At 49.8% G+C, this 111,733-nt stretch overlaps 8 protein-coding genes and 2 non-coding genes across 15 annotated transcripts; 3 read left to right on the forward strand and 7 right to left on the reverse strand.

Moving 5' to 3' along the window:
- Positions 1 to 874: 874 nt before the first annotated feature.
- LPCAT3 (lysophosphatidylcholine acyltransferase 3) lies at positions 875 to 38,950 on the forward strand. The gene is made up of 13 exons (XM_070410747.1): positions 875 to 1,101; positions 32,215 to 32,322; positions 32,804 to 32,910; positions 33,468 to 33,561; positions 33,726 to 33,763; positions 34,280 to 34,458; positions 35,339 to 35,447; positions 36,133 to 36,219; positions 36,307 to 36,473; positions 37,102 to 37,249; positions 37,328 to 37,486; positions 38,211 to 38,339; positions 38,546 to 38,950. The coding sequence occupies exons 1-12, from the start codon at positions 951 to 953 to the stop codon at positions 38,325 to 38,327; spliced, it is 1,464 nt and encodes a 487-aa protein (XP_070266848.1). The 5' UTR covers positions 875 to 950; the 3' UTR covers positions 38,328 to 38,339; positions 38,546 to 38,950.
- A 238-nt stretch (positions 38,951 to 39,188) lies between these two features.
- EMG1 (EMG1 N1-specific pseudouridine methyltransferase) lies at positions 39,189 to 43,720 on the reverse strand. The gene is made up of 6 exons (XM_070410748.1): positions 43,427 to 43,720; positions 40,627 to 40,728; positions 40,373 to 40,514; positions 40,008 to 40,066; positions 39,782 to 39,931; positions 39,189 to 39,462 (listed from the first exon to the last, which is right to left on the reverse strand). Exons 1-6 carry the CDS (start codon positions 43,592 to 43,594, stop codon positions 39,349 to 39,351), a joined length of 735 nt encoding a protein of 244 aa, XP_070266849.1. The 5' UTR covers positions 43,595 to 43,720; the 3' UTR covers positions 39,189 to 39,348.
- A 108-nt stretch (positions 43,721 to 43,828) lies between these two features.
- On the forward strand, positions 43,829 to 48,918 carry PHB2 (prohibitin 2). Its single transcript, XM_070410749.1, has 8 exons — positions 43,829 to 44,104; positions 44,225 to 44,309; positions 44,600 to 44,679; positions 45,716 to 45,900; positions 46,221 to 46,350; positions 46,455 to 46,558; positions 46,980 to 47,057; positions 47,608 to 48,918. The coding sequence occupies exons 1-8, from the start codon at positions 43,978 to 43,980 to the stop codon at positions 47,686 to 47,688; spliced, it is 870 nt and encodes a 289-aa protein (XP_070266850.1). The 5' UTR covers positions 43,829 to 43,977; the 3' UTR covers positions 47,689 to 48,918.
- On the forward strand, positions 46,637 to 46,887 carry LOC139007946 (small nucleolar RNA U89). Its single transcript, XR_011471069.1, has one exon. It is a non-coding gene; the product is annotated as a small nucleolar RNA U89 (small nucleolar RNA).
- Positions 48,919 to 53,740: 4,822 nt separating the features above from the next.
- PTPN6 (protein tyrosine phosphatase non-receptor type 6) lies at positions 53,741 to 69,227 on the reverse strand. 3 transcript variants are annotated; one of them, XM_070410750.1, is made up of 16 exons: positions 68,943 to 69,227; positions 63,864 to 63,986; positions 63,441 to 63,635; positions 60,805 to 60,994; positions 60,551 to 60,667; positions 60,331 to 60,444; positions 60,081 to 60,177; positions 59,526 to 59,605; positions 59,181 to 59,330; positions 57,437 to 57,568; positions 57,175 to 57,329; positions 55,483 to 55,550; positions 55,236 to 55,387; positions 55,029 to 55,120; positions 54,511 to 54,621; positions 53,741 to 53,935 (listed from the first exon to the last, which is right to left on the reverse strand). In XM_070410750.1, exons 1-16 carry the CDS (start codon positions 68,954 to 68,956, stop codon positions 53,854 to 53,856), a joined length of 1,872 nt encoding a protein of 623 aa, XP_070266851.1. In that variant the 5' UTR covers positions 68,957 to 69,227; the 3' UTR covers positions 53,741 to 53,853. The 3 variants fall into 3 exon arrangements, with proteins under 3 accessions (XP_070266851.1, XP_070266852.1, XP_070266853.1); XM_070410751.1 differs by lacking the exon at positions 68,943 to 69,227 and adding an exon at positions 64,075 to 64,213; XM_070410752.1 differs by having other exon boundaries at positions 53,847 to 53,935; positions 54,480 to 54,621; positions 68,943 to 69,226.
- Positions 69,228 to 69,655: 428 nt separating this feature from the next.
- Positions 69,656 to 71,471, reverse strand: CUNH12orf57 (chromosome unknown C12orf57 homolog). Its single transcript, XM_070407919.1, has 3 exons — positions 71,088 to 71,471; positions 70,646 to 70,822; positions 69,656 to 69,887 (listed from the first exon to the last, which is right to left on the reverse strand). The coding sequence occupies exons 1-3, from the start codon at positions 71,137 to 71,139 to the stop codon at positions 69,736 to 69,738; spliced, it is 381 nt and encodes a 126-aa protein (XP_070264020.1). The 5' UTR covers positions 71,140 to 71,471; the 3' UTR covers positions 69,656 to 69,735.
- Positions 71,397 to 71,459, reverse strand: LOC139007833 (U7 small nuclear RNA). The gene has a single exon (XR_011470981.1). It is a non-coding gene; the product is annotated as a U7 small nuclear RNA (small nuclear RNA).
- Positions 71,472 to 72,454: 983 nt separating the features above from the next.
- Positions 72,455 to 84,662, reverse strand: ATN1 (atrophin 1). Its single transcript, XM_070410753.1, is given in 12 exon segments — positions 72,455 to 73,003; positions 73,177 to 73,357; positions 73,728 to 73,871; positions 75,187 to 75,883; positions 76,403 to 76,625; positions 76,772 to 77,415; positions 77,417 to 77,867; positions 77,869 to 78,782; positions 79,361 to 79,474; positions 79,625 to 79,762; positions 79,909 to 80,102; positions 84,499 to 84,662. Coding segments are annotated over 11 exon segments (3,567 nt in total). The 5' UTR covers positions 79,936 to 80,102; positions 84,499 to 84,662; the 3' UTR covers positions 72,455 to 72,969.
- A 3,890-nt stretch (positions 84,663 to 88,552) lies between these two features.
- Positions 88,553 to 97,201, reverse strand: ENO2 (enolase 2). Its single transcript, XM_070410754.1, has 12 exons — positions 97,095 to 97,201; positions 95,604 to 95,703; positions 94,152 to 94,247; positions 93,946 to 94,004; positions 93,559 to 93,628; positions 92,943 to 93,076; positions 92,496 to 92,718; positions 91,235 to 91,432; positions 90,320 to 90,521; positions 89,936 to 90,044; positions 89,714 to 89,772; positions 88,553 to 89,462 (listed from the first exon to the last, which is right to left on the reverse strand). The coding sequence occupies exons 2-12, from the start codon at positions 95,686 to 95,688 to the stop codon at positions 89,393 to 89,395; spliced, it is 1,305 nt and encodes a 434-aa protein (XP_070266855.1). The 5' UTR covers positions 95,689 to 95,703; positions 97,095 to 97,201; the 3' UTR covers positions 88,553 to 89,392.
- Positions 97,202 to 97,576: 375 nt separating this feature from the next.
- Positions 97,577 to 104,049, reverse strand: LRRC23 (leucine rich repeat containing 23). 4 transcript variants are annotated; one of them, XM_070410755.1, is made up of 8 exons: positions 103,940 to 104,049; positions 103,320 to 103,493; positions 103,126 to 103,235; positions 102,419 to 102,672; positions 101,697 to 101,827; positions 100,903 to 101,039; positions 98,401 to 98,716; positions 97,577 to 97,802 (listed from the first exon to the last, which is right to left on the reverse strand). In XM_070410755.1, the coding sequence occupies exons 2-7, from the start codon at positions 103,443 to 103,445 to the stop codon at positions 98,443 to 98,445; spliced, it is 1,032 nt and encodes a 343-aa protein (XP_070266856.1). In that variant the 5' UTR covers positions 103,446 to 103,493; positions 103,940 to 104,049; the 3' UTR covers positions 97,577 to 97,802; positions 98,401 to 98,442. The 4 variants fall into 4 exon arrangements, with proteins under 4 accessions (XP_070266856.1, XP_070266859.1, XP_070266858.1 ...); XM_070410758.1 differs by lacking the exon at positions 103,940 to 104,049 and having other exon boundaries at positions 103,181 to 103,235; positions 103,320 to 103,410; XM_070410757.1 differs by lacking the exon at positions 103,126 to 103,235 and having other exon boundaries at positions 103,320 to 104,049.
- Between the last annotated feature and the right edge of the window lie 7,684 nt (positions 104,050 to 111,733).

Genomic DNA, 111,733 nt, shown 5'->3' on the forward strand with positions numbered 1-111,733 from the left:
GCACCGATCTGCATTCCCACCAACAGCGCACATCCTCGCCAACACTTTGTGTAATCTGAACAATGGTTACCTTTAGGAAATAAGGATGAAAAGCAGGGTGAGAGAGGGGAAATACTTTTATTTTCTGTTTTACAAATTCCTCTACTGCTTGAACTTTTATCATAAACCTTAAATAGTGACAAAGCCGTTTAATTTTCATGAAAATAATGATAAGATCGGCCTAGCTTCATCTCACCGCCTCTCCGGGGAAGGTAGCGTTTTCATATAGAAAATTACATGACAGGGGCTGCAGGAAATAAAAGGAGCAGGCAAATAGTGTTCGGGGGCGCTGGGCTCTCCCAAGACCCTCTGGCGGGTCTAACGGCTTAAGAATGGCCCGGAAATTCCGTTAGGAGGCGCTCGCGAGGCGGTAGCAGAATTTCCCGCCCTCTCCGTTACATGCCCCAGTAACCCCGGCGCGCCTGCGACCGCGAGTAACCCTGCGGGCGGAGGACAGGCCCCCCCCGCCCCGACTCTCGCCTGCTCCGTCCCAGCCAATGGGAAGGCAGCGCACGAGCCGGCCGGACATTCGCCCTCACCGACTCCTCCCCTGAACAGTTAGAACCGAGTTGTGCCACCACCTCGCCTTCGGCTTCTGACCTTTCCAATCACTCCTCTAGTTTCCGATTCCAAGCCCCGCCCCCCGGGGAGCGCCCAGCTCATTCTGGGCCGGAGTCACCTTTGCATTGCAAACGTTCCGCCCCGCCCTCTGCCTACCTTGCTGCGTTAGGCCCCGCCCCCCGGTGGGACCGACCAATAGCCGGGAGCGCCTGGAGCCACTGGGCGGGTCTGCAGCCAATGCGCACGCCGGGGGCGGGCTCCGGGCCGGAATTGGGGGTGAAGCTACAGGGCTGTGCCCACATTCGGGGCGCACGGAGCTGAGGGGTCCCTTGGGGGCGCCCGGAGCTAAGATGGCGTCTGCTGCTGAGGGGGACGTGGGAACCGCGACCGAGCCGACCAGGGTGCTGCAGTGGGGTTTCCAGGAGCTGAGCCTTAACAACTTGGCGACGTCCCTGGGCGCGTCGGAACAGGCGCTGCGGCTCATCATCTCCATCTTCCTGGGTAAGGACCCTCGTGCCTCCTTCCGCCCTCTCGCGGTGTCCGCGGGGAATGGGGACGGAACCTCCCCGTCTTCCCGGAGCCAGCGGGAGGGCTTTGTAGGGTGCATGTGTGAATGCGAAAACACACCAACCGGCTATTTATTGAAAGGCAGATCTTGTCTGGAGTCCGGGGCTGCTGTGCCCTCTGAACCTCTTCACCTTTCTCGTCGACCCCAGCTGTACCCTTCATTTGGCGCCACCACCCTCCCGGTGTCCCCACGACCTGCCCTTATTTGTCGCTCTGGAGTTCTACTCTTTGGCCATGTGCACTGCTGTCTGTTATTAATGCTCTATCAGCCCTCACAGGCGCGCTCCTTATCGGCAGCGTAGGCCCCCTAACTTAAGGATTTTATTTTAGCTCTGTGGGCCTCCGCAGCCCCCTGTTTTGAGTATCTGTTTTGTGCTTGGCCCGCTTATGTTACGCTTTCATCGCTTTTCTGTCCCATTTCTAATATTTGATTCTTATGCCATATGACTTTTCTTCTCCCTAACCACCCACCTGTCATTTACCCTGGAATATCGTCCTAACACTAGGCTTGGGAAACAGGACTGACAACCCCCTTATAAACTATCCGTGCTACCCCAAGCGTTCATTACCAGTATGATTCAAAGGATGTGGTGTATCTGAATTTGTGTCACAACGAGCTGTGTTATCACTGGTTTATAGGCTTCTTTACTGCTTCCTTCCTCCATGGCTTTTTTAATATGTGGAAGCAGCATGCTGCTTAGAAACTGGGACCCTGGGCAAGCCACTTAACCTGTCTGGGCCTCAATTTTCTTACCTGTGAAATGGAAACTATGGTGCCTCCTTGATAGGATTGCTGTAAAATCCTGTAGAAATTCAAAGGTCAAGATTTGATGTATAAATATTTGAGTAGTTGGAAGGTTGTATGAAGGTTATGGGACTTTAGCTAGAAGAGTAGGGGTGGGGAAGAATTATGAATTAAGACTTAAGCAAACATGACTGAGCCGAGGGTTCGAGAGGGTTAGAGAACTGAACAGTAAGAAGTTTGAGATGAAGTTGGGCAGTTGTGGAACGTCTTAAATGCCAGAAAGAAGTTTGGAATTTATCCAATAGTAGTCAGTAGAGACATTGACATATAATATCACCTAAGAGTGTTAACCCGATCTAGATAATGGAAGAGGCATTAATTCATATTTAAACAACCTTGGCTAATATCATTTTCTTTTGCCTATTATATATCAAACCAAGATGATCTTTATTTCTTCCAAATAAAGGTCGCCTTTTCCCTCCCTTGTAGAATTATAAAATTTTAGAGGTGGAAGGGGCTTTAGGTTGTGTGACCTCAGTATTGCCCAACCCAAATTTATCAGCACCCCCATCTAGGGTTCTCTGTGCCACGCTAGCTTTTTTAACTTCCCACTCCTTCAACCTTGTTTCTGACCCAGTTGTTTGTTGGGATTGGGATTGGCAATTAGGAGTATTTACATTAGTTAGGAAGTTCACTGTTGATTTCTCAACTATAAATACAAGCAGCAACAAATTATAAGGGGCAGCCTATTAAATGAAGCCAGAGCTGGAATTAAGACTTGGAATTCATCCTTCTTGTGCTGGTGGACTATTGCTATGTACTATCATAGGGCATACAACTGACTGGGAAATTGTTTTCTCTACACCATACCCCTTCTGACCCATGGTAAGAAATATGTTTTACCTCATGACCCAATACACACATATGTGTAAACATGTATTTTATGTATTAAATCCTTATCCCAGGATGTGTTTTTTTTGTTTTGGGGCGGGGCGGGGGGAAGGGGGGGGAGAAAAATATCAATCAGTTGCCTCCTATATACCCCTTGACGGGATTGAACTGGCAGCTTGACCCTTTGGTGCATGGGACTATACTCAAATGAGTCACATCAGCCAGGGCTAAACATGTACTTTAAACAAAAGTTCCAGGAAACACTACTTATCCTTATTGGAGGCAGTGTGTTTAGCTATTTTCTCTTTTATTTTTAGTATTGTTTATGACTTACTAATTTATTTCATGACCCATTAATGGAATATAACAAGTAGCTTGAAAATCCCAAGTTAGAGACTGCAATTTTTAATATTCAGTATTCCAAGGAAAGGGCAAGCTCCTGAAGATTGCCACTTCGGAATACTGTGAACAACCAGAAGAATCTATCAAAGGGGTGTGTGTATGTCTTGTGTATGATTGCAGGGAATTTGGTGGAAGATGAATTTTGCTATGAGCCCTGGTGCTGGCAAATGCTACTGGGAAACATCTTCTTTTCAACAACTGGGATCTCATCACTTTTAAGCATAAGAACATGAATTGTTTCAAATAAATTCAATAAAATATACCTACAGTGAGTGAAGCACTATGCTTGGGCAAGGGCAGTGGTATAGTATGAGTAATAGACCTATGCACTCAAAGGCATTATATGCAGTCTGTTAGTGGGTAGGGAATGGGCATGAGGTTAGTATTCTAATAACCACAATAAAAGGCAGGTATCCGAGGGTCATAAGATAATTACCAGGCTTTATGAGATTTAAAAATTGGACCTGTAATGAACTTTGAGAGTTGAATAAGGTTTCAACAGATTGAGATGATAAGACTGAAGGAACAGCATGAGCGAAAGCACTGAGGTAATAATGTGTCATGACACTTTCAAGGAGCAGCAACCAGTCCGGTTTGACTAAAGCAGAACTTAAGTAGAGAAGTGGTGGAAAATAAGACTGGAAAGGTAAGGAGTTTGTACTTAATTAAGTAGAAAATAGGGAACCATTGGAAATATTTGAAAGGTGAATAGAAGATAATACAGTGAAGGGTAATTTGAAGTGGACATAGACAAGAGGTAGGGAAACTAATGAGAAGAAACACGATCTAAATAGTTATAATGATTTGGAAGCAAGGCAGTTGCACTATGAGGGAAAAGAAGGGTATTTTCGGAATATAGAATCTTTTGAGAGGTAGACTCTAAACCAGTGATTCCCAAAGTGGGCGCTACCGCCCCCTGGTGGGCGCTGCAGCGATCCAGAGGGGGGCGGTGATGGCCACAGGTGCATTTGTTTTAACTTTTTTTGTATTACCTTTCTATTCTGAGTTCAATAAATAGTTTCATAATTATAAACTTCAATGTTTCTAATTTACACCTTTCTTTACTATATTTTACGAAAAAAGTAGAAACATTAATACATATATCTTTCTGTTTAATTGCTATTAAAATTTTTAAAAAATTAATTTCCAGGGGGCGCTGAGTAATATTTTTTCTGGAAAGGGGTTGGTAGGCCAAATAAGTTTGGGAACCACTGCTCTAAACAATTCCACCTATAAAGCTGTTCATGGCAGAAACGCAAGAATCAGCTTTGTCATCTCCCCACATCCCAATCACTAAGTCCAATCAATGTTACCTCCAACTTGTGTCTCAGAGACATCCACTTTTCTCCCATCACCACAGCCACTGACCATAAGTCACCAGAACCACCCAAATAGTCTCCTGACTGGTCTCTAATTCTGTACTTGCCCCCTCCAGTCCATTCTCCAAAAGCAGCCAGGGTGGTCTGATCCTATGCCTATCCTACTCAGAACCCTTGAGGCTTTCATATGTGGCTGGTAAGCCCCTGCCTGCTGCTCCAGCCTCATCTCAAGCAAGTTCACAACCTTTTAACCACTTGGCCTCCTTTCAGTTTCTTAGAAAAGACATTAAGCCCTTTCCTACCTCAGAGCCTTTGCACCTGCTCATCTCACTGCCTAGAAAGTTCTTCACTTATTACTCACCTGATAGAGTCCTTTTCATCTTTCAAATTGTCTGTTCAAATTGTCACTTCCTCTGAAAGTTCTTTCCTGACACTCTTTAAAGTATGTCCCTTGTTGCACTTCCTCATACTGACTGAAATCTTCCAAGTATACATTCTAATTTGTAATTATATATTTGAAATTAAGGATAGAAACCATGTAAGTTCTGTTTAACACCATATACTCAGAGTTTAACACAGTACCTGGCTTATAGAAAAGGTACTTATTTGTTAGAAATAAATATTTGTTGAGTAAGTCAATGTGTGAATGAATGATTTAGCAACTGATTAAATGAAGAATAAAGAAGTTGTTAAAAAAAAAAACACGTCTGCCTGGGTAGCTAGAAAAATGACAGTATCTTTCACATATGCAGGGAGGTCAAGAGGAAAGTCAGACATTGTTCAGTGCCAGGTAATGATCTAATTTTAGATTTGCTTTAGGTTTTAAGGGCACCTCTGGGTGTGTTGAGAATTGTGAAGCCTAATCTTAAGCTCAGGAAAGAAGTTGGGTTAGCCCTAGCAGGTTTGGCTCAGTGGATAGAGCGTCAGCCTGCGGACCAAAGGGTCCCAGGTTAGATTCCAGTCAAAGGCACATACCTCAGTTGCAGGCTCCTCCCTGGCCCAGGCCCTGGTCGGGGCACGTGCAGGAGGCAAGCAAACGATGTGTTTCTCTCACTTCGATGTTTCTCTCTATCTCTCCCTCTTTAAAAATCAGTGGAAAAATGTCCTCGGGTGAGGATTAAAAAAAAAAGTAGTTGAGCTAAAGATACAGTTTTGGGAGATCATGGTGATATAATTGAATCAGGGAGGGAATAAAATGCTATGGAAAAGCTTTTAGGAGATAATAGAACCTAATTCATGTTGATGGAGTATATTGCTACCTCCTTTGTTGATAACGATAGCTGACATTTATTAAGGGTTTGCTACCTACCAGTTTCAGACATTGTTAGAAATGCTCAACAGTGCCCCACCTAAACCAGCCAGTTACCCATAAGATGATTACAGTACTGTTATCTCCTTTGTGCAAATAGGAAACATCTTTAGAGGTTAAGTGACTTGCCTAAGGTCACACCCATTTCTACCCAATTCTGGAGTCCTTGCTTTTTACCTAATGAAAATTGGGAGGAGCATGTGGGAGTGGAAAAGATAAATGCCCTGATATCTTTTCTCTCTTCACTCTGTGTGGTTAAACCAAGATGTAATCAGCATATGAGCTATCTCGGCTTCCAAAGCTGGAGGTGGCCAAATAGAGCAGATGGCCACCCTGCTTAGTATGAGTGTTCTCTAGCCTTGGCCATGACTGTGGCTGGGCTGTTCGACTGATCAAAAATTGCACTTGGGGGTAAGGATTCATTCCTCAGAGGTTTAAAATTAGCATCACTGGGGTTAGCAACATTTAAAATCAAAGGAGGTTTTACAGTTTAGTTCCCTTTGGACCAAAGTCAGGTCTGGCCCTTCAGAACCAAGTCCAGTTTTCAATGCAAAAGGCTTTCTTCCAGTAGCATTGCAATGACAATGTAAAGACACCAAAGATAAGCTAGATGGACATTAAACAGCATAAACAAATGGGACTTCTGACCATAATAAAAAGAAGGGTCCAAGAATTCTACTATGAAATAAGGGGGTGATTAAGCCCTGGCCAGGTACCTCAGTTGGTTAGAGCATCGTCCAGATACACCAAGGTTGTGGGAGTCAGGGCACATACAGCAAGCAACCAATGAATGCATAAATAAAGTGGAACAACAAATCAATGTTCTCCCTATCTCTAAAATCAATCAATAAATAATTTTTTTAAAGGTGGAAAAAAATTAGGGGGTGATTTTTAAATGACTTTCAAGTCCCCTTTTTCAATTCCAAAAGTCTAGATATACTCCACCTTTTTAGACTATCTTTATTTTAATCCATAGCCACAAATTTCACCATAAGCTAAATCTTCCTGTTTGGGGATTTCTTTTAGATATATTTTTCCAATTACTTATCTACACTCCAGTATCTTACATTGCACAAAACTTCATGTTTTGAATGCCAGTATAACTTTAATGTCAAATAGAATCATTTCTTTGCAGAGGCATGTCTAAATTAAGGCCTATGAGATTATATGCACAAGCTAATTTAACAAAAATAATTACATACCCACTGATATTAAATCTGTCTGGACAGCCATGAGAACTCACTGGAGGTGTTCAGTCCAACAGCCTTTTATTGATTGACTGATTGATTGATTTTAGAGAGAGGACAAAATATTGCTGTGAAAGAGAAACATGGATTGGTTACTCCTCACACTTCTCACATGCACCCCGACCGGGGGATGGAACCTGCAGCCTGTATATGTGCCCTGACCGAGAATTGAATCCACCAACCTTTGGGTATATGAGGCAATGCTCCCGCCAATTGAGCCACGCTGGCCAAGGCAGTCCAACAGCCTTTTAAAACATAGGATTTGGTCTTTAAAAAGGAAATAGCAGCCGAAACCGGTTTGGCTCAGTGGATAGAGCGTTGGCCTGCGGACTGAAGGGTCCCGGGTTCGATTCCGGTCAGGGGCATGTGCTTGGGTTGCGGGCACATCCCCAGTGGGAGATGTGCAGGAGGCAGCTGGTTGATGTTTCTCTCTCATCGATGTTTCTAACTCTCTATCTCTCTCCCTTCCTCTCTGTAAAAAAATCAATAAAACATATTTTTTTAGAAAAAGGAAATAGCATTTCAACTGGACCTTAAAGGGTATGGAAGATTCTGGTCAAGTTGAGATAAAAGGGGGAGCTTTCCAGCTGCAGAGAATAATGAGTATATATGTGAAGATGAGGAAGAGTGAGACACATCTGCGGAACAGCAGTACTCAATTTTGGCCAGAACAATAAAGGATTCATAAAGGAACAGTAGAGAAAAACTCAGTAGACCTTTCAGGTGGAAGGAGAGGGGTGCGGTGGGAAAACAGGATAAGGTGGTAGAATGTGCATTGTTTTTAGAGACCTGCAGGCCTAAGTGCAAATTCTGGATTAAATATGAACTACCTGTTTCACAATAGATAATTACTAAACTTAAGCCATTCATTTCCTCATGTTCCCAAAGGCCAATCTTACTAAAGAATTGAGGTCAAGAGTTAGGCAGTTTATCTGATAAATACTTTTTAATTATATTTCATTCATAACAAGCAGCAATATTTTGAAACAAGATGCAAAATTTACATGATTTTTTAAAAATAATATAAATTTCTTATTTCTAGAGAACTGTAGCCTTTGTACAGATTTTTTAATTCTCCTCTTGCCTGGAAAAGCATTTTCTACATTCCAGAATCTTACATTGCACAAAACTTCATGTTTGAGATGCATCTCATTGCTCATTGAGATGCTTTGAGGACTAAATGAGATAAATTGACCAAACCTACCCCAGGGTAGTTTTAAATAATTGTTCTTTCTCTTCCCTCAATAAGTATTCATCTCCTTCCTTTCCAAGGAGACTCAAAGTGTGGTCTTGGGACCAGCAGCATCAGCATCTCCTAGGAACTGGTTAAAAATGCAAATCTCAAGTCTACCCCTGACCTACTGAATGAGAAACCCTGAGGATGGGCCCGGTGGTCTGTTTTACAGCCCTCCAGGTTATACAATTACCCTGAAGCTTTGAGAATCACTGATTTAGTGAACAGTCATGCTCCACATGACAACGTTTCGTTCAAGATGGACCACATATACAGTGGTGGTCCGGTACGGTTATGATGGAACTGAAAAATTCCTAATGATGTAGCTATCGTAACATTACTCACGTTTGTGGGGATGCTGGTGTAAACAAGCCTATTGTGCTGTCAGTCATATAAAAAAAGTACAACACATATAGTTAGTACAGTAGATACTACTGGATAATACACAACTATGTTACTGGTTTATGAATTTATTATACTATACTTTTTATTATTTTAGAGAGTACTTCTCTACTTATGAAAAAAAAGTTTTCTGTAAAACACTATGTTGTGTAATGCCAGCAGCAGCCTAATACGTTGTGTTTACTGTGTCTCTTGATTGTGTCATTTTCTCTTGATTTAATCAGGTATTGTTTTGTGCACTAATATGCTATACAGGGCTGTAGCCTAGGTATGTAATAGGCTATACCATCTAGATTTGTTTAGAGCCACACACAGATGGCTCTTTGTAAGTAATGTTTGTCCAGTGATGAAATCACATAGTGATGTATTTTTCAGAATGTATCCCCATTGTTAAGGCAGCACATAACTCTATTTCTTCAAGTATCTGTTTTGTAAAACTTGATGTCCTGATAGTACCTTAAACTTTTTGAAATGTCATTGTAACTTGTGATCTTTGGAATAAACAAAATGCTCTCAGATTCTTTATGGCTTAGTTTTTCCATTTGCAAACATCTCTTATTATTCTTCAAACATTATTTTTATTACTGAATCACATTATTATCATCATTTTTATTATCATAATTGTTATCATTACCTACACCATTTTGTTTCACACTTTTGATGAGAAGGTTAAATATAGAGGCATTTTTTTCATAAGGTTGTTGGAACTATTTAGTTCCATATTTCCTTTTCTGTTTCGCATCAGCCACCTTGAGCAATACAGCATTCTCCTAATTGATCACTTCACATTTCTTAATACAATTCATAAATTGTGACTAGTAGCTTCAACAAAAATACGTGTCCTACTTAGGACTGCCAGGATAATTGTTCTAAGCAAACTGTCTTTGTAGAGTTTTTAAGGTGGGTGGGTGTGTGTGTGTGTGTGTGTGTGTTGACATTTTCCTAGCAGTTGCTGAAGTCAAGGAGATTTAGGACCCACTTGGAGTTCTCTTGGTGAAGCAATAATAGCTTCCTAGAGAACACCAAAGCCTTTCTATAACTTGTATAGCCCAAAAGATGTTGTATAAATATTTATTTCTCCCTATTTTCAAAATGAGAAGGTGGGGGGCAAATAAGACACTAAAAATAAGGATAATTTCTGGATAAGAATCTCCCTTTGGCCTAAAATGGCCTGGTTTCAAATCTAAGTTCTTCCCTATTCCCTATGAAGGTAATTGAGATTTATGAAACAATGGACACCTTGAATGAAAGAGTCTGTTTAAGTACAATGCACCATAATTGTTAGCAAGAGAAGCTTCTGATAGAAATGTCATTGCATTGTAACATAGGGACAGTTTGTCAGAAAGTGGGTAGAAAATTGGGCCAAAAATGGTCAGACCCAGGTTTTGTTCTTGAATCACATAAAGTCATCGTGTAGATTATTTAAATGCCCCACTCTAACCATAGGCTGTTTAAAAATAAAAAAATTTTTGTCCATTAAAGATGCTTTCGTACATGTATTCATGTTGCTATGGCATTTTCATAAGAAAAGTATACATGATCTATCTGCTACATAAAATATTAATGTAAGATAGTAATTTTGCAGATAATTCATTATAACAGGAGAGAACCCCAGAGGCAAGGTGACCTTCCCCTCTGCTTGACAAACTCCACCTGGACTAGACCTACTCCTGGAAGCCTAACAGTGTAGTCAGATCTGCTGTGGTGCCACACCAGGCTTTCCAAGGGCTTAGAGCACATGGATGGCTCTTTGTACTAATTCATGAAGCATAATCTTCAAAAGTTTTTCATGAAAGACCTTAACTTCATAGGGGTCTGCACTGGGTTGAATAATGTTCCTCAAAATTCAAGTCTACCAGAACTTCAGAATGTGACCTTATTTGGAGATGGGGTCTTTGCAGATGTAATTAGTTAAGATGAGATCATATGGGACCAAGGTGGGTCCTAAATTCAATATCTAAGAAGGCCTTATAAGAGGAGAGACAGAGGCATAGACATACATGGATCAGGCCATATGACAAAAGAGCCAGAAATAAAGCAAGCCAAGGAATGCCAAGGATCACTAGCTGTCACCAGAAGCTAGGAAAAAGGCATGGAACACTTTTCCCTCAAAGCCACCAGTAGGAACCAACCTTGCCAACACCTTGATTTCCTCTACTAGCCTCCAGACTCGTGAAAGAATAAATTTAAGTTTTTTAAGTCACACACACAAATTCACTATTTAAAAAACTGAGGATTCATATGTATATATTATATATAGATCTGAGGTCCCAGGATGTTAAAGTTTTAATAGCTGTATATTTGTATATGCCCTAATGAGAAGTGGCATCCATGTAGACATGGTAAATGGCTATGGCTTATATAGCGCTTGAGGTTTTCAGTTTCTGCTATGATAGCAATTCTAAACTCCGATAAACTTGGACACCACTCTGGATTACTATCCATAAATATAAAACTTCCCTTTGCGAGCCAGCAAGAAAAGGCCAACTGGAATAGTACGTTTTAAGGCTCCTATGGCATATAATTCAGACAAAGTGGACAAAATTGATTATAGTTTGAGTACAAATATACTGGGGCCCTAGCCAAAAATATTGAACCATAAGGGCTACTAGAAATCCTCATTCTTTAGCTAAAGGGTAATCTGACTCTACTTCCTAAGTCTTCATTGGCCCTTCTGAAAGAGTTGGAAACAAAAGCTAAACATGGGAGCTCCTAGATAGCGTGCATTTATATTATTTATATCAAGAGCCTAACAGTAATTATTGGAATCCAGGTCATCATCTCATTAGAAGCTCCAAATTTCTCCAAGTCTTACCCTCTTGTTTTATATTTTTAAAGTATTCAGCCCTGGCCGGTGGGGCCCATCTGATTGGAGGATCATCCTGTATACCAAAAGGCTGCAGGTTTGATTCCCGGTCAGGGCACATACTTAGGTTGCGGCTTGATCCCCTATAGAGGCATGTATGGAAGGCAACTGATGAGTGTTCTCTCCCTCTCTCTCTCCTCCTCTCCTTTTCTCCCTCCCTCCCTTCTTCCCCTCTCTCTAAAAACCAATATCCTCCAGTGAGGATTAAAAAATAATAATAATAAAGTATTCATATTTTTATCTTATTCTAAATTTTTTTTTATTTTATTTTTTTACTTTTTGAAGATTCTTCCTAAATCTTAGAGTAATATTGAGATGCTAATACAGAAAGGAGTTGATTGTTTCCAGCTTAAATGATCAAGAATAAATTGGACTTCATCGAAATTAAAAACTTTTGTGCATCAAAGGACACAAGAAAGTGAAAAGACAACCCACAGAATGAAAAAAATATTTGCAAATCATATATCTGATTAGAATCTAGTACCTAGAATATATCAAGAATTCTCATAGCTCAACAATAAAAAGACAAATGGCCCAATTTAAAAATGGACAAAGGATATGAATAGACATTTGTCTGAAGAAAACATACAAATGCCAATAAGCACTTGGAAAGTTGCAAATAAACAAGCATTGGTAAGGAGGTAGAGAAATTGGAACCCTCATGCTGTGCTGGTGGGAATGTAAAATGTGTGGCCACTGTGGAAACAGTTTGGCAGTTTCTCAAAATTAAACAATTTATAGTATGACCCAGCAATTCCACTCCTAGTTATACAGTATACTTCAACGAATTGAAAGCATATGCTCACTTGTATACAGATGTTCCTAGCATTATTATATTAACTAAAAGGTGAAAACAACCCAATTGTACCCCAACTGGTGAATGAATAAACAAAATGTTATATTCATACAGTGGAATATTATTCAGCCATAAAAAGGAATGAAGTACTGATTCATGCTACAACATGAATGAACTTTGAAAACATTATGCTAAGTGAAAGAAGCCAGACACAAATGGCCACAGATTGTATGATTCCGTTTATATGAAACTAGAGGCCGGGTGCACTGATTCATGCACTAGTGGAGTCCCTCAGCCTGGCTTGCGGGGATCGGGCAGAAACCAGCTCTCCCACATCCCCTGAGGGGTCCCAGATTGTGAGAGGGTGGTTCTCAGGTGACACACTCCAGAATCGGGCTCCCTCCTCTCTGGGTCCGGGGTGCGGGTGAAGCAGATTCAGGGCCGACAGTGCCCCAGCAGCCTCCTAACCCACGGCTGATTCCACGAGGAATCAGGCTCCCTCTTCCACTGGTTGGAGCGTCTGCCCCCTGGTCGTCATTGCGCATCACAGCTACCAGGGGAATGGTCAGACAGTCACTTAGGCTTTTATATACTAGTATATAGATGCCCAGAATAAGCAAATCTATAAAAACAGAAAGTAGGCTGCTGGTTGCCAGGAGATGAGAGGAGGGTTGAATTTGGAGTGGACTGCTAAGAGGTACGGATGGAGTTTCTTATTAGGGCAATGGAAATGTTCTGGTATTAGATAGTAGAGATGTTTGCACAGCACTGTGAATATACTAAATCCACAGAATTGTACACTTTTTAAAAAAAAGAATAAAAAGGAACTATGTAGCCCTAGCCAGTTTGGCTCAGTAGATAGAGCATCGGCCTGTGGACCTAAGGGTCCCAGGTTTGATTCTGGTCAACGGCACACGCCTGGGTTGTGGACTCGGTCCAATGGGCAAGAAGCAGCCAGTCAATGATTCCCTCTCATCATTGATGTTTCTATCTCTCTTTCTTCCTCTCCCTTCCTCTCTGAAATCAGTAAAAAAAAAAAAAAAAAAAAAAAAAATTAATTTTTTAAAAAAAGGAACTATGTATATCACAGAGGAAGAGAGGACCCAACCGACAACTAGACAGTGTGATGCTATTATCTTTTTTTCCTATTAAATTTTAGCTGGGTAACAGTTTATTGTTTTATTTGCTGAAATACCTGCTGAGAAAAGTCTCACCTACTTTGTTTGTATTTACAAAGATTAGACTTAGCAACTCTTAAACACAAGAAGTTATCAGGACAAGTATTTGGGAGCATTGGAGAAAGAGCAGCTAATTAGCCACTTGGCAGTGTGACAGGGCAACCCGTGGACAATCCTAGGCCAGATCAAGTCACAACTGGATTAAAGGACCAAAGAACCCTTTCTCCACTGGGAATTCTGAGAGTAACAGAAATTTCTGGCATATGCCTACTTTTGTTGTGATGGTAGATTATTTTTTTAAATAACCAGGATTTGTATGACCTGAAGTTTATATAATCTTGGGGGCCTTCTTTAAGAAAAAAAAAATACAAAAATACCTTACAACTTTTACAAAAATATGTCAGTATAAACATATTGCTCCCTCCCACATCCACCTACATCTCCACCTCACACCCCACCCCTGTGGCCTTAAAGGGCCTTGAAACTGAAGCTTTAGTAGCTTCAGTTTTGGGAAATCAGCTTTTCCCTGAGAGTACTGGATACAACTCACAGACCTTTATTTTTGAAAGTTGCTATAGGCTTACTTTAGCTAAATTTTGGGCCAAAATTTCCCTTCCCCAGATTAGAGGCTTGAGCCTGGGATTTTATAGTTTAAAACCAGGTGAAAGAATATTCAGTCCGGCCCTAGCCCATTTGGCTCAGTTTGGCTCAGTGGATAAAGCGTTAGCCTGGGGACCAAAGAGTCCCCAGTTCGATTCCGGTCAAGGGTATGTACCTTTGTTGCAGGCTCCTCCCTGGCCCAAGCCCTGGTCGGAGCTCATGCAGGAGGCAACCAATCAATGTGTTTATCTCATAGCGATATTTCTGTCTTTCCCTCTCTCTTCCACTCTCTCTAAAAATCAATGGAAAATATCCTCTGGTGAGGATTAAAAAAAGAAGAATATTCAGAACTGTCCGGGTAGCATAATAATCTCCAGGTCCACCCATGCTATCACAAAGATTAAGAGCTCCTTTTTTACAACCGCATAGTATCCCATTGTGTAAATGTACCATGGCTTTTTTATCCACTCATCTACTGGGCTGTTTCCAGATCTTAGCTATTATAAATAATGCTGTTATGAACATAGGGGTGCATATATTCCTTTTGATTGGTGTTTCAGGATTCTTAGGTTATATTCCCAGTAGTGGGATTCCTGGGTCAAATGGCAGTTCCATTTTTAATTTTTTGAGGAAACTCCATACTGTTTTCCACAGTGGCTGCACCAGTCTGCATTCTCACCAGCAGTGTACTAGGGTTCCCTTTTCTTCACATCCTCAACAGCACTTGGTATTTGTTGATTTACTGATGGTAGCCATTTTGGCAGGTATGAGGTGATAACTTATTATGGTTTTAATTTGCATCTCTTTGGTCATTAGTGACATTGAGTATTTTTTCATATATCTATCTATGTCCTCTTTGGAGAAGTGCCTATTCAAGTCCTTTGCCCATTTTTTTAATTAGATTGTTTGTCTTTCTGGTATTAAGTTGTATGAGTTCTTTGTATATTTTGGAAATTAACCACTTATCAGATGTATCATTGGCAAATATGTTCTCCCATACAGTGGGTTCCCTTTTCATTTTGTTGGTTTCTTTTGCTGTGCAAAAGCTTTTTAGTTTGATATAGTCCCATTTGTTTATTTTTTCCTTTGTTTCTCTTGCCCTAGATGTATCGGTGAAAATACTGCTACGTGAGATATTTGAGATTTTACTGCCAATGTTTTCTAGGATTTTTATGGTTTTGTGACATACAGTTAAGTCTTTTGTCCATTTTAAGTTTATTCTTGTGTGTGGTGTAGGTTGGTATTCTAGTTTCATTTTTTGCATGTACCAATCCAATTTTCCCAAATGCATTTATTGAAGAGATTATCTTTACTTCACTGTATGCTCTTGCCTCCTTTGTCAAATATTAATTGAGCACAGTGGTTTGGGTCAATTTCTGAGTTCTCTGTTATGTTCCATTGATCTATCTACCTGTTCTTGTACCAGTACTAGCAGTGGCTTTGTAGTATAGCTTGATATCTGGTATTGTGATCCCTCCAACCTTGTTCTTCTTTCTCAAGATCACTGTGGTATTTGGTATCTTTTTTGGTTCCATATAAATTTCTAGAATATTTGGTATAGATCTGTGAAATATGCCATTGGTATTTTAATAGGAATTGCACTGAATCTATAGATTGCTCTGAGTAGTATGGACATTTTAATTATGTTAATTCTTCCAGTTCATGAACATGGTACATGCTTCCACTTGTTTGTATCTTCCTCTATTTTCTTTTTCAGTGCCCTATAGTTTTCCAAGTACAGGTCTTTTACTTCCTTGGTTGAGTTTATTTCCAGGTATCTTATTTTTTGTTGTTGTTGCAATAGTAAATGGGATTACTTTTTTTTAGTTTCTCTGAGAGTTTATTGTTGTATAAAAATACCATCAATTTCTGGATGTCAATTTTGTATCCTGCTACTTTGCTGAATTCATTTATTAAATCTAGCAGTTTTTTGGTAGTCTTTAGAATTTTCTATGTACAATATGATGTCATCTGTGAATAATGACAGTTTTACCTTCCTCCCTTCTAATTTGGATGACTTTTATTTTTTCTTCTTGTCTGATCGCTGTGGCTAGGACTTCTAGTAATATGTTGAATAAGACATCCTGTCTTGTTCCTGATCTTAAGGGAAACCCTTTTAGTTTTGCCCATTGAGTATGGTATTGGCTGTAGGTTGTCACATATAGCCTTTATTATGTTGAAGTATGACCCCTCTATTCCCACTCTGCTGAGAGTTTTTATCATAAATACTGGATTTTGTCAAAAGTTTTTTCTGCATCCATTGATATGATCATGTGATTTTTATCCTTCATTTTAGAACTGAATTTCTAAACTAGATTACTCTTGATCCAAATAAAGGGATATCCCTACATATCTGGGAGATATTGCAGGTTCAGTTCCAGACCACTGCAATAAAGCAAGTATTGCAATAAGTAAGTTGTAATATTTTTTCTGGTGGAGGGTCTTGCCTTTAGTTTGTAAAAAACACACCTGTGAAGTGCAATAAAATGAGGTGACCTGAATCTATCAGATAATCTGGGTAGAAGTAAACCATGTGGTTTACTACCTTAAAAAGAATTAAAATGTGATAAAATGCACTGAATACAGACAACAAGGGTGTCATTCTATGCCTAAAATTGCCTGGTAAGGCATTTCAATGCCTTAAAGCACCTCAACATCAGCCTGGACATCTGTTGTCTCTGTTCCATGAAAATGAAGGCATACTAGTCATTAGCCTCTTTTAGCTTTAACATTCTTTAAATCTTTAAGTTTTTGTAGAACTTTTAGGGGGGAAAATATATAACGTAAAATAACTATATGACCATTTAAACAAACTCTAGTAATATAGACAAATACTATAATCCAGGTGTTCAAACATAATAACATTGACATCCCTTTTGCCATCACATCAGATTTAAAAGACTCCTGTGGGCTTGACACTGATGGATGACTAACTTTTCCTGGGCTAAGAGACTGGGGATAACCTATGAGCGTCTAGTTCCTGTGGCATGACAATAAAGGGGATTGGTGACATCAAAGTCAAGTCTTTTGTTGTGTCATAACTTTTCAGCTTTTGTAGCAGGTTTCACCAGTCAGTCAGTAGGTGTATATATCAGTCACTAACACTAAGCTTACAAAGGTGTTGCTTATTACTAAGATCACTTGACTGAAATAGAGCAAATAAAGAATTACTTTTGTTTTGTGGGGGTATTTAAATTTTATTTATTGATTTGAGAGAGAGAGAAGTTTGTTGTTAAAATGAAATCTAAATGCTTTTAGATAGAAAGATAAGCAAATAAACATGGGTGTGTATGTGTCTATGCACAGGTGCTGGAGTATAGATGGTTATTGAGTAATCAAAGAATAATACAGTTGTACTTTTAAAAGCACACAGCTAGTTGTTACTGGTTTACTCATAGGTACCTGCCAAGCACTTAGGCATGTGGCAAGAATATCAGAGTGGAAATCAAGTAATGTGGATTCTAATTTAAGCTGTGATCTACTAACCTTGGGTATGCCAGTTATCCCCTTTGGGCCTTAGTTTCTTATCTGTCTAATGAAGAGTTTAGAGTCGGTGATTTCTAAGGCTTCTTCATGTCTAAATAACTGTATATCCAATAACCGTTCAGCATATGATTCAGCTCTAACTAGAGAGGATTGTCAGAATGTGGAAAGTGTAATAGCATCTTGCCCTTATTATCAAGAGGCTTAATCTGGTAAACAGAAACAAAGGACCAGTTCTGAACAAATTCCAAAGGTAGCTTCATCCCCACCTAAATGTCCATAATCTACAGCAATCAGTAAGTTCTATGCTTTAAGTGCCTAACCAGTTACTTATCACTTAACCCTCCTTTTTAACCCTCCAGGACTTAACCCTCCGTCCTATTGGTATTTGTCTTCCTTTTCACTTTGGTGAAAGAATAGAAAAAAAATTGAGTGGCAGCCCAACTATTGTGGCTCAGTGGTTGAGTGTTGACCTATGAACCTAGAGGTCACAGTTTGATTCCCAGTTAGGGCACATGTCTGGGTTGTGGGCTCTATCCCCAGTGTGGGGTGTGTAGGAGGAAGCCAATAAATGATTCTCTCTTATCATTGATGTTTCTGTCACTCTCCCTCTACCTTCCTCTCTGAAATCAACAAAAATATGTATTTTTTAAAAATGGAGTGACAGGTCTTCAAAGAAGAAATAATAAAGTTAGAATTATGTGAAAATATTTGATAAAAATAAACTAAATAATCCATATTCAAAAGCAGTCCTATTTTATATTCTAGTCTGTGATTCTTGGGGAAATTTAACTGAAGTTTAATTAAAAGAGCAGACAGATCCTGAATGTGGCCTTCCAATATTGCCCAAAGCAAAATACCCATTACCTATGGTAATACATTCCATAGTATAGAAAAATTACAACCTCCAGATAATACTCTCTTTTTTTATTCTAATATTTTTTTATTGTTTAAAGTATTACATATGTCTCTTTTTTCCCCAATTCTCTCTCACACACACACACACACCCATCCACTCCCACCCGCAAGGACAAGCCCTCACTACCCCAGTGTCTGTATCCATTGGTTTTGCTAATATGCATGCATACATGTCCTTTGGTTGATCTCTAACCACCCCCTTCCCTGCCCCTTGTCTCTGGCTCTATTTTTGTTCATCAGTTTATGTTGATCGTTATGTCACACATATGAGTGAGAGCATGTGATATTTATCTTTCTCCGACTGGCTTATTTCGCTTAGCATAATGCTCTCCAGTTCCATCCATGCTGTTGCAAATGGTAAAAGTTCCTTCTTTTTTTATAGCAGCATAGTATTACATTGTGTAGATGTACCACAGTTTTTTAATACACTCATCTGCTGATGGGCACTTACGCTGTTTCCAAATCTTAGCTATTGTAAATTGTGCTGCTATGAACATAGGGGTGCATATATCCTTTTTGATTGATATTTCTGGTTTCTAGAAGTGGGATTAAGACTGTCTCTTTTAACTAGAAATTCCATAGTGGCTTTAAACTTATCAGCAAATAATTCCTAAGAGCAGTGACAGGCATAACCTCCTTTTGAGATTCCCTGTCCCAAATCCACCTTATCTATCCATCTTAAAAGTGGAATTCAGAAATAAGACGGTGTGGCTTAGTGGCTGAGCATCGACTTATGAACCAGGAGGTCACCGTTCGATTCCTGGTCGGGGCACGTGCCCCATGCAGGAGGCAGCCAATCAATGATTCTCTCTCACCATTATAGTTTCTGTCCCTCTCACCCTCTCCCTTCCTCTCTCTGAAATAAATAAAAACATTTTTTTAAAAAAAGAAATAAGGCCCAACCGGCATGGCTCAATGGTTGAGCACATGCCCAGGTTGCGGGCTCGATCCCAGTGTGGGGCATGCAGGAGGCAGCCAATCAATGAATCTTTTCCATCTTGATGATACTATCTCTCTCTCCCTCTCCCTTCCTATCTAAAATCAATAATAATATATTTTTAATAAAAGGAAACAAGATGGTTGTCATAAGAAATATTAACATATACATTTAAATTAAAAATGAAGTTAGACCTCTTTCGACAAAACTAAATCTGATCAGGCTGACTAGTTTACCATTTGGATTACATGGCAGGCATTTTCCATATGTACTTAAAGCAAATCTTCAATATACTTAACAAAAGCACACATCATTTGCTGTTGTTTATACTTACAAATGTTTGATGGCATATTAATGTGAAAGGAGATATGGTTTTTCAGAATTCTTTTAGGGGCTATTCCAGCAAAAATAGTTTGGAAACCATTGCAGCAGCTTAACTATCTTTAATTCGACCTTTTCCATCATCTCCCACATCTAGTCAACCGTACTGATTTAATTCTATTATATCAATTTCAGGCTCTGCCCATTTTCATCTTTGCTACTGTTTCACCCCTAGGGGGGAAAGAGTCTTGAGGTGACGATTCCATGTTCTTTCCTGTCCCTGTGTCCTTTACTACATTATTCCCCTCCCTTGGAATGCCCTTTCCTTCTCTCTTCTCTCTTCATCTTAAATGTTCTGATCAGTATTGATCTCTCTCTTCTGTAACCACTACAACCTTGGCTATTCCATGCAGTTAGCACTTACAGAACATCATTCTTTGATATTTCTTCTCTACCTAGAAAGTTCCTTAAGAGTTAAAAAGCACTTCTTAAAATTTGTACCATATCCCCCTTTTTGCCCAATGCAGTGTGACCACATAATAGATGCTTAATATTTTACTGACCGCCTAGAATACAAAGTATTTGTTTATTCATTCTTTCATCCATTCAGCAAATAGTCTCAAGACCTTTCTTTGTATCAGGAACTGTACTAGGCACTGAGGTACGGTAGTGGAAAAATTTGACAAAAATCCCTGTTTTCAAATACTGCTAAATAAGTAAAATATATAGTATTTGAAAGAGTAATAAGTGCTAAGAGGAGAGTACAGCAAAAAAAAACCAGGAAGTGTGGTTGGTGGCGGGTGAGGGGAACATATGCAATCTCACTGATAGCGTGACTTTTTAGAAAAGATCTAAAGTGAGAAGGAATATAAGGAAGGACTTGAGCTTCTTTGTGAAAGATCATTCCAGGCAAGGGACCTATTATATCAGTAGTTCTCAACCTTCCTAATGCCGCGACCCTTTAATACAGTTCCTCATGTTGTGGTGACCCCCAACCATAAAATTATTTTCGTTGCTACTTCATAACTGTAATTTTGCTACTGTTATGAATTGTAAATATCTGATATGCAGGATGTATTTTCATTGTTACAAGTTGAACATAATTAAAGCATAGTGATTAATCACAAAAATAATATGTAATTATATATGTGTTTTCCGATGGTCTTAGGCGACCCCTGTGAAAGGGTCGTTCGACCCCCAAAGGGGTCTCGACCCACAGTTTGAGAACCGCTGTATTATATGAAGGCCACAAGGCTGGACTTGCTTGATGTTCCAAGGAGAGCTTTGTGGAGGCAGAGATGAGTCAAAGAAAGGTGGAGTGGGGAAGGGGTGAGCAGATCTATAGGTTCTGGTCGGACTTTGGCTTTTGTTGAGTGAGACTGGAGGCCTTATGAGGGTTTTGAGCAGAGGAATGAGCAGATTGGACTTATGCTATAATAAAATCACTCTGGATACTGTGTTAAGGATAGAATGAAGGGAGAGGCAAGAGCAGAGGCAGGGAGATAAGTCAGGAGGCGACTATAATAACAAGCCAGACATGGTGTTGACTTGGACACATGAGAAGAAGTGGTCAGATTCTGGGTTTATTTTGAAGGTAGAACAGGAATTACTTATTGATTGGGTTGAAAGGAAGGGAGGTCAAGAATGATGGCAAGGTTGCAAGGTTTCAGCCTGAGTGAACAAAAGGGTAAGTTGCTGTTTGCTGAAATGGGGAAGGCTAGCCCAGAGGGTCGGAGGGAGACCGCATGGCAGACAGCCGCGTCTCTTGGGACAGACACAGACCCTGACCGGGGAAAGGAGTTCCGCGGGTTTGCTGGCGCCGGGAGATTTGAGATTAGGATTTTGTGATTGCGGAGAACTGAGACTAAAAGGGGGCATCCTGAGGAACTGACCAGACCATGCAGTGCCCATAAAAGAGGAGCGTTTCCCAGATCATGCAGTGCTGCAGATCCAAGCAACAGCAGCCCCCTGATCACCGCAGCCTCCTGATCACCACACCCTCTGTCTGAGGAACAGCAGCTGTACGTGAAGCCTCCCCCCACCAGCCAGAAGAGCCAACACAGCTGTGAACAGCACCCACCAGAGGAGCTGCTGCCAACTGGAAAGCAGCTGCTACCGCAACCGTCTGAGCAGCAACCACAACCCAAGGAGCCCCTGCTACCCAGGGAGCAGCCACTGAACGTCTCAACATCTACATATGTCAGCACGATCAAACATGGGTAGGCAAAGAAACCCCCAAAGGGAAGAAAAGGAGGACTCACCAGAAAAGCAGCTAAGTGAGACAGAGGCATGCAACATGACAGAAAAAGAATTCAGAATAAGGGTCCTAGAGTGCATACACCGGACGGAGGAAAAAGTCAACAACTGAAATGGGGAAGGCTAAAGGAGGAATAGGTTTAGTGAGGGATGTATGTCAGCAGTTCATTTTGTTAAGCTGAGATATCCATTAGGCATGTACTAATGGAGTCAAGTAGGCTATACAACCTCAGGGAAGAGATTCAGGCTAGAGATAATCATGTGGAAGACATCAGCAAACAGATGGTATGTATTTAAAGCTGTGTGACTGGATGAGAGAGCTGAGTGCTTCACTGTTAAAGCAGAAGTAAGCAATCTCACATTCATTAAGCATCTAATATGTACCAGGCTTAATTAATATATGAATCCTAAGCTAGATTTTCATTTTACTCATGAAGTTGAGACCCAAAAAGGTTAACTAATCAACCAACCTGAGGTAACAGCTAATAAGTAGCAGAACTGGATATTCAAACTGAAATCTGTCATAACTCCAAAGTTCATGTTCTTTTAACCGTCCAGTGCCTTAATTTAATAGTACATTGCATTTTGCTCTTGACAAATCAGTGCCCTTATTTTATATATATTATTGATTTCAGAGAGGAAGGGAGAGGGGGAGAGAGATAGAAACATCAATGATAAGAAAGAATCGTTGATTGGCTGCCTCCTGCACACCCCCTACTGGGGAATCGAGCCCACAACCCAGGCATGTTCCCTTGACCAGAATTGAACCCAGAACTCTTTGGTCCACAGGCTAACGCTCTAGCCACTGAGCCAAATCAGCTAGGGCTTGAATTGTTTTTTGTTTTTTTGTTTTTTTAAAAAATATATTTTATTGATTTTTCACAGAGAGGAAAGGAGAGAGATAGAGAGTTAGAAACATCGATGAGAGAGAAACATCGATCAGCTGCCTCCTGCACATCTTCCACTGGAGATGTGCCCGCAACCCAGGTACATGCCCCTGACCGGAATCGAACCTGGGACCTTTCAGTCCGCAGGCCGACGCTCTATCCACTGAGCCAAACCGGTTTCGGCTGAATTGTTTTTTTAAGAATGGGTAGCATTTCATTTGATAGAGGGGTGGTTTGAGAAAATATTCCACTCAAAGGGACTGGTGTGAGCTAAAGTCTAGGTACTAAAGACAAAAGACGTTTTTGGGCAAAAACAAGATCAGTTTTAGCTGGAGAAATGGAAACTGTAACTAGAAATGTAGTTTAGAAGACAGACCTCGAATCTTAGGCTTAGGAATTGGTACTCTGTTGAGTAGTCACTTGGTGATTTCTAAGCAGGAATTGAAAAGAGTACTCTGGTGTACTATTACTGGGAGTGTGAGGCTGCAGGCAGAGATCAAGTAAGAGGCCATTGCAAGAGTTTACATCTGAGTGCCTGATGGCCTTAACTGTAAATGTAGCACAGAAAAAAAAAAAAGAGTAAGGGTGGTGAGATACTGCAAAGGAGTAATCAACAGAATTTGATGACTGGATATAGGGAACCAAAGAAAGGGAAGAGGCAAAACAATGTGGTTGTATGACTTGGAGAAAGCTAACACCATTAATAAACAAAAAAAGAAGCCAAGAGAAGGCTGATTTAAGGGAATAAGTCATGTTTTATAGAGTACAAGATGGTATGAGATAGCAAACTAAAAATGTCCAGCCAGGAAATGTGGAACTAAAACTTGAGTAGGATTAAAAATGTAGATTTGCCCTAACCAGTTTGGCTCAGTGGATAGAGCGTCGGCCTGCGGCCTGAAGGGTCCCAAGTTCAATTCCAGTCAAGGGCATGTACCTTGGTTGCAGGCACATCCCCAGTAGGGGGTGTCCAGGAGGCAGCTGATTGATGTTTCTCTCCCATCAGTGTTTCTAACTCTATCACTCTCCCTTCCTCTTTGTAAAATATCAATAAAATATATTTTTTTTAAATGTAGATTTGTTTTTGGCATAAAGATTGTATTAAGTTACATGACAGTAGATGTAGTTTCCAATCCTATATAATCCTATATAATAAAAGAGAAACATGTAAATTGACTGTCCCTTCGCTATGCTCACCGGCCAATCAGGATGAATATGCAAAATAACCTGACAAAGATGGTGGGTTAATTTGCATATGCAGGTGCCGGGCAGAGAGCAGAAGTGGGAGAGTCGGCAGCTTGGGGGGACATGGCTCCCTCGGTCGCTCCCTTGGGCGGATGTGGCTCCCTCGGTCGCCAGGCAGAGAGCAGAGCATGAGAGCCGGAGGTTTGGGGGAGGTTTAGGGGCCGTGGCTTCTTCAGTTGCTCCCAGCGCCGGGAGTACCAGGAATTCTGGGAATAGTAGTTCTTATGGCAGGCCCAGGACTGGAAGCGGAAGGCCAGAGTGCAGGGAGCACCAGGAATGCTGGGAATCGTAGTTCTGGTGGCAGGCGGATCTCCTAGACACTAGAGCAGCGGTTCTCAACCTGTGGGTCGCGACCCCTTTGGGGGTCAAACGACCCTTTCACAGGGGTCGCCTAAGACTATCGGAAAACACATATAATTACATATTGTTTTTGTGATTAATCACTATGCTTTAATTATGTTCAATTTGTAACAATGAAATTGGGGGTCACCACAACATGAGGAACTGTATTAAAGGGTCGTGGCATTAGGAAGGTTGAGAACCACTGCACTAGAGCAAAGTGAGCCTGGAGCAAGTTACTATTGCAGTGGGGGATGGAGGGAAAGCAAAGATGGGAGACATAAGTAAAATCAGAGTGTCTAGGAAAAATTAAAGGGAAGATATCCTAAAACTTCCAGGAAATCTCCACGAATGAAGCAAAGAAAAAAAAATGCCTCTATTATTCTGTAAGCAACAAACCAAACTGGGTTGGGGGTCTCAGACAATTCGTTCAAGTGATTGCAAAGACAGACAGAAATCCCGGATTGGAGAGGGCTCCCCTGAAGGCTCCCAGATTGGAGAGGGTGCAGGTCAGGCTGAGGGACCCTCCCCCCACCCCGCCGCATGAATCTTTGTGCATCGGGTCCGTGTAGTAAGAATAATAAAGGTCAAGACGAAATCCTGGAGGGCAGCAGTATTTAGGAACCAGAAGAAAAGCCTTAATTGAAGGAGACAAAGAAAGGTAGATTGGTGTAATCTGTTCAGATTATAGTTGGCCACCATTTTGCCAGTGAAAGTAAATACAGAAAGTGAGACTAAATGTTTAGGAACCTTTCACAGCAATTTGACAGTGTCATATCATCCAAGCCATGACTTTGTATTTTACAAAATGTTGGTCCACCCTAGTTGGTTAGAGCATCATCCTGATACACCAGGGTTGCGTGTTCGATCCCCAGTCAGGGCACCTAGGAGAATCAGCCAATAAATGCATAAATGTGTGGAACAACAAAATCAGTATTTCTCACTTTCCCTTCATCTCTCTCTAAAATCAATAAATAAGTATTGGTCCACAACAGATGGGAAATTTTAAAAACTGTCTACACCACTAACTGAGAAGTGCTGGGTTAGAGGATAAAATAATTAAGGAGTGGTATATACCCAAGAGAACTCAAGATATATATTCACACAAAAACTTGTACACAAATGTTCATAGCAGCCTTATTCGTAATGCCCAAAAAGTAGAAATCACCCAAGTGTCCCATCAACTATTGATGTGGTATGTCCACTTTGTAATATTATTCAGTCATTAAAAAAGAATGATATATGCTGTAACAAAATTAACCTTGAAAACAATATGCTAACGGAAAGACCCAGACATAAAAGGCCCATATATTGTAGAACTCCACGTACATGAAATACCCATAATTGGTAAATCCATAGAGACAGAAAGTAGATTGATAGTTGCCAAGGGCTAGGAGAATATGGAGAGTGATTGCTAACAGGTATGGAGTTACTTTGGGAGAGATGAAAACATTCTGGAATTAAATAGTGGGGATGGTTGTGCAACCTTGTAAATATACCAAAAACCACTGAATTCTACATTTTGAAATGGTGTATTTTATGTTATGTGAATTACCTCAATAGAAAAAGAAAAGGAGCCTGGCCAGTGTGGCTCAGTGGTTGAGCATCGACCTATGAACCAGGAGGTCACAGTTCGATTCCTGGTCAGGGCGTGTGCCCAGGTTGCGGGCTCAATCCCCAGTCGGCGGGGGGCGGGGAGGGGGCGTGCAGGAGGCAGCTGATAGTGATTCTCTCTCATCATTGATGTTTCTATCTCTCTTTCCCTTCCTCTCTGAAATAAAAATATATTTTTAAAAAAGAAAGAAAAGGAACAGAGACACTGTGTTTCTCAAAACCAATGAAAGAGAAACTTTCAAAGAAAATGAAAAGATTCCAGGTGTCAGGGCGCATTTAGGAGGAAACTGATCGATGTTTCTCTCACACATCAATATTTCCCTCTCTTTCTTCCTCTCTCTCTAAAATAAATTTTTTAAAAATATCCTCGGGTGAGGATTTAAAAAAAGAAAATACAGCAGGGAAGTTGAGGATGCTGGGAAGAAGAAAAGACTGTTGGACTTGGCATTATAAGAAGGCAGATTAAGGCAAAACATCAATCCATATGTCAGCAGTTCTCAAAGTGGAGCCCATGAACTCCTAGGGAGCCCCTGAGAACCCTTTAAGGGGTTCATGGGATGAAAATTATTTTCATAGTAATACCAAGGTGTTATTTGCCTTTTTCACTGTGTTGACTTTTGCATTGATGGTGCAAAAGCAATGGTGTGTGAAACTGCTGGTGCTTTAGCACAAATGAAGGCAAGGGTACCAAAGTGCACTAGCAGTCACTGTATACTTTTATCTTTCCCTCTGTATTCCTCAGTGCCAGGCACTCATAGTAAAAAAAACAAGCCAGTTTCACTTAAGAATGTCCTGGATTGCCCTAACTGGTTTGGCTCAGTGGATAGAGCGTCAGCCTGCGGACTCAAGGGTCCCAGGTTTGATTCTGGTCAAGGGCATGTACCTTGGTTGCAGGCACATACCCAGTAGGGAGTGTGCAGGAGGCAACTGATCGATGTTTCTCTCTCATCAATGTTTCTAACTCTCTATCCCACTCCCTTCCTCTCTGTAAAAAACCAATAAAATATAAAAAATAAAAGAATGTCCTGGATGAAGCACTAAGTAGTATGAATTGTATGAAATCTCAACCCTTCTTAATAGTCTAAAGAAATGAGAAATGTGCCTAAAACACTTCTGCATACTGAAGTACAGGCTGTCTGGAGGCAGAGTATTTGTGCAGTTACTTGAGTTTCACGTTCAATTAAGAGCTTTTTTCATGGGACAGCATTTTTACTTGAAAAAAAACAACTGACAAACTTAGACATGGATTATTTAGATATGAGCATTTGGCAGATATTTTCTTGAAAACGTGAGCCTGTCACTTCAAGGAAAATAACAGACACTATTTGTAGTGAATAATAAAATTCAAGCTTTCAATCGAAAATTTTTAAGATTTTGGAAAACTTTTTTGTATCTGCCTCCATGAGCTTGACAACTTCTCAATACATACAGATTTTTATGTTGAAGATCAATGGTGTTATTAAAAGATGTGATTTTTTATACTGTATTTTAATGACATATTGTCAATATTTGGAAGATCTGCCTAATACAGTGAACCATTGTTTTCCAGATGACTAGTGCATGGTATTACAAAAACCATTCAAAGCACATGAGAGACCACTGGATTTTAACATAACAGAATATGAAAAGTTCATTGATATGTTTGCTGCACATTCCACATTGCAACAAACCTTTAAGAAACAATCTGTCAAGTTTAGGTAGAATATCAAAGAATATCCAAATTTATCTGAAAAAGCTATTGATTCGCCTTTCAACTATATATCTGTATAAAGATTTTCTTCATATAGTTTAACCAAAACAACAGATTAAATACAAAGGCACATTTGAGAATCCAGCTATCTTCTATTTAGAGAAAGGCCAGAAATTTGTACAAGTGTAAAACAATGCCATTCTCTGCATTCAATGATTTTGTTTGTTTTGGGAAAATATATTTGTTTTCATTAAAGGTATGATATTTAGCTCTAGCCAGTATGCCTCAGTTGGTTGAGTGTTGTTCAATGTACCAGGAGGTCACAGATTCAATTCCCAGTCAGGGGACCATTAAAAAATAATTATTAATAAATAAAAGTATGATATTTCTATTAATATCTGTGTTTTTAATGGATTAATTCAAAAAAATTTTCATTTTCTTCGTTTATATCAATTCTTTGTATGGTATTTGAAGTGTTTTTCTTTTCTATAAAACTGGTACCAATATCTGGTTAAGCCAGCATTTAGCAGTCCTAATTCTGTATTCTCCCTCACACTTGCCAAAACATGCTCTACTTTCTTTTCACCAGAGTCTTATCAATCATTGACTAATCAAATGGGGTCATATCCTATTCCTACAGAACCCAGAAATAGCTCTACAGGATGAAAAGGCAAAGAAATTTACCAGACTTTAATGAAAACAGCTCATTTTTATTCCTTCAAATGAAACCTCAGGACCTCTAAAATTAATAAGTAATTTCACAACAATTGTGCAGAGAATAAGGAGTTCCACTAATAACTAAGTTGTGGCAGATCCTAGTCCCTGACTCCAACAGCACTCATGAGGAGATGTCCAGTAACTGACTGGAGAACACAGCTGGACACACTCACAACCTGAACCCCCAAACAGAGCCAGATTCCGTGTATCCCAGCAGTCTGCTCTAACACTGTAAACACCCTAGGTGTTGCTCTTGAAATGCTCCCGTTCTAATATGGGATCATCGTGTTTGGGAGTAGGTTAGGTCATCAGCCTACATTTGCTAATGAGTTTCTGAAGGCCCATCTTTAAATAAAAAGAAAAAAGTTATAGTACTGCCAAACGAGTTCTTTAACTTACAAAACTAACCTCTGCCTGGACAGTGGTATTAAAGGAAAGATAGCAACTCTCAGTCATCAAGCTCAGAATTTTATACTCAGGGCCTCGTAAGTACTGCTGCCTTGCACTAGGATTTTAGTAAGACAGCGCTTCTTCACCCTGGCTGCACACCAGATCACTCAGACCTACTGAATCAGACTCTCCGATGGGTGGGGAGGAGGTACTTCCATTGTTCTCTAAACATTTGTCAGGTGACTGTGGCTACTGTATTAAGAATCAGCTCCCACAAGAAAGCATTAAGACTCAGAAACACCTTGTGGGACAACACCCTCCAAAAAACCCCAGCACATCCCTAAAGGGGTGACTGGGCAGCCAGGTTACAAAGTCTGCTGAGCTGAGCAGCAGCCAAGAGCAAGGCTTGGTGTTTACACACTCAAAATCAGCTCTGGTTGTCACAGCAACTCTCCCCAGAACAGTTCCTTCTTCCCCTCTGTGGCCTCAATCCAGGCTTTGCTGTTCTCTGTTATGATCTTAATGTTCTTGGTAACCTTAATGGCCTGCTGCATTCTTTTGATTATTCTGCCAATTGCACCATCTTCTTATCATATGTTTAGTAGTGTACAATACTACTTCACCTGCCTGTGTGGAACTCAACAACCTCCACTCCTCCAAAATACACCCGAACAAAGGGGCTTGAGTGGCCAGAACTGATGTTACCAGGCTAAGCACTAAGTCTGTAAGGAAAGCACCCAAGATCTTTGCTCTTATATTTCTTTTTTACGCCTTTAAAACATACGATTTCTAAGGCCTGCAGTAAATTAGAAGTAGGGAAAACAACATCCTTGGCAGGCACACTGAAAGCTCAAGTGACTACTAATCCCTCAATAGGAAGGAAAGGGGCAGAAAAGCCCTAAGAAATGGATACAAAACTCGGAATGCAGGACAGTGTAGGCCCTAACAGAATCGGAGCAACAGTTTTACTCATCTCAGCAGCTTGTAAAGCAGTCATGACTTTACTCTAGAATAATTATGAACCAGATCACCAAGAAAGCGTCCAATTATATCTACTTTAAGGGGGCAGAGTGATATGTGTTGCATTTTTAAATTTTAAGCATTCCGAATGGTTCAGGGTTTTGGTGATTCCAAGTGGTTAAGGGTTTTAGTGCTTAAAGGGGTAAACTCTTAGCTATCCAGGATTTATTTATGAGTACTCTAAATAATTAAGATATACCCTATTTATTGTTTCTATTCATTTATACCTCATTTCCTACAATGTTAAAAAGTCAAAGGTTTAAGGCAGTCTGATCTTATTCTATATATACTTTCTAGTACCTGGCTCTGGTTCTTAGCAATACTTGCTGATAACATGGTGTTCTGTTCCTGCCAAATTTGATATGTGATATGTATGAAACTTGATCCTATTTCTTTGCTCATTCATCTGACTACGAAGGGGTCATAGCTGTCTCCCTCTCCCTTGAGCTAGTAATCCTATATCTTCACCTTAGCTAGCTAGAAAATAAACCATTGCATGCCACCTTGTCCCTCATTATGTGATCTACAAATAGAATACCTTGCATGTAGTAGGCATTTAATAAACATTTGTTGAATGAATGAGCCAGTAATCCACAGGATATCTATAAAATTAGCTATTTGCATGAAGCTATAAAATTGATGAAGTGTCTCTAGCCCATTATAACAGCAGTCAAAAAAAAAAAAAAGAACAAAAAAAAATTTTTTTAAATAAATAACAAATAAAAGAGAAGGGAAAAAAACAAGAGCAAATCCTGGCACCAGGAAGATTAAATGGTGGATACACTGTTAAAAACTTGATTAAATAAGTACACAGGATGTGATCATAAATTTAAAAAAACACAAAAAAATTATAGGGAAAAAAGACTAGGACCTAGGACAGTGATGGTGAACCTATGACACGCGAACTCATTTTTTTGGTTGATTTTTTTTTGTTAAATGGCATTTAAATATATAAAGTAAATATCAAAAGTATGCATCTTTGTTTTACTATGGTTGCAAATATCAAAAAATTTCTATATGTGACACGGCACCAGAGTTAAGTTAGGGTTTTTCAAAATGCTGACAAGCCGAGCTCAAAAGGTTCGCCATCACTGACTTAGGACATAAGCCAAATATACAACAGGATTACCCATTTACTTAATAAAAAACTGAGCACTTTCTTTGTGTTTGACATTTCTGAGCATTGCAGAGTTAACCAGACTCACAACTATACTGCCACTGATAAGCTGACACTACGCAATGATAGGATAGGCCAAGTGTCCTTCTAAAACACAGTAGGAATTCCATTTCTTCACACGTGCACTGCCAAGCACATCAGCGACCTCTTGATAGAAAACTAAATGCAAGTGTGTAGTGATACCATGGAACATGCTAATTTTAGTTTAGGAATACCAAATGTTATATTGACCCTCTTTTATTCAGTAAGCAACCTTTGGCCATGCATAATCAGCTCATGGCCCATCAGGAGATCCACTATTGTTCAATTGTGGCTCCAGGACCATACTCTGAATCACTGCTTTAGAAGACATTTTCCCATGATACTTAATGGATTTCTAACTCGGTGGGTGCCCAGACCTCAGCATGTGAGGAGCATCCACACATATCCTATAACGGCTATTCAGCTGTAATTCAGTCAGCAATTGCAGTTTATAGCCTTGTGTTGATTTATAGTTATCCTCTTGATAATTTGCTGATAATACACTACTAGCAGGACAGGAGATAAAATTATCCTATGTAATAAAAGGCCAATATGCAAATTTCCCCTCAGGCAGGAGTTTGATCAGGAAGTGGGCCAGCCAACAGCCCGAGGCCCCACCCCCCACTGGCCAGGCCCTGATGGGGCAGGCCCACCGGACCCCACCTGTGCATGAAATCGTGCACCGGGCCTCTAGTAATAGATCATAAAAGCATAAAATAATGCTTCTGGGCAGAGCACAGTTGGATACCCTCAATTCCTTGTATCACTGAAAATGCAAAAGAAAATTCCTAGCACTACTTAATAGTCTCTATGAGAAACCTAGCCTTAGGACCTGGTGTTATATTGCCTCTATATAAAACTATCTTCCGTTTTAAATGTTTACTCACAAAAACACTTTTGATTTGGGGGGATATTATTATCTTCTCTGTTGACATCCACATAATGTATGTTTTTTCCTCTCTGGGCTGAGTTTCATACCAGATAAACCTCCAAAACAAAATGGGAGAGCACCAGCCACAAATAACCCTCTTCTGATCTCCCCTCAGGTTACCCCTTGGCTTTGTTTTATCGGCATTACCTTTTCTACAAGGACAGCTACCTCATCCATCTCTTCCACACCTTTACAGGCCTCTCCATTGCTTATTTTAACTTTGGTGAGTAAACTGAGCTAGCAGTAGGACTGCAATTAGAGGGAATCTGGGAAGGAACAGATTTGAACAAAACTTCCTGGAGAGAATTAGATGGATAGGTAAGTTATAATCCTGTGCTTGCAAAGAGATGATTTGTATGGACAAGAAAATAGCTTAAGTCTCCTTATATGGACAGTCCTCTCCCAGATAAAACATTTGAGAGTGGTTACCCTTGCCAGACCCCATCAACAGAGAGGCACCAGTTTCTCTGCTATGCCTATAACTGGATAACAGGCAGTCCCCTCAGGAGCAACCTTAAGTTCAAACATTCAGAAATACAGTAGCTGCCCGACAGTCCCTTCTATTTATAGTCCCTTCCCCCAGAACATGAGGTAATTTTGACAAAAATATCCTAATACCAAAATAGTTTTTTCTTTATGTATCTCTTTGTGTTTAGAAGTCTCAGGATGGGACACAAGTTAAATTTTGCTCTCTTCTGCACTAGGAAACCAGATGTACCACTCCCTGCTATGTGTCATCCTTCAGTTCCTCATTCTGCGACTAATGGGCCGCACTGTAACTGCTGTTCTCACTACCTTTTGTTTCCAGATGGTAAGCATCTTTCCCTTGGCAGCACAGGTCACAGCTGAGGATTGGGGAGAAGTCAGAGACTGTGGAGTAGGAAAACCAGTGAACTGGAAAACAATCCAATTTCTGATTGTTTTCTCCCAATAACACTTACCGGTATGACTTTATATAAGTCACGTTATACAAGTCCCAGGTGTTTCATCTGCAGGTGGCAGTGATAATACTTTTCCTGCCTCAAGGAAGAGGTGACAGCTAACCCTCTGCATAGGACTGTGCATTAAGGTTCTCACCAGGATTGGCCCAGCTATCATGAGGGGAGTCATGTAAAGGCAAGGCAGAGAATCAACTTAGAATGAGCTATAGAACCTAAGCATCTAAGTTGTCAATTAGCCTTAATTTTACTGAGAAACCTTGAGGCAAGTCTCTTCCCCTTTACAGTTTCAGTGTCTCCATTTATAGGAACTTCTTAAGGCTTTAATGATAAGACTAGGAGAAAGAAAAAATGAAGGAATACAGTGGATTTCAGAGTTGAGAGAAAATAAATCATAGCAATAATAGAATAAATATTTCCTCTCTCCTAGGCCTACCTTCTTGCCGGATATTATTGGACAGCCACTGGCAACTATGATATCAAGTGGACAATGCCTCATTGTGTTCTGACCTTGAAACTGATTGGTAAGTGATGGGTTACTACCCTCCCCTTTTACACCTAGGCTCCTCCCCATCTGACCATAAACTTACTCTGTGTTCTCCCCCACACTCCTGCTACCCTCAGTCCACAGGTCACATCCCCAGTGTCCTTTCCCTCTACTCTACCCACACCTTCTCTCTCTGCTCAGGTCTGGCTGTTGACTACTTTGATGGAGGGAAAGATCAGGTAAGCATAACTCCTCCACAGAGAGATTGAGGAAGTAAACCAGAGGGAAGGAGAAAGGCTATTCTTACCAAAAGACTGAACCCAGCCGCCAGGGGTTAAATGTTTACTCACAAAAACACTTTTGATTTGGGGGGATATTATTATCTTCTCTGTTGACATCCACATAATGTATGTTTTTTCCTCTCTGGGCTGAGTTTCATGCCCCACCTCATCCCAGCCTATGTGATCTGTTTCTGATAGCACTGAGCAAGGATCAACAAATCTAATTTGCCTGGATCCAGCTCTTGCACAAAGTCCAGAGATCAATGCCAGCAAGGCATTTGGAAATCAGCAGCAGTCAACTGTTGCTGCACACACTCATTTCCACAGGAAGCAACTACTTTTCTCCATATCATCCCCTCAGAGATGGCTATTTGAAGAACCAGTTCAGTGGGCCAAAAGGGTGGGAACACACAAACCGGCTCTTGCAGGTAGATTCAAGGCTATCCTGAACCATTCCTTCTCTTCTCGGCATAGAGTTCCTTGTCCTCTGAGCAACAGAAATATGCCATACGAGGTATCCCTTCCCTGCTGGAAGTTGCTGGTTTCTCCTACTTCTATGGAGCCTTCTTGGTAGGGCCCCAGTTCTCAATGAACCACTACATGAAGCTGGTGCACAGAAAGCTGACTGACAAGCCAGGAGAGATACCAAGCAGGTAAATGCCCCTCTTGGTCAAGACCTCTGTAGAGTAGGTGTCTCACCCACTATAAAGCCACTTCTGAAGTGACTTTCCTGCGGACCAGCCCTAGCTGCATTCTCCACATGGCCCTGGCTCCCCGGGCTCATGCCACACAGGCCCTGGACTGTCGTAACGGGCACTCTGTACCTGCTCACTGCAGGCAGTGGGCCCTTTTCAGCCAGCCATTCTGACCCTGTGGCACAAACATAAAATTCACTTTTATGTAGCAGGATTTTGCCTGACCCAGTCATGTCCCCACCTTTAAAATTCATTTTCTCATTTTAAAAAATTGATTTTAATATACTTAAACTAGAGGCCAGGTGCACAAAAATTTGTGCACTCAGGTGGGTCCCTCAGCCTGGCCTGTGCCCTCTCGCAGTCTGGGACCCCTCGGGGGATGACCACCTGCTGGCTTAGGCCCGCTCCCCAGGGGATTGGGCCTAAGCTGGCAATCAGATATCCCTCTGGCAGCCTGGCAGCCCTCGGGGGATGTCCGCTTGCCAGCGGGGAGCAGGCCTAAGCTGCAGTCAGACATCCTTAGCGCTGCTGAGGAGGCGGGCGAGGCTCCCACCACCACCACCGCTGTACTGGCAGCCATCAGCCTGGCTTGTGGCTGAGCAGAGCTCCCCCTGTGGGAGTGCACTGACCACCAGGGGGCAGCTCCTGCATTGAGTGTCTGCCCCCTGGTGGTCAGTGTGTGACCAGTCATTCTGCTGTTAGGGTCAATTTGCATATTACCCTTTTATTATATAGGATATATTGGGCAGTGGAGCTATTCATCCCATCCCAGATGGATAGCTCCCCTCTGTGACTTAAGTGGTCGCTACACATTGTGACCCCCACCTGTTCCTTTCAGCACCATACCTGCTCTCAAGCGCCTGAGTCTGGGCCTCATCTACCTGGTGGGCTACGTTTTCCTCAGTCCCCACATCACAGAAAACTATCTCCTCACCGAAGACTATGAAGTGAGTGGCTACTAAAGCAGCAGCAGTATGACTGCATCTGAGATAGAAAATGGACAGGCAAGGATTCCTGTAGATAGCCAAGAAGTGGGAAACACCATCGACAAATGCATGTTGGTTTTGCTCTAGATCTGAGAGAGTTGGTGTCAATGCCAGCCAGGCCGGGACATGTTCATCAGCCAGTATTGAACGACCTTCGCAGGCACAGGGCTGTGCCAGGTGCACTTTCAGCACCCCTTACCTTCCCCAGGAGCAGCTCTTAGCTTGCTATATTACAGCCCAGCATAACAGCTTCTGGTCCTCTCCAGCTTGTTTCTTTTCTTGATAGATTGGGGGCTTCTAGGGAATTCAAAATCCAAGGGAGAGGGGGAGTGCTGGCTTTTGCTTCTGCAACCGTTCCCTACCCACTCTAAGTCAGTTGTCTTCTTAAGTTAACATTGAGCATGAATTCATAAAAGTCCCTCAGCACTTAGTGTCCCAAGTGCTTCAGAAGAAGAGTTAAGGACAATGCTGTTTCACAACTCCAAGGGAAAGGAAGTGGGTATTTGCTGGGCTCCCTGCTCATCCTCGTAGCCGATTATAGAGGCAGACTGTCAGATGGACATGAAGCAGTCAGTCCCAAGAGTAGAAAGGAAGAACATTAGGGAAATTCGCACAGTCTAACGCACATGTTCGTTCTTCTCTTAAGAACCGCCTTTTCTGGTTCCGCTGCATGTACATGCTCATCTGGGGCAAGTTTGTGCTGTACAAATACGTCACCTGTTGGCTGGTCACAGTAAGTAAAAAAGATGAAATAGGGCATAGACAGGCTGTGGGGGACATGGGGAGAGTGGCAAGAACCCTGAGTCGGTCCTTCCCTCAGGAAGGAGTATGCATTTTGACGGGGCTAGGCTTCAATGACTTTGATGAAAATGGAAAGGCAAAGTGGGATGCCTGCGCTAACATGAAGGTGTGGCTCTTTGAAACAACCCCCCGCTTCACCGGCACCATCGCCTCTTTCAACATCAACACCAATGCCTGGGTGGCCCGGTAAGCAGGGGAGGGGAGGTGTGGACCTGAGCTTCTGCCTTCCACGACTTTCCCAGATTGGAGGGCAGAAATGGACTTGCCACTTCTGTCTTTTCCCACTTTGGGCAGAACTTCCAATCATTCTCACACATACCCTTACACACTTGTGTCTCCACTCCTACCCCACCCCCCCACCCCCATTTCTGTCATTATTTGAAAAACAAAAGCAAACTGTCTAAGTGCCTTGAGTCCTGGGTTTAACCCCAGTTCGGCCACTGGTTTTATGTTCTCCATTGTTCTGTTTATAAAGTCTTTGTTTATTTGTCCCATCACTAGAAGGTAAGCAGCACGAGTAGAAAACTGGTCTCCCCTATTCACTGCAAGTCAACATCAGGCACTAGTCATTTAAGTAGTTTGCCCAAGTTCACCCAGCTAAGCCTTATGTCTATTTTCTGTCTCTAAACTGAGTGAACTTCACTGCCTTTCATCTCTAAAGCTAATCAGGCAGCACTGCTTCCCTTGCCCCAGGTGGGCCCAAGTGGGAGCCAGCGACCACCATTGCACTCCTCAGGGTGCTGAGAACCCAGAGGCGGATGGTGGGAGTGCAAGAACTAGTCTGTACCTCATCCTTACCCATCCTTTTCTCTAGTTACTTCTTCAAACGACTCAAGTTCCTTGGAAATAAAGAACTCTCCCAGGGTCTCTCATTGCTATTCTTGGCCCTCTGGCATGGCCTACACTCAGGATACCTGATCTGCTTCCAGATGGAATTCCTCATTGTTATCGTGGAAAGGCAGGTAGGCCTTAAGGATACTGGGTGAAAGGGGACTACGAGAAGAGGCAAGGTCCTGATTACCTCTTCTCTTCCTCCCCAGGCTGCCAGCCTAATACGAGACAGCCCAACCCTGAGCAACCTAGCTTCCATTACTGTCCTACAACCCTTCTACTATTTGGTGCAGCAGACCATCCACTGGCTCTTCATGGGTTACTCAATGACTGCCTTCTGTCTCTTCACATGGGACAAATGGTTTAAGGTAAGTGAGGGCCTGCTTGCAAGGATGGGAGGGAACCACTGAAACCTCGGGTAGTAAGGGATATTATATACCACTAGTGGCCCAGTGCACGAAATTCGTGCACATTAAAAGGGAATTAGAGGATGCCCTAACCAGTTTGGCTCAGTGGCTAGAGTGCTGGCCTGCAGACTCAAGGGTCCCAGGTTCAATTCCAGTCAAGAGTATGTACCTTGGTTGCAGGCACATACCCAGTAGGGAGTGTGCAGGAGGCAGCTGATCGATGTTTCTAACTCTCTATCCCTCTCCTTTCCTCTCTGTAAAAAATCAATAAAATATATTTTTTAAAAGGAATTAGAGGAAATATTTTAATATTGCTATTTGCCCTTTCTCTTAATGGAAGTGTCAGAGATGAAAGAAAATTAGTAAAATGTATATGAAAAAATCTCCCTCCTGTCAGAGTCCAGGGCGCGTCGTGGGACCCAGAGTCAAGTTCCCCGCCCACCCACCCACACCTTGAAATCGTGCTCGACCCGGCCGGCCCCACCTCCATCAAGCCCCGCAGGGCCGGGGGCACAGCCTCAGGTCCCCTGTCAAGCCCTGCAGGGCGGGGAGTGCAGCCTCAGGTCCCCCAGCACCAGGGAAGGGGGCATGGCCCCAGCATGACTGTGTGACGACCATTTGCATATTAGCTCTTTATTATATAGGATGCCCTCGGGCTAACTCAGCGGCCTGTATCTCTCCACAGGTGTATAAATCCGTCTACTTCCTTGGCCACGTCTTCTTCCTGAGCCTATTATTCATATTGCCTTATATTCACAAAGCAATAGTGCCAAGGAAAGAAAAGTTAAAGAGAATGGAATAATCTATTTCCCTGGTAAGTTAACATCCAGGTTACAGGATAGAGCAATAGACTGGGGGGATGGGGGTGGACAGTGTTAGAAATGTGGGGTGAATCTCAAGGTAGTCTGACTTCTAGGAAACAGTATTGGGCACTAACGTGCCAGGAAGAAGCTAGAACGGCTGTCGACCAGGAACTAGAAGAAATAACTGACCAGCCTTCCCATCAAATTTCTTTTGCAGGTGGCCTAGAGCAAGACTGGTGCAGAAATGACGTGTCTCCCTTTCTACACTCCACCCTAGAGCACAGAGAACACAGAAGCCAGGGAGTAGAAAGACATGGCACTCCCAGCTGTGCCTCTGCTGACAGCCAAGTCTTCATTTGGGCCAAAGGGGAAACTCTTGTGGGAGGAGTAGAGGGGCCCATGTCTCCCCTCTGGACTCCCCCATGCACGTTGCCTTATCTCTCCCCCTCTAGCCAGGAATCTGTTCTGTTTTTCTTCTGCCAATTTACTATGATTGTATATGTGCCGCCGCCACCACTCCCCCCATGGGGGGGTGAGGAGGGGCATAAGGCCCTGCCTGCTCCACTTTTTCTACCTTGGAACTGTACCAGATAAAAATCACTTCTGTTTGTTCAATTTTTCACTGCTAGCATTCCTGGCTGCTTTCTTTCAGACACTTCTCCGTGCTTGCCATTGCTGCAGTAATCAGGGCTATCTCCTTGAGAGCACAGTAATCTCAGAAGTTTGGAGCTAAAGCCCACCTGCAGAGCCCGGAACCAAGCTGCAAACACTGTAACCTCACACCTTTCCCTGAAGTCTGAGGAGAACGAACAGTTTACACCTTTAGAGACTAAGTTTAGGAATCCTCAAATACAACCAGGTTTGCAAGAACAGTGTTTATAAGATAAACAAATAGCAAATGTACATTCAGCCTTGGCTTCCACTAACCCCAGTCTTGGTTCAGGTCATCATCCAACAGGGAGTTAGAAGAGTCAAGGGATGCAATGTCAACAGTCTCTGTTTCAGAGCAAGGTCCTACTGTCAAATGACCCTCCATACTTCCTCAAAGGCTGTGGTAAGTTTTGCGCAGGTTAGAGCAGCAGAAAGGGGGTAGTTGCTGATGGACACCATCTTCTCTGTATACTCCACATTGAGCTGAGGAGAGAATAGTTCTGTCAGCCAACACATAGGTTCAGTCCTTCTTTAGGGCAGAAAAATTGGGCTGAGCTCTTATTTCACTGTGTTAATATCAAATTTGTATGAAGGATTAAGACGGTCCTAGTTTTGACTATTACAAATATGCCAGCAGTCCTCAAAAGATACGTCCTGGGGCAGGTTAGGGAACCTACACTTATCTTTCAGCTCTTTGACCCTCTATTTCCCAACTGATGAGGACAGGATCATCAAAGTGCTAGCTGCTCTTGGAATTCTGTACTAAGCTATGAAGAATCTAAGAATTGAACCTAGACCTTACCTTGCCATGGGCAAAGGCCCCCACCACAAAAACAATAGGGTCGCTGCTGGGGACCAACTCTCGAACATCACTGACGACTGGGATGGAAAAAGAAGTGCCAATTTTCATACATCCAACTGGGAAGTGATCTGACACTGGATTTTTAATTACCTAAAGTAAAAGAGAAAAATGAGCCCCAGAAAGGTTCTCAGAACCCTTCTCCAACCAGTAGGTGTCAATACCTCACCTTCAAGAGCTTCTGGGGGCCATCAGCTGCTCGAACACTGAGTTTGTGTAAAAGCTGAACTAGGGCGAAAAGAAAAGTGTTCAGAGCTCAGTGGAGACCACATTTCTGCCCGTAATCTACCCAGAAAAACCCATGGTCAGATGGCCTTATAGCTATGCTGTACCCCTAAAATGTTATGTGCAAGCAGTTGTCAAGCACATGACTAGTTGTATACTGATAGGTTCGCTCTCCCTTTTTTACTCAGCCAGGAACCCATGTAGGCTTTACCCCTACACTTGGAAAGTAATGAGGAGTCCTTGTTCTAAGATCAGGCATGTTCCCTCTTCCCTTCTTCACTCCTAAAGTTTAAGTCCTAAAGATCTCACCCATGAGGCCACAAAAGCGGTCAAAGGTTCTGGGAATTCGAGTCTGAGGGTTCACTTCAATCAGCACATTCTTCTGTGTATGGATATAAACCTGCAGCAAGCCAGCTCGGTTCAGGGGACTGTCCATCAGCATCAGTAAACTCTGAGGGCGGCAAACACCAAGGCACAGTCAAGACTGCAGAGAAGTAGCACGCATCTGTCTCACCTTCCATATAAAAGGCTCAAGGGGCTGTGAGCGCTGTCCCTGGAGTTACCTGGTGAGCTATGTCTGGTCTCACTTCCCCTGGGTCCCGTCCATTCTTCAACAACATAGACTTGTGCTTGTCACAGTTTAATAGTTCATATGTCTTCCCTGCCTGAAGAGGGAACATGACAGAACGTAAGCTATTTTACTTAGCCCAGTGATTCTCAAAGTGTGCTCCCCAAACCAGCAGCAGCAGCATCTGGAAACGTGTTACTCTAGTCAAATTCTCAGGTTCACCCTAGATTTCCTAAACCAGAAGCTATGGGGGTGGGGCCCAGCAAGTCTTCAGGGGTTCACTGTGTGACCACATTTACCCTCCCCTCCTTTCCTTCACTCCTCCTTCCATACCTGATCTTAGAGGGAAAAGGGAAGAAGGCACAACCAGTGATTTCATATGATTTAAACTTGATTTAATTTAAAAACCTGTGGCTATTAGGCAAAGCTGGTGTGAGATTCTGGAACCAGGTGGAGTAAGGTTAATGGTGGAAAAAGGCTGAAAGCTTATCACAGTCATACCAATTGTGATAAACTGGGCAAAATATATATGGTATATATGGTCATTACGCTGTTTGCTTATAACAACCATGTACTAAGTGAAGAGCTGCACATCTGAACTAGAAGTGTGAAAATTCTAATGATGAAGGAGGTCGTTTGATCAAGAAATACTTCTATCAAAAGTAAAACAAAATAAGAGGGGTTGCTCCTAGTTGTAAAGGTAAATGTAAAAAAAAAAAAAATTATGCTGAAAAAGTGGGAACTGAAACACTGAAGGGCAGTGATTACATATGAAACTGCTTTGTAAACTGCAGAATCCTCAAGTGTCCAGCAGGAAGAAATAATTCTGGAATAATAGTAGTATGAGAATGACTGAGGAATACTGTATACTAGAAAATATACCAAGTAGGAGTTTGATACTAAAGATATGTCTGGATCCATCTGTAGCAGCAAAAAGAAATAATTGCAAATTGCAACTTGGAGTCCTAAGGAGCATTAAGATAAAAAACATACCATTAAGTACAAATACAGGTTTTGAAAGGCTAAGCTTTTATATATCAGTAGAACATTTGTATGTCTGACAACATCTGAAGATATACAACCCCAAAACGTGGGGAAGAGGCACATGGGCTTTGAAATTAAATGATAACTGAAATAACAATGTCACAAAGTAAGCACAGAGAAAGAACAAAGGCCAGGAACTAAGACCATGGGACACTTAGTTATAGAAGAAAACCTCTTGAATAAAAGAATCTATTTTTAACCCATTAGTAAGTTATAAGGAGGGTTTTTAATGAAATAGGATAGAAAATATCAGAGTACTTCAAATGTAATAATGGTGATGGTTTATGAAACTTTTGATTTTTAATTGTGGTACGTGGTTAAGCTTGAAAACCAATAATTAGAATGAATACCATGTGTATTCACTTTCTATAATTGGTATTGGAGATGTAAGAATTTTTGAAACTTTCTCTGCCCTCAGAGAGAGCCTTCTAGTTACTTCAGGGAGTCATTTCTATAAGGAAGTAACATTTAACCTATTAATGAATGAGCAGCATAATAGGATCAATAATTGTTAAGTGAATGAACATTAGGTAGGAATTAATGAAGCAAAGAGCTGAGTAAAAGGAGCTTCCAGTTAGAGAACCTTGTATGCAATGGCTTCAAGGTATGAGAGAACTTCATGCCTTCAAAGAGCTTAAAGTAGGCCAGTGAGGCTGGAGAATGAAGAATAAATGCAGAGAGCAGGCCCAGAGGAGGCTGGCAGCAGCAAGAGTTACCAGCACAAGGAAGGCACGAGGTAACAGCACTAAAGATTTCAACCAGCTATGATTCTGTCACCCTTGGAGTGCCATTAATGACAACTTAACCTAAATTCATTATTCTAAACCCCTTATACATACTGACTCCTTTAATCTTCCCAATAATCCATTAAGGTAGGGACTATTATCATCCCCAAGGGACACAGGAAGAAATGGAGTGGTTGAGTGACACTCAGAATTAATAGTCTGGAAAAGTAGCAGACAATTAAGTGAGGGATAAATAGAAGAACCTGTTTAGGTTAGAAATACCAATTACAGAAGAAGAAATATCGATTTTAATAAGTTGGCGGAGGAGGGTAGATTGCAAGCCTAATAAACGGTCAAAGTGGTTGAGGAAATGAAAAAGAATCACGCCGTAGAGCACTATGGAAACATACTGCTTTTAAAGCCCTTCCACTGCATTCTCCCTGCAAAGTATTAACTGAGAGCAAATTTTTCTCAACATAAAATAAGTATAAGAATCAAGATTAAAGTCCAGGTCTGACTTCCAAACCAGTGCTATTTCTTCTGGGCCTACTCACTGAACAAATTTAGCTCTAAACGGTGAGAGAAACAAGGAAGTCAGGGGGAAAGAACACGGACAATTTAAAGACAGAGAACTGCTGGGTTATTCAGAAAAAGAGCCGGAGGATAGGTAAGAAAGTGTTTTCCGAAGTGGGTAGGAATACAAAGGGGCGTGACACCAAGTCCCTACGAGTAAAAGGAAGGGCCGACTAAGCTACAGGAACCACCTCTAGAAACTCCCCTCCATTCAGATGAGTTTACACCGCAGGACGATCCTGGTCAATCAACTGGAAGCGAGGACGTGACGGCTGGATTGGGACTCGGGAAGGGAAGCAGAAAGCGAGGACAGACAACCCAGGGCGCTGAACCAGAAGACCGCCACCTCGGCAGCTCTCCCGCCAGAAGCGTGTTTCGCCTCCCCGCTCTCCCGCATCCCCGGGGTCCCGTCCTACCGCTACCCCGGTTCTCCGCCTTCCCGGCCCGTGTTACCTTGACTGTCTCCAGACTGGCCCCTTCCAGCACCACAATCAGCCTACGGCCTCCCATCTTGCTTCCCGCCCCAAGTCGGGGCCGCTTGGGCGCCACAACATCCCAGTCCTGTTCCTGGTCCCCATCGCGACGCTCACGAGGCTGGAATCCACCGCTGGGTGCAGCCATCTTGCAACCCGGCCGGAAATTGTGTTCGCATCCTTAGAGCCCCACGCGCTTCCTAATGGCACACTTCCTTCCGGCTACCATTTTAAAAGCAGGCGCTGGGAAATGGCGAGGGCTGACTGCCGGGCGCTACCGAGGTCTCCCTGGGAGGGCCGGGTTTCCGGGAGGGGCGGGACTTCCCGGTGATCACTTCCGGTGCGCCAGGTTCGGGTCCCCCGTGGGCGGGGGGGAGGGTTTAGAAGAAAGCGCACTTCCGGTGCCCTTTCTCCTGCGAGCACCTGGGCCGCGGACCCTCGTGGGCAGGGTGCGGTTTCTAAACTGGAGTCGGGTAGAGGCGGGCCGGCACCCACTCCTGACCTTTGGGGCCGCCGGTCTCTGGATCGGACATGGCCCAGAACTTGAAGGACTTGGCGGGGCGGCTGCCCTCCGGGCCCCGTGGCATGGGCACGGCGCTGAAGCTGTTGCTCGGGGCCGGCGCCGTGGCTTACGGGGTCCGCGAGTCCGTGTTCACCGGTGAGCCACCTCCGCCCGCCCCCCGGACTCCTCCCCTCCCAGGCCCTCCCGGCCTCTGAGCCCCTCGCCCCACCAGGGGCCAGCGCGTACCCGGCCTGAACCCCACCCCTCTCCCCACAGTGGAAGGCGGGCAGAGAGCCATCTTCTTTAATCGGATCGGTGGCGTGCAACAGGACACCATTCTCGCCGAGGGCCTCCACTTCAGGTAATGGCGGGCAGAGCGGACTGACCCTGACCCTTCACCCTTGAACGCCGACCCGCCAGCGGCTGTAGGACTTGCGACAGGATTCAGCTGTACTCTCCCTTCCTGGCTCCATCTCCCAGAGAGTGGGTGCTTCCCGTAACTGCAGCAGCACGTGCATGTAGTTCTCCAAAGGAAGAAGGATTCCTCCGGCCTGTGGTCGCCAAGGGGAGGAGCAGGCCAGGAAACACGTGGCGAGGGACACTAGTGACCCTGCAGCCTCCTGATAACTGTCTCTGTTCCCTCTCCTCCAGGATCCCCTGGTTCCAATACCCCATCATCTATGACATTCGCGCCAGGCCACGGAAAATTTCCTCCCCCACAGGCTCTAAAGGTAGGTTTGGACGCTGGGAAGGCTGGCAGGAGCCCCTCGGGGAAGATGGTGGTGCCACAGCTGCAGCACAGCTGGAATAAAAGTCCCTGCAAGCAGACCATTCTGGACACACTGTGTTTGTACTTTTTAACTGACTGTACCTACCCCCTAACATAAATTCAGTGAGAGCACGGTTTGTCCTTCACTCCTAGCTGTTGTTGTTTTAGCTGCTTGACTTAATGGTATCCCCTGGTATGCCCTGTCCTGGGGAAACTTGGTCCCATTCTCCACTGGTACACTGGTTCCTCCTAGACGTACCTAGAAGCTGTGCCTTTGGGATTCCCCTGATCCCTCGTCTCATACACACACACACACACACACACACACACACAGGCATATTCACACTGAGGCAAGTAGCTCACGTGTAATAAACGTTTTTGTGCTGTTTTTAGTGCCGGTCACTTAACATTCATTCCCTAAACCAGGGGTCCTCAAACTGCGGCCCGCGGGCCACATGCGGCCCGCCGAAAACATTTATCCAGTCCGCCGGGTGTTTTTTGCCGCCGCTGTGTGCATAGGAATTTGTTCATAGTTTTTTTTTTTTAACTATAGTCTGGCCCTCCAATGGTCTGAGGGACAGTGAACTGGCCCCCTGTTTAAAAAGTTTGAGGACCCCTGCCCTAAACCCTAGTTCCTGGGAATAAAGAATTCATAAAACACAGTCCTCATCCATAAGCCCTGATGGTCTAGTAAAGAAGACAGGTGATTATTATAGAGCCTACGGTAGAGGTTTCGAACAGGTACAGTGGCAGAGAGACAAGAGGAGAGATTGCCTTTGCTAGTGGAGGGGTTGTGGATAGAGAAGGCCTAACATCCTTGTGGACAAGGATGCATTTGGCCTGTGCCAAGTCGCATCTTGTCGGCCTGTCCTCCCTGCAGGGGCGTTGCGGGCTGCACGATATTACGTGGAGGAGACGGGGTTTGGGGAAGGGTGCTTGGCTGAGGGGCCAGATGAGGCCCCATGGCCTTGACCAGCCACTGCTGACCTCACTCTTAGACCTGCAGATGGTGAACATCTCCCTGCGAGTGCTGTCTCGACCCAATGCCCTGGAGCTTCCCAGCATGTATCAGCGCCTAGGGCTAGACTACGAGGAGCGAGTGTTGCCGTCCATTGTCAACGAGGTTCTCAAGAGCGTGGTGGCCAAGTTCAACGCCTCACAGCTGATCACCCAGCGGGCCCAGGTTGGACCCCGCTCCCATCACCATCTGCGTAGTGTCAGCGTTTTCCTCCTCGACCCAGGGCACTGGGTATTAGGAAAGGCAGATTATGAGGAAAAGGTTGGGACCCCAGGTCCATTTCTACCTAAAAGCGGCACTAATGGCCACTGTGGGGAACAAGGAGAGCCAAGACTAGCACTCAGTAGGTACTAAGGAAGGGTTGGTGAGTTTTCTGCCTTTTTCAGAAGATCTGATATTCAGATGGTCACAGCAACCCACCTTCCTTTCAGTTCTCCAGTCCCCTCGAAAGACCTTTCCCTTCCCCTCCTCCCCCCGACCCCCAGGTGTCTCTGCTGATCCGAAGGGAGTTGACAGAGAGGGCCAAGGACTTCAGCCTCATCCTGGACGATGTAGCCATCACGGAGCTAAGCTTTAGCCGAGAGTACACAGCTGCTGTAGAAGCCAAACAAGTGGGTGAGTTACCAGAGGATGGGTCAAGGGTTTCTGAAAATGCAGGAGGGGAGGGGCCCTGGGGTTTCTGACACCTCACACCTGTGACCTCTTGACTCCCACCACAGCACAGCAAGAGGCCCAGCGGGCCCAGTTCTTAGTGGAAAAGGCAAAGCAGGAACAGCGGCAGAAGATCGTGCAGGCTGAGGGTGAAGCTGAGGCCGCTAAGATGATATCCTTCTGCTGGAGAGATCTCAGCTCACCCCTGAGGCACATTGCTTTCCCATCCTCCCTTGTCCTCCCTCATGGGCTGGCTGATGAAACTAAGGCGAATGCGATTCCGTGCTCTCTGGGGGGGTGGAGTTCTCAAATGGGATCTGAAATCTTAGTGGGGTACCTGAGCTTGGCTCCTCACTGTAAAGCAGATCAATAGCACTGCTGGCCTTACCTCCATTTCTGCTGCTGCCTCTAGTTCCTGGCAGCTGCCTACAGGGGGGCCCACAGGTGAGGACCAAAGTAAGACTAGGCACGAGCCACCTGAGCGCAACCTTGGATCTGACAGCCCAGAGGAGGGCTGGCATGACGGGAGTAGTAAGGATGGGGCCAGAGAATGAGACTTGCCTTGTATGAACCCTTAACCCCTCCCTGCTCACCTTGGAGAAGCACTGGGCAAGAACCCAGGCTACATCAAGCTACGAAAGATCCGGGCGGCCCAGAACATCTCCAAGACGGTGAGTGTAAGAGCCTAGTATCCCTCGGGGCTTCCTGGGGGCATTGCACTGTGGTGGTTAGAATCATGCTCATTCAGGTTTCTGCTCAAACTGTCTGACACTTCCCATCATCAAAAACAATTTCTCCAGCCCTGGCCCGTTCTCTCAGTGGTTGGAGCCTCAGCCTGTGGACCAAAGGGTCGCCATGTACCTCGGTTGAGGTTCTCCAACTGCAGTAGGGGCACATGCGGGCAGGAGGCAACCAGTCCGTGTATCTCTCACATCAGATGTTCCTCCCTCCCCCTCACTCTCCGGAAATCAATGGGGAAAACACCCTCGGGGGAGGATTAAAACAAACACTGTTCCTGTGGATTTCCTTCACCTTTTGCTCTTGAGCACAATCACAGTTGCTTGCTGCTCTGGGTCCGTGTGTGAGAACAGAAACCATGTCTTTCTCATTGTTGCATCCCTGCTCCTAACCCACATATGTCCCATCTGTGGTACTGAATGCAAGAATAGGGATGAAGGCCTTTGCTTAATACACGCATCTGCCTTGTTTCCTGCCCGGTAGATCGCCACATCACAGAATCGTATCTATCTCACTGCTGACAACCTTGTGCTGAACCTGCAGGATGAGAGTTTCACCCGGTGAGAGATGTGTCCTACACAGTGGGGGGCCACAAAGAACATGGGGTCTAAGTCCAGTCTCTTGGGCTCCGGAGCCTGTTACTAGCTTATTCCTATGGCCTTTGAAAGACACCATTCCTCTAAACCAGAAGATAGAAGGTGTTGGTGACTTAAATCTCATATGATTGGTTTTATGAGAATAGGATTATTCATGTGAAAAGCATTTTTGCTCTGGCCAGTGTGGCTCGGTTGGTTGGAGCTTTGTCCTGTACCCAAAAGGTGGCAGGTTTGATGCCTGGTCAGGGTACATGTGGGAGGCAGCTGATCGATGTTTCTCTCCTTTCCTCTCTCTCAAATCAATTTTTTTTTTTTTTAAAAAGAGGGGGCACTTGTCAGTTTTGTCTACTGACAAGTGGTGAAAGGTGGTATTCAGTATTCTGACTCAGGGCCCTAACATTGCTGCTCGGGGCATGGAAGGACGCCAGGAAAGGAGAGGGGAGAGATGGCAGTGCTGAGAGGACTGGTCTCCTTTCCAGAGCCTGAGGTCCCTGCTTCCAACCCTTTTTCTCTTGGGAGCACAGAGGGTTTAGAGCTAGGTGAGGCCTGAACTGAAAATCACCTCTGCCTTTTTCTTCTCTTTTTGTGTTTCCTGTTCATCTGGTGACCTGGTGTCCACAGGGGAAGGTAAGTTGATGGTGCATCCTTGTTTCCATGGGGTCTTGCAGCTCATCTCCCAGTACCTGCCTTCTCCCCACCACCTAACCTTCCTCACACACCCCTAATCAGGAAGGAGGGTGGTTCCTGTGACCTTGAAGGGAGTGGCCATGGTCCCGTTCCTCTCACATTTTTGTCTCCTAATAATGTCATCCATCTGTCTCCTTCATCCATCTCCTTTCCACAGTGACAGCCTCCTCAAGTCTAAGAAATGAACCTGCTGACCAAGAACTCCACCCCCAGAGGAGAAGTGGATCTGTTTCTGCCCTGGTGTTCGAGGAGCCGGCTTGGGGTCCAGCACACCCCCTCCCTGCCCCCTGTATCACGTGATGGTCCCCTCTGTACCTGTCCTCCCACCCTTCTCAGATGAAGACTGACCCATTGTCGGGAATGACTTTCCTCCTCCCTGTGTTGGCAGGGGTTGTTGGGACAGTGTGTGATTTCTCAGTGATTTCCTGCAGTGTTGGCTCCTCTCTCAAGGTTGGGAGGCAATAACCACCATCCCAGGAATTCTCAATAAATTTTTATTACTTAAGCAAAAGTCAAGGCTCTGGGTGCCTGGCTGGGGGGAGGGGGGAGTGCGCCTGCGCATTCTCACATAGCACGCCTGCGTCTTTGTTTGTCTTTGCCGGCAGGGGGCGCACAGGTTCTGGCCTGGGCCCTGCTCACCCTGGAAGTCCAAGAGTCAGAAAACCAGCCCAGCGGCACTTCCCACCCCACCCTCCGTTTCTACCACATCACCCCGTTTATTTACCGACATCTACATTTTTTTTTATGATGAGCAGCTGTGGCTTTGCTGAGCTAGACCAAAAATATGATGACCCCAACAAGAGCTGCTTCCTTGGTAACGGTTCCATGCAGCTGTGAGGGAGACCACTGGTGCCTGTCGGGCTTACGTGCTCAAAGGCCCCCGTGGGCCCGAGCTGGTTTGGCTCAGTGGATAGAGAGCATCGGCCTGCAGGCAAGGGTCCCGGGTTCGATTCCGGTCAAAGGCATGTACCTGGGTTGCAGGCTCCTCCCTGGTCAGGGCACATGCATGAGGCAACCAATCCATGTGTTTCTCTCTCGTCGATGTTTCTGTCTCCCTCTCCCACTCTTAAAATCAATGGAAAAATATCCTCGGGTGAGGATAAAAACCGGCCCCGTGGGTCGTGTTTCCTGCTGTGAGCTACTCTGCCAATTTCACAATCACCAGGTGTGAGGAGCCTATGAAACGGCTCTACCCGCGGGGGTGAGCTCACTCCCACAGCTCCGGGCCCCCAGCCGAACAGGTGCCTGTTTTCAATCCCTACAGGACAGGCCTCATCTTCCCAAGACAGGGCTCCCTGAATCTCAACCACCAGGGAAATGAAGCTACCGCTGTACCTGGCGCCATACAGTCCACCCCCCATCCCCTGTCCCTGTAGGGAGACAGCACGGGGGGCAAACGCATGTGCAGGAATTACAAAGCTGGTGGGGAGGAGGGGAGCCTTCCAGGCTGAGGGACTGGGCTCGTCTTCGGCTTCTTGGGTTTTTTAAGCCGGAGATTGACTTTCCCTGCTCTGCAGGTCGAATGTCATGAAAGAGGCAGGCGGGGAGCCGACAACGACGAGGCAGCCCACGCCCCCGGAGCTGGGAGCCGAAGATGAGGTCGACAGACAAGAAAGGGTGGAGTAACAGTCGGTGGCCACAAGTCCTATCCACACTTTATTTCCTTCGTGCTTCCAGGCGGGAAGAGCGTGGAGGTGCCTGGAGAGCAAGCGTGTTTTCAAGTCCTGGGGCAGCCATTTTGTCTCCTCCCCATTGTTCCCCTTTTCTTAGTGACTTGCACCCCCATCCAGAGGGGTAAAGGTCAAAGGTGGTGGTCAGGTGGCCTCCAAGGTCTTCAGGGCTCCCTGAAGGTCACTGCCGAGGGGACCGGCCCGGGGGCCATCTTTACCAGACAGTGTTAGGAGCTTCGCGATTAGACCATCCAACACTGTACTGGAAGATGGGCCCAGAGCCGGCGCACGCACTCCGGGCCAGAGCTGGCCAGTTGCTACAGGGACCTGGCCGCAGGCCAGGTGAGGTCTCTTGAGAGCAGTGAGCCAATCCCAAGCTCACGGACGGCTGTGGGTTCTGGATCCACCAGATGACAAATCACTCCGGGTTGGGGGAGGGGCTCAAACCATTGTGTCCAGTGGGCAACTCGCCAACCAAGAGCCACTTTGTTTGCAGCACCCCCCACTGTAGATGAAGGGGATTCCTGGGTGCGGGAGGAGGGCCAGCCGTGGGGGGCTGCAGCCTGCCGGGGCCTGAGGTAAAGGATGGTCGCTGACACAGGGACGGGGCCTCCATCATTACCCGGCAGTATTAGAGACTCCCAACCAGCACCCAAACACTGCTGGGTAAGACGGGGGCCCCCACCCAGCCGGCCCACCTCCCGGTCAGGCAGTCCGAGGCCCAGGCTCCCTCTGGAGAGGCTGCAGAGCCCTAGCTCCCCTCCCCCGCCCACCCGTGTCCCTGGGGACACTTCCGGGTGAGCCCTGCAGCCTGCCACCAGCTCCCCCCTGAACGGTGGGTCCACTGCGGCCCAGGCCATGCTTCAGCAGCCCCCAGCCCACCTGTGCTCGGCCTCCGAGCCCCTTCCCCCACCACCCACACAGCCTGTCCCTGTCCCCACAGACCCGTCCACGGCCTTCATGGGCCCTCTGCACTCCCCAGCTCAGCCCCAGGACCCCTCTCCCAGCCTTTACCTGTCCCCAGGCCACCTGACCCCCAGAGAGTGAGTGCTGAGGAGAGGAAGCGGGGGTCAGGCCCAGGATTCAACCGCCGCCCTGGCTTCCACTCTTCCTTCTTCCTTCTCCACTGGCGGGCGGGCAGCGCAGGCTCCTCACCTGGGCCCCGCCTGCCGCCCCTGCGTACAGGTGTGTCCTCCTGCCATAGGCTGCCCCCCCACTGCCTTAACCCCTTGCCTCCCAGCGCCAGCCCTAGGAGCCTCCTCTGAGTTCTACCGCCCTGCTAACCCCCCCACCCTTTTCTATCTGCGTCCGCTCTCCTACCAGCCACCTCTGCCCCAGGCCTAGATCAGGCCGACTGGTCTGTCTCCAGAGGGACAAAGGGAGGGGCTTTGGGGCCCCTTTGCCTACGTCCTTGGGCTCTCTCCTCAGCTACTCCTGCTCCAACTACCTTCTTCCTCTGAGGCCTCCGACCCTGCCCATGGCCAGACCTGGAGGGCCGGAGACCCCTGAGGTCAGCCACAGGTTCGCTTGGTAGGGGTGGCTTGTGCCCAGGCCCACGGCCCCACCTGTGCTGGGCATCCCTGGCTGTGGAGGCAGACAGGTCTCAGCATGGCGTCTCCCTGTCCTCAGCCCCCGTGTTAGGGTGCCTGCCTCTGCTGAGAGGCCCGACCTGACCTAGCCCCGAGCATCAGTGCTGACCTACACAATGAAAGGACTGAGCTGCTCTCCTTCCGCCCTCACCAGCTCAGCCCCTGCAGGTGTCCTTCAGGGAGGACTGTGGCCTGTTCCCGGGAGGGACCAAAGTCGCAGAGCCCAGCCACTCCGGGACCCACCTCACTGCCCTGGGTCCAAGTCCCAGCCCACGGCAGGTAGCCCAACGGCGGTTAGAGGGTGTGGGGCCTACCTTTCTTTTGTGCAGCTGTAGCTGGGAAAGAAAGGGCGTTGCTGGGAGAGGGGCCCTGAGGCCCACAGGTGCACAGGTGAAGGCCCCACCCCCACCCCCTGGAGAGCATTAGCTCCAGGGAGCTATTGTGTTGCCCAATCTGATCCTCTCTCTCTCCCTCCCTCCCTCCTTTGTTTTGTTTGCATCCTTCTGTGCTTCACATGTGTCTGTGGGTCTGTCTCCCCTACCACCCTCCTAAGTTCCACGAAGAGAGGAGCTGTCTTGTTCATCATCGCACCCCAGCATGACTCCAGTGCCGGCAGCACAGTGGACACTCAAAAAAGAAAGTATATGCTGAATGAAGGACAGTCAGCCAACATCGCATCAGGACTGGGCCTACTCCTGAGCCTGCCCAGCAGGGGGGACTCGCACAGCTTAACTCCCCAGCAGTTAGATAAAGCCACAACACAAAGAAGGAATCACTGGCAGCCCACTCTGGACACAGGGAAAGGAAGAGAGGATACAAATAAAATGAATCGGGAGCATAAGGGCCCGTGGAAGGGAGGAATGGGGGCACCGGGAGCCCGGAGTGGGGAGGGGAAGCCAGGGCGGCCCTGGTCCTGAGCTTCCTGGCCTCTATGTATCTTCTTAGCTCTTGGACCTAAGTCAGCACCAGAAGTGTGTGGTTGCCACCCCCACCCCCCTCAGTGACTTCAGCTGCATCTCCAGGCGTGTGGGTTCTGGGACGTGACAGCCTGAGTTAAAACCTTAGCTTCACTGCTCAATAGTTCTGTGACCTTGAGCAAGTTATTAATCTACCTGTGCCTCAGTTTCCCCCACTGTAAAGTGGGAATGATAGATACCCAGACTGAATTAAAACATGCAGTTTTATTTAATGTTTTTATTGATGCTTTTTAGAGAGAATGGAAGGGAGAGGGAGAGAGAGAGAAACATCGTTCAGTTGCCTCCTGTATGCACTCTGACCGGGGATCAAACTTGAAACCTGGGTAAGTGCCCTGACAAGGTGACCTTTCACTGCACAGGATGATGCTCAACCAACTGAGCCACCCCAGCCAGGGCAGCACATGTGGTCTGGTAATCAGTGCCTGACGGGAGGAGCATTCATCGTGCTCCCTGGCATATGTGGTCAGTTTGGCTCAAATAAACTCTTATGGAAAACAAATAAATAAAAGTAAACAGTGCCGCCCTGGCCGGTTTGGCCCAGTGGATAGAGCGTCGGCCTGCGGACCAAAGGGTCCCGGGTTCGATTCGGGTCAAGGGCACGCACCTCGGTTGCAGGTTCCTCCCCAGCCCAGGCCCTGGTCGGGGCACGTGCAGAAGGCAACCATTCGATGTGTCTCTCTCACATTGATATTTCTGTCTTTCCCTCCCTCTTCCACTCTCCCTAAAAATCAATGAAAAAACATCCTTGGGTGAGGATTTAAAAAAATAAAAAAAAAGTAAACAGCGCCTGACACATGGCAAGCGTGTAATAACTACTGTTGCCCTTGCAATCATCACGCCTTATCTCAATGATCTTCACAGCCACCCTCCACTTTCCAGGAAAGAGACTGGGGAACCTGGGCCACCGTCACACTCCTAGTGGGTTAAGCAGAGCCCAGAACCAGGTCTGTCTGTCTGTACCTAAAGGTGGAGCTTTTTCACACACACACACACACACACACACACACACACACACACACACACACCCCACTCCCTGCCCACCTCCCTCTTCACCCCCTCCTGCCCTTCCCACCAGGCAGCAGAGTTAGAGACCCAGACACAGTGATCCTAGGGGCTTTATTTACAGTGTAGGAGGGTCTGGCCCCGCCTGGAGCCTTGCTGGGCTATTTACAGAATCTGGGAGAGGGAGGTGGTAACAGGACCATTTAAATTACAATGGAGTTGGGTGGGCAGCTCCTAGATTCGGGCTGCTGCTGTTCTCTGGAGGCTTCTCTAAGGGAACAGGGCTGAGGCTGCAGAGAGAAGGGAGTAAGGGAGTTAAGGGGGTGGCTGGAACCTGAGGAGGGGGACAAGAGCAGGTCTGGGACAGCTGGGTGAGCACCAGATCCAGGGGACACTGGGGCAGAGCAGGGAGAGCCCTGAGAGAGGGGCCAGGGGACACTGGGGACAGGGCCGGGGCAGCCCTGAGAGAGGGGCCAGGGGACACTGGGGACAGGGCCGGGGCAGCCCTGAGAGAGGGGCCAGGGGACACTGGGGACAGGGCCAGGGCAGCCCTGAGCAGAGGGGCCAGGGGACACTGGGGCAGGGCAGGGAGAGCCCTGAGAGAGGGGCCAGGGGACACTGGGGACAGGGCCGGGGCAGCCCTGAGCAGAGGGGCCAGGGGACACTGGGGACAGGGCCGGGGCAGCCCTGAGCAGAGGGGCCAGGGGACACTGGGGACAGGGCCGGGGCAGCCCTGAGAGAGGGGCCAGGGGACACTGGGGCAGGGAGAGCCCTGAGAGAGGGGCCAGGGGACACTGGGGCAGGGCAGGGAGAGCCCTGAGAGAGGGGCCGTACCATGGCCACCTCAGGACGGTGCCCAGCTCACTTCTTCTTGAGGGAGCCCTTGCTCTTGTCCTTGTCTGCTGACCGCTGCTTCTTCACCTTCTCCTCCTTCTTGCTCTTACTGTGCAGATTCTCATACACATCCTCCTTGTGCCTGCAGCGGGGGGTGGGGGTGGGCAAGTGTGGGCAAGTGTGGGCAGTTGGCACAGGTCGGGAGACAGTGCAGGGTTACCCAGCACCAGCCGCCGCCTCTGGTCCCTCTACCTCACAGGCCAGTAAACTGAGGCCAGGAGAGTGGGGAGACCTGGTCTCTGTCTTCACACGAGACCGGGAGCTCCGTGGGGCAGGGGCTCCGCCTCACACACTAGGACACCGCCCGCACCCAGCACGGGCCCCACGTGGACAGCACTCAGGAAACACAGGCACAGGCAGTGAGAACCAAGCCGGACCTTGAACCCAGGTCTCAACAGCAGCACTTGTGCTCTCTGGAAAGGGCGGGTCGAGCTGGGGAGGAGACACAGGAGGATGCTGGGAGGTGGCAGGCAGGGAGGGGTCACTCACTTGGAGGACGTGCGGAAGGCCTGGGCGTGGGTGTTCTTCATGGCTGAGGGGTAGGAGATGTTCCCGTACTCGGACTCCTGGCCCTTCTGGGACTGTAGGCAGAAGCGGTGGGAGGGCAGTGGGCTCCCCAGGACCGGGTGATGCCCACGGCCCTCCGCAGCCCCCCCGCCCCCCCCCCCCTCCGCCCAGGCCCTGCTGGGTACACACCTGCATGACCTCTAGCTTCTTCTTGGTGGTTTCAATGAACTGGGCGATGGCCACGTAGATGAACTTGTACTGCGCCTCCGTCTGCACCATGCCCGAGCGCTGGGCCCGCACCATCTGGATGGTCTTCTGGATGTCAATGTCACAGTCCAGGCCTGAGCAGGGATGGCGGTTGGACCTCAGGCCCAGGTGGAGAGGGACACGGAGGAGCTGCTCACCCACCTCCCCCTGCAACCCGCGGCAGCCTCACCCTTGGTGGTAATGCTCTCCATGAGCATGTCGATGACGATGATGGTGCCCGTGCGGCCGATGCCCGCGCTGGAGAGAGAAGGGGCGCCCTCAGAGGCCAGGGCCACACGCACCCCCCCAGGAAGGGGCCAGAGCTCAGCTCCAGCCGTCCCTCTCTTCCCACTTCCTCCACCCCCTGCCTTGACTCCTCATTTCTGGCCAGTGGCTGCTGCCCCAGCCCCCAGAAGATCCAGGATCCTGTCCCACCACCTTCCTGCCCACTCCCCTGACCTCCCAAACCCTTGGCCTGAGCGAGGCCTCCCCTTCTCCCTTCAAAGGTTATATTTGGAGCTTCTTTCTTCAGGGCTTCGTTTCCCTTTTTCTTCCGAGCCTGATGGCAGGAAAAGGGCAGCCCTCAGACAGCAGGTGCAGGGCGCACAGGAGCCGTGGAGGAGCCCAGCAGGAAGCCTTCCCCCTTCTCCCCACCTGGGCAAACAGGGCCTGGAACCTCAGGGCCCCACATGCCCCTCAGTCCTGCCCCTTCACTGGGCCTGTCAGGCTGGTGCCTAGTCTCGAGTCTCGCTAATTTCAAACCCAGATTGTCAAAAAATAAACCCCCTTCACCCACTTCCTTCCTGTAACGTCTAAATAAAGACCAGGGGGATTTCAAGAATGGGGGGGGGCGGTGAGCGGGAGGGTTGTTCCTGGTGATGGATGCAGAGCAGCCCCTGGGAGCGGAGCATGGAGGGAGGGGGCACTGCAGATCCAGACCTCCCAGCCCTGCCAGGAAGCGCAGCTGCAGGCCCTCAGGCCCGGCTCACAGGAAGCAGGGAGGGAGCACAGCGCAGCTCCCACTTCTTGAGTGTTTGCTATATTCCAGACACAGTGATAGGCTCTCATCTAATCCTCACCACAGCCCTGGGAGATCCTGACTTTACGGTTGAGAATCTGAGGGTCACAGAAGTGAAGCAATGTGTCCAAGGCCACCCAGCCAGTGAGTAGAGGAGCCGGAATTTAAACCAGCCACCCTGGACCCTGTGCCCACTGCCCCCATCCGCCGGGCCAGGCTGGCTGGGACAGCCGACCTGCAGGACTCTGCCCCTCAGACCTCCTCGCTGAACCCCCACCTCCCCAAGGAATGGGCTCTCCTGATCATGAACATGAGGGTCTCCCCTGGAGCTAGTGATGCATGTGCCCGTCCTGAACATCTCCGTCCCTACACGCCCTGGAGCCAAGCTGGGGGCACTGGCTGGGAAGGGGAGATGGGAGCAGCAACGAAGAAGCCCCCCCACTCCCTCACTCGCAGAGCTACAGGTGGGAAAAGAGAAGGGATGGGGAGCCACACTGCCCCTCATGGAGGGTGTTGGTGCCAAGAAGAAACGGGCTAAATGGGCCAACACCAGAAAACCGTGCTGGGGACCTCGTCTAGGCTCTGTCCTGACCTGGGTGACCTGCCACGGGCTGGGCCTGTGTCTTCATCTGTCTTTGGCAGAGTCGGACAAAATTGTACACCCAGGGGGCTCTGAGAAAGCCACTCCCTGGCACAGGGTCCGACAGGGGGGTTGGTGCACGCTCAGCTCCACCCATGGATCTGCAGCCAGCAGGGAACCGGGAGAGGCTGGTTAATCCGTAAATTGCTGACAATAGCGTGTGGGCCTCAGCAGTACGGCACTTACTTGCCAGCTACTACGGACGTCTTTATGATCATTCTCACCTGCAGTGCACGATGATGGGCCCTGCGTGAGGCAGACTTTCCTGCCGATTATTGATCTGGTCCAGGAAGCTGAGGACGCCCCCAGGCTCACTTGGGACCCCATGGTCAGGCCAGCTCAGGTACTGGTAGTGCCAGATGTCCCGCACCAGGTTCTCCTGGACCCAGTGCACAGAGTCAGTGGCCCCTGCTCCACACATGGCTCCATCCCCCTCCCAACCAGACAAGGAGGGCCCGAGAGGGGGCAAAGGGGGGGGACACTCACATTGTCCAGTGGGGAGACCTGTAAGGTGCGGAGTTTGTACTCAGCTGTGTCATGTTCCCCACAGCTGGTCACAGTGTAGGATCCGTACACACGCTGAGTGCCCACCTCTGGCCAATATGGGACACATTTGTTCTGGAAGGGAAGGCGGAGGCGGAGCATGAGGCACGGAAGCAGGCGTGACACAGGGTGCTCTGGGCCCTGCTCTAGGTCCTGAGCCCTGGTGCCGGCCCAGTCAACAGCGCTTAGAGCAGCGGTTCTCAACCTGTGGGTCGCGACCCCTTTGGCGGTCGAACGACCCTTTCACAGGGGTCGCCTAAGACTATCCTGCATATCAGATATTTACATTATGATTCATAACAGTAGCAACGTTACAGTTATGAAGTAGCAACGAAAATAATGTTATGGTTGGGTCACAGCATGAGGAACTGTGTTTAAAGGGCCAGAAGGTTGAGAACCACTGGCTTAGAGGAATGGATGGACTGGCCAAGAGTTAGAGCCTGAGGATCCAGTGCTGAGTCCTGCCCAGCCACCTGACAAGTCATTCAGCACACATCGGCTGTGGCTGTGCGAGCCAGGCAGGCGCTACAACTACAAGTAAGATGCAGTCTGGGCCTCCAGGAGCTCACGGAGAGACAGGCGGGCGGGGAAACCTGGAGCAAGGTGGAGGGAGAGGCTGAGTCTCCCTCTCCGTTAAGGAGGAAATCAGAAATGGCTTCGCAGAGGAGGGAGCATTTGGACTGGTCTTCACACATGAGCAGTCTGTCAGGCAGAGATAGCGTGGAGAGAGGAAGTCGTTTCCTAGCAGCAAAGGAGCTTGTGCAAAGGCACGGCAACCTGACAGGGCCGGGCTCACTGGAGGCCGTGGGCGTCTCAGAGAAGCCTCCCGGCCTTGACCGCCCCTCTTAGAATGTGGCTGTCCTGAAGGCAACAGTTCGCAATTTGGATGGGGTCACTTCGGCTCCAGGACAGGCTCTGTGCGGGTGGGCGGGGGCGGGGAGGTTCCTGAGAGATTTATGAGGCAGAGGGGACAAGAGGGGCTCTTCCCTGGATGGGGGCAGGTGGAATCGGTGGAATGTTTGCTTCTGGACACTTTAAGGCAGAATGCCCATTTAAAATGTGTCTGGCCCGGCCAGCATGGCTCAGTGGTTGAGCGTCAACCTATGAACCAGGAGGTCGCAGTTCAAATCCCAGTCAGGGCACATGCCTGGGTTGCAGGCTCCATCCCCAGTGGGGGGCGTGCAGGAGGCAGCCAATCATTCTCTCTCATCATTGATGTTTCTATCTCTCTCTCCCTCTTCCATCCTCTCTGAAATCAATAAAAATGTATTTTAAAAATCCTATATAATAAAGAGCTAATATGCTAATTAGACCAGATGGCTAAATGACCTTCCAGAACGACCTTCCGGAACTACCAGTGGGCGGGGCTGCGAAGCAGCTGGGGGCCGTGAGGGCTGAGGCAGCCAGGGCTGCGAGGGCTACCCTTGCACACATTTTGTGCATCCGGCCCCTAGTAAATAAATAAAACCTGCGTCTGGTGGTCAGGAGAGGCCAAGGCTGGAAGCAGAGATCTGGGGAGTCGGGGTGTACCCAAGACTTTGTCTCTGTGCCTGTTTCCCAACAAGGGTTGGACCTTTGCCCTCTGAGGTGCCTTTCTGCCCTGCCATTCTTTGGTTTAGTGGTGGTGGACAGTGAGTACCGGGGAGGGGATGTGGGGGTCAGGGGGTGGTGAGGGGCTCGGCCCTACCCGGCCTTTCTCCACTTCTCGGGTGGTCATGACGATGACACGGGTGTTCTCCTGCCACGTCATCTGCCAGAAGTCGTTGACCGTGGCCTCCAGGCAGCCCTGGCTGGCGATGTAGGTCTTAGAGTTCTCATCGGGGCCTAGCAGCTGGTTCTGGTGCAGAGACACACACACACCGGGACCGTGAGCCTCTTGGCCGGGGACAGTCCTGCATCCCCACCACCCTCACCCACATGAGTTATCTATCAGCTTTGGCTTTGCCCATGTGTCTGGACCTGGTACCTCCCTGAGATGGGGAATTCCCAGGGCCCAGCCTCTCCTCCTGTGTGACTGGTGGGCAGCACAGACCTTGATGTAGTTGGCGTTGATGTAGTCGGACCCGGGGATGTTGCTGTCACGTCCCTGCAGGATCACTCGGCTGTGGTCGACTGAGAGCGAGCAGGGAGGAAGCAAGAAGGGTCTGGGTCAGCAGGAACTCACCAGCCCCTGGATCAGACCCTTCCTAAGCTCACAGGCCATTCTTGTCTGAGAAGCCATGCGGTTCTCGGAGCACTGAGGGCAGGCAGGGCAGCTGCATGCGTGGGAGTGGAGGTTTCAAAGGAAGGAGGGTGGAGAGGGTGGTGGGTGTGGGAGGCTTGGGGGGATTAGAGGTTTTTTGAAGAAGGGGAGGTTCTGTTGTGGGGGTGGGAGATGGATCCTCCCTGAGTTAGGGGTAGGGACCCTAGGAGATGGGGGAGGTTGGCTGAGGGAAGGAGACTCTCCTGGGTGGATGCTGCTTGGGAGGGGGAGGGATGGAGGCCATGGGGGAAGGGGGAGGGATGGAGGCCATGGCGGGAGGGATGGGGCCCATAGGGGGAGGGATGGGGCCCATGGGGGGGGGAGGGAGTCCATGGGGATGCTCACATGGGAGAATGTTCTTATAACGGTTCTTGCTCTTGTTTTCTGGCCGCTGCCCTTCCAGCCGCTGGTGCAGGTTCTTCACCTCCTGCTTCTGCAGACTCTGAGGGGCGAGAAGGGACAATGGAGTGCCAGCCCCAAGAGGGGCGTCTATGGCGGGAGATAGCATGGGGCAGATCAGTATCAGGTATGGAGAGAGAGAGTGGGGTCTGCCAGGCACCCCATGCCGGTCACCCTCATGATTCCCATCATGCACCTCAAACTCCTCCCAGAATCCAGCCTTGGCTGTGTTCTCCGAGTCCTGCTTCTTGTTCAGTTCCAAGACCCGGTTCTCAATGTCAGCCGCATTCACCCGCGTGGCGTAGTATGGCTAGGGTGGGCGAGGGCGAGAAGTCAGTGACTTCCAGATCTCAGAGGCTAGGGAGGCGGCGGGACTGCACAGGGGGAGGAAGGACGCAGCCAGGCCCACGCCTCACCTGCCGCAGGTAGACAAAGGCGCCCGAGGCCTCCTCAATCCCCGTCTTCTTGAAATGCTCCACCAGGTCCGTGAGGCTGTCGAAGGTCTCTGAACCACCCACCGTGTAGCGTCCACCCTGAGGGATACCAAGTCAGGCCACCCCACAGGGCCCAAGTCTCTCTCCCTCTACCCCCAGCCTTGGCCGGAAGCCTGGCTGACTCTCCCCACCGCCCACGCCCAGCAAGAGGCTCCCCCACTGCCAGGCTGCCTTACCTCACACATGATCTTGATATGGGTGACTCTGAGCGGGGAGCCTGGGCCAGCTTTGGGCTGGTCGTTGAGCACGGACAGCACAAAATCTCCTGGCTGGCTGAGACTCTCACGCACAAGAAAGGTCCAGGGTTCACCCTTGGCCTGCAGCAGTGTCTCCGCCTGCCCCCCAGACATGTGGCCATGGTACCACCTAGAAAGGGCAGCATCGGGGAAGATGAGTCCTGGGCTGAGGGGCAGTCACTGAGCAGAGAGGCTCACAGGGAGGGACAGGGAAACAGTACCTGTGATGTGCCAGGCACTATGCTAGATGCTTCCAATCCCACCACCATATTTAGGTCTGTTATTCACAAAACACAAAGAGGCAGGTACCATGCCCACTTTACAGATGAGGACACTGAGGCTGCCCATTGCACACTGGCCCAAGGCCTTGCTGATAACAAGCAAACCTCAGGGGTGCTCATCAGGTCCACCTCTGGGACTCTAAGACAAAGGCAGAGGGCAGGCCCTGTCCAGGATATTTGGAGGGAGAAACCAGGAAGGGTCTCCATGAAAGACGGGGCCAGGCTAGGGAAAGAGGATGGTGACCAAGAGGAAAGCAGCCAAAGGTCAAACCACAGAGAGCCATGGAGATGGGAGAGACGGAAGTCACCAGGGAGGCCTGATGGAAAGAACTCCTCCAGGGAGGCAGGGAAGATACACAACCAGCAGGGGAGAGTGGTTTAGGGGGTTCTGGGGTGCCCAGGATGATGCCATTGAAGAGGAGGCTGGGGTTCAGAGGGGCTCAAAGGGGCAGAAAGCAGAACTAGGACCTTTCCCCGAAGCACACCCCCTTCCCAGGAGGAAACTGTAGCCCCACAATGCCCAGCCCCACAGGAAACCACGTGATGGAAAAAACACAAAACTCCTTCTGGGGAGAGAGTGAGAAGTGAGGTTGTGAGGTTTCCTCAGCCCAGGGACCTCGGGAGGGGGGGACATTTTCCAACCGCAAAAATGGGGGGTGGGGAAGAGGGCATCTCACTCCAGCCCAGAGACGACCACAGCTCAAAGACCTTCAGAGTCTCCTGGCCTATCCAGGAGCCCTCTGGCCACCCCATCCTGCTACTCAGGGACAGGCCAGAGCCCCAGGGCAATGAGGAGGGGTCTAGCCCTCTTCCCCCAGGCCCCAGGATGAGGAAGTTTCCATGCAAATGTCAGGCTGACCACAGGCACAGAGCTAGCCATCAAGGGGACAAATGCAAATTCCTGTGGAGGGGGAGGGGCAGCAGCAGTGGCTGCAGGCACACAGAGGTCTGGAGAAAGAGCCTCCCACACACACTTCCAAGGTCAGGGGTGAGCCCAGAGTGTCCAGGCGTAGGTAACCAAAAGGGCCTCTTAGAGTCAGCTTCCTGGTCTTGACCAGCCCCAGCCCCAGCTCTATTCTCTTCCTATTTCTCCCAAGTTATGCGAACCCAGGCCTCAGCCTCCTCCCCAAGGGGTCTGCTCAGCCCCTCCTTCCCTCTCCCAGCTCAGTCCCCAACCTACTGCTTCTCTATGGTCTGGCAACCCCATTCTCCTACTGCAAGAGCCTGGCTGTGGGCAAGGGCCGAAAGAGGACATGAGTTCAGCGAGTCTGGGTGACAAATCCCCAGGCACTTAGCGATGGGACCTAGGGAAAGGGTAGGAAAGGACGAGGTCATCAATGCTGAGGCTTCTCTCCTAGAAGGCATGGCTTCAAAGGAGGTGATCAATGGCTTCATGTGGACTGGAGAGAGTCATGGTGGGGCTTGGGGCCTTCACCTCCCCTCATCCACTTCTAAGTCTTAATCAATGCCTTGAACAAAAATACGGATGCAAGGTGGGAGGCATGCATCTCAGAAGCACTGAAAACGGACAGAATCAAGGTTCAGAATCATGTCAACAATCGATACACAAATACAGTACAAGGGCACGTTGGCTTGGCCACAGGAGTATGGGGAAAAAAACACCCTAGAATTTTTCAGCTGCCCTTCGCCTTAACAGGAGCTGTCATTGAGACGTAGCTGCTAGAATGAACCACCTGTGGTACTGAGTGTTCGGGTGCCCCCACCTCCCACCCAAGCTTTAGGGGGACCACCTGGAGAGTGGCCAGGCCCGCTCTGCAGCCGCAGCGTTGGAGCCAAAGGGATGGAAGGGAAATGGCTTGAGTATTACCCTGTGCCCAGTCCTGGGCCCTTACACACGTGACCACATCACACAGTGATGCCCTACCAGCCCCAAGAGGCAGAGCCATTCCCGCTGGTCTGCTGAGGCAAGGCATTAAGTGTCCTCATAGACACTTATCCCTGCTCCTTCTCCACCTCGCACTGTGTTAACCTGTTCAGAAGGAGGGAATGGTTACAGGAAGTCAGACTCAGTTCCATAGAAGGAAGAGGAGCTTTCTAACATCAAAGCTGGCCACAAGGAGTGGACTCTCAGTGCGGCCTGGGTTGCCAGTCGACAGGGACCCTGAAGGGTGAGGTGACCTCTCACTTCCTCACGGGTAGATGTAAAGGGGTGGGAGGTTCGTCCACTGAGACACAGCCCTAGGGTCACATGGAAGACAGAGGGCCACAGAGCCCTGGTAGGGCACCAGGAAAGGGAAGACACTGCCAGCGGGGGGCGGAAGCAAAGCCCCTCACCTCTCACTGGTAGGGTCAGAGCAGTTAAGTGGGTACTTGAGGTGGATGATGGTGCCGTCCCGGTCCTGCAGGACGCCGTGCTGCTGCGTGTAGTACTCCACCAGCTCCGTCAGAGTCGCAAACTTCTCCCCTCCATACAGGTCGTAGAAATCCCCTGAGTTCTGGATCCGAATATGGGTCACCTGGTCCCCTACCCTGCAGGACACCAGGCGGTGAGGCCAGTGGGTGCAGGAGGAGAGGGGGGGACGGGTGGGGGATAGGCTGAGGTCCTAGGAAGGGGACACACACAGGATGGGGTGGACACAGACAGGGACAGGGACATGCTGGCGGGGGGGGGGGTGGCTGGGGAGTGGGCACGACCGTGAGGGAACCAGGAATGAACTGCCCAAATCCTGGTCCTGGGTGGAGTTGAGGGTCACCTACCTGACAGAGAGGGAGAAGTCGCCCTGGTTCTTGCGACTCGGCCGAGCCAGGAAACTCCCGTGGACACCGCGGCCCTTGAGCAGGGTCTCTGCATCCAGCCCACTGAGGTCTCGGTGAAACCACCTGGGAGGCCCAGGAGGGCGGTGAGGAGAGGTTGCACGGGCTCCGGGGCACCCGTGCCTCCTGCCGACCGTGGGTCCCAGGCCCTTACCTCACCATCCTGGGGGGTCCCCAAAAGGAAGGGGGTGCAGGGAACGAGGTAGTGCCGGGGAGTCCGGGCAAGCGGAGACCGCTAGGGCTAAGCCTCAAACGCGGCCCTCAGCACCCAGGCCGCCTCACCACCCTGCAGTCCTGGTTCTGGGGCTGCCACTCCAATGGCCCAGGGCTGCCGACAGGGCGGGGACAGGAAGGGGCGAGGCCCCCTTGGGGGAACTCACTGTACTTCTCATTTTAGCAGAGCCGGTGGCAGTGGGGGTGGGGTTAGGGCCCACTTTCCACATGTCTGCCATCAAAGGCCTTCGGAGCATGGCATTCCACAAATAAGGACACGTGTACACCTTGCACCCTCCGGGAGAAGATCATGCTTCATACATGTGAACCCACACAGTCACACGCCATCTCTTCCTCCTCCCAGCTGCTTCCACACTGCCTTCCCTGTTCCGAGCTAATAATCATGGTCACGGTGATCGCTGCCATGTAATGGAATCATGCCGTGTGCCGGACATTGTGCTATAAGGTCCTTTACAACCCTTCCCTGATTTACTCCTCACAGTAGCCCTATGAAGCAGGTACTGTGTTTATGCCCACTTTACAGACAAGGGACCTGAGGCTCAGGGAGTGTAGGGAAGTTGTAGCGGGAAGGGGCGGGTCCCCAACAGCCGAGACCTATAGATGCTTCCGAAGGAGGCTGCCCTCGCCTTCCCAGCATTCACATCTGCAGGGGTGCCCCTGGGGCAGAAGGGTGGATAGAATGACCCCTGTGAAACTGGCACCTTTTCTACTTCTTGCCCCCAGGCTTTTGCCCCTACCTTGCCCTAACCTTGTAGTTGGAGCCCAGGAACAGAATGGGGGGAGGGAGGGAGTCGGAGTCAAGGAGGCAGGTGGGGACGGAGTTGACAGGCCCCTTCGGTCCAACCACCCTATGTCTGAGCCATAGCTTCTTGCCGAGTGGGTCTGGTCTCAATCAGCCAGAGCTCAGGACTCTGACCGAGGCCTGTCTGGGGCCACGGTCCCTGCCATGGCTGATAGTTGCAGGGCCGGTTGACCTTGAGAGGCCCTAAACACTACAAGGGTATGATGCTCTCAGTGTGTAATTCCACACAAACACCACCCAACCAACGTGAGAGGAAAGCAGCCCAACAAAGCACAGACAAGAAACTCATATTGGTGGCTTCCCCTAGGGGGGAGTCTGGGCGGCTGGAGGGATGGTGACTTCTCCCTTATACCTTTTAGAAAGTTGTGGCATGGGCATGTATTACCTTTATAAAAATAAACTGACTGGGCCCTGGCCAGTTTGGCTCACTGGATAGAGCGTCGGCCTGGGGACTGAAGAGTCCCGGGTTCGATTCTGGTCAAGGGCATATACCTTGGTTGCAGGCACATCCCCAGTAGGGGGTGTGCAGGAGGCAGCTGATTGATGCTTCTCTCTCATCGATGTTTCTAACTCTCTATCCCTCTCCCTTCCTCTCTGTAAAAAATCAATAAAATATATTTAAAAAATAAAAATAGCCCTGACCGGTTTGGCTCAGTGGATAGAGTGTCAGCCTGCGGACTGAAGGGTCCCAGGTTCGATTTCGGTCAAGGGCATGTACCTTGGTTGCAGGCACATACCCAGTGGGGAGTGTGCAGGAGGCAGCTGATCGATGTTTCTCTCTCATTGATGTTTCTAACTCTCTATCCCTCTCCCTTTCTCTCTGTAAAAAATCAATAAAATATATTTCTAAAAATATAAAAAATAAAAATAAATAAACTGACTGGGAGGTAGCAATTTCCAGGAAAGCTCTGGGCTGCTTGATCTGGGTGGTATATACATGGGTGCGTGCTGATGTTCACCAGGCTTACATACATGCATATTATGTTTGCCAACCTCAATGAAAAATAAGGAAAAAAATAACAAAGTCTTAAAGCCCAACAAAAGTCTGTTTTTCTATGATGACTACTATATCACTTTTTAAAACATCAAACATCAATTTCCCCCCTCCACCCCCCTCCCCAAAAAGGGCTTTTTCCCCACCTCTTTCTGGTACCCTGGGGAACTTGCTTGGCCTGGTTACTGCGTGGTCTGATGCTGACTACCCCTTCAGTCTTTTTAAAAAATGTTTTAAATTGATTTTTTTTAAAGAAAGAGACAGGAAGGGAGAGAGAGAAAGAGAAACACTGATTTGTCATTCCACTTATTTACGCATTCATTGGTTGCTTTTTGAATGTGCCCTGACTAGAAATCAAACCCACAATCTTGGCTTATGGGATGACGCTCTAACCAACTGAGCTGCCCAGCCGGGTTCCCCTTCAGTCTTGGACAGCCACACTGAATGACCATGAACTCCCTCCCACAGCAAGGGCCGCCCCACCACAGGGGGTCCACCACCAGTCTTGCTCACCTCCAAATGTCCAAAGCTTAGCACAATGCCTCGCACAGAGTATGTGTCCCGTAAACAAGCTCATCAAAACCTATGCAAGTACATGGTCACAAGTCCAGTTCCTGGTCCTACACATACACCTCTCCCTTGTCATATACCGACACAGACACACACACACACAATCACCCACCCAAGCACACAGTCCCACTACATGCACCTCATCGCCCATGTCCATCGACACACATCCCTGGTTTGGTACAAATACCCACCTGGACACTCCATCCTGACCCCACTCAAAGTTCCAGGTCCCTGCTCAGCACTGAACACCCACTGCACCCCAGACCCAGCCCTCTCTCCTTCTGGGGCTTAAACCCACTGGCTGGGAAGAAACTAGCTAGGCACCCAGGAGCACCGGACCCTTGGGAGAGGAAGGACTTTTTCCGGAAGGTGTCAAGCCAGAAGACAGACACTAAGATAAGATGTACCGTCTCTGTTGTCCCTTTAACAGGGAAATAAAGAACCACCGCTATAAGCGCTCCAGTACCCTCAGAGCACTTGCACAGACACAATCCCACCTGGGCCTCGTACATCCTTCTGATGTAGAGATTATTTCTCTCACTTTTTTAAGGAAGGAAAACAGGCTGAAGGAGGCTGAGAGTTACAAAATAAGTCCCTAGTGCTTCAGAAGAGAAAAGTATTCACTTGGGAAGCAGAGAGATAAAGGTAGAGATAGAGATCAGTGGTGAAGTAGAAAGATAAGGGTCTAGAATAGCCAAGTGAAATGCCTAGAGAATCCCTGAGCTTCCCATTCCTCAGCACCTGGTAAAGAAAGAGAGATAGAAACATCAATGATGAGAGAGAATCACTGATCGGCTGCCTCCTGCACGCCCCACACAGGCATGTGCCCTGACCAGAATTGAACTGTGACCTCCTGGTTCATAGGTCGATGCTCAACCACTGAGCCACGCTGGCCAGGCCATCATTGATGTTTCTATTTCTCTCTCCTTTCTTCTCTGAAATCAATTTAAAAAATATATTTTTTTAAAAAGCTGATAGGATTTTAGTGCCAGCAGCTCTTACATTACAAATGAACCCACATGCCAACCCTATTTATTAGGTCTTATTAGCTCAGTTTTAGAATAAAAAAAAAAAAAAAAAAACAGGCTTAGAGACGTTGAGTAACTTGCACAAGGTCACAAGCGCATGAGTGGGAAGGTGGACAGACCAAGGTTATTTGACACCAGAGCTTGTCCTTCCCCGCACAATGGCCACACTGCTGCAGCAGACCTCAGTGGAGGTAGGATATTGGGGGGAGGGTGCTGGCATGGCCCTAGGGGGACGCTGGAGGGCCGGTGCTCCCACCGAGGCAGCACCAAGGTGGCAGGCACAGGATCCACTGGAGCAGGGCTGGGTGAGCAGAGCGGGGTGCCTGCTGCAAAGCTGCTCGGAGAGGCTGGGGCCTGTTGCAGAGTCTTACGAGGCCCGGAGGAGGAACCGGGGAAGGAATCTGCACCGGGAGAGGCCTTTCCAACCAGCTGGTGGAAAACGATCATGGTAGGAGCATGGACGGGATTGTCCAGAAGACTGTCAGTGGGGCTGACAGTGACAACTGTGTGCACTAGGGAAGGCAGCACAGATGGAAAAGGGGCGACCAACCTACCAACTCACCAACACTCCAGGCAGGTCTCCACTACGCACATGGTCACAGACGCCAACAGGCCTGCCGGGCCCTGCTCTCCTCCCCACCAGTCTACCCTGCTTCGGGCTCTGTCCCTGTGTCACTGTTCCCACAGCAAGGCCTTTCCCTCACCATTCCCGCTGCCCAGGGGCTCTGACTCACTCATCCCCTCCCCAGGAAAACCCTCCTGGACCCCTCCAGCCAGTGAGGCCACCGGCAGCCCAGTCACCTGCTAGCACATGAAGCTGTTTCTTTTCCCTTCTGAGAATCGGAAAATATCCTATTAATTGGGTTCTTGGTGTAGTCTGTCGCCTCCCACTGAGATGAAGCTCTATGAGGGCAGGGACCATGTCTGCCCTGTCCGCTACAGTTATAGCCAGAACCTTCAAAAGTACCTCACCATGTATCTGTGTATGAATGGTACAGGGGAGGGGAAGTGAAGAGGAACTGAAAGAAAGTGGAACGAAGACAGGCTTTCTCAGGTTTGTCTTTCAGACATGTTATGTTTCAGGTGATGTCGGCTACCCAGGGGGACAGGTCTAACTTAAGCAAACAGCAAAAGCAGGCGAACGGAGGATGGAGAGAGAAATGCAATGGTGAGAATCAACACACGTGTCAGGGAAACGTGTCAGAGAAGGGGGTGAGTCCCCCCAGAAGCATGAATAAGCCTGGAGCTCCTCAAAACTCGAGGGTAGAGACGGGATGCAGACCCAGGGCAGGGAGCAGTGACAGATCGCACACGTGTCAGAAGTGAGCCTGAACCTTGCTCCTCCCTCCAAACGAACAGGAGACTGTAGCCCCCAGGGGGAGCAGGAGACTTACCCACGGGACAGCATCTCCCCAGAGGGATGGGGGAGTCACAGGCAGAGAGCCAGAGGGGCGGGGCGGGGCTGAGCCCCAGGCGCAGCAGTGTGGTGGCCCAGACCTGGTGGAGAAGAATGCTCTGAACTCAGCCGCTTCCTCCTCGATGCTGTCCACCAGGCCAAGGGGACGGCAGGAACACGCCCCTGCACTAAGGGTCCCCAGCAAAGGGGCAGGTGAGGTGGGGCTGGCCTCTGACCACCCACAGCAGCCTGCTTTTCCCTCCAGCCCTACTCCTCCGGTCAGGTCGAGAGTCCAGGGCGTGCCTGCCTGCCTGCCTGTCCAGGGCCTCCTTCCCTGGGGAGGGGAGGAGCCACCTGGAGCTCCACCTGGAGCGCGAGCTGACAGGGCCGCAGGAGGGCGGGTGGGGGCAAGGACCAGGAAGTAACCCCGGCCCAGTGAACACCAGCCAATGAGGGAACTTTTTGGTGCGCAGCCACCAAGGGGCCGCAGGGAAAGCCCACGAAGCCCCATTCCTCACCAGAGGTACTACCTGTGCAGGCCCACCCGCTCAGGGTGTTCAGGGGCCGGCCCACCCTCCCACCCTGCCTTGGAGCAGGGTTGGGCCCAGCCAGAGCATAGGAAGATCTGGACAGGGACATGAGCAACTGAAATGGCAGAGGGAATCGGGGCCAGGAGGTGGGCTTGTCAGGTCACAAAAGAATGACGCTGAGAAGAAATCACAGGCATGTTTATTATCCACCGGGACTCGGAGATCTTCCCTTCCCAGGCAATGCCACGGGGAGGCCAGCTCTCAGGAAGCGGCTACGCTGCCACCTGAAGCAGGCCCGTGGGGTGGCAGTGTCATCGGCGGCAGGAACAGTGCCTTCAGCTTGCCCGACAGGCTGGCAATCTCAGGATCCTGGGCTTCGTAAGACTTGACCAAGCGGGCAAACTTCAGGACACCTGCAAGGGGGGTCTGAGGTCAACCCACATCCCCAGGGAATGGAGGTGCTCAAGACGAGGGCAGAGGGTAGCCTGAGCATGAGTCACTCGCCAGGTAGCTGTCTGCAAAACAAGGCACATGAAAGGCCTCTGCCCCGGGGGTTGGGATCCACCACTTTCTTGTCTACCCGGAGCACAACTAGATGGGATGCAGGGAATGGAAATATCCCAAGGCAGCGTGCTTCTCCCAATCGAGTGAACAATTTTAGCAATTTAGTCACAGGAATCCAGAGTATGAACACCCAGGAAAGACCCCATATCTATAACCACAGCACAGGAGGGCCAGGGGGTGACCGGCCTAAATCAGTCAACACCCTTGGGGAATACCGTGGTCTCATTAAAGAAACTGAACTTCCAACCCTCAAACAGAGAGCAGCCGAAACCCCTTGGAGGGGCTGCAGAAGCTGCCATTATGCAGATGAAAAGCTTTCAAAACGGGATTCAGGTCCGGCTCTGCGGTGACGACCTTCCGGCACTTAGTTTACTACAAGAGTATGTTTCCTCATCTTAAAATGGAATAAAGTATAACTAATGGTAACTACAAAATGCACTGAGGACTTCACCTGGCGCATTTCAGAGTAGATCCTAGGGCCTAGGCTCTCAGGGCCAATACTATTAGACGGATTATGGCTGCCTCCGTGTGGCGAGAAGGGAGACGACAGTCAGGACAACGAATCCGGCACGTTTCTCCCCAACTCCACCCATCCCGGCCGACCCACCTTCCCCGTCGCAGCTGAAGCCATAGGCCTTGATGACCTCCTGCTGAATCTGCGTGGCCACGGGCAGCACGAACTGCAGCATCTTGCCCATGTCGTTGCACGCGTTGTCCCGAGCCTCGTCCATGCGCACGGCGTTCTCGGGGGCCGCGAACGCCTGGATCACCTCGGCCAGGACCACTGTGTGGCGGATGCAACCCAGGGTGGCGTCCCGGCAGGCCCGGCCCACAGTGCAGGGAAGAGAACAGGGAATTAGCGGGCCGAAGCCGCAGTAACCCGATAAACACGGCCCGAACCCCTCGCTCTGGGGCACCCCTCCCAGAGGAGGGAGGAGGCTGGTACCCCGCGCCCCGTTTCCGGCGGAGCAAGCCCATCTGGCTGCCAGCCTCCGCCGGCGCCCTCCCCCGGCAGGCAGCCCCCGGGACTGGGATGCCCTGCTGCTCACCCTTGGCCTGTTCGGCGCTCAGGGCCGCAGCCTGGGCCGAGGCGGACGCCATAGCGCCACCGGAGCAGCACCTACGGCAACACCTAGGAAATGCCGGGAAGAGAGGGAGGCCGCCGACCGGTTCCCGGGGTTGTGGGGGCGGGGGAAGAGCCAGCCGCAGCCGGAAGTTCCGCGGGCGCCCCCCAGAGCACCCCACGGGACCCCGCGGAACTGGGAACACTCGGGTGTGTGACGCTCTAAGGAGCAGGGAGAATAACGCTGGCGCGGGCCTCGAGTGGTTCTATTGTTGCCATGGACTCGCGGTTTGGGGAGGGCCTTCCGGGACGAGCCGGAAGACCTGCTGGACAAATTCAAAAAGAGCTGTAAGCACTGCGCGGCGCGCCCTGACGAGAACGCGGGGCCGCCGTGGACTCCGCTGTGGGTGAGGGTGACTCCGAGCGGACGCTCCTCGCTCCCACTGCTGTGCAAGCAGCGGGGCACACGGCGACCTCACAAGGAAAAACGGTATTTAAGGGACTTATTCATGTGCATTTCTAGAGTTGGCAAACGTTTGAGACGGGCGTATGCAAATGAGATCGATGCTGATTGGCTGAGAGAAGCCAGTCACACCTTTTGGTTTTTAAAAACGGAGACAGTGACTTGCAGCAGTAAAAGCTTGGAACTGAAACAGCTGTCGCACTTGCATACGAGTGCTGCAGCGTAATGCCGTCTAACTTGTCTTCTAGGCGTTTGAAATGCTCTCTTCTCAAACCATAGGGTAAAGACTCCTGGATTCTAATCGCTTTAATCTGTGGAAATAAGGCTCTTGGACCTCTGCTTCATAATGTCTCAAAGTATTCTGCAGAAAGGATTCAGACTGGTGGCTCCTAGCTGTCATGCCTCAGCGGGCAGTGGTGGTTCAGTGGTTGGGCGTGGACCTATGAATCAGGTGGAGGTTCATGCCCTGTCAGAGTACATGCCCGGGTTACAGGCTCATGGGGGGCGGGAAACAGGGGAGGGAAAGGGGGGTGAAAAGGGGGAGGGAGAGGGGAGAGGAAGGAGTTTTCAGGAAGCAGCCAATCAACGATTGTCTCTCATTGATGTTCCTATCTCCCTCTCCCTCTCCCTTCTCTGAAATTAATAAAAATATATTTTAAAAACAAAAACCTCCTAAGTCTGAGTATTTCCTAGACCTGACCTTGGCAGAGGTGTGCCTGTCCAGGCCTCCAGCATCCTGATGGGAGTATCCTTTTCAACTGTCCAGGGTCCCTCCACCCAGTTCTTCAGAAGGCCCATCCCTTCCCACTTCCCAGAGGGACTCTATTGAGCAGACAACTTCCCACCCCCCACCCCGCCCCGTAGCCCGCAAATAAGGAGTCACAGCCATCTTCCTGGGGAGTTGTGAGGATGTTTTGTTTGGTTGGTTTTGGTTGGGATGTTTTTAAAGAGCATCATATAGATATTTATATATATAAATTATTAATGTGGGGCAGGGGCAAGGGGCATACATTGCAGAGGGGGGCGCGCACACAGGGATTGGGTAGAGGCAGGGGGTGGCACACAATGCTACGCAAAAACAGCCACATCTAACAGATGAAATAATCACACCAACGGGGCGGGGAGGGGCAGTGGCCACAGGGGCTGGGCATGGGACAGGAAGAAAGCAGGGGGACAAAAAGAGGGACCTGGTCCAAGATACTGCGCGCTTTCTGCCCCCACCCCCCTACCTCCCCACCTCTGCACACCACAGGAGCCTCGGTTTCCCATCTGTCCCTTCCTCCCTCCCTCTGCCCAGCTGCTGAGGCCCTGCAACTGAGCAGCACCCCTCCTTGCTCTGGGTGGCAGGCCAGGAGGGAGACTTCCAAATCCAGATGCACACTTGGGTGTTCTCTTGATTGCAGGTTTACAGTGGCTTGTCACTTTCCTTTTTCAGGTGACTGGGAGTAGAACAGAGATAAGCGAGTGAGGTCAATCTGACCTGACCCCTCTCACAGAGGATGGTGGAAGAGGGGATCCCTCCCTGAGAAGACTAACACCAAGTTGTACCATGCCTACACCCCATCCCAGGCCTACATCTCCTCATTCCCGGCCTAGGGGCGCCCAGTAGTACCTGTAGTAGTCCTCCTGGGCAGGCAGCGGCACACTGTGCAGCGGGTGATGGGCATGCAGCCACTGCTGCTGCTCCAGCGCCAGGCGCTGCAGCTCAGCGGACTGTGCGTGCATGGCCTGCAGCTGGTGAGCTGCTGACATCGGGGCAGAGAGGGAAGCTGGCAGGTCCCGGTAAGGAGCAGCTGTAGGCAGGAAGGGCACAGGGCACATGACTGAGCCAAGAGATAACCAACCACTTTACATACAGAGGCAACTGAGACTAAAAATGTTAGGTAACAGCAGTCTTGAAAAATGCCAGTGGTGGAGTTAGGATTCAAACTTCTTGGCCTGGCAATAAAACCTATGCCTCTCTTCAGCAGATGGTTGCGATTGCCAGGGGACATGACGTGAGGCCGGGCATATCCCATCCCCATACCCAGCTCCTCCCATCCCCAGCTCTTCTGGGCACCTCCTCACCCATCCCAAGCCAAATTAGGCCAATCCCACCACCCAAATTCCTCCTTTCTGCTCTTCCTTTATTAGACCTTCCCTATCCCCAACCTCCATCCTTACCAAAGAGCTGGTGACGAAGAACTTCATTCTCGTGCAGAGGGTGAGGAAGAAGGGGGTTGGGGAGGGTCCCAGCTGGGTAGGGTATCCGGGTAAGGTGAGACCCTGAGGCCAGGGGGTCAATGAGAGGGTGCACTGAGGCAGAGGCTGGAGGGTAAAGAAGAGGAAGGTGTCACCAGAAGGCAGGTTTGGGGAAAACCATGCATGTAGTGAAGGGATCCAAGCCTGGGAAGAGAGATGGAAAATCAAACACAGGGAGATCCAGAGTGGAACAAGGAGCACAATGGACAAGTATGAGACGCTAATGGGGCAGGGACATATTAACAGACAGATTATAGTTATCAGAGGGGTCTGAGGAAAAGGAAAGAGAGAAGTGGTCTGCTTAGAGGAGATGAAAGAGGATAGAAAGTTTAGAAAATGAGACAGGAAGAGAGGTTAACAGAGAGACAGAAAGCTCAAGGGAGGTTGGAATGAACATGAATGTAAGGTTAGACTGGGCAATAAGAAATCTAGTGAAACCCTAGTCCCGTGGTTGGCAAACCGCGGCTCTCGAGCCACATGTGGCTCTTTGGCCCCTTGAGTGTGGTTCTTCCACAAAATACCACGTGCGGGTGTGCACATACAGTGCGATTGAAACTTCGTGGCCCATGCGCAGAAGTCGGTATTTTGTGGAAGAGCCGGTATTTTGTGGAAGAGCCACACTCAAGGGGCCAAAGAGCAGCATGTGGCTCGTGAGCCGCGGTTTGCCTAGCCGCAGTTTGCCGACCACTGCAGCCGGTTTGGACTCAGTGGCTAGAGCATCAGCCTGTGGACTGAAGGGTCCCAGATTGGATTCCGGTCAAGGGCACATGCCCGGGTTATGGGCTCGATCCCTAGTAGGGGGCTTGCAGGAGACAGCCGATCAATGATTCTCTCTCATCCTTGATGTTTCTATCTCTCTCTCCCTTCCTCTCTGAAATCAATAAAAGTTTTTTTTTTTTAAAGAAATATAGTAAAAGGACAGTAAGTAAAGCTCATTATCACCTATGATGCCCACAACCACAGCTACAAGATTCTTTCTGAAAGGCACAGAGATGGGGAGGAACATAAAAGACCTACAGCTGGGAGGAGAGAAGGTGGCAAGAAGTCACAAGAGAGCTGAATCCAGAGGAGCAAGAAAACAGGTATGTGAGGGTCTGGGGGAAATGGGCTGTAACGGTAGAAAGGCAGTGCTCTCTCAAAGGGCTCCAGCTTTGGCCTCTATCATGGGTGGGATGCTAGACTGACAACGGTGGGGGTGTGGGGAATAGTCGCTGTGGCAAGGCTAGGGTATGAGACGACAGGCTGGTGAATGACAGGGAAGCAAAGATCAGGGAAGCACTTAGGAGAGAGCTCATGCCAGACTAGGGAGGTCCTGGACTGAGGAAGAGAACCCAATCACTTGGGGGGGGGGGGGGGGCAAGGAAGGAAGTAGGAGTCTCACCTGCATGGATGGCATCCTGCTGGTGAAGGTGCAGGTGGGAGTGGATGTGGGAGTGCTGGTGGTGATGGGGGGTCACATTGAGCATCTGCAGCCGGGCCAGTGGGTCATTGCCCAGGGCTGCCACCCTTTCTGCATGCTGCCTCTCAGCTGCCAGACGCTCCGCGTAGGACATGTCAGGCCGCAGGGCTGGCCCCGCAGCCAGCGCCAGACGTTCTCTCTCCAGGGGCCCCAGACTCGGATGAAATGGGAAAGGGTGCAGACCAGGGGGGCCAGGCTGCAGAGCTAGGCCTCCATGTCGAGGGAAGGGATCCAGGCCAGGCCCAGGAACCCCGTGTAGGGGTTCCAGCTCACTGGGCTTCACCTCAAAGCCAGGCTTGAGGCGGTCACGGAGGTCTCTTTCTCGGGCTTCCCGCTCCCTCTCCCGGGCTGCTGGGTCACTGCTGTACAGGGCTGGGACATTGTAACCCAGGAGTCCCGGGTCCACTGCCCCCAGGGGCACGTAGAACGGATGATTGCGATTGCCAGGAGACATGACGTGAGGCCGGGCATATTCACTGAGTGTGCGCAGGGCTGGAGTGTCAGGACCCAGGTAGGGGGGCACTGTAGCCACAGCACTGCCCGGCTCAAATGGAGGGCGATGGGGCACTGGGCCGAGAGACGGACACTCCACTGGAGCACGGCCCTCCTGAGCCAACTTCTGTGGGATACAGGGAGAAAAGGAATCAGAAGAGCAGTTTTATAAAATGGTGGCCAGGCCCTAGTCTGGTGTGGCTCAGTTGGTTGGAGCATCAGCCTGTACACCAAAATGTTGCAGGTTCAAATCCGGGTTGGGACATGGGCGAAAAGCAACCCACCATGTTTCTCTCTCCCTTCCTCCCTCTGGAAACCAATAATAAAAAAGGTGGGCAATCCTGAGCTGCTAGTTTATCTCAGCAGCAGAATGCCAAAGTACCTCGTCTTATTGGAACTCAGCCTACCAGGAACTCCCCTACCCACTTCTCCTGAAGAGCAGCTCTTCTTACAATCCACAGGCAGTCTGACCTGAGCCGACCCCAGACCAGGCATCCCTCCCGCAGGAATCCTGTGGTCTCCATTTCCTGGGCTGCAGTACTTCCTCCTCTCCGAGAGGTGGCGCAGTGCCCCCGCCCCTCGAGCCTGACTGCGCGGCGCACAAGGCAGGCCGGAAGGCGGGAGGCGCACGCCGTGACGCACTCACCACGCTCCGCTCCAGCTCGCGTTCCTTCTCGCGCTCGCGTTCCTTCTCGCGTTCTCGCTCGCGCTCGCGCTCCTTCTCTTCGCGCGCGCGCTGTTCGGCCTCGCGCCGCACCTTCTCCACCAGGTCGGCCCGCTTCTTGGCCAGCTTGGAGCCCTCCAAGGGCACGAAGTACAAGTCGCTGCGCGCGCACGAGTTAAAGCCGCGGTCCAGGTGTTTGTTGAACCTGTGGGCGCAGAGGCAGCGCGCGCTCAGCTCCCACCGGCTGGGCAGGCGGACAGGGGCCGCCGTACTTTACAAAGCACCTTGTGGACGCAGCCTCCCGACCCCCGCCCCGCCATTCCCCACCCCAGCCCGCCTGCACCCACTCACCGGGCTGACTGACTGGCATGGCTGGGCACGTCTACCACCTTGGGAGGGGGAGAGGGGCTGCGGGCCGCGGGCACTGGGCTCTCGGGGGTCTCGTACTCCTCAGCCGGCTCCTGTTTGATCTGCGTGGCGCTCAGGGGCGGCCCTGGGGCCGGGCCGGCCGGCGGTGGCAGAGAAGATAGGCTCGCGGGTCCTGCTGGCGGCAGCGGCCCGGGCCCCACCGTGGGCGAGCCCGGCTTGAAGGGGCCCTGGCCCGCGGGCGGCGAGGTGCCTCGGTAGCCCGGGGGGGTCCCCGTTCGGAAGGAGGGCGGGGACCCTGGCTTGTACCCCGGCGGGGTGGCTGTCTTGTAGGCCCCGGGGGAAGGGGCCCGCTTCCCGTACGGCGGGGCCCCGGGCGGGGAGGCGGCCTTGTAGCCGGCGGGCGAGGACGCCACCGTGGCGATGACTGTGGAGAGCGTCGCCGAGGAGGTGGTGACCGGGGGCGCCGGCGGGAAGGGGTAGGGCGCCCCTGGGGGGCCCTGGGAAGGAGAGGGGTGTGGACACGGGTAGGACCCTTGAGAGGAGGCAGAGGAGTTGGAAGAGGAGGAAGAGGTGGGGGGGCCGCTGGGGCCCGCCTGGCTGTAGGGCACCTGGCCGTGAGGGGGGGGGCAGGTGTGCCGGCCCCGGTGGGTAGGGCCGCAGAGCGCCCAGGGAGGGAGACATGGCATAAGGGTGCCCATGGTGGGAACTGCTGCTCTCCAGGGGGTGGGCATAAGCTCCGGGTGGAGGGGGCCCTGAGCTCCCATGATGCTGCTGCTGCTGCTGCTGCTGCTGCTGCTGCTGCGGCTGAGGCTGCTGCTGCTGGTGGTGATGGTGATGTGTGGGGGCCGAGGGGTGGGCAGTGGACTGGCCTCCAGCAGGAGGAGGGAAGGGGCCTGGATGGGCATTGTTGTTGGCGAGGAGGCGGCCATAGGGAGGAGGTGGGGGGGGACCCTGGCTCCACACGGCCTGGGACGGGAGCGAAGGCTGGGTGTACTTGGGTGGCTGATTAGAGACGGAGAGGCTTGTGGGGGGAGGGAAGGAGTGGGGGTAACTGGGCAGGGCCTGGGAAGCGGGGGTACTGGGAGGCAGAGGAGGACGAAGAACTGGACGAGGAGGCTGCTGCAGAGCTGCTACTAGAGGACGAGTAAGGGTACCTCATTGGCGGGGCGGGGGCAGAAGAGGAGGCAGGGGGCAGAGGGTGGGGCGAGGGAGCAAGAGTGGGGCCCTTTTCTGGGCCAGGAGGAAGTCCACCCATACCCTGCCCCATGGCATGGGGAGAGGGCAGATGCCCAGGTAGGGGCTGGGCTCCCAGGCCAGGAGGAGAGGCTGATGCATTGTTCAGAGGTCTCAAAGCAGGTGGGGGAGGCAGGTTTGGTGTCACATGGGGGAAGGTGGCTGGTGGTGGAGCAGAGGGTAGGTTTCCACCACCCACTGGAGCGTTTGATGGCTTTGTTGGGGGAGCACCCCCAGCCCCAGAGCCCGATATTGAAATGGGGGTAGTGGGTGGGGGTTGCTGCTTACCGCCACTAGGGGCCCCCACTGAAGAGGCAGCCCCTCCCCCCTTGGGACCCATTGGGGGTCCAGACAAAACTCCTCCACCAGCACCCCCAGGGTAGAGCTGTGGATGAGGGGGAGGGGCCCCAGGAGGAGCCTGGAACATTCGAGATGGGGGGGGCTCCATGGGAGCATGATATCCAGTGGGTGTCACAGAAGGGTGGGATTCAAAACCAGGTTCTGGCTGTCGAGGGTTGCTGTCTGGCGGTGGAGGGGAGGGAGGAAAGAGTGGAGGTGGGTGGTAGGGGCGGGCGGGGCCCTGGGACAGGCCGGAAGACGAGTCGGAGTCATTCTCCACGCTTCCAGGGCTGTAGATGCTGGGGGACGTGCTTCGGTTGTCCTGGTCTATATCCCTCGGGTCACTGCTACCATCATCATTGAGGCTCCGCCCATCTAGACTGTCCAGATCCGAGGGGGACTGTGGCCGGGGGAGCTCCTGCTGCAGAAAAGGGAGAGCTGTTTTCCCCTCTGCCTTTCCTTTCTTGCTTCCCCTAGATTCGGGGCCTCCCTTGCATAAATCATTTCCCCCTCACAGCACACCACTGGGCCACAATGTGATGGACACTCTTACTCAAGCCCACTCTCCTACCACCTCTGGATTCCACACCTCTCCCCACATTCTCAGCTGCTCCCTAGCAGCCCCTAGATCAGCCCCTCCTTGTAAAACCCTGTTCCTCTTCGAGTGTCCATCTCAAGCACCTTCTTCCTATCCACAGCTGAATCCAAATCCGTCTTCCACCAGCTTATATCCATCCCCTTCTTAACTCCTTTACCTCTTTAACATCCCAGAAACCCTTGGTTCTTAAAAGGCCCACTTCTGCATTTTTTGTATGATTTATCTGTTCCTTCCACTAAGACTTCTCACCCTAAACCTCCTCCTCCTTCCTGAAAATCAGGACCTAGAAAAGGAAAGGCCAGGCTCCTCCACTTTTCTCCTATCCCAGGTAAGATTAAAGTGGGAATCCTGAATGAAAGCAAGTGTGGGGGACAGAACAGTCAGAAGATGGGTCAGGATACCTCCGTTTTGGTCTTCTTTGGTGCATGGGTCTCTTCACTTTCACTCTCTGAGATCTCCTCACTCCGGCCCTGCTTGCTGACCTTTGGGGTGGAGGCTTCCTCTACTCGCGCCTTCTGTTAGCGAGAAAGGGAACATTCCTGTCTTACACCTCCCAAACCTCCACCACTGCCCTCTGCCAGCGAGGAAGTACCCCACAGCACACACACATACAGCCTTAGCCCCAGTGCCTGGGCCACCTGTGGGAGGACCTCAAGACAGAATACCTTGGCCGTCTGCCTAGACTTCTCAGCTTTGCCATCACTGCTGGACGTGCTGACCCCTCCAGGGGAGGCCCGGCCCCTCGATCTCAATTCTTCCCGGGGCCCAGGGGCCTCTTTCTTCCGTCCACTCCTCATTGACATCTGAAGGAGAAGAAAGGAAACAAAAGTTTTTTTTACACTACATCTAACTTTAAGATGTGCCTTACTGCAATTCTTTCTCTCCAGGCCCGTCCCCCTACCTTCCCTGCCCCTAATCTTTCATGTCCCTCATTTAAGCTGTCACTCACTGAGTCTTTATTCTGTCGTGTCTTCATTCTTCAGGCTGTGGAGACCCCATTCTCCTCTGCCTGGGCAGCTGAATACAGAAACTTCCCTGCTTCACCCCAAGTTCCCCACAACTGTGGCCTGGGAAGCAGGAAGCAGGATCTCCAAGTTTCCAGCGTAGGCACCTGGAACTTGCAGGATCTGTTTTCAGTGAAGCCTGTTAGAAAAAGACCATCAAAATGTCCAAATCAGGGAATAGAGTCTGAGGGGGTTACCACAGCAAGCGCCCTAGCCTTGGCCTTTCAGTCAAGAAGTACAGGCCCGCCCTCGCTGGTTTGGCTCAGTGGATAGAGCGTCAGCCTGAGGACTGAAGGGCCCCAGGTTCGATTCCAGTCAAGGGCACATGCCTGGGTTGCAGGCTCAACCCCCAGTAGGGGGCGTGCAGGAGGCAACTGGTCAATGATTCACTCTCATCATTGATGTTTCTATCTCTCTTCTCCCTTCCTCTCTGAAATCAATAAAGATATACTTTGAAAAATAAAATAAAAAGCAGTAGTGCAGGCCCCACAATACATGGCTGGCTTGCCCCATGTCTATAAGTGAATTACAATATCATCTCTTTCATCTCTGGGGAAGGCAATAAAACTCAGATGTATCTATGAGCCCCAATTCAGGAGATGACACTATTTTACCCTTCATGATACCTAGGAAATATTTGTGCACACACAAACTCCACAGAGCCTTACAAAAGAACATCAAGAAACGTAGCTAAAGTATTATTTATTGAGCACCCTCTTTATGTCAAGCCCTCACATACACAATTTAATATTTATAACCAACCCTGAAAAGTAGGTGTTCTTATTCTCATTACATAAATGAGGAAACAGGCTCAAAGATTTGTGATTCTGACTTGCCAACTTCATGTGATGTACAGTGAGGAACCAGTGACAGCACCAAATCAAGCCCACCTCTCCCTGACTCCAAAGCCCAGGTTCTTTCTTTATACTTTATTCTCATCAGAAGTTGGTTGAGATAATCCTCAGAAGACCTAGGTCAGCCCCAGAGATTTGAAAATAGTCTTTTTTCACATCAGAGTGAGTAGGAGAAGAATGTCCCATTCTACAATGCAAAGGAATGCAACCCTACCAATCCCAAGACAAAATCTACGTATCCCCAAAGTGCAGAATTTCACTTTTGAGAGCCTCATAAAGACCCCCCTCTCTAGTGCTTGGGTTCCCAAAGGCTAAAGGAAAAGGCAGGACTTTCGCTTTACCGATCAAATCAGTGAGTACCCAATACAGATTTGTGAGCCTATCCTCTCACTTGGCTTAGACGGGAACATACACCTCCTCACACCCTATCTATATCTATATATCTATATCGGTCTATACAGTCAGCTATTTTCATTTGCATTGGTTTGTACTTCCTGCTAAGTGTCATGTCTTTCCATACTACCAACCATATGATCTTTTGAGAGCAAAAATATTACCTTGCTACTGTTTTCTTCCTTTCTATATCCCCCACTGATGTCAAGTATATATGGGTGTTCTGTTCTTGACCTCTAAACCCACTAACTTTGTAGGTCTTCTTGGATGAAGTGCTGCTGGCCTCAGTGGGAACAGAGTAAGCTTACCTGTGTGTTCTGAGTTAGGAGGCTTCGCTAAGGTAAATGGCATTTCCACATTCTAGATCCTATTTTCCCCAAGGAATACAAAGTAATCACTTCTTACCTCCACTGAACCATACTGAGGCAGGTAGTGAGGGGTGAGCCTAACCTTTCCAGGTAACTTAATAAGAATTTACTTGAGTAAAAAATAGATGGACCAAAGCCCCAGGTCATCTGAACTTACAACGGATGCTCTGCCCAATAAACCAGCCACTTCTCTTCAACTATAACTATTAGCATATTTTTTGTTGTGTAGATTGACTTTAAAATACTGTCAACCCAAAATGTCCAAATAAAACCCAAATATCGAAAGGGGAAGACAATCTTAACAGAAGCACACAGCAATGACCATGCTGACTATTTGTGACAGGTATGTCTTTGCAAGCCCCTCTAGAGAAGAGCCTCTCTCTCCTTCCAGCACCAAACCTGCTTACAAGTCAGTCAGACCCAGGGACTCCAAAAGGCCACAGAAATGCAGGAATGTACCTGCGCAATCCCAGTGTGCCCCTCCCCATACTTCTACTTGTAAAATCAGTTGAAATCTGCCCTGGCTGGTTTCGCTCAGTGAATAGAGCGTCAGCCTGTGGACTGAAGGATCCTGGGTTCGATGCCGGTCAAGGGCACATACCCCAGTTGTGAGCTCAATCCCCAGTGTGGGGCATGCAAGAGGCAGCTGATCAATGATTCTCTCTCATCATTGAAGTTTCTCTCTCTCTCCCTCTACCTTCCTCTCTGAAACAATAAAAATATATTTTAAGAAATAAAATAAAATCAGCCGAAGTCTGATAAAATAAGCAACGAGTAGCTTTGAAGAAAAGCAGTCATTAAAAGGTAGGTAATCCCGGGGGAAGGAGCAAGGGAGAGAAATTAAGGTTGTATTTATGTGTCTGAACCAGGGGCATGTTTTAACACCAGCAAGCTAAGCTACACTCCATCTTGTAGCCAGTCACTCTAACTAACATTCACAGAGCACCTACTATGTGTCTGGCAACACACAGCTCATTCACCGTCATTGCTTCACTGCAAAAGGAAAATGATAAAGACCAGACTGGGGAAGTGGAAAAGTCAGAAATAGGGAGAGTCTCTAAGTAAAACAGAAAAAGAAATTAAGGGAGAAATATGAGATGGATGTCAGAGGGAATACAATAGAGGCACAGGGTTTTCGGGAAGGGCTTAAATTCCAGCCCCCATCATCATTCCAGATCTACCAGACTAACAAACACCTCGATAACAAAGCAGCCCAGACCAGCAGGTAACAATGCACTGGCCTAAGCCTTCAGAGAATCCAGGATCGTCAAAGGGGCCTCAGAAATCATCTCATCTACACAACCCCTTCACCTGGCAATGCAGCCGAGGCTCAAAGAAACAGAAGTGACTTGCCCCAGGTCGCAGACGTACAGCCAGGACTAGACCCAGGTCTCCCGGCTCCACCGCACCAGCTGCTCCACAGCCCTCTCCCCTGGGCCACCCTTACCTGAGGTGGGCGTGGAAAGCCCAGCCATTCCTACAAGATGGGAGGAATAGCTCCAAGGTTCGCTGGGGAAAGGGGCCACTGTGTCAAAAGAGGCAAAAACTGATTGTGGAGGAAGACTCACGCTTAAGAAAATGGAAGAATATCAGTGCAAAGAAGCAAAAAGACTCCTGTGTACAAAAAGTCCCTAAAAATGAGAGAGGGTCAGAAAAAACTACCAAAGGATGGTCTCATGAACAGAGCATCCCCATGCTCCCACCAGGCCGACGGGGAGGGACTTGGAGAAACACCATGACTGTCGAGATGGAAGGAAAGCCTACCCACCAGCAACACTAGAAACCATCTCCCGAACCCACACCACAGTCCCGAGGACACAGCCAAAGGCTGAGGTCCAATCGACACGCTGAGCCCCCACCTACTGGACATCCCAGCGGATCGTTGCCATGGCAACACAATGACAGAACCTGCCCCTCAAGAGTCCATCTCAGGGGTCCATCTGCCAGCCACTCCCCCTGCAGTTGCCAAAGCAACTCCTACTCCTCGACGGTCCCCTCAGGGAAGAGAGCTTCCGAGTCCACCCGGGTCACAGCGAGCCCTGCACAAAGGGAATCGCTGGGCTCAAACAGTCCCGAAGGAGCCCGCCCGCCCGCCCGCCCGCCCGGGAGACCGCAGCTGGAGGGGCCCAGGGAGGCCCTGGATGTGAAGGGGAGGGGACACCTTGTCCCGATTCTCCGGTTTCCACGCTCCCGTCAGTGTCCCTCTCTCCGTTAGTTTTAGGGTGACCCCCACTACTGGACCCCAATATGCTCCTCGCCAAGAAGTAACTATGCCTGAAACTGGGAGGGAAAAAAAGGACAGAGGTGACCTGACATGGGGGAAAGAAAACGGAATCACAAAGGCACTGCCTGCCCAATTCCACGCAGGAACACCTGGGGGGGGGGGGTCTCAAAGGTGCACCCCTCCTCGGCCTTCCGCAGGCTGCGCTCTCCCCCTCACAGCTACAGTCCCCCCCCTTTCCTCACCGCACCCCACCCCTTCCCCTGCCCCATCTCCCACCCCTGCGCGCCCACCACCCCACCCGGCTCCGGACCCGGGCCTGGCCTCCGGGCTGCTCCCGGGGACCTGACGCCCACCTCGCGGCCCCGTCCATTCCTTTCCGCTTCGCCCCAAAGCCCCTCACGGGCATCCCGTTCCCCCCCCCGTCCCCCCCCCCCCCGTTCCCCTCCGGTCCGGGGTCCGGCTACCCCATCGGCCTCCTCCTGAGACCCTCCCACCCCACCTGCCCGGTCCGCCGGGTGCCCCTGGCCCCGGCCCCTCCGACCCCCCAGCCTCAGGCCGGGCGGCGCCCGCCGCGGGGGGACCGGATCCGAAACAGAACAAATGGAGGCGGCGGCGGCGGGAGGGGGCCGGGAGGTGGGGGTGGGGAGCCGCGGCCCGAACCCGGGCGTGCCCGGGCCCGGCGGCGGCAGCTCTTACCTGGCGGTAGCGCGGGACAGCCGGCTGGTTCCGAGCAGGATCCGGGGCTCCGGCGCCGACGGGGGGCGGCGGCCGCTCCCCGCCCCCCTCTCCTCTTCCCGCTTCAGTCGCCGCCGCGACGGCGGCGGCGGCGGCCCCGACCCCCTCGGAGGGCGGCCCCCATCCCCCCCCCCACCAGGCCCGGCCGCTCCCCCCGGCTCACCCCGACCGGCTTCGCTCAGCCCCTCCCCGGCCGCCGCCGCCCCCGCCGCCCGGAACGCCCGCCGCGCCGCCCGCCCCCGCCGCCCGGCCGGCCCTCCGCGCGGCTCCGCGCCGCCGCCTCGCCCGCCGCCCGCGCCCGGCCCGCGCCGTCCCCGGCCCCGAGGAGGCCTCCGCCGCGGCCCCGCCCCTTCCCGGGCGCCGTCCCCGGGCCCTCGGACCCTCCCCGGCCGGCGGGCCCCCGACAGGTCCTGGCCCCTGGCCGCTGGCCCCGGCCCGACGCCGGGCTGCGGGCGAGCTGGGCGGCGCGTCCGGCGACTCGCACAGGAAAGCGGCCGGCGGCGGAGGGAGGCGCGGAGGGGGATGGGAGAGGGAGGCGGGGGAGGGAGCGCGGAGGAATCGGGAGAGGGGCCGGAGGGAGCCGCGAGGGCGGGCGGGGGAGGGAGCGCGGCGCGCGGCGAGGGGCGGGGGAGCGGGGGGAGGCGCCGAGCGAGTTGGCCCAGACCGAGGCCGGAGGGGCCCCGGGTGCGGGGAGGGTTCGCCGGGGCGGAATGTGGGGCGCCTGCGGGCCTTGGCACCGGGGAGGCGGGAGGGAGGGGCTGTGGTTGTCGGGGTGGCTTTGCGGGAGGCAGAAGTTTGGGCGCCCAGGGGCCGTGGCCGAGGGGGGCGGGAGGTGGGGAGGCCGAGGGGGGACGGGGAGACCGGGAAGCTGAGCTGCGGGGGCTTCGGGCAGGGAGGTTGTGACGAGAAGAAAGAAGCTGGGGGGAGGCGTCTGTGGCAGACATGCGGGGGGAGGTTGGGGAGGCGATCGTGCGAGAATGGGATGGAAGTTTGGGGCCATAAGGTGGGGAAGAAATGGAAGGAATGGGAGACACGTAGGAGGACCGGGTTTCTGGAAGAGAGCAGAGTTTGGGGGTGACTGGTGTTGGGAAAAGAATAGGAAACAAGAATTTGTGGGTGATGGAGAGACAAGTTCAGAGATGTCAGCTCGGAGAAAGGAATGCATGAGAAACCTTAGCGATGACGGAGGCGGGGCCAGGCGCGTTTTCTAGGGGTGCTGGGGTGCTGGGTGGGGAAGGAGGGTGGACCACAGGGATGGCTGGGTCCTGGGGGTGGAGGGTTTCCAGGAGAGCTGAGGATTTTGATTGGCAAGACCAGGTAGATAGAATGGAGGGGCATGAGGATTGGAAGGGCAGGTGAGATAAACAAGGCCTTTGGTGGCGTATGGAAGCGGGAAGGTCAGTGATGCAGAAGACAGTGGAAGGGAAAGGAGAAGGGAATGATAGGAACGGGGCGGGCAGCTCTGGTGTAGGGAAGAGATTAATTCGGAGGAGTGGGCCACCATCCTCGCCCTCTGTCTAGTGGTGTCTCCTTTGAAGTCATCACTGGGACTTTGGGCCCCAGGGAAGGGATGGGGTAGGGATTAGTCTCCAAACTGAGCCAAATCCCTAGGTGCCCCGCTTCCCTAATCCCAATCATTCTAATGTGGAGACAACCCCCGCCACAGGCGGGCGGCTCTTCCTTCTCCCACACTGTTCTCCAGGCAGCCTCCGCACTGCCAGCCTTCCCCGTCTTCAGCCTCGAGGCCTGCAGCACCCCAGAGCCCACCACCAGTGTCTCCTTCTGAGCTGGCTCCCTGCCCCACACCAAGCAGCAGCATCTCCCAGGACAAAGGACACCAAGACACTGGTTGGATTTTGGCAGCTGAGATTGCCAGAGAATGGGAGGGAGGCAGGCTGGGAAACAGGAAGAGCTGGGGCTGGAGTCAGGATTGGGAGCCCTCCACAGCTCTCCAGATTTGGGGTGGGGGTAGGGTATGTGTGAGGCCAGGACAGCTAGAGGCCAAGGGTGGGCCCTGAACGGCAGGATCCCGCCAGCCTTCTGGGAAGGAGGTTGGCTCTGTATCAGCTCAGTAGATTTTGCCTCATATTTCCTTGGGCCGGGCTCAGCCAAGTTCTAGGAATACCCAAAAGCTCCAGCCGGATTCTAAAGCATTGGGGACCCTGAACAGGAGGTTTCCTTGGCCCAGGAGAGAATCACACCACCCTTTTGTCTCTTAAATTGGTTGACACTTTACCACCGGGCCCACCTTCCTTATTCCTCAGGGCCTTCAAGAGCCAAGGCCAACTTCCCCCACCCCCCAGCCGCCTGCCCCCCTCCCAGTACCCTAGAATAGCTCCTGCTCCTCCCCACCTCCCAACTTTGCTCCAAGACTCCTCCTCCCTCCTCCTCCCCCTCCCTATTGCATTTCCTCTCTCTCTGCACCTCTCAGTTTAGTCTCCCACTGGATCCTGGCCGAGGCCTTTTCCAATTCCCTTCCAGGCTGAGCTCTCTCTCGTTTTTTCAACCACTAAGGGGTGAATGAGGATGGTGACACATCTAAGCCTAAAAGAAAAACGTAAGCATCGGTAAGAACAGAAGATGGGGGAGAGTTGGAGAAAAGCCAGGGCCTCCACCCTCCAAATCCTCCCCTACCTGAGGGCCAGGCTGACAGTTCAGCTTCAGGAGCATCACACACACACACCACCACCACCATCCCTCACCCCAGCTCCCTCTCAACCCCCAGCCCCCCAGGACCCACTGGTCTCCAGGCAACGGCACAAAGGGAAAGTGGAGAGAAGGGCCTGGGAAACCCAGGCAGAGCCAGCTGTAACCCAATCTACCCAGTACCTGGGGGAGGGGGGGGGGGGCATGGCTGCAGAGAAGGTGACTGAGTAAGGAGGGAGAAAGGGGGCAGAGGTTAGACAATGTGGCTCCAACCAGAATCGGCCTGGTTAGTCCAGGAGTTACTAAGGAAAAATGAGTCTAACGCACCCCAGAGAAAACCAAGAGGCCCAACGGAAAGTGTAGTGTGCCCCAAGGGAAACAGAAAAGGCGCCAGGAGACTCAGGAGAGAAGGGAAAGATGAGATGCCCGCACTGAAATGAAGAGGCACTGAGGAGCGGGTCCAAGTTCTTTGAACTCAAATGGAGGACGTGTCAGCGACACAGGAAGGACAGGGCCGGGAAATGGGTTCTGCCCATGCAGAACTGGGATCTTCTTGTCCTGGAGCTGGGTGGGATGGCAGAGGGATCCCAGGACCAGAACTCGGAAACAGAGCGGGAGGCCCACAGAGGGAACAACCTTGAAATCCCTCCCACCTACCTTTAGCCGGGCTGTACCGTGTCCTGCGGAACCTTGCCTCCCTCTAGTGGCCACAGCTTTCCACAGCCCCTGGTGTTCAAAGGGTTCTCCCCCTGAGTGGTTCCTGGGTTCCCATCTCAGTGCTGGGGCTCCACAGGAGCTAGAGTTGTGGTGTATCTTCAGCCACACACTGGCACCCTACTTGCAGGCTGACCCAGCTGGGGGGAGTTGAATCTCCAGTTTACTGGAGGCCTTTTTCCTCAGCCCCTGGTACCATCCGTCCCTCCTGGTTCCCTACCTTGCAGGGAGTGGTGGCCATGCAATGCTGTTCCATCCCCAAAGCAGCCAGGATTGGGGTTTGGAGAGGCCCAGTACGGGAGCTGCTCTAGTTCACAGATTTATCCCTTCTCTGGTCAAGGCTCTTTGGGAATCTGAAAACACTGTTGCCACCTTTCCTCCAAAATGCACATACACACATTTTTGGTGATTTGAAGAATTCCTGCACCAGATTAAGAACTGCTCATTCACCTGGATCCTGGCGCCTAGCTTGCTGCTGAGAAGGCAGGGGCAGCATGGCCCTCACCTAGCTAGGGTGGGGGAGGCAATGTCATCATCTTGGCCATATTTGTTCTATTTGTCTTCCTCCTCTTGTGCCCTCCCCAGCTCTGCTATCCAGTGTCACCATCTTCTCTCCCCTCATATGAACTACAGTCAGACTCCTCGGACACAATAATGCACTGTGATTCAGACTTTAATGGTGGTGTTCATTTCAATGTCAGAGGTGGTGGGAACTGTGGAACATGGCATGGTGGGAGCAAGACCTTGCTCTGGGGCAGCTGGAGAAAGAACAGGGAAGGTAGGGCTGGGAAGAGAGTTCCAGGGAAGAGTCCCCAGGCGCACAGCCCCATCTCTGGCCCCAGCCAGGCTTCAGTGAAGGGTTGCTACACACAAAGGAACTGCCAGCAAGGCCTTTTTCTGTTCCCTTCAGCATTCCAGCAAGACTTCCATCCCAGACCATCTCAGAATCTATAGCCATATGAAATACATAGTCCCCTCCAGCCAGGCCAGTTTTTGGCCCTGGAGTCATGAGGAAATGAATAATCAACAGGATGAGTGAAAAATAAATAAATAAATAAATAAATAACACACTAAAACCTCAGGGCAGGCATGCCCAGCAGCCAGCACCTCCCTCCACCTCAGCGCCATGCAGTGCCTGCCTCATCTGCAAAGTGGAAAACACATGGAACAGGTGCAAAGCACAAGTGACCCAGGGCCCCTCCCTGAACACCTCAGCGGCCAACCCTGATGCTCCTGTCACAGACCCTGATCATTCTTCCACGGACCCCCTTATAATCCTCAGTCCTGTGGCAAGTCTTTGAGGAGAGAGAAAAGGAAGGGAGGAGAAGTGAAGAGTGTGGAACCCAGAGGGGGAGAGTAGAGACAGCAGGGGTGGGACAAGCCCAGGAGCCGTGCGGCAGGTCAGCTGGGGTGTCTGGGGTGAAATATCACAGAGCAGGACAGGAAGGGGTTCAGGAGAGTGGAGGGGGTCCCAGTCTCCAGGAGAGTAGAGGGATCACAGCACGCTGGGATTGCGGAAATTGTGTCCGGCAAAGCGAGCTTCGTCTCCCAACTCTTCCTCAATTCTGAGAGAAATGAGCCAGAAAGGAAACGTCAGGGGAGCAGGAGGCCCTCAGTCTCCTAGCCCCTCACACCACCCGCTCCTGTGCCCTGGCCCAAGTGTGGGCCTTCCCTGGCTCTCCCACGTGACCTGTGGGATCCATCCATCAGGCCACTAGTCAACCCGTCCTTCAGAACTCCTCTCTGGATATGGAACGGTGGGCAAACAGAGCTTCTAACCTTGAGCCCTGGGCTCCCATCCCCCAGGTCCCCTCACCTCATGAGCTGGTTGTACTTAGCCAGACGCTCAGAACGGCACGGGGCACCAGTCTTGATCTGAAACATCAGGAAAGATAAGCGGCTCAGTGGCTGCCCCTTCATTTCCTTAAAGGAAATGTTCACTCCCTTGAAATTCCCCTGACACCCTCAAACACCTGGAAGGAGAGACCCACCTGAGCCTAGAACCCACCAACTGCACAAAGATCTCCCTTGCACTCACCTGGCCTGTGCACAGCCCCACCACCAGGTCTGCGATGAAGGTGTCCTCAGTCTCCCCTGAGCGATGACTCACCATGACCCCCCAGCCGTTCTCCTGGGCCAGCTTGCACCTGTATCCATACACCAGCACTGACCCCAGCCCCTCACACTGGGCACTCTCTTCCCAGCCCCAACGTTGGTCTATGTTAAGAAACATATGGAGGGAGGTTGTCTGGGAGGGAAGCAGAGAATCTGTTCGGAACCCAGAGGGAGCAGAACTGAGGGCTATGAAGGTAACTCTAGGTCCCCTGCTCTCTTCAGCATCTGTGGGCAGGATTGGGCGTAGAGCCCTTGCAAGAGGGTCCTGAGAAACGGGCTGAGCAGGAGAGAACCAGGAGGCACTCACGCTTGGATAGCTTCAGTGACTGAACCGATCTGGTTGACCTTGAGCAGCAGGCAGTTGCAGGCCTTTTCTTCCAGTGCCCGCTCGATACGCTTTGGGTTGGTCACTGTCAGGTCATCACCCACAATCTGTATCCCTACATTGGCCGTGAATTTCGACCAGGCAGCCCAGTCATCCTGGTCAAAGGGGTCCTCAATGGAGACCACTGAGGGAGAGGGGTGAAGGGGCTGTTGATCTTCTCTGGGGCTCTGCACCAGGCAGGAACCCCCCACACACACTTTGATTCCCTGAAATAGCCAGATCCCCTGGCTAACTGAGCTGCTCCTCCTGGCTTCCCCCATCCCCAATAAGCCTGCCCTAACTGAGTCTTACCTTGATTCATTCATAAACTTTCAAAACACAGGGGTTCCGAATCTTTCTCACAGCCTATCTGCATGTTCACATTTTCACTACCAGGAAGCCCTTCCTCATTACTAATCAAAATCCTTCATTCTGCAATTTATATCTAAAGCTCTGGTAGAACTGAAGGATAATTCAGTTCCTCATCAGCCTTCTATTCTCACATCACTTCCAGCTCCATTCAGCATCCACAATTTTATCGATCAAAAACACCGAAATGGCTGGTTCCCTGCCAGATCCAGTCACCTCACCATCCCTGGTTTCTTCCAAAGCCTTCCCCATGACCCCAGAAGCTTCCGAGCACATGACTTTAATCAGGAGCTGAAGCAGATGGAACAAATTCATCACAGGGACCTGCACATTGACTCCATACAAAGCCCAGGCTCTGCAGGAGACTTCACCCCATCCCTGGCTCTCAGTCTCTTCTTAGGATACCTGCACCTGGCACCTGGGGTGGCATCCCATAAGGTCCTGCTGCCCGCCCCCTGCACTCTCTTCCATACCCCGCATTGCTCTCACCAGGATAGTCCCTGACAAAGTCCTGGTAGAGGGACCCCAGCTGGTCCCCAGTGATGTATCGGGAAGGGTCAGCAGGAGACTTGAAATCCAAGTCATATTTGCCATCACGATAAAACTCTGAGGCAGCGACATCCATGCCAATGACAATTTTTTCCGTGTAGCCAGCCTTGTCAATGGCTTCCTTCACCAGCTCCAAGGCTGGGGATGAAACACAGCGAGATTTAGCAGGAAGAGCAGACAAGGAGGAAGGAGAGAGAGGAAGAAATTAGGGGCCGTGGTAGAGCACTCGCTATGGAGGAGTCTGGCTAAGGTTCTGGTCAGGGTTATCCCCAGGTCTGGGAAAAGCAGGCCATCTCCCAGGAAGGCAGAGGATGCCTTCGGTTAATAACAGTGTTTTTAAATAGCTATCATTTATTGAGGGCTAACTGTGCATTTCACCTATATGATCTCATTTAATCCTCACAACGATGCTATGAAGTAGATACTGTTATTAGTGTTCCCCTGTTACAGATAAGAAAGACGGAGCATGGCCTGGCCAGTATTGCTCAGTGGTTCAGCGTCGACCTAGGTTCCATTCCAAGTCTGGGCACATGCCCAGGTTGCCAGCTGGATCCCCAATAGGGGGCATGCAGGAGACAGCTGATCAATGATTCTCTCATCATTAATGTTTCTCTCTAACCCTCTCCCTTCCTCTCTGAAATCAATAAAAATATTTTTTTAAAGACAGAGCATGGACAAAATAAGTAAGAAAGATCACCAGCCAGTAAGTCTTCAAGTCAAGGTTGAAAGGCAGGCAGTTTTGGCCTCAGAACCTTAACTCTTAGCCACTACCAATTTTGGGTTTTGTTTCTATTCACTATACAGTTTCTCCCAGGGCAGAAAAAAGTTACAGATCCTCAAGGCCTACGAAGGTGGGGTGAGAGTGGGAAAGATTTAGAATAGGTTACCTAGAGTTTGGTGTATCTCATCAAACTGAGAACCCTATAGAGTTAAAGTCTGGCATGGATCCCACAGGAGACCTAGACCACCTTCCAGCACTTCCAGGGGCTCTGGCGAGAACTTATATAGTCACGAAGGAACCTGGCTGGGCAGGTGAGGACTGCTCTTCCAGGCCTGCATGTGAATTTGGCAGGCCCTCTGGAGCTAGCAGGAGTCAAGGACCACCACCCATACTCCTCAGGACGTGGGGAAGTATGTGGCCCTTCCCAATGGCCCAGGATGAAGTGAGACTCAGAGCTGGGAGTGGGGATCCTGGTCTCACCCTCACTGTTCTCCAGGATGTTGGGGGCAAAGCCGCCTTCATCTCCCACATTGGTGGCATCCTTGCCATACTTGTCCTTGATGACTCCCTTGAGCGTGTGGTAGACCTCCGCCCCAAGTTGCATGGCATCACGAAAGCTCTCGGCACCCACCGGAAGGATCATAAACTCCTGCATGGCCAGCTTGTTCCCAGCATGGGAGCCACCATTGATCACATTGAAGGCCTGGGAGCCACAGGACAGACAGTCACCGAGCATTTTCCTTTCTGCCCCTGGGAGCGTCCACCCAAGATCCCAATTCCCTCCCAGCTTCCCAGACTCCGAGTCTCATGTCCCCATCCTCTCTCTTTAGCTACCCCGATTCCCTGTCCTCCCATCAGTCTTCACAAGGTTTCATGCTCCCCCGGGCCCCACCCCTGGGAGAGGTACAGGCATGGCGGGGTGCTCACCGGCACAGGCAGGATGAGGTCTGAGTTCCCAGCCAGCTGAGCAATGTGGCGATATAGTGGCAATTCCCGCTCAGCTGCCCCTGCCTTACACACGGCCAAGGACACACCCAGGATGGCATTCGCCCCAAACTTGGCTGGGAGATGACAGAAGAAGGCACTAAGCAAAAATGTCTCCTTCCTCTTCTAGCCCGACACCACCTATACTCCCCAAAGGAGGCAATAGAGGACTCCCCCCCTTCTCCCTCCTCTGTGCAACATCTAGTCCATTCTCTCCTGAAATAGCGGGGGAGTTGGGGACGAGGTGACAGGAAAGGGCAGAGAGCTGCGTCTATTTCTAACCACCCCAAGATCAGACTATCTCATGCCAACTCCCTCCCCTTTATGCTTCAAAGAAGTTCTTCCTCGGTCTAATAGTCTAATGTCACACACACACACACACACACACACACACACACACACACCAATTGCAGTTAAACTCATCTTCTCCTGCTCTGATTTTGGGGATAGGATGAAAAGTCCATCCTCAGGAAGCTCCCACAGCGCTGGCCCCTTCAGTTCTCTCTGCTCCACACCTCCCCACCCTCAGCCTCCCCACTTTCTCCCGGCCCCTGCTTACATTTGTTCTCTGTCCCATCCAACTCCAACATCAGGTTGTCCAGCTTCTCCTGCTCCACCACAGAGAGACCCTGCAGGGAGAGCCACCATCACACAGGGCCAGAATGGAGGCTGGGCCCTAAGACACAGGGCCCCCCTTCACACAGGCTCACATCCAGCCAGGGTCCAACCAGGTTCCTGTGACAGCAGCCTGTCTGGATCAGGGGACCTGAGCCCCCACAGGAGCAGAGGACAGTAAGGGGTCATCTTCCCACCTTCCCTTAGTAACCATGATTCCCAAGGGGTGGGCCTTCCCCGCCCCCCCCCCCCGCCCCCACTTCTCCTCCCCTGGCCCAGGATTCCTTCTAGGACCCTGGTCCTGCCATCCCCAGCAAAGAGTGAGCCTCACTGAGCTGATGAGGGCTGGTGCAATGGTTGTGTTGATGTGGTCCACGGCCTTCAGGACACCTGGGGAGAGGCAAAGAGGCCAGGTTAGGTCAGGCCAGGAGGGGCCAGAGGGAAAGGGGGGGATGCAAGAAGAGGCTTAGGGACTGGTGTGAGGTCGGAATATAAAGCTGAGGGGTGAGAGAGCTTGGGAAAGAGAGAAGGCCTCACCTTTGCCTAAGTAACGCTGTTTGTCCCCATCCCTTAGCTCCAGGGCTTCATAAATCCCAGTGGAGGCTCCACTGGGCACTGCGGCCCTGAAAAGACCTGGGAGAGGAACATGGAGTGAGGAGGAAGAGAGAAAGACACCAGGGACCAGGGATCCATTTAGCCTCCAGCTCTAAACTCCTGCCTGCCACATCCAGCCCTTTCCCCACACTGCTCCCTAATACACACACATACACACACCTCCCTTATACACCCACATATATACACACTGCTCCTAACACACACAATACACACTGCTCCCTAATACACACACACTATTCTTAATACACACACAGATACACACAGCTCCCTAATACACAACTACTTCCTAATACACACACACTGCTCCCTAATACACTCACAAACATACACACACCTCCCTTATACACCCACATATATACACACTGTTCCTAATACACACACACATAATACACACTGCTCCCTAATACACACACACTATTCTTAATACACACAGAGAGATACACACAGCTCCCTAATACACAACTACTTCTTAATACACACACACTGCTCCCTAATACACACAGACACTCACACACACACACAGCTCCCTAATACACACACACACTATTCCCAACACACACACACACACTGCTCCCTAATACATACACACATAATACACACTGCTCCCTAATACACACATACTAATCCTAATACACACAGAGACACACACAGCTCCCTAATACGCTACTTCCTAATACACACACGCTGCTCCCTAATACACACACAGACACTGTCACACACACACAGCTCCCTAATACACCCACATATATACACACTGCTGCTAATACACACAGAGATACACACAGCTCCCTAATACAAAACTACTCCCTAACACACACACACACACACACACACACACACACATACACACTGCTCCCTAATACACACACACACATATACACACTGCTCCCTAATAATACACACACTGCTGCTAATACACACAGATACACACAGCTCCCTAATACGCAACTACTCCGTAATACACACATGCACACACTGCTCCCTAACACACACACACACACACACACACACACGCACACAAGCAAGGGCCTCCTTATCCACCCAACTGAGTTCCCACATGCACCAGTAGGAACCCAGAGAAATGAAGTTATGCACTCATATGCTCACACACAGGTGCATACACAAACATGCAGAGGCAGGGCAGTGTCATACACTAAACTAGAACACGGAGGCCTGCCTATCCTGGCTCCCCTGGACAACAGCATCCAACCCCCACAATCCAGGCCAAGAGCCTGACCCAGCACCCCATCCCTGCTGGGAATCAAGGAAGCTTCCCCTCCCAGGCCAGGGCGAACCCAGCACTGAGGGGTCGGGGTGGGGGTCGGGGTGGGGGTCGGGGCGGAGGGCCGGGCTCGGTCCGGGCCAGCTCAGTACCTCTGGCAGTGTAGAGATCCACCTCCACAGTGGGGTTTCCACGGGAGTCCAAGATCTCCCGGGCCCAGATCTTCGTTATCGACATGATGGCTGGGATCTCCTTGGGTGGAAGGGAAGTAAGGAGAAAGGTAAGAGGCTTAGAGGGGTGGAGCCTGAGATCGTGGGCGGGGCCAGAGGCTAGGAGGATGGGAAAGAGGTTACTGCAGTGGGTGGGGGTGGGGAGGAGCAGGCCGCCACCACCGGCTGTAGAAGGGATTCCCCCACCCCTTCCAGGGGGAAAGGAGAAGGTCACTGCAGTGAGGAAGGGGAGGTCACTGCGGTGCGGGGCGGGGTAAGATCCAACTCGGAGGCAGGAGGACACCGCAGGGGGCGGGGGGCAGTGGTTCCCTCGTCCCCTAGCAGCTTGGGCAGCCGGCTGGTGGGGTTCGCCCAGACCTCCTCAGAGAGGAATGGCTGCCAGGCTTGCCTTTCTCCTTGGAGCCAAGAAAAGGATGGGTAGTCTGCACAGCTGGAGCCTGCATTCACAGCCCGTCCCCCCAACTTAGCACCCCAGCCCCACGCCCAGGTCCCACTCTCTCCCGAATGTACGTCCCTCCTCTCCCACAGATGTGCCGTGGAAAGCGGGTCCTAGGAAAGGCCCTCCGTCCTGGGGGTCGCAGCGGGGAGGGAGGAGGAGGAGAGACCCGAGGGGTGAGCAGGGCTGGGCCCTTCCTCCAGCCGCCCCTAGACAAATTCTCCCCTCCCAGCCCGGCGCGGCCGGAGGGGCGCAGTGTGTGTGTGTGGGGTGGGGGGTGGGGGCGCGAGGGAGCCTAGACTCGAGAGCAGCGGTTCTCAACCTGTGGGTCGCGACCCCTTTGGGGGTCGAACGACCCTTTCACAGGGGTTGCCTAAAACCATCGGAAAACACATATAATTACATATTGTTTTGTGATTAATCACTATGCTTTAATTACGTTCAATTTGTAACAATGAAAATACATCCTGCATATCAGATATTTACATGATGATTCATAACAGTATCAAAATTACAGTTATGAAGTAGCAACGAAAATAATTTTATGGTTGGGGGTCACCACAACATGAGGAACTGTATTAAAGGGCCGCGGCATCAGGAAGGTTGAGAACCGCTGCTCTAGAGGCTGCTGCGGAAGGGTGAGAGAAGACACCCCTCAGATGCAAAGCCAGGGGACGTGCCAGGATGAAAATGCACAGCCGGGCGGGGGAAGAGAGCCCGACCTAATGCCCACAGGATCGGAGGTGAAGCGGGACAGGCCAGGGTGCAGAAGGGCTGGCGCCCAAATGAGAAGGGGGCGACGGCCAGAAACCGAGCGGAGCGGTCCGGGCAGGCGGGGAGGGCGGGTGCCGGGAGGCGCGGGGACGGAGCAGGTGCGCAGCGCCCGGGGAGAGATGCGCGCGGGCCGGGGGAGCTGGGCAGGGGGCGCAGGGGCCGGGGGACAGGCCGAGGGGCGCGGGGGCCCGGCAGGGCTTCACCTCGGGGCTGCAGACTCAGCCTGTGGCGGTGGCAGTGGCGGTGGCGGTGGCGGTGGCGGCAGCGGCGCAGAGAGAGCGGGAGTGGCGGCGGCGGCGGTGGCGACTGCGGCTCCCGGGCTGCGGGAGGCGGGCGGGGGGTGGGGAGGGGGGGAGGCGCCGATAGGGCCGGGCGGGCGCATGTGACCCAGAGCCCCCGTGAGTCAGGAGCCGTGGGCGGAGGCGCATGTAGGAGTGCGGGTGGGGGGCCGATGGGGGTGTAGTGGGGGAGTGGGAGGGGAAAGTGATGCGGGAGGGACTGGGGCGACCTAGAGCCTGCCTTTCCCAGCGCCCACGCACGCTGCTGCCCACGACCCGACCCCCCGGAAAGTAACCCGCACAGCCTCGGAGAGAGTAATCTGATCTCCGAGGCCAGCCACAGCCAGGAAAGCCCGCGATAGACGCTCCCGTACCCGGTCAGGCACAAAAGTATCAAAATATCTCTTTATTCGAAACCGAGCTGTTCCTACACACCCCAGCCCGTCTTCGCAGGCAACCGGATCTGCCTGAAGGATGCCCACTTCTAGGCTCCAGGCAGCGCTGGAGCCCACCCACCCCTCTGCCCAGGTGCCCACACAGAGCCTGGGCGGCAGGCTGCCTCTGTCTCCGGATGGGGCGTGTCTGTGGTGGACCCTGCCAATCTCAGGTCTGGGAGCCAGTGTCTTTGATCCCCTGGAGGAAGGGACAGAAGGAAACCCTCTGGGCCCGACTGCTTTCCCACTGCTGCCTCTGCCCCATCTGAAATGTCCCGCTGCTCCACTTCCCTGGACTCATCTCCTCAGCCCCGTCTGCCTCCCCTGCCCTCCTTTCTTCCCCCTACCCCATGTCCTGTTATGTTTAGTTTCTGATTTTTAGTGCAGGCTCTTTCTCTCTTGCCTTCTCTGCTAGGCCCAGCTGCATCCCTCATACACCACCAACCACCTCCCTCCCACCACCACCTTGCTGCCGACCTGGCCTTCACAGCTGATCTTCATTCTAGCTCAGGTATGGCTGCCACTCCACACCAGCAGCTATGCCTGCCACCCCAATTCTTTTCACTTACTCTTCTGGCTTCCTGGTGTATCTCCTAAGCCTTTCCTCAGCTCCTCCTAGGCCCTGCTGGTCTTTCCTCCTCACCCTGAGACACCCCCTGACCCCTAACCCTCATCTCTCCAAGGGTTCTCTTTGCCTAATCCCTTCCTCACCCACCTCCTCCCACAGCAGCTTTGCTCTCTCCCTAAGTGCCAGCACCCCTGGCCTCCTCTTCCTGCCTCCCTGCTGGCTTTCTTACTATCAGTGAAGATGAGAAGAACCAGAAGAACCACTGCTACATCTATGGCTGGTCCGGCCCTATGTCTTGCTCAGTCTCAGCATCCTGCTCCTGCTCCTGCTCCTCCTTCATCCTCTGACGAATCTCATTGGCCTCGGCCCGATCCTCCTCCTCAAAGAATTCCTTGTCCAGGCGTTCCAGTTGTGGTATATGCACCAGGGCCTCCTGGCGGTAGTCACTCTCATCTGTACACGGGTTGTCCAGCAGCACCAAGGCTCGAAGCTTGGGCAGGTTCTGAAGCTTGGCGAGCTCCTGCAGGTTGGATACCATGTTGCCCCTGTGGGTGCAGTCAGGAGGGGTTCGTGGAAATAATGATTTTGGAGGCGAGCTGCCAGGAATGGAGCCTCTGGGGGAGTCTCCCATGGGCTCCAGCTTCCCTAGAAACACTGCCTCTTACAGGTCGGCCTGCCACGCATTGCCAGATTTGCTGCAGGGTTGCTGTCCAGCTCTACTCCTGTCCTGCTTCTGTCCTTCAAGGAATCCCTAAGTGCCATATTCTATTCTGCAATGTGTCCTATTTATCCTTCTGGAGCAGCAAAGCTAGGTCACAACCCGGTCTTGTAGTTGGGGAGGAGGGGGGCATCTCCCTTGGAGAAACAGACTTCTGTGTCAGTTACACCTACTCAGCGGTTAGGAGGACTGGGGCAGTGAAAAAGGACCTGGGATTGACGCTCAAGGTAGTGAGTGCTGCGTCGTGCTCCCCGCTGGAAGGAACCTAGAGGTAAGGATGGGCCGGGACCCTGGTCGGCAAACTGCAGCCACACGCGGCTCTTTGGCCCCTTGAGTGTGGCTCTTCCACAAAATAGCACGTGCGGGCGCGCACGTACAGTGCAATTGAAACTTCATAGCTCATGCACAGAAGTCGGTTTTCGGCCTGGGCGAGTCTATTTTGAAGAAGTACTGTTGATACTTGGCTCTGTTGACTAATGAGTTTGCAGACCACTGGGCTGGGGCCTCCCAGCCTAAAGGACAAGCTTCATCTCCTAATATGCCTCCTCATACAGCTATTTTCATGTGTTTGCTTCAAGCCTGTATGAAATCAGGTTTAAATGTTTCCACTTTATCTCAGTGGAGGTGCTGAACCTCACGCCGCCGTATGTCTCACTGGGAGCACTGCATGCACTTCGTGCTGGACTGCCCTGTGCATTGCAGGAGGTTGAGCATCTTTGGCCCCCGAGGCACCTCCTAGTCATTGAGACAATGCAGCTTCACTACTCTTACTTCCAAACCTCCCCAGTGAACAGCCACGGAAAAGGGTCCACTCTCCCTGCCCAGGCTAGTAACAGGAAGACAGAAGCCCCTCCACCCTTCCAGACCAATGTGGCAGAGCTAATTAGCAAGAGTCTGCTCCATGAATTTAAGCTGGAGTTGGGGTTCAACCATCTCTCCTACTTGGAGATTCTGTTTCCATTGCCAGTCTTTCTGTGTGTGTGTCCTTTTTATAAATATAAATATATATAAATATAAATATATATAAATATAAATATATATAAATATAAATATATATAAATATAAATATATATAAATATAAATATATATAAATATAAATATATATAAATATATATTTTATAAATATATATTTATATATTTATTTATATATTTAAATATTATTATTATTATAAATATAAATGGTGAGAGAGAATCATTGATTGGCTGCCTTCTGCAAGCCCCCTACTGGGGATCAGGGATCAAGCCCACAGCCTGGGCATGTGCCCTGACTGGGAATCAACCCTGGGAACCTGGGAATCAAACAATGACTTTCTGGTTCATAGGTTGATGCTCAACCACTGAACCATGCTGCCTGGCTCCATTGCCAGTATTGACTAAAGAGGCCTTGTTGACTAAGGAGGCAGTTTTCTTACATCTTTGCTTAATGAAACACACATAAAATCCTCCATCAGACAACAATTGCTGAGAGAAAATCTCTGATCCTGAGTGCTTTTCTATCTAGAGATTTCCTTCAAATATTCTCTGCTCACATCTGAGCACATCTTGTGTTTTATATAAGTAAAGGAGCCTTACAGGTGGGGCTCAGGATAAGAGAGGCAGGAAATGGGAAGGGGAATTGGGGTCCAGAAGATGGAGAAGCAGAGTAGACACTTATATGGGATAGAAACAAAACATAGAGTGGGAGCCAGATTGTGTCCCTTGAGAACAGGGGCCATCTCTGGTGCCTTTAAATGTTTCTGAAACACAACACAAGAGCTGGCATAGAGCACGTTCTCAATAACTGTGGGTTGAATGCATAAGGATTTGGGGGTCTTGGGCTATAAAGATCTCAGCGTTATAATTAGGATTGAATGCAGGAAAAAGTAAGGAAAGGAGGGATGAGAATCAGGATGGAGGATGAGGTGAGAATCTGAGAATGGGCTAGGATTGGGGGATTGGGACCGGGAAGAACACAGTCAAAAGCTGCTCCTGGTCAGGGGTAGGAGCAAGGTGGGGCCTGGAGGGCGTGCATACCTCAGGTTGAGGTACTGCAGTGATTTCATTCCCTCAGAGAAGCCACTTAGTGTGTCAATCTGGTTGTCTCTAAGATGCAAGGTAGTGAGATTCTTTAGGTGCTCCAAGCCTTCCACCTTCTTCAACATATTCTGGGCCTAGATTCCAGGATACAGTAGATATATTGGGAGAGGGGAGAGGAATAGGGAAGGTAGAGAAGTCAGAAAGAGATGCAGCAAAAGAGGAAATCTAAAAGGTAGATAAGGAGGGGTCAAGAGGGGAGTAGAGATCGGTAATGAGAGTAAAGAAATCCAGGAGAAGCTGCCAGAGAAAGGTCAGCAGTAACTTCCCACTGACTGTTCATCCCACCAGAGCCACCTCTGATTAAGCAGGCGATGCCTTAACCCACCCCCAGGTCTCAGAGCCCCACTGCTCTTCTGAGGAGAAATTACTTCAGCCCCATCCCGGAACGAGGAAGCTCAAGAGTCTAAATGACTGGACGTTTGAGTGGCCTCCTTAGCCTGATGTCTGAACCTCAATTATGGCACGTTATGCTGCTACCTGTATCAAAGCAAACTGTTCCCGTGTTATCCACACTTTAGGTATTATCAGCAATGCTAGGTGGTTAGCACCTCGTTTGTTGTAACTTTGCATCGCCACAGCATCTGGCATCAAGTAAGGGCTCAGTAAAATGATGCCAATTATCAGCATGATGATAAAGTCAGCAGCTGAGTCTACTAGAAGCCAGGCCTCCTGGCCCTCCAACCACAGTGCCGTCTTCCCTGCACCAGCCACCCTCAGGCCCAGGGAGCTACCAGGAAGAGGTTCTTCAGCGTAGGAAGGTTGATCCCCACTGTGCTTTCCAGTTGGTTCCCTCTAAGCTCCAGTGTGTGCAGGCTGATCAGCTTTTCAGGGTCCATACCTGTCACCAGGCGGATGTGATTCCCTGAGGGGAAGGAGGGTGTCAAGAGCTCAAAGGGCCACTCTGAAATGTTCAGCAGCAGAGCCTGAGTTTTGGGAGCCTCTGCATCTTTCTCTCCAATGCCAGTTGGATATGAGGAGAGACAAGTCCAGACTTAACACGTCAGGGGCCCCGGGCAAGTGGTCTGGTGGTCCAGGGCCTGAAGGACTTGTCCACCCAGCAATCCACATCAACGACTAACTCCCTGTCCTCCCCCAACTCTTTACTCAAATGTTAGCTTTTCAATGATGTGTGTCCTAACCCATCTGTTAGAAATTGCCACTTGTGCCCCCGATTCCTTTTACCCTAATCTATTTTTCCATAGCACACATCTCCTTCTAACTTACTGAATGAATTTGCTCATTGTGTTTACTGTGTTCATGGTCTGTCTCCCCCATCTAGATTGTAAGCTGCATGAGAATACCTCCACTGCATAGAACTGCCTTAATGAATCAGAATGTGCCTGAATGAATGAATACGAATTGCTGTGTGGCACAGCCAAGGACCACACTGCTCACTTCTGTTGGCCCCAGGCTAGGAAGGAAGGAATCTGTGTAGCCCATCCTATGGACCCACCTTTGAGGTTCAGGATGCCCAGACGAGGATGAGAGATGCCCTCCGTGTCAGCGATCTGGTTATAGGCAAAACTGGCAATCTGCAGGTAAGGCAGTTCGTTCAGCTGGGCACTCCGCAGCCGGTTGCCATCAGCCTTGAGCCAGAGCAGGTGGGTGAGGTGATTGAGTGCGGACACGTCCGTCAGATGGTTCTCAGAAATATCCACGTAACGCAGATGGATGTAGGAACGCAGCAACTGGATGTCCGTCAGTTCTCTAGGAGATGGAAGAGGCCATGGTTAAGGGTGAGAATCCAGCAAAGACTGGCAGAGAGGCTAAGGCAGAAGGCAATATGGAGATGGCTTATAATGGGGAGAAGAATGAGTGACAGATAGTAGGAGTGAAGGGGAGAAGGGAAGGTAGATGGATTCTTAATAGTGGGCAAGGACCTTGTGTCTTTGAAGAGCTGAGACCTGACACCCAGAAGGACAAGTGAGGGAGTCCAGCAGGAATCCCACATTCCCTCTCACAGCCTTCACTCCTCAGGCCAGCCCTGATGCGGGGAGTCGCAGGGCTCCTGAAAAGTAAAGTTGACCCTTCCCTCCCACTGGTCCAGGATGAGAGAGATCCAGACTCTCAGCTGAAACTCCCAGGAATGAGGGTGAGAATGGAGATTGGGCCCTACAACCTCATTTCTCTCCCCTCCCAGCCCCTCACCCCCCATTGCACCTCTCTTTAACCTCCAGCTTGACATAAGCATGGGCCAATCCATTGCCGGTCTTACAGAGCAAAGAAAGCCCTTCCTTCATCATGTCCTCGGTGAGGGGGGTCGGCATCCACTGCAGGAGGAAGTGCAGTCAGGCATCCCTTTCCAGCCCAACCCTATCCTTAGCCCTAGGACCTCTCCATTTCCATGCTCTCACTTCCTCTGATAAGTCCTCCTCCTCTTTCCTGTCATCTTCCCAATCTTCTGTATCCTTCTCATCGTCCTCCCTTTCCAGATCATCCTGGTCTGGCTCAAAATCTTCCAGATCGTCTTCATCTGACATCTTTCTTCCCTGCTGAAGGCTGGCGTCCGATCAAGCTGGGTCCTCGTCCTGAGAAAGAAGGTCTCCTTAGCGCCTGCCAGCCCATCAGCTCTCTCACCTCCACGGATGGGGTATTATCCCTCCCATCACCTCTGATCTCTTCCCAAATATGCCTCTTTCCTCATCCCTGTGAGCATCTCATTTTGACTCCCAACCTCCACTTCACATTCCCCATCTTCACATTCCAGGATGCCTTTCCAGACCCCTGAGACCCTTTCTGCCTTCGCAGTGGCTCCAGCTCTCCTCCAGCAGCTCTGTCCCCCTCTTCCTGGACCCCCTCCCCCCAGTCCTTCCCATCTCCATTCTAAAGTAAGCCAGTCCTCCTCCGATCTTCCTTACCGACCCTCCCCTTCCCTTCCACCCCTAAGCCCACTCAGTCTTCTAACTCTCCGCCTGCTTCGCCCCGTTCCCTGTGCCCTCGGGGACACCAGCCGGACAGTCCCCAATCCTCCCACCAATCCTCCTGCCCAGAAGGGAGCGGACTCTGGTTCCGCTCAATGACAAGCTGGAGAGGGTCTCGGCCCCAGTGAAGGATTGTTTCGGAAGATGGGAAAAGGGGACTGAGGCGTTGTGTATTGTTGTTATGGCAACGGAGGGGCGGGGCACTGGACGTCCGCAGTTGACAACCGTTGAGAGAGGAGCCGCCACTAACTGAACGGGATCAGTTGACAAGTTACAAACCCACTTTCTCAAACCCAGGAACCCGGATGAGGAGCGTTAATTGGGGGGGGGGGGGGTAGTGGGCGGGGCTTAGAGCTGTGCAGCGGTGGGGGGAGGGGCGGGGCTGTCCATTACGTCACCTGAGACCTTAAAGGGACCGGACATTCTCAATGCAAAGTACGTGAATTCAAAAGAAACACAAAAGGCGGGTAAAGAGGGACAAAATTACCAAGGTAAGTGGTCTCGTTCCCCCACCCCCACCTAACCCCACCCCTATAGGTCCCGTCCATTCGTTATTTTTAGGCCGACCTTTGGAGTGGAAGAAGCCTAGGCCCAAAGTATCCTAGAGACCTGAGTTGGAGTCTTGACAGATCTGCAGTTTACTAGCAATTTACCAAGACTCCACTTTCTCGTCTGTAAAATCGGCTTAACTATACCAACTGCCAGGGACTGAGTACGAGTCTAATCTACCCTAAAGTGCTGTACAGATTGTAAAACCAGTGTGGGAGCATTTTACTCCTCCTCATATCCTGGACTAGTTTGATGCAAACCTTTTGGGGAGAAAATCCAACATGTGCCCACGAAAATACTCCTCACACAACGCTGTCACATAAATAATCAGTGAGAACTGGTACCGCCAAACCCAGGCATTCAGGCCTGTGTGGCTTGTTGAAGGAGATGAAAAGAGAGAGGTTGAGTTGCAACAAATATTTGGTGCCAGAGATTGTGTGAGGTGCCTTTACAAGTGATATTTAATCTCCACACCAGTCCTGTGAGAGAGATACTTGAAAGAAGAGGAAACCAAGACCCAGGGAGGTTAATATTTATGACACAATTCCTGCCTAGGGAAAGGGGGGAGGGTGTTACCAATCTTGTGGAATCTAATATAAATAAAACAATTAGGGAACAAAGTAAGCTATTATGTGATTAATTGTGCAATCGTGCATTACAGATAGTAAAGTGGTCTGACGGAAGATGTGGTGGGCTGGGAATCAGGAAATGTTACCTCCTGCCCTGTCCAGCTTGGGTAATATAGTTAACAGACAAGTCTGTTTTAACATACGTTTGCTAAACACTCTGTGCCAGGATGTGCCTACCGGGGACTTAAGAACAGTAAAACAGGGTCCCTTAAGGACAATAAAACAGGGTCCCTTAAGGACAGTAAAACAGGGTCCCTTCCAGTCCAGTGACAAGATTAAGTAAACAGGTATTTCAATACAATGAAACAGATGTCATCATAATGATACCCAACACATACAGAGCTTTTACTAAGTGCCAGGGGATCATTTTATAGTACATGTGTATTCATAAGTCTATTCTAATAAAAGGGTAATATGCTAATTAGACCGGGAGACCTTCCTGACATCCTTCTGGACAAAGCCATGGTGGCAGGGCCAAGGCAGAGGCCAGCAGGGGGGGCAGTTGTGGGCAAGCAGGCTGGTGGGGCAGGGCAGTTGGGGGCAAGCAGGCTGGCAGGGTTGGGGGGCAGTTAGGGGTGATCATGCCAGAAGGGGGGGCAGTTGGGGGCAATCAGGCTGGCAGGCAGAGTGGTTAGGGGCAATCAGGCAGGCAGGCAGGTGAGCGGTTAGGAGCCAGTGGTCCCAGATTGCGAGAGGGATGTGAAACTGCCGGCAGTCAGACATCCCCTGAGGGGTCCCAGATTAGAGAGGGTGCAGGCCGGGCTGAGGGACACCCCCCCCGCCCCCCCCCCACTCAAATTTCATGCACCGGGCCACTAGTATCATATATTCAGTGCAGAGAGTCCAGACAGAGGAAGCACCTTTGGTAAAGCCTGGAAGAGAAAGAGCTCAAAGGCTGTGCAAGGAAAGCAGGTAGTTCTGCTGGCTGGAATGGTAGGTGCACTTAAGGGGTGAGGTAGGTGCAGCAAACAGAGCCGAGCACGCTAAGTAATGAAGACTTTATCCTGAAAGCTGTGAGGAACCATTGGGGTGTTATTTTGTGTTTCATTGGCAAAGACTGAATCTGCACTGTGTAATGAGAGTTAGACACTCCATCCTCCTTCCCTAGTAGCTGGTTTAAATAGAATCTCCTTGGATTATAAAAGTAATAATTAATTAAAATAAAAATAAAATAATAGAGAAGTGTATAAGAGGAATATAAAAGTCCATGATCTCTCTCAGCACCACTCTCGTTTTTAAATAAAGTTAATGTATTAAAGATTTTTTAAAAACAAAAGTTGTATCAATCATACATACCATTCATCAGCTGGGTTATTGTCATTTAATAATATGTTCTGGACATCTTTCATGTCACTAAACATATATCTACCTCTTTCTTTTTTATAGTTGTCTAGTCTTCCATTCTATGGAGATACAGTAATTATTAAACTGTTCCCTATTGATGGATATTAACTCTAAAAATTATCTATATTATAAACAATGCTGTAACAAAAAATCCTCATAGATATAGCCTTACTATTCTGCATAAGTACTCTGTAACAGTACTTCCTAAATTGTAATGTGCATAGAAATTGCCTGAGTATCAGATTAAAATGTGGATTCTGACCCTGCAAGTGATGCCAGTGCTGCTTGTCCACAGAACACACTTTGAGTAATGTGGCTCCATGGGATACAGTCTTAGAGGGTACAATTCTGGTTCAGAGGGTATGTACTTAACTTTGCCAATCATAATAGGTTGAAAAATAGATATGTCACTATTTTATTTATTTTTTAATATATTCTTTTTATTGATTTCAGAGAGGAAGGGAGAGGGAGAGATAGAAACATCAATGATGAGAGAAAATCATTGATCAGCTGCCTCCTGCACAACCCCCACTGGGGATCGAGCCTGCAACCGAGGTACATGCCCTTGACCAGAATCAAACCTGCCACCCTTCAGTACGCAGGCCGACGCTCTATCCACTGAGCCAAACTGGCTAGGGCAAGTTTGCATTTTTTATTATTGCTGAGGTTGTTTCTTTTTATGTGTACATGTATTTGTATTTGTTTATATTTATTTTACAAATTGCCTTTTCAGATCCTTTTTCATGTTCCTGCTATGCCATTAATTTTTTAAATCGATTTGTTACTTTTTTTGATTTGGATGTTAACTGTGGCAGAAACTGCCTCTTGCCTATCTGATATTCATTCTTCCCTTTTTTCTCCCTCATAGAATTGTTTTTAAAAGCTTTATTAATATAAAACTAACATACCATAAAATCCACCCATTTAAAATGTACAAGTCAATGGCTTTTAGTATGTTCAGTGTTGTGCAACCATCACCACAATTAAATTGAGAAAGGTTTCATTACCCCAAAAAGAAGCCCTCTAGGCCTTAGCCATCACATTCCAATCCTCCTACTCCTGCTCCTGGCAACCACTGATCCCCTTTCTGTCTCCATAGATTTGACTATTTTTTATACTTTATGTAAATGAAATCGTACAACACGTGGTCCTTTATGACTGGCTTCTTTCACTTGGCATGTCTCAAGATTCATCCAGGTTGTAGTTCATATCAGTATTTCATCTCTTTTTTTAAAAAAATATTTTATTGATTTTTTACAGAGAGGAAGGGAGAGGGACAGAGAGTCAGAAACATCGATGAGAGAGAAACATCGATCAGCCACCTCCTGCACACCCACCACTGGGCACGTGCCCAAGGCACATGTCCCTGACCGGAATCAAACCTGGGACCCTTTAGTCCACAGGCTGACACTCTATCCACTGAGCCAAACCAGTTAGGGCAGTATTTCATCTCTTTTAATTGCTGAACAATATGGTTTTTAGTTTTAAATTCATCTGAAATAATTTTTGTGTATAGTGTGAGGTAGGGATCTAACATTTTCCCAAAAAGGGAGCCAATTTTCCCAACACCACTCATTGATCAATCCCATCCTTCCCTATTGATTTGAAATGCCATCTTTATCATTATATATCATTATATATACAATTTCTGAACTATTATTTTCCATTGATCTATATATGTCTGGCTATTTCTGCTTTAGTGCCACACTGTCTTAGCTATTGATTTTTTCTGTATATCTTCTATATATAAAAGGCTAATATGCAAAGTGTTCCCTTGGGAGTTCAACTGGGAGACTGGGAGTTCGATTGCTCGCTATGAAGTGCACTGACCACCAGGGGGCAGCATGGAACAAAGGAAGGCCCCAGCCGGCAGCCAGAAGGCCCCGATTGGCCCTGATTGCCAGCCAGGTCTAGGGACCCTACCCATGCACAAATTTCATGCACCAGGCCTCTAGTCTATATATATAAACCCTAATTTGCAAATAGACCAAACAGCAGAACAACTGAACAACCGGTCACTATGACATGTGCTGACCACCAGGGGTCACACGCAGAACATGGCGGGCATCAGCAGCAGGTGGCAGAGCATGGAACATGGCAGGCATCAGCCGCAGCGGGATGGTGGAGCAGGTGAGCAGGGGTGCCAGACCAAGGTGGGGCACCAGTCACTGTCAACTGTCATCGGAGCAAGCCTCTGGTGGTTACTGAAAATTCTTTGCTTCTGTGCACCGCAGTCCCGCTGGGCGCTTGCACCTGCTGCCAGCATCGGCCCCACTCACACCTCTATTTATCTGTATGGTCAGCGTTGGAGCGGCCACTCGCACCCGCTGCCAGTGCCTGGCGCTGGCCCCAATCATCGGTACAATGAAGTGAATTAGTTATGCAAATAATAATAATAATAAAACCTTGAAAGTATTTGCTTAGGAAGTTTTCAATATTCAGTATTTTTGTAAGTGTCAATGAAGTACTGATGGGGTGGTCATAATAATCTGGGTGGTCATAATAATCTGGCCACTCAGTGTAGTTTGGGCAGTGAAAGGAAGGGAGACGTTTGAACTTAGAGCTGCAGAAGATGATCCCTGTCTTTGGAATTTACTGAGACTGCGATGGTAGTGGAACATCCATATGGAGGTGTCCAATATACCACTGGAGACGGGGGCTAGAGCTGAGCCTCAAGAGGACTGATCATTTTGCCCCACGATGCCTTCCAGAACTGCAAGCCACAGTACTTCCTTCTCCAATGGCTGTCTTCTCACGTCTTGTGATGGCTGCGGGTAACAATGAGGGACCCAATTGAAAGCAGTCACATTCACACAGGGAGAGTTCCTTTTTGCTGCTATATCATAGGAGCAAGGAACCTTCTTTTTCAGAAGCCTCAGTTACCCTGGGATTTATTTTAATGTGAAATAATAAATGTTTTAATACCATTTGGTTAGCATTTCTGTGACTCAATGGAAAACATCCTGATAACACCTGTTACTTTCTTTGCATCTCTACCAGCCATAGTTTGCAGCACTTCAACAAAAGGTGTGTGTGTACACATTTCCCATTTTTCACATTCAAATTATACGCTGAAGACTAAATAACATCAATAGCTGTGATTTGCTAGTAAATGTTTAACAGGCTCCCTCCAGGGAGAACAAAAGCCCTAATTTTAGCATTTGCTTATTTCTCTGGTGTAAATATTACTATGGTGGCTGATTTCAAGCTAGCAATTTATAATATGGTATTTTCATACATGACCATACAGATAAAATAGAGTTAAATAACTTAAAGAGCTTAGATAATAGTAAAATTATTGTGGACTGAATTGTGTCCTCCCCAAATCCATATGTTGAAGCTCTAACCCCCACCTGGAATACCTCAGAAAGACGATTAAGTTAAAATTAGGTTGATCAAGTGGGTCCAAATCCAATCTGACTGGTATCAGAATAAGAAGGGGAAATTTGGACATGGGTGTACATGCATGAAGAAAAAGACTTTGAGGACACAAGACAGTAGCCATCTGCAAGCTAAGGACAGAGGCCTCAGAAGAAACTAAACTGCCAGCCAGCTGCCAGCTTGGCTCAGTGCTTGAGCATCAACCAATGAACCAGGAGGTCACTGTTCAATTCTTGGTTGGGGCACATGATCGGGTTTCAGGATCAATCGATGATTCTATCTCATCATTGATGTTTCTACCTCTCTCTCTCGATCTCCCTTCCTCTCTGAAATCAATAAAACATCTCAGTCCAAGGCTTATACAACTAACCTACTTTTCTGCTTCTAAAACTCACAGACATCTCAAACTTGTCATATCTAAAAACAAATTCTGTAACTTGTCCCCTACCTGCTTTTTTTCAGCACTTCCTATATTACCATTCAGATGTTCAAACCAGAAACCTGGGTCATCCTTGTCATTTTTTCTTCCTCAGTGACACCTTCGCCCACTGGCCCCCATTGAATCTACCACCAAGTGTGATCTGTTCCACCTCCAAATGTATCTTGAATCCATCTACTTCTCTCCTTCTGACACACCTCTCTGGCCCAAACTACTATCACCACTCCCTGGAACTACTACAGTAGCCTCCTAAGTCGTCTTCCTGATTCTACTTTTTCTCTCATCCAATTGTTTTCCATGAGCAGACATAGTGAGCTTTTTCAATTATAAAGAGAACCCTCTATGTTAAACCCCTCAGGTTTTCCTATTGGTCTTAGGATAAAATACCTACTCATCACCACGGCCTATATGCAAAGCCTGGCAAGGTCTTTAATGGCCTTTGCTATTGGGCTTAAGCTACACTTGGGCCACACAGCCCTCTTTTCAGTTCCTCCTACCACCAAGCTCCCTCCCTTTTCAGGGCTTTCACTTATACTCTTCTGTGTGTGACTCAACTAACTTCTGCTCAGCCTCCAGACCTCAGGTTAATTGGGACCTCCTCAGGCCTTTCCTGATATCAGTCCAAATAGAATCCCCTCTTACAGTTTCATGCTTTTCCTTGATAGCAGTCAACACAATTTGTCTTTATATGTATACTAGAGGCCCGGTGCACGAATTCGTGCTCGGGTGGGGTCCCTCGGCCTGGCCGATGATCAGGGCTGATCAGGGCCGGCTGGGGGGAGGGACGGCAGGAGGTTGGAAGGCCACAGGAGGTTGGCTGTGGGAGCGCACTGGCCACCAGAGGGCAGCTCCTGCATTGAGCGTCTGCCCCCTGGTGGTCAGTGCATCGTCATAGTGACCAGTTGACCGGTCATAATGGTCGCTTAGGCTTTTATATATAGATAGATATTTTTATTGATTTCAGAGAGGAAGGGAGAGGGAGATAGCCGCAACATGGGCATGTGCCCTTGACCAGAATCAAACCTGGGACCTTCAGTCCGCAGGCGAATGCTCTATCCACTGAGCCAAACTGGCTAGGGCTAGGTTTCTGGTTTGATCGGGTCAGATGGAGTATGGGAGGCAACCGATCGATGTTTCTCATTCTTTCTCCCTTTCTCTCTAAAAGCAGTAAAAATATATCCTCAGTGAGGATTACAAAAGTAATCAAAGGCACCCTCCCCTCAATTTGGATTTGTCCTTATAGATGAAATACGCTTACTTCCTCCCTCCACTTTGAGAATCACTGATGAGGAGTGAACAAAGGACAAACCAGGGGGACATCCCCAGTTAGGATTCACTAGAAAGTAGAGGTCCTGGAGGCTATAAAGGTGGAAGGAAAACAACAACAAAAAAAGTTGAGGCAGTATTTTAAAAATTAGCAAGGATAGTCCAGCCGACTGGCTCAGTGGTTGAGTGTGGACCTATGAACCAGGAGGTCAGGGCTAGATGGCCAGTCAGGGCTCAGT

This window comes from Myotis yumanensis, unplaced genomic scaffold (assembly GCF_028538775.1).
Source record: "Myotis yumanensis isolate MYYU_CA2020_CCGP unplaced genomic scaffold, mMyoYum1.0.hap1 SCAF_3, whole genome shotgun sequence".
NCBI lineage: Eukaryota > Metazoa > Chordata > Mammalia > Chiroptera > Vespertilionidae > Myotis > Myotis yumanensis.

What these genes read in the sequence shown, in the direction of transcription:
- LPCAT3 (XM_070410747.1), top strand. Translation starts at nt 951, where the DNA reads ATGGCGTCTGCTGCTGAGGGGGACGTGGGAACCGCGACCGAGCCGACC. An exon ending in CTACCTTTTGTTTCCAGATG is followed by an intron (nt 32,911 to 33,467) that starts GTAAGCATCTTT and finishes CCTCTCTCCTAG; the next exon opens with GCCTACCTTCTTGCCGGATA. An exon ending in CCAGGAGAGATACCAAGCAG is followed by an intron (nt 34,459 to 35,338) that starts GTAAATGCCCCT and finishes TGTTCCTTTCAG; the next exon opens with CACCATACCTGCTCTCAAGC.
- EMG1 (XM_070410748.1), bottom strand. Translation starts at nt 43,594, where the DNA reads ATGGCTGCACCCAGCGGTGGATTCCAGCCTCGTGAGCGTCGCGATGGG. An exon ending in GACCAGACATAGCTCACCAG is followed by an intron (nt 40,515 to 40,626) that starts GTAACTCCAGGG and finishes TGCCGCCCTCAG; the next exon opens with AGTTTACTGATGCTGATGGA. An exon ending in GGGCCTTTGCCCATGGCAAG is followed by an intron (nt 39,463 to 39,781) that starts GTAAGGTCTAGG and finishes TTCTCTCCTCAG; the next exon opens with CTCAATGTGGAGTATACAGA.
- PHB2 (XM_070410749.1), top strand. Translation starts at nt 43,978, where the DNA reads ATGGCCCAGAACTTGAAGGACTTGGCGGGGCGGCTGCCCTCCGGGCCC. An exon ending in TGATCACCCAGCGGGCCCAG is followed by an intron (nt 45,901 to 46,220) that starts GTTGGACCCCGC and finishes CCCGACCCCCAG; the next exon opens with GTGTCTCTGCTGATCCGAAG. An exon ending in TGTAGAAGCCAAACAAGTGG is followed by an intron (nt 46,351 to 46,454) that starts GTGAGTTACCAG and finishes CTCCCACCACAG; the next exon opens with CACAGCAAGAGGCCCAGCGG.
- PTPN6 (XM_070410750.1), bottom strand. An exon ending in CCTTTGTCTACCTGCGGCAG is followed by an intron (nt 60,445 to 60,550) that starts GTGAGGCGTGGG and finishes CGCCCACCCTAG; the next exon opens with CCATACTACGCCACGCGGGT. An exon ending in AGGTCTCCCCACTGGACAAT is followed by an intron (nt 57,330 to 57,436) that starts GTGAGTGTCCCC and finishes CACTGGGTCCAG; the next exon opens with GAGAACCTGGTGCGGGACAT.
- CUNH12orf57 (XM_070407919.1), bottom strand. Translation starts at nt 71,139, where the DNA reads ATGGCGTCCGCCTCGGCCCAGGCTGCGGCCCTGAGCGCCGAACAGGCC. An exon ending in GAGCGCCGAACAGGCCAAGG is followed by an intron (nt 70,823 to 71,087) that starts GTGAGCAGCAGG and finishes TCCGCCACACAG; the next exon opens with TGGTCCTGGCCGAGGTGATC. An exon ending in CTTCAGCTGCGACGGGGAAG is followed by an intron (nt 69,888 to 70,645) that starts GTGGGTCGGCCG and finishes CCCCCCTTGCAG; the next exon opens with GTGTCCTGAAGTTTGCCCGC.
- ENO2 (XM_070410754.1), bottom strand. Translation starts at nt 95,688, where the DNA reads ATGTCGATAACGAAGATCTGGGCCCGGGAGATCTTGGACTCCCGTGGA. An exon ending in GGATGGGACAGAGAACAAAT is followed by an intron (nt 93,077 to 93,558) that starts GTAAGCAGGGGC and finishes GTCATCTCCCAG; the next exon opens with CCAAGTTTGGGGCGAATGCC. An exon ending in CTTTGTCAGGGACTATCCTG is followed by an intron (nt 90,522 to 91,234) that starts GTGAGAGCAATG and finishes CCTCTCCCTCAG; the next exon opens with TGGTCTCCATTGAGGACCCC.
- LRRC23 (XM_070410755.1), bottom strand. Translation starts at nt 103,445, where the DNA reads ATGTCAGATGAAGACGATCTGGAAGATTTTGAGCCAGACCAGGATGAT. An exon ending in AAGCTGGAGGTTAAAGAGAG is followed by an intron (nt 102,673 to 103,125) that starts GTGCAATGGGGG and finishes TCCATCTCCTAG; the next exon opens with AGAACTGACGGACATCCAGT. An exon ending in GGGCATCCTGAACCTCAAAG is followed by an intron (nt 101,828 to 102,418) that starts GTGGGTCCATAG and finishes CCTTCCCCTCAG; the next exon opens with GGAATCACATCCGCCTGGTG.